The 119,625-nt window shown below is 35.5% G+C and overlaps 9 protein-coding genes across 11 annotated transcripts; 6 read left to right on the top strand and 3 right to left on the bottom strand.

The window, feature by feature from the left end:
- The first annotated feature begins 2,706 nt into the window (after positions 1-2,706).
- On the top strand, positions 2,707-63,676 carry Oatp30B (Organic anion transporting polypeptide 30B). Its single transcript, XM_073084812.1, has 17 exons — positions 2,707-3,026; positions 22,917-22,953; positions 35,777-35,905; positions 39,685-39,846; positions 41,051-41,186; positions 41,978-42,194; positions 42,635-42,834; positions 46,279-46,420; positions 54,960-55,067; positions 55,750-55,980; positions 56,605-56,769; positions 57,129-57,330; positions 58,249-58,418; positions 59,376-59,631; positions 60,236-60,427; positions 60,513-60,664; positions 60,759-63,676. The coding sequence occupies exons 3-17, from the start codon at positions 35,835-35,837 to the stop codon at positions 61,448-61,450; spliced, it is 3,096 nt and encodes a 1,031-aa protein (XP_072940913.1). The 5' UTR covers positions 2,707-3,026; positions 22,917-22,953; positions 35,777-35,834; the 3' UTR covers positions 61,451-63,676.
- Positions 63,677-64,096: 420 nt separating this feature from the next.
- Positions 64,097-65,117, bottom strand: LOC140751007 (peptidyl-prolyl cis-trans isomerase). The gene is made up of 2 exons (XM_073084801.1): positions 64,908-65,117; positions 64,097-64,799 (listed from the first exon to the last, which is right to left on the bottom strand). The coding sequence occupies exon 2, from the start codon at positions 64,788-64,790 to the stop codon at positions 64,212-64,214; it is 579 nt and encodes a 192-aa protein (XP_072940902.1). The 5' UTR covers positions 64,791-64,799; positions 64,908-65,117; the 3' UTR covers positions 64,097-64,211.
- A 10,038-nt stretch (positions 65,118-75,155) lies between these two features.
- On the top strand, positions 75,156-92,544 carry pps (protein partner of snf). 3 transcript variants are annotated; one of them, XM_073084770.1, is made up of 17 exons: positions 75,156-75,598; positions 78,106-78,267; positions 78,744-80,592; positions 80,981-81,164; positions 81,415-81,645; positions 81,919-82,377; positions 83,600-83,935; positions 84,032-84,184; positions 84,272-84,387; positions 84,467-84,979; positions 85,171-85,439; positions 85,527-85,633; positions 85,701-85,909; positions 86,022-86,232; positions 89,297-89,453; positions 91,097-91,284; positions 91,659-92,544. In XM_073084770.1, the coding sequence occupies exons 1-17, from the start codon at positions 75,466-75,468 to the stop codon at positions 91,815-91,817; spliced, it is 5,436 nt and encodes a 1,811-aa protein (XP_072940871.1). In that variant the 5' UTR covers positions 75,156-75,465; the 3' UTR covers positions 91,818-92,544. The 3 variants fall into 3 exon arrangements, with proteins under 3 accessions (XP_072940871.1, XP_072940862.1, XP_072940854.1); XM_073084761.1 differs by having other exon boundaries at positions 85,524-85,633; XM_073084753.1 differs by having other exon boundaries at positions 85,521-85,633.
- Positions 92,542-94,611, bottom strand: rswl (tRNA methyltransferase roswell). Its single transcript, XM_073084779.1, has 5 exons — positions 94,281-94,611; positions 93,866-94,086; positions 93,565-93,713; positions 92,997-93,363; positions 92,542-92,913 (listed from the first exon to the last, which is right to left on the bottom strand). Exons 1-5 carry the CDS (start codon positions 94,423-94,425, stop codon positions 92,554-92,556), a joined length of 1,242 nt encoding a protein of 413 aa, XP_072940880.1. The 5' UTR covers positions 94,426-94,611; the 3' UTR covers positions 92,542-92,553.
- A 416-nt stretch (positions 94,612-95,027) lies between these two features.
- mRpL53 (mitochondrial ribosomal protein L53) lies at positions 95,028-96,898 on the top strand. The gene is made up of 3 exons (XM_073084722.1): positions 95,028-95,250; positions 96,276-96,403; positions 96,738-96,898. The coding sequence occupies exons 1-3, from the start codon at positions 95,105-95,107 to the stop codon at positions 96,896-96,898; spliced, it is 435 nt and encodes a 144-aa protein (XP_072940823.1). The 5' UTR covers positions 95,028-95,104.
- A 2-nt stretch (positions 96,899-96,900) lies between these two features.
- Positions 96,901-97,112, top strand: LOC140750945 (uncharacterized). The gene has a single exon (XM_073084710.1). The coding sequence runs from the start codon at positions 96,901-96,903 to the stop codon at positions 97,072-97,074; it is 174 nt and encodes a 57-aa protein (XP_072940811.1). The 3' UTR covers positions 97,075-97,112.
- Positions 97,113-97,289: 177 nt separating this feature from the next.
- On the bottom strand, positions 97,290-103,211 carry eIF3e (eukaryotic translation initiation factor 3 subunit e). Its single transcript, XM_073084688.1, has 9 exons — positions 102,998-103,211; positions 102,703-102,819; positions 102,123-102,290; positions 101,728-101,850; positions 99,286-99,527; positions 98,735-98,869; positions 98,222-98,416; positions 97,677-97,911; positions 97,290-97,387 (listed from the first exon to the last, which is right to left on the bottom strand). The coding sequence occupies exons 1-9, from the start codon at positions 103,091-103,093 to the stop codon at positions 97,361-97,363; spliced, it is 1,338 nt and encodes a 445-aa protein (XP_072940789.1). The 5' UTR covers positions 103,094-103,211; the 3' UTR covers positions 97,290-97,360.
- On the top strand, positions 99,935-101,279 carry LOC140750935 (testis-specific zinc finger protein topi). Its single transcript, XM_073084699.1, has 2 exons — positions 99,935-100,965; positions 101,047-101,279. The coding sequence occupies exons 1-2, from the start codon at positions 99,950-99,952 to the stop codon at positions 101,210-101,212; spliced, it is 1,182 nt and encodes a 393-aa protein (XP_072940800.1). The 5' UTR covers positions 99,935-99,949; the 3' UTR covers positions 101,213-101,279.
- Positions 103,212-103,654: 443 nt separating the features above from the next.
- Positions 103,655-117,988, top strand: AGO1 (protein argonaute-1). The gene is made up of 14 exons (XM_073084609.1): positions 103,655-103,798; positions 103,984-104,309; positions 104,379-104,579; positions 105,504-105,747; positions 105,851-106,073; positions 106,569-106,814; positions 107,363-107,528; positions 110,669-110,793; positions 111,700-111,884; positions 112,571-112,737; positions 113,101-113,249; positions 114,511-114,688; positions 115,269-115,460; positions 115,914-117,988. The coding sequence occupies exons 1-14, from the start codon at positions 103,780-103,782 to the stop codon at positions 116,220-116,222; spliced, it is 2,730 nt and encodes a 909-aa protein (XP_072940710.1). The 5' UTR covers positions 103,655-103,779; the 3' UTR covers positions 116,223-117,988.
- The last annotated feature ends 1,637 nt before the right edge of the window (positions 117,989-119,625 follow it).

Here is a 119,625-nt window from a genome sequence, read left to right as displayed (position 1 = left end):
TATACCTACCTAATATTGAAGATTGTATGTCAAATATACTTACACATTAATTTGCCCTTAAAACTGTAGTATTAAATGAAGTGTTTTAGTTTTTTAGGTGTGGAAAGGTAACTACTTAAATAAACATTGAAATGAGACGTTACAAATGAGTCCTCAGGAGTGGTAATGCAATCTCAGATAAGACTCTACTCCTGTCTAGAATTTGTGTCTGTGAAATCTGTGAATTTGTGTCTATGAATTTCCATGTACCATTTACCACTTAGCCTGTGACTTAACACATGTTTGCCACTTCTATATTATAAAAATAGGTATGCTCATTTTTTGTACATGATAAAAAATTAACCCGTAAATTAAATTTGCGGCTGACTGATTAGAAGAATGTTTGAATAACGATACCTCTTCCTTGTTTAATTCAGTTTCGTGCGATGCGCCTGCTCATGTAATGTCTCATTACGTCAAATTGCGTGGCCAAAATGATATAAGGCTGTTACAATTTGTGCCTTAACAAATACGATACGTGCGTCGCCCGCAAGGACTGCTAATGATCCGAACTGCCGTAAAAATACAAATTGCGCTAGAGTTGCTTTATACTGTATTGGCAGCAATAAATCTTCGCCAAACAATGTCCGATTCGCTCTCCAATGCGCTTTAAATTTTCGCTATTTTTTTCGTTGAAGCCCCTGGAAGAAAGTCTTAGATAATTACATTTTACTTTTCTATCTATCAGGTGACAATGTGACATGTAAGTATTTAGCTGTTTTGATCCAAATGGAGTTTTTCGAAAAATGACTCCCGTACCTGGTAGATTCTATAAAACCATTATTATTTTGGAGTAAAGGCGCTTCGGGGAAAGTAAATTACAGCGCTTTTTGTCTGGAATATTAGAGTATAACTCTTAGAGTGAGTGTAGTAGAGAAATTGGTAGAGTTTACATATCTTTGAGAACTTTATAAAACACTCTCTGGTATGTAGACATTTTCGCGAAGCTTTCTTTCAACATTAAAGCAAGTGTTAATTAATTTTTAATACGCATTACTTTGAAAAATAGATACATGGCTGGGATTCAACTTCAAATCTGCTTTATCAAAGTTGATTCATATAGAACACTTTTTGAAAGTCAACAAACTACCACCGTTTCGAAAAGTGTTATTCGAACCTCGAACCCCTAAAAACTAGTACCTAGATTGAGCAGCCGAATTTCTAACCACTATCACTGCTTATTATAACATAACTCGTAGGCATATTATAACATATATCAATTGTGCGGTTCTACTCGCTCATGCATAATGCGCACGCAACATTACACGCACGGTTCAGATGTAACACTAGTAACACAGTTTTTCAAAAACACGTTTTGTGCTAATTATTTCTTCCGTGACATGTTTTTTTTTTCAGGTAGAACGAGAGAATTGTAATCTTATACATCCAAAATGCCTTACAAAGAGGACGTTTTATGTTAACATGAAGAACTTTTGAACCTTTCTTATTTTTCTTATCACAAATATCAGTAAACAGGAATGAACACAACACAAATTACATATTCAGGGATAGGGAATAAAACGCAGATAGGTATTATCATACATAGGTATGGAAAAAGTTAACTTCGAATTTAATTGAATTTTAATTCATAGATTATCAGGGCCAAAGAGATCAATTACAATAAGCTCAGGTGATTATAGGAAATGTTCGTATTCGTTAATTTTTATAAATTGGAATCATCACTCGTTTTTTTAATCAAGTCAGAGTTTATTACAGTGCCTTTACGTCAACGGCGGCACGCTGCACTGACTTTCAATGTTTTGCTAAAATGTGTTAGATAACGGCCATTACTCACTATTACAGTTATTACGTGGACGCACGCTTTGTGTCGTGCCCACTGGGACGCTACATACGCGGTATCCCTAAGTAGTCTGGTTGCTACCCAGTGAATTACTTATGTATCGTCTACCCCTACTGTCTCAATGTCTGATTACGGAACTCCTGCAAAATGAGAAGAGTTTAGGTTACAGTCCACACTGCTAGTCATATGTAAACTGATCAGCTGACGAGGTTATTCACCTCTAATTGTGAAGAAGCTACTCTTGAAAGTAGTTAGGGTAGATAAAGATAAATTATACATCATAAGTAGGTATATAACACCTAAATATCACCTTAATTATTAATTAAAAAGCTGTGAAAAAAATTGGGTTTCCTATTTATTTCGGAGGCACTCTTGAGATACTATTTATTACAGACATATTTTAAGGAATATTAAAATAACTGTTTTGTCTGGTCCTCATCGTCGCTACAATAAAATAATAATTAAGCGATCATAATAAACAATGTAAAGCTTAAATGAATCTCAAGTTTACAAAATTCAAATGTGAATGAAAAAAAATTTCTTTTTATTTTATTGCGAATAATTAAGAAACACACAATAATTGAAATATAATTTAATAACCCTTCCTTGGCAGTCGGGTAAAAAATATCTTAAGAAAATCTCATCTTATATTTGAGCTATCACCGCCATCTACAAGAAAGACGATATACTTTTTTCTACTGGACTACACCTTACGCTTTGTAGTGCCATCTAGCGAGAAATGTATAAACTCCGTAGTAAGCTACAACTCAACTGTACTGACTGTATTTTAAAACAAACATTATACTAGATGTCGCTACAGTCGACAAAACAGCTGTTTTGTGATGTTTTGCTTTGCTTTCGTTGACAACTTCACTCCAGTCGTTAACCCAAAGACTACAGAAGAGGTAGCTTAGATTTTGCTTGCCACCTAGTTATTCAGTGAGAACGGAGATTGTTTGAAGTGTTGTGATGTGTCGATTTGTTTGAAATACAAATAGTTCATACAATTTCATTGATTTATTCATCGAGATATCTGTTGAGTGTAAAACAACTGCATTCAAAAGTCATATTTATCTGTGATTAAAAATATTGTGTTCAGCTGATTTCTTTCACAAAGGATTGATCTCGTGCATTGATTGTTTTTGTTCACATTTTCACCAAAGGATACAACAATATTACTTAAGACGTAAGTACAATACCATTTATACCGTATGGAACATCGTAGAATCATTATTGTTCTATTTATTTATTTTGAAAGCAGGCCATAGGTTCATACGATGCATTGACGATGCAGTGCAGTTGTCATTTTGACATAAAAACTAAAGCTCGCCTCTGCTTTTCCTCAAAACTTAAACTGGTTTATGAGTAAGCTGTAAAAACTGGATGAACATAAGGAGAATATCGATTGAGGTACATTGGCTGAGCGATCACGTTAAATTGCCGACGAGAAACAACGGAGTTAGGGCATTTTACCGAACATAGAACGGTTACGACGCCGTATTTAGATCATATCACTTTATTTTTACTTTCTAAAAACGCTTTATGTCCGTTTCTGCGACCTTGCATGGCACGTTAAGCTGTTATGAAACATATTGTGATCGATGTGACGGATCTGATAAAAACCTTTAAGGTTTATTGGATAAACTTCCATTAAAGTAGACACGTAAACTACTCATTTCGATGGTGTAGAATTTGAACATTGTGTGATCTACATTTAACGACTTTGTATATCATCTTAATGTTTTCTGTACCCATATTTTGTATGGATTATAGCCTATTGTTGATATTAAGAGTAAAATTAATATTAGTTGACTATGCTTCCTCAACATTAAATATTATTGCTACTGTGAAGCATGATAACAAAATTAATGGTAATTTAAGTGTATAATGATTGCATCTTTATCAAGAAATATTACATTTGAATGTACCTTCATTCAGAAAAAATAATAATACAAAGTACTAAATCTAACTACATGTAAAATTGGATGTACCTTCAACAAATAGTACATTACAATACGAGGACGAAAAATTTTTTTCTGACAAGTGTGAGTTTGCAGGCCGAGCCGCAGGCGAGGACTGCAATCACACGAGTCAGAAAAACATTTTTCGTCCGCGTGTTGTATAAAATTTTATATTACGGGGTCGGAAATGGGGGTTTTGCGCACGCGAAGCGTGCGTAAAACGTCCATTTACGCACGCCGTGATATAAAATAACTTTATGGACACTTTATGCGTAAATGGACGTTTTACGCACGCTTCGCGTGCGCAAAACCCCCATTTCCGACCCCGTAATATAAAATTTTATACAACACGCGGACGAAAAATGTTTTTCTGACTCGTGTGATTGCAGTCCTCGCCTGCGGCTCGGCCTGCAAACTCACACTTGTCAGAAAAAAATTTTTCGTCCTCGTATTGTAATGTACTATTATATCACGGCGTGCGTAAATTGACGTTTTACGCACGCTTCACGTGCGCAAAACCCCCATTTCCGACCCTGTAATATAAAATTTTATACAACACGCGGACGAAAAATGTTTTTCTGACTCGTGTGATTGCAGTCCTCGCCTGCGGCTCGGCCTGCAAACTCACACTTGCCAGAAAAAAATTTTTCGTCCTCGTATTGTAATGTACTAATAGTCTGCCCTTTTAAACAATAATACAGATTAAAAAAAATAAAACATGCCCCTATAAAAGGTTATTTCGTTATGGACACCATAGTTATTTGCTGGTATGTTTTTCTGAGAGCAGTGGAGTTTGCATGCAGTTTCATAAATTGAGTCTATTAGATGCCAACTATAAAGTCCTTATGAAGAGACAGCTAGAGCCAGTCCTAATTAACATTATAAATGTGTTTGTCTGCTACACTTTCACACCTTAGCAACATAACAGATTGTCATGAAATTTTGTACATACATTGTCAGAGGTTCTGAACGTGAGCGAAGCCGCAGTCAAAAACATGTGAAATTATGAGCACCCAGAAGATAAATCGAACCCCAAGCCCAATGGAATAACTAACAGTCTACCATGCTTGTGAGGAGTAAAGTTAATATCAGGATATGCATTGGTAATTTATCAAAATCATACTAGTTTTGCGAATTGATTATGATTTGCCGTATAATTGAGGAAAATCATTGTTAGGTACCATATATAGCAGTCTGAAATAGTAAACAACTGTTTCCTGACAAGTAGACATGTTAGAGATGTTTTTTTTGTGTCTACATGATTGAGTACTTACAACTGTTTGAACTCATAATGTTTGGTGAACAATAACAACCCAGTTGACCTTGTGCTCCATGGGAAATACTTGCCTAACAATAAATATTTTCGATTTTGGAAGTCTCAATATGTTCTGTGTTCTGTGTAACTCATAACTTACTATATTGCAATAGTTTGATAACTAGATATAAGTAGATCATCTATATCCAAATAATAACAAACCTTCCATAACTTCATTAAATGTGGTGGTATCTTTGTGGTTCAATGCTGAAGGCACTACTGCCACATCTATTTCTGCATGATAAGAGCAGTTTTAAGTGCTGATATTGTGTTATTATCCACTTTCGAGGGTTGTTTGTAAGGCAAACATACTTATCCAAAGAGTTCCAACCTAGTCTTAGTAATATATCCGCATTGCAATACATCTGCATAGCAAAACATCTAATCTTATTTGGGGTTGATTATGGATGTCTGTGAAGGCAGTTGCCATCAGATGAAGCACATGCTCCTTTTCTACTTCTAAATTATTAAAAATGTAATGTAATGTAAATCAAATCAAATTAAAATATATTTGTGAAATAATAAAATATCAAACACAAATATCATAATTACCACAATTGAATAAATTATATAATGTCATGTATTGTTTCTATTCATATAATGAAAATATTATTTTATTGAAATGACATGTATCTTCTCAAACCAGTACAGTTATAGCAAGCAGTCCTGCTATAAGGCAGAAAAAAGCGCGGTGGTTACACAAAATTGTACCACGACGTATTGTACGAGTGTAGTACTCCACCATTCCAGCTTCATTATAATTAGTATCTCAATGACTGAATAGGTTTGGTTTAATTCAATTATCCGTAATTTAACATTTACATTGACGCAAAGTGGAGGAGAACAGTGGGTCAGTGCACGCTGCCGGAAGCGTCACGCAGTTGCTGGCGCAGGAACACGGATCCGTGTCATGCCAACAGAACTATTATTACTCGGTATAATTCATACATGATAAAAGTATATGTAATTACCTTTAGTGCTGATTGAGTCGTCAAAGCAGTGAGCATTTACTGCAGTGCGAAACCTTGGCTGTTTAATCATAAGATTAATAGTTGTCCGAAGGTGACGCTTTGTCGTTACGACTTGGCCAGTTCACGGCAACTAGTAACTTGATGTTTAATTATTAAGAAATAATTTCAAATATACTCTAAAAACGGATAATAAAGGAGTGTTTCTTCTTACTATCTGGAAGGCCCGTATAGTGGTACATGGGTTTAGTATGTTGCTATGTTTTATGGTTTTAATAAAATATAAGTATTTATAACTTTATATTCGTCGCAATATTACCACCGTCACCGTGGGCACAGTACAAATATGGACATATTTCTACGGTGCTGTGGGGGAGAGTGGAAACCCGAGTTAAGGTTCCGTTTACACAACGCCATTACATTTACAAATTACCCCGCGTGACACAATTTGAAATCATTTATTGCCTTACTATATTATGCCCCATTTTAATTTTAATAGATATTAATATCCAGCTTTGTTATTACATTATTTTTTATATTACCTTTTATTCAATTGATGATTTATATCCCGACCTTTGCTAATTTCTAAGACGTACAAAAATTATCCTCCAATTTTTTCCTTTTGGTATTCCCCGTGTTTGGCTGGTTATATTCGGCATGTTTTGATTACTCACGTTTTAATTAAATACTTGTTTGAACAACCTTAGGATTTTTAACATAAACGTTATTTGGACAACGTAACAATTAAAAGTTGATTACCTAAATGTCACGTATTCGCAAGTGCCAAAGCATTGTTCTACATAATATTGCGGCTCATCTTTGTTTATCTTTGTGTGATTGCACGCACCCAGTACTCTTGACCCAGATGATCGGAGCTGATTCGTTTTAATTCACTTATTTACTTAGTGATGTAGCGCTGTATCATCATTGTTTATTGTCAATCCTACGGCCTTCGTCTACTGGTCTCCCTACGTTGTCACATTAATCATAACACTTACATTGAATTATTTGATTATTCGTATGTTAAAACTGTGGCGGCTGACTGACAAATAGTGTTATAGATGTTATAATCTTAACTCATACGCACTTTCTATAACGACAGTTTCGTAAGCTACAGTGAGATATCTTAGGTGAGTTATTATGTTAATGGTGAATGTAACAAATAAAATAGTGCCTCTATTGTGATAGGAGTAAAAGACATATAACAGTGATGTTTCTATTTCGTTACGTTCAATGGCATAATCACTTCTGTCTCTTCTGAACATGTCATTCAAAAACCATGGCACAAATGGGCCCGAGGGCGCATCTATGATTTAAATCTACGCCTCGAGAGAGTTGAACTGAGCTAACGCGGCCGGGGCGGAATCTTGACGCAACCGCGGTTGCGCAAGCGTTGCGAGAACCGCGCCTCGCGACAACTCGACCGTGCGACGACGGCATAGCGGACTTACCGTTCTAAGCTGTAAGCCAGTCTCGCTCAAAGTAGGTAATAACGCCCCTTTGTAGACCCTACAGATCCACAGAGCGGATGTTATGGACCCAGAGAAAAATGGAAGGTCTTAAAGTCATTTAGGAAGCGATATCAGAATTGTTTTTGAAGATTTAAAACTAAAATATAAACAATTTATTACACTATATCGATTATCTCCCTATAGTCTGTTAAAATATATTTCCAATATATCGCTTTTATTGCCACCCTGTTTATTAGGGTTGACTAAAATTCCCTTTTTCAAAAAAGTGGCGATAATCGAAATAAGTTTGAGAACCTCTGGCGGCAAGCTGTTTCGCTAATTTACGTATATGTCAGTATTTACGGGATTGTGAATATATGAGGGATACAATAAAATCAAATTTTAATTATGTTTATAAGGATATTATTTGTTTTTACATACTTTTATTCAGCATTTATAGCAAGTGTTATCATCTTAAATATAAGTCTTCATCCTGTTCATCCCATCATCTTTATAGTTTAGTCACATCTGTTTTAGTACAAGATTTGTAAATATGTCAAGACTAGAAGCATTACAGAATACCTAGAAGGTCGTGTAAATACGAATTGATCGCCTCAAGGATCTTATTGTAACGCTTGATCGGTATAAATTGAACTCTTGTCACGGAATGGTACCAGCCACATGTTACTAGCACGAAATGAGGGCAACCTTGTTCAGCTTGGCAAAAAATATTTTTGTTTGGCATTTGTTATTTACTATTGTAGACAGGAACAATAGTACATAGTACAGTAGTAAATATCGAGCCTAAAACAATAGTACAGTTGTAAACTATGTGTTAGCTAATAATGAACTTAGATATGCAGGTCATCTTAAATTTGTTTTTCGCGATCAGCATGGTGCAGCGGTAAATAGGACTGAACGATTCCGGGTTTGATCCCCGGCAAGGACATAGATAATGAAATTTTATATTTGTTCCGTGTTATGGTTAAAGATAATTAATATCGAATCATTGCATCCACGGTTCATACAGAATTTGCTGGATTATAACTAAGAGGCAGTTATTATATCACAATTAAGTTTTCCATTATTATTATTTTGTGATTACATGTTACAACCATACACTTGTTTTATCTTAGGATACATACCGATTGCTCCATCATTATTTCAGAAGTGTCTGAAGTCTACATAATACCACCTTATATGAAAATGTAAGCCCTGCGGTAAGATAATGTACCAACTATATTTTAAAAAACGCGAAAGGTACGCGAAACGTAAATACTCCCTTATTCATACGACTTAGGTTCGTTTACCCAATACCTTAAATGCTGTTTTGCAGTTAACCAGTGTAACTGCCCTTCCGAAGTAGCGTTTTCCTCTCGGCACAATTTATAAGGAAATGGCTACTTACGTTAAAGTAATCATGACACTAACTGCGTTTGACGATGTTCTCAATTACATTCAATGGACGTTTGTTAAAATACTGTTCAGCTTTATTGTACACTTAGCTACCACTTCATTTCAGATTACAATATTGGTCATGCCTTTTTAGCGTTCGGTAGCCAAGGGTTAAAAATGAAATTGTATTCCTAAGGCTCCGCTGTTTGTCCGTCTGTCACTTGGCTCTCTACCTCTGTAGAGTCTGAATTGAATTAACAATTATTTACTAGCTTTTAGTTCGATTAACAATAAAAGCGTGTTTTTTTAGGTTTTTAAACTATTATTTATTATTCATTTTTTAATCTGTGACAAACTCATAAATTGGGGAATTAATTAATCTAATAAAGATAATGGGAAACTGTTAAGAAAATATTGCATTGTCATCGATCCTTGATACGTTTGCAAAGCTTAAAATTAATCAGTGTTGTGGAAATTGGTGAAATTGGGCTCAAAGATTCCGTTACATGCATACATTACATACATATGTAGATACAACCCAAGTGAATAAAAGCGTGTTAAAAATTAAGGAAAATTTGATGTTACGGAACCCTTTCGTGTGCAAGTTTGTTTAGCGCTTGGCTAATGTAGCAAACAAGTATGCAGCCCACCTAATTCTACCACACATGAATATCTGTAATCTAAGATTAAATTGAAATCCTACCTGAGGTCGATTACAGATATGTCGCTACGCCTGAGTAGTAGTTACCTACTATTAAATTGAAATGTGTTTTATAAGTCTTTCCTACAGGAAAATGATATTGGTCTGTGATCAGCTGTGTTTTTGGTTGTAGAATATTTATCGTAAACCACATCCTTGAAAACAGTGTACCTTAAAAATATATCTATCAAATATTTATGTTTCCTTCAAAATTATTTGTATTAAGCAGTATCGAAGGGAGTAAAAAGGAAGCGTACTTCAGTTAAATTTTAACTAAACAATAAAACAATAGATAATATTCGATAACTTATCACCGTTTACGTTACATTACTTATCGCAACATCGTAAATAGGTCAATGTAGCTAAGTAGTCATCGGAGTTGTAATTATAATTAATAATTTAATTAATTCTGAAAGTATGTTTTATTGCTTTAGTAGTTTAACCTTTAAAGAGTCTGCTTACACTGTCTCACACTGGGCAGGAACGTGTCATGCAATATTATTTGTATTGAAATACGGAACCCTAAAATATCAAAAATGTTGCAACACTTGGAACTTGACCTAATGTTTATAATCTCATCATATCCAATTTAAATAAGATTTTTCTGCATGACACGTCCCGTTTATTGTACGGTCATGGTGCGGTACGAGTGGTACGACATAGTAGGGCTTAGCAACAAGTTAATAACTTGTTGACGTTGACACTATTCTAATAACCTACTTTTGCTTAACGATAATATTTCTGAAGAACAAAAGTGACACTATCGCTCCAGGAAGAGCAGTATGACGGCCAGAACTTGCGGCGACAATAGATAGCTTGGACAAGGACGGGCTACCGGTAGGGTTGCCACAATTTTTATTGAAGAAAACTGTACCTGTATAAAAACACTGTTTCGCCTACGTGAGATACTATAAGATAAAGGCGTCAATTTCTGACAACCCTTTTTACAAAGCATTTTTAACGAAGTGATTCGAGGGGGAGAGCTCTAATACGCCTGAATGACAGATAAAACATTATCCAGTAACATACATAGTACAACTGAGTAATATAATAACACAATACACGAAGTATACAATAGTTCAGGTGGCAACCCTAGCTACCGGCTACCACAACTGGCTTTGTTCAACGTCAAAAGATTTTTTTATTGCTCAAACAAAAGTGTCGCTCTATCTGAAGGCGTTGTAGTGAATTGTATAGTATCATTCGGTACTCGGCAGTCAATGACAACCTACAAGATATAATCGTATGAACACGCGATTTGTAGGCACAGGCGTAGATAACCACACGTGATGTAGCAGGTATGGCGTAGGTTGTCTGTTATTTTATTTCTATATTAGTGAAGTAAAGCTGAGTGAAGGTACATTAATTTGTCTTTATATATAATTAGCTTTTACTCGCGGCTTTGCTCGCGGTCAGAGGTCAATACAATAATTTAATATTGCCCTTAAGCTTATCATGACAAAAGATAAATTTATATTTTCTATCCCTTGAAAACGGTACTTTTTCGAGATAAAAGATACCCAATGTCCTTTTCTTTAACGTGCGTACAAAATTTCATGAGGATCGGTTATGTAAGGCGTGAAAGTGTAGCAAACAGAACCAAACTCACATTCGCCGTCTCAGTTATTTGTAGGACTGAGCATCTATTCAGACGAGGGATATTGATTCCATTATTCCATTAACCTACTTGTTTATAACATAAACAACAATAAAATTAAACAAACCGACGCTATTGATGTTTGTTGAACAGTAGGTATCGGCCGGTGCGTACAATGACAATACTTGACAATGACGACGAGTGAATACAACGTGGAACAGTAGCTAATCAGAATGAAATGATAACAATATTATAGGACTCTTTAGTAGATTAATTCATGAAACAGTTACTTTTAAAAGACGCGACTACTTTCAAATATAGCCTATGTCACTTACAATTTATGTTTAAAGAATTTATTAGACAATGTCTCTTTATGTTATGTCAATTTAACGAATTCAACGACGCCTTATATGTTAAAATCCGTCAAGCCATGTGGGGTGGAGCGCGTGCCAAACAATGAGACATACATACATACATATACATTCTCGAAATACATTCCCCTCCGTAACCGCAATTATGAAAATCCGAACGATTTGTCATAAGGTTACTAACGTATGCGTTATGCGTTTTACGTATTACCGTATGCGTATTACCGTTAAGTGTTAAATATGTATGATGCTTAATATAATACTTAATAATATTTTCGGCTCTTGTCAAGCTTACGTGAAATCTGAGCTTTATTCAAATTGATTTTGCTATATAAAGCCAGATCCTTCGCTCCAGAGAGCGAACAAGATATTATCGATGTAGTAAAAGTTGACATTTAGTTAAGTGGAATTAGTTTAATAAGGAGTTATATCTGAAGCCAATCTTAGATGATTCCAACTTGTGTTCATTAGCACACTGTCCTAACTCAAAAAAATAAGAAACATGACGACTAAAACCGTCAAAGAACGCAGATAAATGTGGTGATGATGACGTAACAGTTACCACAAGTTTTCAGTGCACTTTACAATTTCACTAAAGTTTTTCTAAATTAGAAATTCCAATCTTATTATTGCAATAACTGAAACTGAATCTACCAACGTAAGTATTATGTAATCGAAATATTGATCAGCCAGAATAAAAGTCTAATAACAAACAAACAATCAATGAAAATGAAATAGTCATTTAATTTCATCGTGACAAAGACTAAATTAAATACTAGGTACATATTATTTGAGATCTCTTTACTTACAATTGTCAACTACCATTATAAGCTCTATGCGAAGGCCTAAGAGAAAATAACAACCTTCTATTGAGCGCGCAGGACAAAACAAAAACTAAAGAGGGTTTGGGACGTGACTCATGTGATGGCTACCGTGTGTTAGTGGGCAGCATACGAGGCCATTTGTGAGGGCTATTTACTTTGTCTCGTTATTTAAACACAATAGTCAGGATCAGCTTTTTAAGTACTTAGTATAATAATTATTTGCATACTTCTGTAACTAATAATTAGGTATTACTTCATTTGATTTATGAATAAGTTTAATTAAGAGTATATTTACATTTAAACTGGTTTAGTAATGCAAACTTCTTTCTTACTTATTTTAATTATACAGTTTTGGAAAGTAAAAAAGGTTTTTATACAATTACGCAAAACTTTGATTACAAACCATTTATATTGATTTATACAGTAGTATATTTTACAGTAGGAACCCTTGCTGGATATAACCTAATCCGAAACTCTGAATGCCGCCAGTCGTGTTGGTCGGAAATATTAGTGTTTCGAATTTTAGGTTAGGTTAAGTTAGCTTTGCTGCACTACTCAAATCCATTCAAATTATGTGTTGCGTATATTTTCTTGTGGCTTTAACAACTGTTTTAGGTTTAAATAGCAAATTAGTAGTGTACTACTAGCCCCACATTTATTAAACATGAAATTTACGTAACACAAAAAAAGTTAAGTTACTTAACTATGTTATATTTGCATATCAATCCGCATGGTTACGAAAACGTTACTACAAAGCCGATTAAATAAGCTTATGTCGAAACTTACCTAACATTTCGTAAAAAACCATAACCAAAAAACATACTGGAATCACCATAATTACAGGTGAGGTAGCGACCTTGCAAGGTCGGCGCTCCAGCTAGGGTGCCAGTGTATGCCACGATACGCCCCCGCCCGCATAATGACTTCTACCTGATTTCTTAAATAATAAATAACAACGACATGCCGGCCTTGTTTTTGTTGATATAAAATATGGACTTGAGCGATTTTTCCACTCAGGTCTTTTTCAAACAATGGTATTTTATCGACTTAAATTACTTTTATTTATGAAATAACCTTAATATCATTTTTCTTATTTGTCATTTCATACATAAGGGACGTTCATACAATGCGACCACCTCTACTTACTCCCCCAGGGGTTGAATTTTGCAAAAGTACCTTATAACTTGTCTTAGGATTTGAATTACACCATACCCCACATTATATTTTATCCTAGTCAATTCACCGGGTTAGCCGTGAAATCGTAACAGAGTTATTGTTATATAGCGGCAAGCAGACCATCTTATATGCAGCTAACACCGCTGCTATCGCAGAGAAACATAATATGCGGAGGAATCACAGAAGTCAAAGCACAGAAAATGAACAAAGTTAGATTTTGAACTACTAATAAATCATAATATTCATATTACAGGTTATGATGACACGGTCACAATTTGAATATTGAAATATTAATAACGCCAAGTCCATCTTTAACTATTTAATATTCTAAATGTCAAATTTTAAATAACATAAAATCAGTGTGTCGAAACGTGTTACACGTAATTACATATGGAGGAGTGTCAAGTGATGTCTTTTCTTACTAATTATAGCTACGTTGACGAAACAAGTCTATTATGTTTGTACACATAGCCAAAATGAATTCTTAAACCGTAACATGAGCGAGCGATAGTGTGGATTGACATCTCAACAAGTGGTCGACGTCATGTTATGTATATGTGATTCTGAGGTTTCGGCTTACAGTCATTATGATACATACTGGCAATAGGATATACTGATTAAGCGGCTTGCACACGATACGACAGCACCGTTGAAACTAGTGCCTGATTGTTCGATTCGTGCGTACTCCATCCATTCCACTTTGTTCTGCAAGATTTATGCAAGATGTGAATACTTCCTAAGTGATGCATATGGTAATAGTTTAACGTCCATACAGTTACGTGTTTCACACGAACGATGTCTATATATGAAACGCTTTAGGACTTTTATACCTTTATATAATGTTTCTGTTAAGAATGTTTTAACAAAATTATGCGATATATTGTCGCCAATCTATAATTATTTAATCGCCGTTTTTATGGTTATTATCAATTATTATAATTCATGTTATGTCAAGCATGGCTTTCATCAATCATTATAATTCATGTTATGCCAAACATTGCAGTCATTTTTTTTAAAGAAATCATTTTAATAATAATAACCAAAACGTATGTATAAGACTATTAAATTATATTATATCACACACTTATTATAAAGGTTTTCCAAGAATAGATAACGAGTTCTTCAAATATGGTTATGATAACGTACTTGTTATTCTCTTGTGTCGTATGTCATAGACATGTCATAGACGACTTACCTCCACCCGAGTTTTACCTATTTAATAAATAAAATGTAATATTAGGAGGACCAAAACTTAATATTTTTTTATACTGGCGAAAAAGTATTTAGTTACTTATTTAAGAAATAATAGGTAATTGAAATCATCTTTTTCTAACAGAGACAAAGTGTTAATTGCAAAGATCAAAGTGAAAATTATGGAAATTATTTTGTAGATCATACGCCCAAAATGGGCGATTTGTATATTATCCTGTAGCTTTATCCTGTAACAAGACTGATCCCGCAGTAATTTAACCTCATCTTAAATAAAGCTAATAATCTATACGTCACTTTACATTTAGCTGTATATTCTAAAATTAAATTTCGATAACATTCTTTGCCAATACCAAATCAAAAGAAACAACTTGAGAACGAAGTTAAGTAGGTATATTAAGCATTAGAACAAATAACATTCTAGTGACCTTGCCGATCAGTCTGCATAGGTCACTTGTTAATATGAGCGACAAAAAACCACTCGCATTAAAACTTGTTCAAATATGGTAGATCGTTTATTGCCCAGACGTAAATTAATAGACCGATAGGAATCATGATTCCTATAAGACTTGTAAGGTGGTAGGAAAATAACTTCGTTTTGTTCCTCGTTCATATTATTATTTGTTATTACAACTTTGTATGTCATCAGCAGTATGATTAAATCGCATAACTTGTTTCTTTGTTTCTATCATATAACTTGTTTGTTTGAATGCGTATGGCAGTGCGAGTGTACTTGATGTTTAGTTGACACTGATTGGTACCCACGGTCGGCTGTCGCTTAACTTTTCCCGTACAACAGTATACAATAACATTGCAGTACCGATAGTAATTGTTTCATGGAAACCTATGAGACATGAATATTAATATTTTGTATAAAACACAAAGCCATGACATTGACACCACGTGTTACTCACAAAACTTACTTTGCGTCAGATTATAAGCAGACGATTTTCCTCAATCCGGGACCAGAGTTTTGTGTCGAACTAAAACTAGTCTATAACACCGAGAGGTCCTTTTGTGGAACCAGCGCAATTAAAATGCTCGCCGTGATCAGACTCCGCTGCACTTTCTATGTCGAACAATGAACTTCGAACAGTACACGATTATAACCCTTAAGTTTTAAACTCAGAGACTAATTTGCCGTGCATATTTTAACTTTACCCATGAACGAGGCGACGCTGACAATGCTTCGAAAGTGACAATAAATAAAAAGCATTTATTGTATGGTACATGCGACCACGACAGGTTGTCTGGTGTTAACGGCTTGTTAAGGTTACGTGCGTTCAAACATAGCTGTTGTTGTATAAAATGAGCACGCTGGATGTGTATTATTGTTTTTATACGTCCAAACGTCAAGTTTCACTCGTCTCGTGATGTCATCGACACGTTTTACGTTCACCATTAAGCTAGGAACAATCGCATGGCAATCGCCATTATACTGCCAGTACATACAAACATACAGATGTGTTATTACGGTTTTTAATAATGGGGGTCAATTGGAGTCTATATCAGTTCGAAGTACCTACGCGTCGTTGACCTCATATCGGCAGTGTGCAGATGGATAGCCCAATTTAAAACGCTCGTAATACACACTCGCTGCAATTACCCACTATCTCTAAACGTTGCACAATGTGTACGCTTCCTAATTGACTACATATTTGATTGATGATTTAGTACGGAGCAATTTTCTATTGATTTCCGTTTTACGTAAATATATCAAGTGTAAGGTACTTAATCATTTTGTTGGTGTAATTGTTATTAGTAGGTACGTGTTGTTACACTCACATGCGTGCAAGATTGGCGTAACAATAAGCAATTAAAATGTACAGTTCTTCATTAGATTCGTTTTGCACATAATAGGTGTAATACCAGAATAAATGGATAGAAAAGGAAGTGGCAGGCAATCTATTTCCGCTATCATAAAAATAACCCTTTGAAAATTAGATTTAGATGATTAGCAAACGTTAACCATATTGCAGTTTTCAGCATTCCATTCGGAAACTACTAACAATTTCAATGTTCAATCGTATAATTGCTGAAAGTTCTTGGCATTACAAAGAATTTTTCTAACATGCAGTTATTCCTAAATTATCGGCGATGATTGGTGAGTAGATGACTCGCTTGCATGACGCTGCCATATCTCAAACGACATTTTTGCTCAAGCGATATTAAGCGCGGTCGGTCACATAAAGTTGCCGCCAGGAGGAAATTGTCATAAGCCTTTTCGTATTTCGAGAGGTACATTAAATATGTACCACACCTACATGTACGGATATTATCATTTATTACGGAACAATGGACCGAGATAAAACTTCATAGGGCTTAAAAAAATCGATACTCAAATGAAAATGTTTTTCCATAAATTGTCACTGGGCAGCGGTAAATGATAAAGAATCAAATTCTAGTGCAAAAACTGCAGGAACAATAAGGTCTGCGACCTACTTTTGCGGCGATCGTGAGAAATATACGGTTCCAAGCACTAAATGAATAACAATAAACTTTCCATACGGACACATGGACTGGAACCTTTGTATGGAGAATAAACTGTGGTTGTAGACAATGGGCAACGTCGAATGACTCTAATATTCAACCACAAATGTGAAGATATAAACTTAAATGTAAAAATACTTTCCTAATAGCGCTTTCAAGATGTTTACCACATGAAAATAAATCAGAACTGCGTTCAACATTTCGATCGTCGATTTGATCGTGTGTTGCCACACGATTTATCGTTATGTGGTTTTAGTCGAGATAAATTGCCTAATTTATTTAATGTCTTCTGCTGCCCTATAAAGCGTGTTACCTAACAGCTTCACTTTCGCTTTGACAAAAACCAGCCATGAAAAACCTATTTATTTCTAGCGGATATAAGTTATTGTGTAACCTTTTCATCCGTTTCAGCGCCGATTTAGCCCCATTGTGCCGATCTAGTTATAATTGATCGAGTTGCTAGTTCCAATTCCATTGCCTGTTTCACAATTGTGAGAGCTTAATTAACAACCGTTTGGCTCTATTGCCCTTTGCTCGTTGCGTTCACAAACGATATCTCATTACGAATAGGCATGATTGTTTAATTACTTAAAAATTGTTGAGTCGTTCATTCTAATTATAACATAACGTTAACAGTAACAATTAACGAACGCTAATTTGGAAAATAAAAAAGAAAAATAACAGAGCAATGAATAGTACACGGTAGAGTGATTGCATCCGTGCCGATGTGATTATGTAATCGGCATAACATCATAAGTATAATGTTTTGAAATTAACAATACATAGTTAATTTACATATTTATTTTGTCGGGATAAAGTATTAAAGATAATTAAGCGACCACGATTACGGTTTAAAGTAACTCTCTCAATATTATGTAACCTTTGCAAAACGGAAGTAATTGTCAAAAAGTGTCAAAAGCGAACTAAAGACGCATTGTTTGCTCCGAAAATCGTGAACTCGAGCGCCGAAGAAATTGGGAAGATATTTGGAACTTTTCATTTTAAAACATGTTCGCGATTCAGTTTTTTATCAAGATAGTATCAAGTAGTAAGATGCAATAGTTCATGAAATTACGCAATAGAGATGAATCAGTGTTGTGGAGCGCACTCGCGGCGATGACCCACGGGACGGTCGCTCACCTCCGCGACAACGAGTCTGCGCTTCGATCTAGTATTCACGAACTTCGTGAACCACTTCGATGCACTTAGATATCTCCCAGGATCTATTGAAATATCGCGATTTCTCTTTCGTCCTTAATTCTTACTATACCCACTTCGATCGCTAAGGTTCTTCAGACTTCTATGATCTCAGCGAGTCTCGATTCGTCTGTATTCCGCAGTATTATTTCTAGCATCTGCCTTCCTTATTTGCCCATCGCCTTTTCTTTCTTTTGCAAGTTCCGTTAATTTTTCGCTCTCATCAACGATTTGTCATCGTCGACTCCAACTTTCTCTTTGCCTTGAATGTTTTAAACCAATATTTTAACATCGCTTTATTTTCAAATTTAGCTTGGCTGCTTGAAATATTACTTTAATGTAAATAAATAATTTCAAAGCAATTCTAATGCAATTATCATTTCTTCATTTTTAATAGAATCTAGCTGTTTGATTTAATAACTTAGTAGTCTTATTACAATGTCAATATGTACCTAATACCTATCATTCGGTTTTTGGATATCTATTAGCCAAACTAGTCAAACAATATTCAATTAATACCCTTTCCATAAATATATACTACATGTAATTATGTAGAGAAAGAAATAATTAGGTTACGATAACTACAGTAATAATTAAACGAATTAGATTGCCACATTACGATAAGTTTTAATAGAGCCAATTTGATTAATACACTACAATGACTAAGGTTCATTGTCAATTATTATTACTACACTTTTGGGCCTTGTTTCAGCGAGCTAAGGCTCTATCTAGTTTGTCGACTGCATTCGTCAGTTATACTTGTGCTTGGACCTTGTGAAGTTCAGTGACTGTTTCCGAAAAGTTTATTTTATTTAAAACGAAAATTGATTATTTCTGTGGGATCTATTGTGTGGTTTTTAATCAGATTTAACTTACTGTTATATGACACAAGTGTACTAAAATATTTGAAGGTGACCTTAAGTATTTTACTTTGTATTTGCATTTTTTTTTCTAATTTAATTTTCATAAGGTTGTCGCTCTTTTCAAGCAACAGAAGGGTGGTGATGTTTTTCGAGCGCATGTATCTCATTCTTTGCAACATTCTAAAGCCCAAACAACTTTACCGATTTTTAATATACCTATGAGGTGTCGTTAAATTCATTTTAGTAATACGAGTGATTCTGCATACATAATTTTTTTTATCGTCTCTATGCATTTCTCTTTTTAATTTTAATATTCCATAATTTTAACCCCTATTAATTAATTCATATACTTGCTAATCTGATGGTGTGATATTAACATTTGTCATAAATTATCTCCTTCCATTGTTTGTTATTAAATCAAATGGCAATGATATACCAATGAAATCATCGAAGTCGTCAACGCCAGTTTTAGGGCTGACTATCATGACCAATCTATATCATTAACATAGTATAACATGTAGGTACACAATGCAGCAACGTAGTATTGCTTATTAAATTAGCTCATATATAAATAGACATTTTTAAACAGTAAGTCATTTCTAATGATAATGATCGTCTCATGTATAAGATTTTTGATCATTGTCACACCATTGCATGAAAGTCACACCAGATATTTATCGTATGTGTATGATAGATTGTCTATACTAATATTATAAAGAGGAAAACTTTGTTTGTTTGTTTGTTTGATTGTAATGAATAGGCTCAAAAATGACTGGACCGATTTTAAAAATTATGCCATTCGAAAGCTACATTAACACGAGTAACATAGGCAATATTTTATATGAAATATATTCGATAAATAGATTTTGAGGCGGTACAAAGTTTGCCGGGTCAGCTAGTTACTAAATAAATTGAATTTATGGATAGTTATATGTAGTATAGAAATATTGATTTTGCTAAGACAATATTCTCGTGAAACAACCAACATTCTACGGTCTATTTAATCCTCTTATGGGCAGTTTCAACACGTTCACATTCAGTTCCAATAAGGGCTTAGGTCAAAATCTTTATAAAGTTTTTGAATCGAATGCTTGAACTATATTGCTTCATAATTTGGTTCTCTTTATTATGTAATGGAAGTAGGTCATATGATGTTAAGTAGTTACTGCGCCCATCTGTTATCGTCCCAAATAAAAGAGAAAACAATATTTATGTCGATGACTGATATATATGTTGCTGCCTAAAGACTTTGAGGTCACCACCACTCTGCCTAACAGCTGTGCTTGTGCTGCGTTATGGATTGAAGGAGACATTTATAGAGACAGTTACATAGGAGACATGCGTGATACGAGGTATTCTTGTTCATTCCTCAGAAGTAGCAACGCATCTATGATCACCTACACTCCTCAGATTACAGATGCCCGTGGGCAGCAGTAGCCACTTACCATCAAGTGAATGTATGCGCGTGACTGAACGCGCGTTTGCGCGCTAATGAATGCGCTATATTATAAAAGAAATAGTAGGTGAACTCTGACATAAAAATCCAATAGTGAACAGTAGGTACATTAAGTAGGTACTTGACTGTTTCGGCGTCATGGTAATGTTTACTTACTGTGGCAATAACGGTATATTTGTTCACCGTGATAACAGGAGGCGCCTTGAGGTGATATGACACGAGACATATACTTAGATTTTTTCGTGTTATGTAGTAACAAGGAAATACAGATCACTAACATAGCAGTTATCATCAACCCATTACTGTCCCACTGCTGGGCACGGGTCTCCTCTCATAATAAGGATTAGGCCATAGTCCGCGCTGGCCAAGTGCGTATTGGTAGACTTCATATACCTTTGAGATTTTTTTTTATAAAGCTCTCAGGTATGCAGGTTTCCTCAGGATGTTTTTCTTCACCGTTTAGCATGTGATAATTAATTTCTAATACGCACATAACTTTGAAAAATCAGAGGTGCGTGCCTAGAATTTGAACCTCGGACCCCTCGATCGAGAGGTTGATTTTCTTAACCACTAGGCTATCACTGCTTCCAATTTAGTCCATATACACAATTCCAATTCAGTCATTATAATCGACTATTGCAGACATTTACGTGTGGCCTGCTTATTTCCTGCTTCCATTCTGTATCTGCTGAAACACGTCGACTAATCCCTCCGAACCACAATAGGCACAGGAACTGTCGTTATAACCAAAGGCAGGTGGCGCTGAGTTATCCCGCAGTAAAATACGTTTTCTCACTGGCCTTATTGGTTCAGTGCCCTCGTAAACCTCACGTGGTTACTGTTACTTCGTTAAAAACTTTTTGAATTTTTTACCCTTTAGTTAGAAAACGGTAAACAGTCATATTCGTCTTATTTAAACAATAATAGCATTAATACACATAGTTTCATCGAAACAATCCCAAGAATTATCATAATAGTTTCGTAACTATAATCAACTTTTTCTATTAAAATTTGAGTATGATTTATAACTGGTGACTCACACTACAGTCAAGCAGCTTTAAACCAAAGGTCACACAGAAAAGACGTCGGACGGGGACGTAATATTGTATATTTTATTACAAAATACGCAAGAGCTCAATGTCGCCGATGTATGTCTTTCGTCGGTTTGATATAAACATGAAGCACGTGTTGCGACTGTGATGCACGGTTGCTCAACGTCTCTTCTATGTGACCGGAGACTAAGGTCGCGACAACGTTTTCCTCTTTTAAAGATTTCTTCGTCATAAACATAAAAGATGTTTAAGTTATTCTTCGCAGCGCTATCTCATCTCAGAAGCTATAAACCTAATACTTTCATTTTAACAGGACGATAAAGTATTTGTTTGAAAGTATTATTTTATTTATAACTGGATATGAATGGTATTTTAGTATCTTTATTGTCTAGTCGTAAAATTTTGACGCATAGTTCACTTTTAGTGCGTTTGTTGTCATATTTTTAATTATGATTGAAGGTTCGTGCCAAAAGTTCTAGTTTATTGCTATTAATATTTCGTATAATAGGTATATGAGTTATTTGTTGACTTTTACTTTCTTTTTAAAACGCATTATACGTTCATAGTACGCTAGAATACCCCTTTTCGTGGATACAAAGGATACATAGAGGAATATACACAACACAAAGATCGGGACAGAAATAAAATTTATCTTTTAAATAATTATATTTCAAATTCAAAGTCAAATGCGGAACTATATGTGTCAGACCGGTATAGTAATCAAATTCCGAAGGATATTCGGTATTCTTTATTATATGCTTTATATTTTCAATCATCATAATTCTCATGCGGCCATACACGACCTCTACTTATCATAAAATGATATGTGACTGCATAAAATGGTTGTGGATGACAGATAGACAAACGTGATCAGATCAAGTCACATCTTAACAAGGGTCCTTTTTGACGAACGAAAATTGAATTCCACTTGCATCTACTTTCATTTTGAAGCTACATATCTCAGATTGAAGTCTCTTCGTGTATTCTGTACAATCGAAGAATGTTTTATAGAAATGCGAAATAAATTTAATAATTGTCTTATTTATCTTTGCAGGTTTCCAAATGAGAACTATTCCGGAGTCTTGGTGAAGGTAAGCCTGATTTATATCACTCTTTTTAACAAATCTTTCAGCATAATTATTATAATAATTAAAGGTTCCTTCACATTTCCATATCTCTCGCAGCTTTTAATAGCGTGATTTACAAAAACACTCGACATTCTTCAAGGGAAGTTTGACGACCCCTATTATTCATACACATAGCTCTTGTATGAACGACTGTAGTATAGAAGGTATAAAATAAAACCATAAAATGGCTGCCATGACACGTAATCCATCGCTTTTCGCATGTTAATTAAACAAAAACGCCCAACGTCGCTCGGTATGTGCTTTTACTCAATAACTCACTCTTACAAATTTTTACCTTCATTTCACTAAGTAATTAGTAAATTTCACGTGTTATTGTTTAATTTAATTAAGTGTACTATTTGGTGAATCGAGGACAATATTACAGTAACTAAAGTTGATATTAAATTTGTATAATTATAAACTTACGTGACTACAGTCTAGAGCTACTTATAATACACAGGTTGTCTTAAAAAATAAGGTCAACAAATCGATTATTTTTATTTCTCCTGCAACTATTATCGGCAGTTATTTATTTTTTATTGACGTCAAAGAAAAATGTTCATCTATTATAAATGATCGATGATTTGTCTATGAAATTACGCCATTAAAGGCTCCGATACCGCTTACCACCACCCTGTATACTGCAACGTCGACTGCCCCGGTAAAACGTGCCGGTAATTACCCGCAGGTAACAGGCATTCCATCTAAGTTCACAAAGGAGCAGCACCTGCACTGCGGTCGAGAGGCATACCAGATGTCACACGATGTCAATAGCCCGACATCACCGCTTGCCATCTGCTTACATTTTACAAGCTTTTTACTTGCTTGCTATTATGTTAGTAATATTCGTATTAAGCGGTTTCATGTTAATACCAAATTCCTAACTGTTTAACTAACTGAACTGAATTTTAGAATGATTACTAGCTGATCCGGCAAACGTTGTGTTGCCATATAAATCAAAAAATGTTAAGGGTGAACAACCACTCTCACTTAGGGGTTTGAAAAATAGATAGTAGCCGATTCTCAGACCTACTGTATATGCATATATAATTTGGTGAAAATCGGTTAAGCCGTTTCGGAGGAGTACATAACAGTAACTAACATTGTAACACGAGAATTTTATATATAAGATGTACTACGAGTAACTAATATATTGAGTTGATATGATGATCAATAGCTAGATCTCAACTTAACAATATATCCTCGTAGTGTTTGTTTGTTAAATTCAACTGTATAAGTAGGTACCACCCGCTGATGACCCGCGAGGCACAGCGGTCACCATACCGGTCTAACACGCAGCGAGTTCCGGGTTCGAGCCTTGAACAGACAGATATCTAAATTATTTATTTAGTTTCTTGTTCTGGGTCTCGGTGTTTGCGTATTCCTCTTTGTGTGTGTCCGTTGCACCCACGACATAAAGATTCCTAGTATGGGGATATGAGTTAAGAAAGCATTATTTATCGTTTGTAAATATAATTTATCCTCTTATAAAACATTGCATGTAAATTACCTATAATGTAGGCTAATAATCATTATCTCCGTTTGGCAAGAGGCGAGTTCTCTCATGCATGAAGACAAATGATAGGTCCACGTGTGCGCTCTATTTGTTGCCCACATCCAGTGGCCTAATTATGCAACTTGAATTATAACCATACTAGTTTTTGCCCGCGGCTTCGCCCGCGTTTAAAAGAAAATAATATAACATACATAAAACTGAAAATTCGTACCTTCAACTTTGCTAAAGATCATCACTTGATCAAATGCATAGTTTACGATTCAATCCTTACTAATATCGATTAAAATAATCGATGTTTTGGGTCCAAAAGATCGATTCTCCGATTAATCAATCTTAGATCGCCATCCCTAGTTCCCGTGGGATTTCTGGGATAAAAACTATCCTATGTCCTTTCTCGGGTCTCAGACTATCTTTGTACAAAATTTCATTAAAATCGGTTCAGTGGTTTGGGTGTGAAGAAGAGACAACCAAACAGACAGACAGAGTTACTTTCGGATTTATAATATTAGTAAGGATTGTGAGTTTAATTGTATACACGCTATCTATGATACGTAAGTTACTTGACTGTTATGTTTTAGTACAGTAGTAGATATGGGGAATGAATGGGAAGCTTGGTTTTGGCGAAGTCTTAGATGCTCGAAGTAATGCACTTGTTTAATAATAGAAATAATTCGTATTAAAACCCGTATGACTAATAGATATTTCCTCGTATTGTTCTTAAATATGTTCTAAAATGTAGGTAGTTACTATAACCAGTGTTGGCAACCGTACGATAATTATCGTACATGTACGATAATTTGATACCACCGTACGATGTACGATTGCGAGTCATTATCGTACGCAAATGTACGATAATTGGCTACTTGACACTTTTTGGGAAACTGTTTTAATGAATTCATATACGTATTATATATGCCTTTCATTGATCATTTTTTCGAAAAAAGGGGTATTTATTAATAAAAAATATATTTTTATTACGGTAAACGGAACGTTACGCCAAAACAGGCGGTCAAGTGTCATTTCGTAGCGTGACGTCAACACATTGAAAATATAGAAATAAACTTCGACGCTACACATACTTCAGGGGAAATCTTGGGAATTATTTAACTTTTATTAGTACAATTGCAAGAATGTCAAATTACAAGGCGTGTGCAGTGACGATGTGTACAAGTACGATCGATAATACATATTCTGTCACTGTAAGTATGCATAAATAAATTTAATAATTGTTTGATTAACTTTGAAGCCATTTAATTTTCGTAACATTTTTGAATCGCACAAATTTTCGCGCCATCCCTCACGCGTGCATCGCGCCCGGGTGCGCGGTGCACCCATATGAAAATCATAAAACTCGAAAAATGACGTGTCGGGCCGGTCGGGCGGTCGAGTGCAATATAAATTTATGATAAATATCTATTTTCATTAATAACTAACGCGTTCTTATGAAATTTGATCATGTACGATAATTTTTCGGCAGATACGATAATTTCACGCCCCTGGTACGATCAGCGCCATCTCCCAGGTTGCCAACACTGACTATAACGCACTTTACGGTGTTACGTGAAGAGTTATGAGGCTAACGCGTACTAAGCAATGTGACAGAAATATGAGTAAAAGGATGATGAAGATTGCTAGTTATACGCCTATAAATGCCTGTAAATAATTAAATTAATAAACACTAGTGCTATTAAATACAAAATCTTATGCGAAAGACTAAACACTCTAACTTCCAACCCCTTTATAACTTGTTCGAAATTCCAAATTCTGTACAACTTAACTCAATAAAGATTGTCATTGAAAATTGCAGAATCTGTATTTACGTTTCGCTCGTTCTCTATAACGTGTGCGTCAGATATCATTATAAAAACCGGAACTTTGTATCACAATCTTAATTAAAACAAGTTATACGAGTATCTACGTTACGTTTTACCTATATTTTCACTCACAAACAATTAAATAGGCGTGTCAGGCGTTCAGTTTAAACAACAAACAAGTTTAATTAACCGTGTGTGTGTTTCCAGACTAAACAATATAACCCCGTATGAATATGTAGGTGCTGTTAGTACAATTTTCCTCTACAAGGCTAATGCTCTCAATAAAACCCACGCATTTGACGCATTGCGACGTCCTTGCCGCTAAGTACAGCTCTTTACTCCTAGAAAGATAACTTATTTCTAAGTTAAGCTCGTGATTTATTACTGGAATCACTTTGGTAATGGTCCCCGCGTAGGTTCGATACGTCGATTCTAATACGAACTTTCGTACGATTTTATATGGCAAGTTGACGACATTGCATCGATGATCTAAATTGTAAATCAGTTTAAACTAGTTATCGATTATCGCAATAGTTGCCGAACGAAACTGCGTTTGAATTTTTCTTTCAATCTTATTGCGTAATGTATACGAAAATGTTTCGTTTCTAATTTTGAATTTCATGAGCAGCTTTGAGCATACCAATAAACCCCTTTTAAGACGACTCACAAAGAAGCAAAATATTAAAAGAAGAAGAATATTAATTTGATTTTTAATACGATCAAAGCTTATATCGCGTTAAATTAAAAATGCTGACCTTCCCCCGTCTCTCCGTGTAAGGGGGCGTATGTCCAGCACTGGAATTACGAACGCTTGTGGGTGGAAGATGCGTATGTACTCGTAGGTATCGTATCACATACCTATAAGTAATCAGTTAGGTACAACTTGAAAAATTACACCAAAAAATAATTCGTACCAAGTAAGATGACTCATAACTCTGCGAAACCGAAGAACTTAGCATTTTTCAAATTGAAGTCAAGTGCAACACAGATTCAATAATCTTGCCATTGGTAATTAAACATTATACCTACGTCCTACTTACTACTGTTCTTTTGTCATTTAAATAAGTTATTGCTGCGTTATCTGTGTTTTTATTCCAACATCGTGTGGAACGAAGTAACTTTTCAAATGGATGAATACAAAAAATAAAACACAAATCGTATCCAATGAGTCATGTCTCGACGGAACCGGTCCCGGAATCGGTCTCGGCGGGTCGACATTCACCGCTGTCTAGAGAACTCTACTGACTCTATCCCGACTAATCCAACTTTATGATCTACAATTGTATCATAGATATTTGAAGACCTTTTTTTTTGTTTACGAGGGGGAAACCTTCAAAAGGTACCCGGTGTCGTGGGAGCGACGTAGGGTTATGTGGGATTCTTACCGCACTAAAACGCTGGGCGGTTCGAGCTCCCACTCTTGCCACCCGCAGCCCCGGAAGCCCCCTTTTAGTCGCCTCTTACGACAGGCAGGAGATACCGTAGTCCTATTCTACTCCCGAAACTACAGGGACGAGATATTTGAAGACCTGTGTCTTAACAGACGCATTAATATGCGTTCGCCTGGATTTCTGGATGAAAGAAAAAGTAGTTGACGTAAGCTACTTTCGCTATATTATATTTGCTTTGCTATACAAGAATAAAATGAGACTTGAATTTTGTTTATTATATTATGCAGAAATAAAATTTGTTTTGGTGATTGCGTAATGTACCATAATATGTTATCCAGGAATAAAATGTCCCCCAGGCCGTCCCTTTAAAGTCTTCTCAATTACGATAACACCAATGCCAATTTGCCAAAGAAGATGTTTAAGTTTTTGATTTCTAATGGATAAAAATTCCCATCGGAAATAACAGAAATTACATTCATCAAATGACTGTTGAATGTACACTCGTAGATGCTATGTTTATTATTAATATGGAGTAGCGAACATGTCTTTATTATTTATAGACTTTACACGTACTAACGTTGTAGGACTTCACGCTGTCCGGTGTCTATTATATTACTATGTGTTATGTATTGTCAGTGTACATTTCACCCACAAAACAATCGCTTTCTTGAAGGTCAATTCTTAACATAATCGTGATAAAGAGAACGTTTACACGTGACAGTTTAGACCTTGTTACAAATCTGCAACTGTTGTGGCGAATGTTACATTTACATATTACGTAGAAATGTAATGATATGAAATTCAGATTTATGCTGGACTACCTATGTGGCTACGTTATTTATTTAATAAGAATTTTCATAGAATGATGGAGGTCGAAAAGGGGTTGATAGGTAAGAAATCAATTCTTCAAACTTCGACTAAAACAGACCGAGCATAGTGAGAAAATGTTACGAATATGTGAAAAAAATTAAAATTATTATTGAATGCATTTTAAACACAGCTGTTTAAACAAGAATAAGTTGTTTGATGGACATACAAACATTATTTTCACGTGAATACACCCAGACTAGAACAAATATTTGCCTGTCACATTTTCTCCCATCGGGAATAGATGGCAAAGTAATAGCTACAATAGAAGAATGTAACATAGATACATATAAAATAAATACAATCTAACTGTATTAGATATATAGATTAACTTGAAATCATTAAATTGCATCACTTTTTTTAATTCATCGATATTCATAGTTAATTTTGACCAAGGTGTAAATATTGGATGAGTCGCAGGGCATAACGTTTACAACGCCAGTCTGAAACACAGATAAGTTACCGGGTTTGATCCCCGGCAAGTCAGATATCTACGAGTAGGTTTACGTTGGGGTTTTAGGTGTTTAAATACCAGTCTTGGATATGTCCACAGGAATCTACGACACACATAATCATAATATAGGGCTTTGTAAATAGAAAGCGTTATGATTAATGACGCATACATATATAATACATACATTATAGTAACGTTACTACTAACAGTGCTGTCAGTCTAGTATTACCATGAATGTGTATGTCGCTAATAAACGAACGGTAGTGGTGTTGATGACATTTAAAATGTAGCAGGCCGTTCAATGTGGCCTCGGTGCCGATCGGAGCTTCGGAGGTCGCACGAACCTAACGCTAACCTTCCCCGATTTGGCGCATTTGTGAGAAAATTTTGAGGGAAATTAATCAAGAAATCGGCCGAAATATTTTTTTAAGTCCAAAAATATAAAGGTACGACGTGACCGGATAATAGTTTTACAGAATACTGCAATATGATATTGTTTTTATATTACTTGAATGAAATAAATACAGTTATGTAATCAACGTCGACACATTAATGGAAGTAAGAATCGCATGAAAAAACCATTAAAATTCCTAACTTTATGACTAAGCTTACGACTCTACATACAGTTATGTGTAATTTCCTCGGTATCTATTTTTTCATTATGATTTGTAATTTCATTGTGTAATATTTATATAGGTATATATGTGACGTATTCCTAATTTACTATATGTATAGTACTACTATTAGACTATTACTAGTATGTTTAATAATACTATAGGTATTCTTTCAAGAAACTCGACAATAAATTTTAAATCTTACGAACAAAATTGTATGTCAAACTCAAACTGTAGTAACTAAATTATAACTAAAAGCAGCAAAATTAAAACTAACACAACCCTATTTTTAATTAAATCCCCATTCAAGCAAGCTTACGCTTTCACGAATGAAGCCACGTTGTCACCGACAGGAAAAATGTGGAGTGATTTGACAACCATTGAGGCTATAGCCTTCGGATAATTGGAAGGCTCCGTATCGACCGGAACGCACTACCACAACCTTGGACGCACACCCAGTTTCACAGAACACCCTAACGCTTCCCTGTAATAAAATAATGGATAGACACGTGCACGGTAGGCTCTGCGTGACTTAATATTAACAACATAAATCCTTGGGCTGTACGAAAAGTATGTAAAATTTAACCCATAGTTTTTAATGTTTCCCAGAAGCCTACTCACTAATATACTCCCATGCATAGTAATGTTACCATCCTCGAATAGAAAAAAAGTTATCGTGACAACTATCAGTAATGTATTGATAGGTCTTGAAACGAATTTTAAACTTGTTATCCTTCTCTGTACGATAGCATTTAAATAATTTTGTAATTTATTTGGTAGTTCTGATAAGACGAATACCAAATTTAAGAAATATTTCTTCTTTTTTGCTTGTTATCATTTCCTTAATTTAATTGTTTTAGATTATTCTACTTCTGAAAAAGATCCAAAATGAATAATTCTGAGAAAAAATCCAAAAAATAAAACGCCAAAGAAACCAGTTAAGTTGTCATAGTCATGTAACTGTACCGTCTAAAACTCTGCAAATAAATATTTCACTTAGATATAAGCAGGCCGATGATATAATTGTTGTGTTACGTATAAGCAGTTGCAACTTAAGCTGACAACTAAGTAAGCGTGCTTATTGAATTTTACTTTTTAAAATAGCAACTACCTAATGATGTTACGTAGTGCTTATGCCAAGAACGTACGTAACCTTCTTATCTGATAACTTCATTCACATAGTTATGCATGTTTGGTGAGTAAGCCCCTAATTGTACATACGTCACACATATGTTTTCTACTAGTTTAGGCGAGTGACTACACCCGCAACGTTTATTTTTAAGGATATTGTTGTTTCTAACGAAAAGAAAATGCACAAAAAGAAGTCAAAAAGTTTTCATCGGCATTAGTGCCAGAAAAGTAAAGATAAAATATCTTCTAATATATTGCAGAACACTAAGACTTATACGATATGTTATTTGATCATTAATTTATCTCATGTGACTAAACTGCTACTGCTGTATTATTTAAAAAAATCGCCTTAAATATCGGTCTTAATTTCCAACGTAGGCACCTATATGTAGCCAGGTGTGTCTTTCTCATAATTTTATGCCATTAACGTATTAACTGCTAAGCCAACACTAAATTGGATCCACATGCTATTACCGAGATGTTGCAAGGTCGAGTAACATGGCAATGAACGTGATTGGGTACTAACTTAGTTTCAGCATCGACGGCCTAATCTCTCATATTCCACTTTCGTGAGTTTTACATTTTTGGCATCGCCCTCACACTGCAAAGCGGTTGTGTAACGATGCAGGTACGGCTGCATCGAAATTGTTTTTTGAGGTGCTACAAATCTTCGTATGTCGTTATACCGATATCGCTACAGTCCTCCTCGCTGTCGTTTATTGGATCGAAGGAGTAATGGAGACCTACTTAGATCTGGCTGACGAATCCTTTTGTTAATTAATGGTAAAACAACATTGGGAAATCATTCTTCGCATTGATTAAAGACGCAGGCAGTAGGTATATATTTGTATTAATTTGTAAAAAATGCATAAAAACCTAAAGCTTTTGAACATGCATCTATTCGAATTTTACAATGAATCCGGTATTCAATGAAATGTTTATTTTTTTAGTATATACTTATCCAATAATAAATACTTATATGCAGAAGAAACTATATTATTAAATATTCCGTTGTTGTGTGTACCTAGTAACTACTAACGGCAAGGCACACTAGATTCCACGGCACCAACGTGTGGCAAGAAGCTCATGAATAGTCTCGTACCTACTTATGTACTTAACTACAAGCAATTGTATCATATTCAGCTCGTTCGCAGCTACTTCAAAGAAACTTAGTTGTGGTTGTATGATGCTAACGGGTGCGAGCATCTGTACTTCATTGACCTACATTATTTCTGTATCTTAAGATGAAAATGTACCAAAGAATAGAATATCATACATTAAGGTACGTCCCTTAACGTAGGTAGTAGTAGGCGAACAATAGTGTTGGCCGTATGTCCATTGTCCATTAAAATCTTAACCCAAACAGGGATATTTACAAAATTATCAATTTTTTTAATGACAATACCAGAGAACTTATCCATTTTTTGCAACACTTTAGTACTCTGTATATTAGTTATGGGTCAAATCAAAGAATACCGCAGTGAATGACGATTACTTAATTTACATTTATTACCGGTAACAAAAGCCGTTAGTGAGACAATGAAACTAGGACTAGCGGCCGTGATGATTCGTGGAAAAAATGTAAACAATACATCAGTAATTATGGCGAATACTGACGAAAACAGTGACTTAACGGTTCCTTTAACGTTCACTCTCGCTCATTCATTGTGTTTCTTCTGAAAGATTTTGGATGAATGACTATTGTTTCGCCCGCGGTCTTCCTCTTATCGTTTTTATATCCATTCGTTCCGCAAAAAGAGCAAAAACAAGACGCGTAGGAGGGATGAAAGACAAGTGCTGTAATTTATGTGGCAGGAAGTTATGGCAATAAAAATCAAGTGCTTTTGAGAGCTCGGGATATATAGATAACTGTATGCAATAATAACTGTAGCTGTTTGAAGAAAACGTAAAAAATAATCCTTCTATTGTGGTTTGACTGTTAAGTTAGTAATGACAATAACACCTTTCAACACATATCAAGTTGTTTTTATTTAATTAAGTCTGCTATCATGTTACCAAAAAACGGAGAATAGCTTCTATCCTGGGTAACGGAACCAGAGCGGTCAACCTGTATATTTAACTAGGCAGGTCGTGAGCTTGGCAACCAGCGAACAGTTATAAATGCGTCATTCTCTAGCCGTGGGAGCTTCGTTGTGGCTGCACATGACTATTTACTATTAGCCATAGTGTGGTATCTATGATGACTGAGATAGCTATACGGTATACCGCGAATTCAAGTGTGATTACTGCTAAAAACTACAAATTGTAAGTGTAAACAAAAGCACATGTTTTATACGTGTGCTAATTTAGTTTTTTATAGAACCGACGTCGTTGTAAATAATGGATTTTTAACGAAAACTTGATATAACTTTAATATCATCAATTGAACACCAAATACCTACGTAACATTAGCAATAATGATACTATTAAATCTAGTATTAGCATATAAAAACTAAAAATAGTTATTACAGTGAAATATGGAATTAGGTATTACGAATTTGTGACGTCTTAAACCTGCTTGATTTATTAACACTGTGCAATTTTCCTCATTTCCTTGTATTACGCAAGTTCGCGATTTTATTCTTATGTGCCGTGCTAGGCAATTGATCGCGCGACATTTTCCATAGTCGAACTCTTTGATCAAAGGAACAATATATTTGCCACAGAAGCAAAGGGCCTTACTGTATAGACAGGGACAAAGGTGTCGAGGGATAGATATTTTTGTCACGGAACCTTGCTTTCTTTGCTGCTTTGATATGGAGGTTAAACATATAAATTAACTAGATTAAAACTTTAAGACTATTAAATGGTACCCATGGTAAGGACATAGTTGAAATATAATGAAATATTTATAATGAAATTAATGAAATATGTCAAATTACGAAACCGCATTTTAGTAATTAGTTGGATTTACTGATCCGTCATCGTTTTCCTTGATCTGTGCTAGTCCTATTACGTACATATGTAGAGTTAAGTAATTTTATGTAATGTGTAATATCAGACAGATGTTCCCGTTGTTATTAAATGTAATTACTCTTAACATTAATACTAAGTGACACACCGATAACCCAGTGTAGTAATGTAGTAAGCCTGATGAATAATCAACAACAATATGTCAATAACACTACAGATACAGAACTTATAAACCGACTGTTATGATTTAATCCCTTTAAACAGAAAATCTTGAGCAAAATAATTTATAATGTGATTTTTAGTAGTAGAAGCAGCGATCGATTCTGCAGCCCATCTGATGTTAAGTAGTCGGCCATGGATAACCTAACTGTAAAAAACTCCATAGAGTCCTGGGTACCTACAGTCAGATACAGATGTGCAACTACTTATGATAACTGGAATGGAACGTCTCGAAAAAAATTATTTGCTTAAGACACCCTTCAATAACACAATAGGTACTTCAAGGTGTGAAGGTTTCCCCCTCGTAAAAAAGGACTTCAGGGTAAAGGTTAACAGTGTTAACATTGTGTCATGTATTTATGACAGAACTAAAAGTTCTCCGTGGTGCCGTCGCCGGCGAAAACGAAAGAGCTCTACCACATTAGTAGTTTTACTTGAATAATGACAATAAATTTCGTATACGGTCAAAGTGCTAGGGGTCATCTTTTTTTCAATTATCGAGACATTGACCGATCACTTAACCCGTATTGATATGATCAATTTGTATAATCGGAAACAGGCAATTACTATAGTATTACAAGCTTTAATTCACGTTGCTTGAACTATGTCAAACCTGGGTACGGAATTAAATGTTTGTAAGAAAATAACCGTAAATACACGTTAACGTACTGTAAAAAATCTTAAAGGACTGTGATCTACCAATTCACAATCAGAAAACTTGTCTAACGTAAATCCTTGTCATTGTGAGAAGAGACTAATATCCGAAAGTTAATCCGAAATTAATGGGTTGATAGTGATGATTAAAATAAATCTTAGTACGTATTACGTTATACGATAAATTGCGGAGCTAAGAACGCTTTAACAATATTCGTAGTAGTAGTTTAGATGCGTCATATTTTGATAAAGTTTTAGATAATGATGTTTTCGTTAGACCACTGATATTCATCACATACAAACAGTAGCTTAGCCAAAAATTAACGTTTAAAATCATTAGGTACATTTTGCGTTTTACTTTAACGCATTTGTGATATGTACATAATCCCGTTGATTCTTATTCTATTTGGACATTCAAGTTGTAAGAGAACTCCATTAACAGTAAAGATCATCAGCAGATGAACTGCTCGACTGATTGCTACTTCTATTAATAACAGCACAACTCAATGTTGCCGAGACGTTTTTAAGTTATCGACAAAATTAGATCAATGTTGGGGACTAATCGAGCCACATGGGAACAATGACGCGCTCTGACGCTTATAGTGTCGAGCACCGCGGGGTGGTCATTCATATTCATGTGGGCTATTTTAATACCTCCATTCTTAGTAAGGAAACAAATAACTTTGTTTGCACAAATATGTTGTGTGGGTGTGTGCTTGACGTGCACTCTTAATAAAACGGTTTGAGAACTCAGGATGTTTTTATATAATAGGAGCGTCAGTCCTCTGCTTGTTTACATAAAGTCCAACTAACGTTCATACGAGAGTTGGAGAAACTAAATATACAGCAGTTATACATATAGCCAATTATAGTTGCGTTTCTTCTGATTTAGAATGTCGCATGTTCCTAACTTGTTTATATCTGTATATGGCACTAATGCTTTAACTACTACGTTCTGGCTCGAAAGATGGCGTAATGGTGTTGCCAATACACTCCTAATAAGCCGTATAAGGTGTGGCGATCGGCGATGGAATTGAATATGGGCAAAAATATTTACCTATTAACAGTATTACGTACCTATTAACGTATTTAACCACTCCTTCAAATAAGTACATAAACATAACGTCTCATGTAACTGCTGGAACAGAATAAATTATAACAATTTTTCAATTGGTATCTAATACTGTTTTAATATTTGTCTATTTATTGTTTAGGTGGAGGCATTTCACTGTGAGTGGTATGGGCGCGCGGTGAGACCCGACGAACGACACGATGACAGAAGGAGAGAAGCAACAGAGCGCGGGTGGCGCCAACGCCGCACCACAACACAGGAAAGGACACAGGTATGGTATAGAGATAGCACTATTAACAGATAATCACTCTGTAACGACGAGCCAGGAGAAACAGAGTGTAGGGCGTATCGCCGTCACACCACAACGGAACGAATATATGGAATGGTGACATTACCTATAACTGGCAAAATCACATTAAATTAGCGAAAAGCAACAAAGCGCAGAGAACGACAACATCGCACCACAACACTGGACCACAACAAAGGATACAGGTAGAATAGAGTATAGTTATGTTCAATCGTTCACATCTACTTAAAGGGAGATACTGTGGGGAAGGCAAGAAGTAATAAAGCGGAGGTGGCACCGACGCCGCACAACAATATCTAAAATGACACAGGTATGGTACAGTAATGATCACTAACTGATAAAATCACATGAAGGCAGAGGGCGACAAACAACATAATACGAAGGACGCCAACGCCGTATCAACACAGAAAAGGACCCAGGTATGACGCAGGCACGTCAACAATAACAGACAATCATGTGTTTTATTATTTAAGGGGTTCTCCGCCGTAGCCACATAATACCCGGATGCACGGTTTTTTAACTTTTACGCCAGGAACCTTAAATATTCCCGGAAAACACAAAACCCATATAAAAAGGCAGACAGTTTTATTTGCAGGTTTTGAAGGTGGTAGAACCCTTTGTGGTTCGACTCCGGCGGCACCACCGCCACACCTATTTCTACCTAATAACAGCAGTGTTAGGCGCAGCTGTGTTCCGGTTTGAAGGGTGTGGTAAGGGAGATAGACTTTTCCGAGGCGTTCCAGCTTAGTCCTCAGGGGTAGCGGCGCATCTGTGGCCGACCTCAGGTAGGAATATCTAATCCTATCTGGGGTTGATTTCCGATGTCCATGGGCGGCAGTAGTCACTTACCATCAGGTGGACTGCATGCTCGTCTGCTACTCTCATATTATAAAAAAAAAAAAAAAAAAAAAAAAAAAACCTTTTTGCGTCTTGGCGTAATCCCAAAATAAAAAGCATTTATTTTACAAACAATTTCCATGATATAAGCTTAATAATCGACCGAAAAGAAGGTAGTGTGAATGTATAAAAATATTATAGTCAGCATCAAGGAATTACGTACGATTGACGACGTCCGTTTATCTGCTATCCAATAATATTTATGTGTTTACACTTGATCGATACGTTTTTTTCCTAACGATCTTTCAGTAGCTCTTGTAATAAGGTGAGCTAAACGTTTCTTTTTCACTCGGTGCACTGGCCTTGTCTTCCACATTGCTGCACTAAAAATATCTTCTGTATACTTTGACGGCTAAAGTCCGGCAAATTATCTAACGATCTTCCGTTCCGTATTGTGACGAATTTGTCACGTCAGAAAGGAACTCTGACTTTATCTATATCTTCAAATTACCTCGTATAAAAACTTTGGAACTCTTTAAAAATCTTGTTCGTGTTATTATTTATCCGCTCCTGAACCTTCAATAGGGGTTTTAATTATTTTATCTATCATCATGACCAATATAACTTAAAAGGAAGTTTCAAATGAAATTCTTATAAACTCAATTTTATTGTGCCATTCATTACCTTTGGCTACTACATTACGTTTTGTGAATACGGCCTTACTTTTTGTAATAAACCTGTTACTTTTGTTGCGTCACTGTTGACTTTAGTAAGTATACGAGAATAAGTGTTTCTAATTAGCGTTAAAATTTAATATTGTGTGCGTACGTACAGATAACGATGTGGTCATTCGTTAGGAAAATAATGCAAATGTGAACTAAGCATTACAATTTTTGCAATACATTACTGTAGTTTGTTTTTAACATGAAAAAAACACGTACCTACACTCATTATTTCCTGTTGTTCCATGATTACGATAATTATGCTTATTAATCAAAATATTAATGTCATTGGTTTAAAAAAATATCCGTTATCATATAAATCTTATTATAATTGATTTGATACTAATGATTACAATATTTTTATTGTTTTCATTCATAACAGTTTATGGTATCAGATAATAGTAATCGGTCAGTTTTTATCTTGTTATAGGTAATTATAAGACCATTCAAACAAATTCAGATTGTAGAATTTAAATTCTAGTGCTTATCTATTTAGTATTTGCGAATTTAACAGTATCCCCTTTGTCAATAAGATCTCTCAGAGGATCCAGTGGAGTCGCAATTCAAAATGTATGCAAACATTTACCTTCAAATAAATATCTGAAGTCCAGCGTTTCAGAAGCTTAACAAAGGGGGAACATTAAACACAGGATCTAAAACCATTTCCTTCAGCTTCGTCCCTGTCAAGCCATAACTGTTCTAATACATTTTTAAAAATAAATTAATTTAATCATTTGTAAAACTGATTAAATTAAAATTCAACCTTTCTCGGTTGAATTTTAATTTATTCATCTGTATGGATGCACACGTACCGTTTACAACTAGTTTGGAATGGAAAATTTCAGAAAATAATTGTTTGTGTATGTAACCGTGTAGAGTATGAGAATATTGAACACGTGTTCACAGATTTTGTATCCGATAGCGCTGATTTTGTGCCCGATAACGCTCACTGATAATAATTCGGTTTGCGACACCGCTCCACATTGCCAGCTAATCGCACCTGTGATATCACTCGCTGTAGACAAAGCTTTAGTCATCTTGCCCCGTGTTTAGTATGTCACAAGAGCACGTACCACATACACCATTCAAATATGCGTATCCTACGTTAATCATCGTATCTCGTACCGTGCTTCAAGTGAAAACATGGTATCGATTCGTTAAAATCATTTTCCGTTGTAATATTTTGAACGGATAACACCCGAAAGTTTGTGTATAGTTTCCGTTATTGGTTTCGCCAATATGTCGGCGGCAACAGCTGAGCAACGTCGATTATTGTTGGAGAGGTATGGATTCGATACAGCCGGTTATGTTCGTGAGAATATTTTATATTTATACAACCAATTGCTTTGTATACATGTTTTGCATGTTTGTTAACAAGTGCCGTCTCATTTGTTATACTGTAACAATTAAAGAATGGATGGATTCCGAAGCTGTGGATGTGTTGCTCATTTGAATCATAGAATAGTTGTCACAATCTAATTTAAAAATGGTTCTTTCTTAAGAATCTACCTACTTAAGTTAGATAACAGCTTACGAAGTTAGATAATCTAACTTAAGTAGGGATTATATGACGTTTATCTTGTTGTAAAGTTAAATAAGTAGAGCAACGTAATTTAAAAGCAGATGAAATGAATGCTCATGTTTTCTACTCTGAATGGTGTATTAATGTATAAGTAAGATTTCTATCGTATTAAAGATTTGATATACTCGTAGATAATCTTCAGAGACCATTTCACATAGTGTGAATCAACATGTTCATCTTCATATATATATCACAATTAAAGTTTAATATGTTTGTGTCCGAAAAACTCTTAATTAGACGACGGATTAACTTATTTTTGCACAACGTTAAATTTCTATATATTTTATATTTTTATCCCGAAATTTAGACAGACTTTTTATTAAGTTTCTTCATAAATAATATTAGATTAAGCGAGAGCGAAGCATAACCGGGCTTAGCAAGTCTTCTACAAAATTAAACATTATATATGAAAAATACGAAAGAGAAAACATTTTAATGTATACGTACACCAAATTAGCTATTACAGATATCGATATGATGAATTTAAATATCTGTTCGTCTTTGTGCGTGTCCGTGGCTCCCACGAGCATACGATACAGGGAATCATAGTGCGGGGCTATGAGTGTGGAAAGCTTTTATAAAAATTATTATTATTGTACCAGGAGGCAAGAATCAATGTACGCGATGACGGGCCTGTACGCGGAGTCCGGGTGCGCGGAGGGCGCGACCAGCGACGCGGCCGGGCCCAGCGCGCCGCACTCCCTGCCCACCAGGGAGTCCGTCAAGTGCCACAGCAGGAACCCCTCCGCGGGGATATGCGACAGGTATTTATAAAACCCGAAAGAGATAAAAAATACCATTAAAATAAAAGATAGATTAATAGAATACTCTTTATTGACTATTTACACTTAAATTTAATCAATAAGCATTATATACATACTCAGGTCAAGCAGGTAAAAGGTGTCTTGTTAGCTGATACTATGGCGGATTCAAAAATCGGTAGAACCTGTATTGTTTGATCAGGGAGGTACCAACGCCTTATCTATTTCTAACGTATGAACTGAACCTTTGTATGGAAGAGTATGAACGCTGCTAACTTACGTATGATCGACTTTAGGCAGAACTCCTGTTCTATATTGAGCTAGTTGGTAAGTAGTTATTACCAGCAATGGAAATACAGTTGTACAGTCAGATGGACTTCTATTTCAATCCCAAATAAAAATATATAATATTTGCTTCCTTGCCGATTATTTGTCGACGTTTTCAGATAAATATTTTTTTCCAAGCGTGTCATACGAGGCTCACCCGATGACTCACTCAAGAAAGATAACAATGCGTAGAACGTATATATCTGTAATATTTCTGATACTTTTGTAAAACTGTAAATCTTTGCTAATGTTGCTCTCTTTTAAAAGAATAGCAAAAATTTATCTTGGAGTTAAATAGATAGGTAAAAAACCCTACAAATATAAATAGGTCATTCAAAAATTGCGTATCCAAGGACATTTAAATCAATATTGAACATGTAAATATTTACCGCCATGGATATGCCACATTGGCTTAGCTAAGTCCAGTGACAGGAACTTACTTATCCGTGTTATACAAACAGTATATCTTATCTTTATCTTTATGACACATCAACCAACACCCACGCCCAAAAGAACCATATTACGAACATGTCATACTGAATTTTCATTTTAATTATCGGTTAAAAAACAATGACAAACACTTTTAATCGTAAGGTCCGAGCGTGCATCTCGGATCTTTCAAAGTTATGTGTATGTTAAAAAATAATTATCACTTGTTAAACGATGAAGGAAACCATCGCGAAGAAACCTACATGCGTGAGAATTCTAAAAAGAAGCTCTCGAGGACGTGTTAAGTCTAAGAATTTGCACTTGGCTACCTGTGAACTATGTTCCAATCCCCCCTCGCTCTAAGGGAACACCCAGCAATTCGACAGTAATGGGTTAACAATAAGTACCAGTGCATCATAAAACGATAGCTCATATATGATGTCTTTTACAGGGATCGAGAACGCGAAAAAGAGAAGGAGAAACCCCACCAAATGTACCCAGAGATATTAGACATTCCTCATGACGCAAGGGACTGCGGCATTCTCTCGTGGAGGCCGCTTTTTATTCAAAGATTTTCTAGTATTAAAGTAAGAAGTCATTTTACGTAACACGCTTATATAATTGGTCCGTAGCGCTAAAATCAGGTGTTAATAATAAGTGGAGCACGATCTTTTTTGTTTTTATCTTTTTCTTGTATTGATTATTATTTTGCTATGCTATCTTCAACATATTCCTAAATGTTTACGGTATTTGACCCTAAAACTTTAACTTCGCACCTTATGGTTATCTGGAAGGCATGGATCTTTAGCTGTAAAGCCACCTTTTGAATTGTTTAATCAAATCAAATCAAATCAAAATTTTTTATTCAAAATAGGTTCTTTACAGATCACTTTTTGAATGTCAAAGCAACTACCACCACTTCACAAGGTGTTTCGTTATGGAGAAGAAGCGGCGAAAGAAACTCCATAACACACATCTTTTTTTAAAAAAAAATGTTTTTGACAATGTAACTTAACGTAATGGTACATGTGGAGCTGGAGCTAATTCAGACCACACCGTTTTGTCAGTCAAATAATCACTTACTTTATAGTACGCTTTTTTACATAGCGTTAGTTTAACGACATGTTTAAACTTTTTTTCTGTGAGATTCAAATTGTAGTTTAAAAATTGTATTTTCATTGTGTTTGATGTTTTTCGAGCGTATGTATGTACATATGTTTCAGTATTTTGCGTGCTTTACAGGCTAAACAGCTTAATCAATTTAAACATATGAGGTGTCGTCTAAATTGTGGGAGTGACCATAGGCTTTTTCAAGCAGGGGTTCTGTTTTTATAATGATTTGTGATTATGATTATTCTAATATTCTGTTTTGTTTCAGGTGTTTGTATTTTTCCTTTCGTTCCTCGTAACGCTGCAGCAGGCGTTAAGCTCAGGATACATAAACTCTGTGATCACAACAATCGAAAAGCGCTTCGAAATCCCCTCGAGCCTCTCGGGACTGATTGCGAGCAGCTACGAGATCGGCAACGTTATTACCGTCATCTTTGTGTCCTATCTCGGCAGCAGGAGGCACATTCCCGTTTGGATCGCTGTCGGTAAGTCATATGAAATAATGAATGTACTAGCGATATTGTGATACATATGTAATTTTCATTATTATGTTGTTGTCGTTTATTTTTACATTCTAAATATATTGACGTATAGAACTCCTTAGTAAACGAAGTCGCTTAGTCTTTACTTACTTAAACTTGTAGCTTACATTATTACAAATACAAAATAACGGAGAAAATTAGTTAAGTTTTGATCTTGCGTGTATCATCATACATATTGCATATGCGAATGGGCTTACGTTTTTCTCTTATAACGCCTTCGATTGTCATTTTTCAAGGGTTACGCGTACTCTACTTTGAGGAACTACTACTACTAGCCTACAGCTATCTACATTTATGAATCTCCATTTACAAAAAAAAAAACATAAAACGTTCATAATAAAAACATGATGAGAGCTGATTAACACTTACCATTACTGTTTTAGGTGCTGTAATAATGGGTATAGGGTCGTTAGTGTTCGTGGTGCCTCACTTCATAGCGGAGGCGAACAGCGAGATGTTAGCGAACAACAAGTCCGACGACAACATCTGCAGGCTACCACGGGCCCTAGAACAAGACATGGGACTCGGACGATTGTCGCAAGGACTCCCGCCCAGTAACCTCAGGCCTGATAACTGTATAAAGGTAAGGGATGCCATTAGACATTAAGTTATCTATTTTGGTCCATTTATTTATTTATTTTATTGATCTAATTAGAACGGCCGAGGCCACTTACACTAACTAGGCAGATATAACATACAGACAACTCACAGAACTCCAAGCATACGGATACAGGTGTTGTTATGTTACATTTATGTTACAGGTGCTAAAATAAATAATTAAAATGTTACATTATTTTGAAGACGTGTTGATATTGAACTTAATTGCAGTGAAATGATGACTAATAAGTATTATAAAAATTGGCTAAATACAAGTCCAACTCGCATAACTCGCATAGTTCTTTAGATCAAACGAAAATACTGGTTTCGTGTCCTTACACGGACCCTCGTTTATTTTAAACTTAATACTGTAAAAAAATCAAGCGTCCATATATTAAGATTCAAGAGAACCTTCTGACAAACGGACAAATAGCGGTGACTTAATAATAAAATCCCATATTTTCCCTTTGGGAACAGAACCCTGAAAACATTTAGATGACAAATCGTAAAAACATAAAATACGTTCCGAGTGCCGCAAGGCGACAGACTCGACCGTCCTTGGCGGCTTGAGATCCGATAAATTGTATCAATATTTATTATTGCTGCGCTACATTTTTGACCGGTATTGAGGCGATAGAAACTTCGTCGTTCTCATTTGGCGGCACCGTCTATACCCATTTATATTTTGGAACAGTAGTATATTAGGTACTGCTGTGTTTTAAAGAGTAAGGTGGTAAGAGGTGGTAGAACTCTGTGTGATTCCACTCCGACGGCACCACCGCCTCGTCTATTTTTATATTCATAACAGCAGTATTAAGCGCTACTGTGTTCTGGTTTGAAATCTGTAGTAAGGGAGACATACTTTTCCGAGGCGTTCCAGCTTAGCCCTTATGAGTGGGGGTGCATCTGTGGCCGACATTAGGTAGGAATCTAATCTTATCTGGGGTTGATTAGAGATGCTCACGGGCGGCAGTAGCCACTTAAAATCATGTGGACTGTGTGCTCGTCTACTACTCCTATATTATAAAAAAGTATGGCAATTACCTACTACTTAATATTATGGCAATTGCTTAATATTGTACGTATACATGATGCGATCCAACTTAATATTCGTAAAGTATTGAACAGGCAGATAACAAATGTATCTGTTATGTTGTCCACATATAGAGCCCTTGTTCTATTTTGATGTGGACTTCGTTCCTATTTGCTATTTCCATATATTCATATCCCCATGATACATATATTCATTTCCTCATTAACGCTATAGTGACGTGGATAATAGCGGGGGAATAGAACTAGTCAATAGCTAGAAACAACATAACACCAACAATAGTAGAGGCTGTTTGAAGTAGCCTAACCCTAGCCAAAGTAGCCTAACTACAAAAATCGATTTACAATATGGAGGAAAGTAAAAGTGTATAGTCAGCTCTGAAGTTGTTGCGAGGAGGTGTAGTCATACAATTTACTATGGCGACGCGATTCATTTCTATATTCAGAGCGGACTAACAGTTTTACGCAGGCTATACAACATTTTTTATATTACGAAAATACAGATAGGTCAAAAATCATTAAAATGCATTAGGCCGCTCTGGTTCTAGCAGCCTCAATTATAGCCGTATCAGACTCCTGACGGTCAGTAATCTGAAACCCGATATAACGTAAATTAAAACACCTACGATCGACTACTACGAAACCAAGACGAAAATGTTCGGATTTATAATTGATAGATATGGAACCGACATTTAATACCGGTAATGGATATGAGTCATGCAGCCTCAATCTGCTCGTATCTACCAAGCACTATTGCTGAGACAGAAATAGTTGAAGTAATGCTTCGAAACCTGTACAAAAGTTGATCGTTTTGTAATTACGCATATCTGTAGGGTTAAGAAAGAAGTCAAGACTTGAAACGAGCAGCGAAACATCAAAGGAACAGCTCAACCTTTTACTCTTCGGAATTTATTTTCACGAAGAGTGTTATTTGAACAAATGTGTTTGTTGACCCCCGCTGCCTGTGTTGTATACGAAGTTGTCATACTTACAACGTTGGCGTAATGTTAGCTATTGGATTATGTGTGAGTTTGGGCATCACAATAGCTCCTTGAGTGTTAACTGGTGTTAATAGGCGATATTGCGACGCCCACGGAGTTTGACTCGGGAAACTTTAACCTCCGTTTATTAAAACTATGTGAAATCTTTGCGGAGAAAACTCTTGGAAAACAATCTTAATCGTGACAATATATTTCATGGAAAATTTCCTTATACATCTCCTAATAAATAAATATGAAGCGATAATTTTGGGATTTCGTTAAGCTAGTGACTACAACCCAAGACATCTGTAACAAAATATAAAATTGATCACAAATGCATTGCCATGAGAAAGTAATTATCCCTAAGTTGGAATGTCTAATATAAATATGTTCACGCACACTTGAAACCTACTGCAGACATACGTGTAACGGTAAAGACGTGTCACTTAACTTTGAGCTCTTACAAGTACATATTCAACTCACGTAAACTGCAATTGAAGTCTTAAAAATATGCGGCACACAATCTATTTGTCTTAAATCAGTCTTTTTAAACGACTTCGTGATCGAAAAAGGTTCTATGTTCGGTTGCAGATGTGTATGTCTTTTCATAGAAATATCAGAGAGATTTATAGAGGTATCAAATACAGATATTAAATCATTGAATTGGACATTTCTAAGTAGGTACCTATATCTCAATCTATAGTTACAAATTGAGTTAAACCGTGAGCCGGTTCGTACACGAACCGTGAGCTGAGTTCCTTATCGAGTTACCTTCGATTATGTGACTGAATAAACGGTGATATTCTACGCGTCCGAATTCGACCTTTCAATTCGGGCGTCCGTGGTTGAAACTCCAGGCACGCCTCACGAATTTATGTGCGTATCAAACTATCATTTGCTTTCCTGGTAAAGGAAAAAATTGTGAGAAAATGTAGGTACATGTCTAAGAGTTCTTTAAAATAAGTTTTTAAAGGTGTGCGAACTCTCCCAAACGACACTTGGTTATTGTGATGAACTATAGGTTAAACGTTTCTACTTCCGTGCCTAGGAAGCCGACAGTAATGGGTTAATGACGATAAGTCTATTGTCACCACAGTCTACCGTCATCGGTTTTTTTATGTTTATAATATAGAAATAGCAAGCGAGCACGCAGTCCACTCATGGCCATCTGTAATCAACCCCAGACAAGATTAGATTCCTACCTGGATCGACCAAAGATGCGTTGCTAACCCTGAGGAACATCTCTCAAAAGCATGAGATATTATTGCCACATTCTCCAAACCAGAACACAGCAACGTTTGGCATTACTATTATACGGCAGAAAGAACCGCAAAGAGTTCAACGACCTATTAAATTCTGCCACCTGTATTCGTCAACCTAATCCTTATATCTCCCCACAGAGCTCACCAAGCACGTTCGTACCAGTGATGGTGTTCGTGGTGGCACAACTGCTGCTCGGCTGCGGCGGCTCACCCCTGCTCACTCTCGGCACCACATACGTCGACGACCACGTTCGACCGGAGTCCTCTAGCATGTATATTGGTAAGTGGTGTCACTTTCATTTATCTAATTATTCTTTAAATTTTCCTTAGTTGTAGGTGTTAATGGTACTCTGTCCCTGTAGTCCCGGGACTAGAATAGGACTACGGTATCCCCTGCCTGTCGTAAGAGGCGACTAAAAGGGGGCTTCCGGGGTTGCGGGCGGCAAGAGTGGGAGCTCGAACCGTCCAGCAAGCGACCCCGGGAAGGACGGCGGTATGTGTGGTCGCATACCGTCGTAAACACTACATAGTGTGGGAGGAGCGAAAACTGCTCCCCCAGAGCAGATCCCGATCGGGGCATGGCGCTTGGAGGATTCCGGTTGTGTTCCGTCGGAGATCCCGTAGTTCTCCACCAAGCTTGGAGGACGGCCACCGGGGGGGTTTTAATGCGGTAAAAATCCCACATATCCCACATATGAGCGTCGCTCCCACGTCGTCGAGTACCTTTTGAAGGTTGCCCCCTCGTAAACAAAAAAAGGTGTTAATGGTACTCATTGATGGATTTATTTCTTAAGGTAGTTAGAATCCTTTATGGTCAAACCATGGTCAATCCAGGAGCATAACTGTATCTATAATAAGCAGTAGTATATGCTGATAGGTTCTGGTTGTAAAAACTGTTGTAAAGCTGTCCATTATGGGCAAGTAATCTTTAGAGGATATAACTATTGGAAAGGGATAAAGGTGGATTACCCTACACTTAACAATATTCCTCTAGCATTATTTTACAAGACACCTGTACCAATAATAGGTACTTTGTTTCAGTAACAGTAATACGCATTTGTCTGCTTATAATGATGTCTTATTATTTGTAGTCTGAAAATATAAATTTATTTAGATCGCATATCATTTTGAGTTCGCTTTTATTGATCGTACTTTTATTAAGTTCAAAAAATTGAAAGTTGAACATTTGCATCTTAAATAGACCTATTAGTTCTATAACTGTTTTTATTTAGTTTCGTATGACATGCAAATTATATATATTTTTTATATTTAAATACATAATGAAAAAGCACAAAATTACAGTTAATAAATAATTTTAAATGACCACAGTTATAAAAATCCCTCAAAAGCATAAACTATCCGAAAAAAAAACAATGTTCAATTGTTTCAAACGTTATATAGAAAATCTAATCCTGAGTAATCTCTTGAGCATATTCCTGCTTACGGCATCAAACCTAGCGGCAATATTGCCCCCGGTCGACCTTTCACTGTACTTCTTTACGACAACTGGTGCGCCGCTCGTAACTGCGCCGTGTCACTATCGTAAACCTAAGAGTGTAGAAAATACAGAAGACGTCTAGAAATTTACCTCAATCAGTCCGTATAACGGCATTATTTTTTGTACTATCATAACAAAAATATCTAAAAAAGAATAGTAATCTGATACAGAAATGCACATAACTGGTCACGGACACGAAAATCTTATCTATTCTTTTACAAACCCGAACTAAACAATACGAGCGTGGCTTGCGTTATATAGGCAATCTAATCCAAAGTAATATCTTGAGCATATTCCTGCTTACGGCATCAAACGTAGCGGCAATATTGCCCCCCGGTTGACCTTCCACTGTACTTCTTTACGACAACTTGTGCGTTGCTCGTAACCGCGCCATGTCCCTGTCGTAAACCTTAGAATGTTGAAAAATAATAGAAGACGCATAGAAATTAATGAGTACAAAACTACGAATTCTTAAAAAATATCATTCTGTCATTAGGTATGGTTCTGTATCTATAAAATGTTGCGTATAATAATTGCGTAAGTCCATACCCATAGCCGACACAAGTATTTGGGAAATTGCGATCAAAGTGTTATTTCAATACGTCATTTTTTTTCAAATCAGTACAATAAATTATTTTTCATCAATATGCATTGAATGAATTAAATATGTAAAGAAACGACGTAAACACATAATTCGTATGATACGAATTCTGTATATTTTTCGTATTCCAAAAATCATAAACCGAACAGACCGAACTGCGCAGACACGGCACAGTTCAACGAACCCGCCAGACATACCTTTTTAGAGCTCCACGGATAGATGGCCAATAGGTTTCGTCTTTATCACTGGAATAGATGGGCCAATCCATGTAAATTATTCTCGTAAATAATTTTCGATCCTTGAACAATTCATTGGAGACTAAAATGAATGAGATATTCAACAATGATTGGTAATTACGGGCATGTTGTTATCTACGTAAAACCACAGTATCGAAAGTTATTTTAATTATTTTCCTTATAATATGCGTTGTCATAATATGTTTGTTCCGCGTTTGAATGTTGTTGTCCTTAAAAATAAAATCAATTATTAGAGACATTATAAGAACACATTAGAGTAGTTTATATCAATTTTATTATTCTTCTTATTAAAACGCTTAGTACATGCGTAATATTATCAGTGATATTTATTTATCATGTTAAATATCATAGGTATTTAATAAGTTACTAAATTTAAAGTGTGTGCTTGCTGTGTAATAAAAACACATTTTAAGGTCGTACAAATATTTGTATGCTACTAAAACATAAAATCCAATATAGATTGGGCCAGTAGGTACTTAAAGAAAATCGTAGAGGGTTTAAAATAGAAACGCAACCATTTTTAGCTTGAAAATGTAGCTTACCTACATTCCATAATAAACGAATTTGATTTGATTTGAATGTTTTGGAGAATACAGAGACGTACGTACATATTGCTTTTATAGCGACATTTTCCATTGCCGTTGAAGTAAGTTACAAATATTTCTTACCTACTGGAAGTAACGATTAATTAATGACATCGATACATTTGTGGTTTTATCATCTGTCGGCTTCTAACAGTAGGTGACCATTTTTCGCTTCAAACCTTGACCTCTGGATGCGTGGATTTAGTATATTTGATAAGCATTGAAGTATTTGCTTTATTATAAGTATTTTTTGCTTATCGTTGTTGGTAGGCTAATATATAAATTGTCGATTTTTACTCAATTGTTGAGAATCTTATTTCTTGGCTAAACTTACATGTTTGTATCTTTGTGACAAACTGAAACTAAAGAGTTTAATGGGTTTCAAGAAATGAGGTACCTATCGTTACATAGTACCTATGTCCTCATCTCTTCATTACTCTTTGCATTCCGAGCTTATGAAAGAATGTTTTATGTTATCAGTTTTATACCATTTAAATTATTTATTTGTCAAGTCTTAAATAAAGGAATTATAATACTTGTTTTATAACTCAGCTTAGATGTAATTTAGTAGCGCAAATGTTGAACTCGAGAGTTATAATTTTATTAATGTCAGTGCCATGACTAATAGGGAAAGGAAACTGATGTACGTACCTATACAGATTGTTCCACCCCTGTGACAAATAGGTAACTTGACCTTGGTGTTGACGTGGAACGCGATTAAATTTGGAATCGCAGCGATAGGGGAAGAAATATTATGAGTAATTGGGAAGACGTAGCGTGGGATTGTGGACGATTATGGATTTTAGCACAGTCGTAGAGTCTACCAAGTAGTTACGTACGTAAGTACGTAGTTAAAAATTATTTTTGTTTATAAGGTTTACATCGTTTTGAAATAACAAATTTATGATTATGACTAGTTTGTCTGATCTCGAGTTATTCTGTGGAAAATAAGTGGTATGTTGTGTTGTGAGATATACATGTAGGTACATCATAAACTGCTTAAATTACTGAGATTTCAAACATAAAATAGTATCCTTCTTATCCTAATTACGTAGATTATGACTAAAACAAAATTTACAAAATTCATCAAATCAGAAAGCTAAATGGGGGAGGGGGGAGGGTTGTAATAAAGTACCCATCTGAAACATGATGAAAAAGGACTTATATGGAAAAACGGACAGCGCAAGCCCAAATAAGATCCTAAAACTAGGATTATTTTTATAGGGCTTATCGTGCTGTGTTTATTCAGAAGGATTTCTGGTGTGAAACAAATATCTATTTAAGTACTGTACTAAACTATACGAAAGGCGCGTTTCGAATGTTATTTTAGAGGAAATACATTTTTTTGTGTAGACGCATTAAAAATCATTTACTAATTTCAAAGGAAGTTATACGTAATAAAGCCAAGCTGGTCCACTTGAATATGCTAAAGTGCGACCTTAAAAGTAAAACAAACTAATATCGTATGCCTAGCTTTGATAATCTAGAAATCTAGAATTCAATGACGAATAGAATATCGGATGGCGCATTGCAAACCGCGCCCGAGCGAACATCGAAGCTGGTCCGTTGGCAACTCGATTTACCTTGACCCATTGCACGTAAACGTTTCTGCATTATTAATAATAATAAAACTTCAAGGAAATAATTAATTTTGAAAAGGTTAACGTATACTGTAGCAAAGCTGTATGTTCGTATCTTATCAGCTAAATTAACGGCTAACGGCTATTTTGTGCAACAAATGTATCAAGAAACACGGTACCATTACAGTCGATGTGGTAAGGGTCCATTGCCATTCGTGGATGACCATGAACAATATTAAAGTAGGAGATATAGGATCTAAATAAAATCCTGTAACACCTGTCACTCATACCGCTAAGAATTAGGAGGAAATGCATAATTTTAATGCCTTTAAGATTAGATTGGCCTTCAGACCAGAAGGTGAATATACTAATACGAAGTAATAATAACCTGTGATCTGTACCAGGAGAGTACAGTAATTTAGTCCGTACTTTCGGGCATATTCTGCTTCGGAGTATTTGAACATGTCTATTGAAATGGCTTTAGCTTCACGAAGAATGATTGATCGTTATTTCTCGTCTTACTCTATCTGTAGTCTTACCTACTCTATAGAATAATAGACTATAGGGTAGGGTTTAGTTTATGAAATAAAAAATATACTTCCCGATGACAATAAAGCTTACATCGCTGCTAAAACGGATATTGATAAACTCTCAAATATATTACATGTTTGCCAATAATCGATAGGATTTTTCCGACACCATTGCTATTATTGAAAAAATATGAAGAGTCTACAACTTGAAATATTTCCTTCTTGAAAATATCGAGAACATTTATTTATAGTAGATTTTTTCCTTTACACGTTGTCGAAGCGGCAGATTTTAATTAGACCCTTGGCATCCTGCAGAGCAACGCAGGTGCGCCAAGAGGACTCGTTTGATCCTCGAGGATGCTCTCGTAATTTTTTATATCCGATTTTGGTATACAGAACAAGATTCTAGCCTCTGGCAAACATCTACATCTACATAAATAGATCCATAATAAATTCTTCTCAAATAGTTTAGTCGACAAGTGCAAAAACTTGAAGTATAGAGATAAAGCTAAAAATACGACAAATAGCTCATTCAATTCAGAATTAATTATAGAAAAATGTATCTATAAGGATTTTCCAGCACATAAAAAGTGCGTTTTTTTAAACAAAATAAATATAGTTCAAAAAACTAAAAAACACGCTTTTATGATAAAATCAACTAAAAAGTAGAAAATAATTTTCAATCTAGGAATCAATTAAGGAACAGTAAATTGTATAATTGAGGAAAAAGTGTGGGGTGCTTTTCGAAAATTAATAAGTGGATTAACACGATTTTGTCATAAAAGCGTGTTTTTTAGTTTTTTGAACTATATTTATTTTATTAATTTTTAGTATTTGTTGTTATAGCGACCATCATTATGCATCGTCTGTAAAAAAAATCAAGTGTCTATCTATTACGGTTTAAGAGATAAAGCCCTGTGACTCACGAACAGACAGCGGAGGGTTTCGTTTTATCCTTTGAGTACGGAATCCTAAAAATCATTCTAAAAGATGGCATTATAGATATGTTTCAATACATTTGAGTTATAGGGAAATAACATTATTATTTCTCATAGCTAAAAATCAATCTAGTAACTTTGCCTGTACGCTCCATAAGGCGCTTTCTCTCCCCTCGAAAATCGTTAATCCTGAGGATGTTGATAAGGACAATGGTACAAAATTATTAAAATCGTGTATTGTCATCGGTTTTAGATAATTCTTTAAAATTTTGAATTAAACTGAACGTTCAAAGTGGATAAAAATCGGGCTCAAAGATTCCGTTACTGTTACATACATACATACATACAAACGTACAACCCAAGCTAATAAAAGCGTGTTAATAAGATGTGACTTTAGTTTTACGTAAAACAATGAAAAACTATTAAGAATTAAGATTTTTTTAAAAAAGATCCTAAAAGAAGAGGAAATCTTTAAGAAACGACTCAATTCCTTTACCTCTACAACGCTTATTTATAACTTAAATTAAACGCCAAACATAGATCTCTGCGTTACGGCACGAACGCGTCACTGGCGAAAACAGTACACCGCATTAAATAGTTCAATAACAAAAGTAACAATATAAATCTAAACGGTAATAATATACCTACCGCCTGTAGCGCAATGTACCAACGTAATGGTTGATACCGAACTTTTGATAGCAATGTCATTAATATTAGCCGCGAAATCCGCAGTTTGGCCACAGCTAGAATGACCTAGATTTGCCGCAGCGCTGGTACACAAGTAACTGTTACCAGACTGGTGTTACTGTATACCAGGGGTGGCAACCGAAATCTATAATAGTTAATCACGACTTCGCTTGGGTACTTTATCACACAATATAAACGGTTACCTTATAACGTTCAAATGTTCCAGATGAGTAATACAAAAAAAGAAAACTAAATGTATCTCTGTATGGGATTTTATTTAATATCATTTTTTTTTGTTAACTGTATATAAATAGGCAAAGGAAAAATTGTAGAGTATTATTTTCTATCTTGCTTGTCAATCGTTTTTCTTTTTTAGTCACATGTTATTTATTATCGCAACTGGGAACCCTATTGCGTACAGATTTTTACCGACTTGTCTTACAACGAACCTGTTAGCGGACGGCGTTAAGCTGATTCATCATTCAAAGAAGGTATAAAAGAAAGGCTGATAGACAGTTGTTCGCAAATTACTTTCTTAACTGATCTTATTGACAAGGATTGCAAATAAACAGGTTAAACGGACGTGTGCGGTCGACTTTAGCTTTCAACTGTAAACTGTAGATGATTTGAGAAAACTTAGCTTATAACTCGCGTGCCTACGAAGTACCCTCTCTCGCATCTTGTATACTTTTGAGTAGATAAATATGCTTTATAAAGGACTAGCTGACCCGGCAAACTTTGTACCGCCTCAAAATCTATTTATCAAATATATTTCATATAATATATTGCCTATGTTACTCGTGGATAATGTAGCTTTCGAATGGTGAAAGAATTTTTAAAATCGGTCCAGTAGTTTTTGAGCCTATTCATTACAATCAAACAAACAAACAAAGTTTTCCTCTTCATAATATTAGTATAGATTACCCAAAACATCCTTTGAGAGTTTTCATAACGTGTAAAAAGTTCCCATATTTTTTTTAAAGAATATAAGCTTATCGAGTGATTAAGGTACCCTTCGTAAAATATCCCTAAATATTCATAGAATTGAAACTAGACCAAGTCACTCAATATAAAATCCATGACTTTCAAGCGTCGACCTCAACCTCTATATCGGCTTAACAATTTTTTGAATCAGTCTTATTTCGTTATTGCCCTAAAATTTTAGTAGTGAATGGAGTCCCAGTATTTTTTATTCACAAGCCCTTTGAATTTATTTTTAACAGACTTTAAAAAAAGGATGTTGTGCATTCGACCGCTATGTATTTATACATACATAAATGTAACCTTCAAAAAAGTACAAAAGAGATGCATTGGCGACTCCTCTGGTGTTGCAAATGTCCATAGGTGGCGTTGACTACTTTCCATCAGGTAGCACGTTTGCTTAATCGTTAGGTTAATCAGTATAAAAAAAAACTTGCATGTCCTCGATTTTCTCAGAAACGACTGATCTAATTTATACGGATATTTGGTTATTTGAAACCATATAAGGAAGCTTTTAATGAAAAAAATACATTAGAGATTTTATATATTACGCATGTAGATAAGTTTTTCTCTCATCACTCGTCGATCGCATCTCGCTTGCGTGGAAACAAATAACTCTCTACTGTGACGGTTTTGAATGTGAAACTACAAATTTACATACCGTGTACCTTACCGAATACCGCCTGATGGTTCCTTTACGTGCTCAACTCGTTTAAGTAGCTTTAAGCTGTAGGTACACAGGATTATCGGTACCCGTGGTACAATATAGTTTATTTATATGTTTAAAATGAAATAATATACTTAAACTTATATAGTTGTGTTATTTTTCCTCATAACGTGTTTGGTACCTTTAGCATCTCTCCTATCATAAGAGTTATGGTTATGTATTTTAATATCTGAAGTCAGCAACAGATGCGCTGCTGAGAATTCCCTTACCACACCTTCCAAACCAGCAGCAGCGCTTAACTCTGTTATGAGGCAGAAAAAGGTATGGCGGTGGTGCCGCCAGAGTTGAACCACAAAGGGTTCTTACCACCTTCAACCATTTACTAATGTTTACTTATTCCGACTTTATTAATGATTTTTTCTTCAATGCGATGTTTACAAGCAGCTCTTTTTAGATGTAATATTTATGTAATTATATAAAAAATACTTTGTTTTAGGATGTATGTACAGCATGGCAGCTTTCGGACCAGTCCTTGGGTTCCTGCTCGGTGCCTACTTGCTTTCATTTCACATGGACTCATTCTCTGGTGCCATTATATCCATAGGTAAGTGTGGAAATCTATAATACTTCTTGAAGATACATAACGTATACTTAATTCTCAGAACATCGGTAATAAACAGTTTTGTCCGCCATGTCCTATTTTAGATCGATAACAGACATCCATGAGCGGTTGTGTTATGACCACTTTACATTAGGCGGATTACAAAAAAGGCAATTCTTAGAATCCCTTTACATATTAGGTGTTCTAAAATAAAAGTCTAAAGATCATATAGTTAGGAATGAATAACCTTTGGGTAAATATAGGATGGTCGATCGAGCTACGCTCAGGGTTCTGATAAAAATAAGCTTAGCTAGTGAATACGAATTTTCTTCAGGATAAGATCAAACTCGAATAATTTCGATAGAGAGTCAAGATTACAAATTGTTCGTATCCGCTGTATTGGAAAACAAGATAAAATAAATACGTAGCTATAACTTGTTGCGATAAAGATTGTAATCAAAATTGTGATAGTTCAATTTACCTCCTGTTCGTTTTCTAGGATGTGTGAGTGTGATAAGGTTATTTTTAAAGATTTTTTATTAATAGAAGTAATACAAATATGCTAGTTTCATAACAAAAGACGGCATTCATCGTCAGATCTTGAGATAGCAAAGGAATAACAAGGAATTTCGCACAGAAAGCGGAGAAGAATACAGAAGAAATATAATTGTATCCTTTATTTCAGATCCAGGTGACCACCGATGGGTGGGGATGTGGTGGGGTGGGTTCCTACTCTGCGGCCTGCTTCTCATCTTAGTCGCGATACCGTTCTTCTCGTTCCCAAAAGTATTAGTAAGGGAAAAGGAGAAGATTCGTCTAGTGGAGAAAGCGGCGGCGGCGAGTGGCTCTTCGACCAAAACGCCCGCGAAGCCGCAGACCGACATCAAGGATACCGGTTACGGGAAGGATATCAAAGGTAAACAACCTCTGCACTTTTACAACGGTGTTACTTACACCCGGTATTCGGATAGGCGTTTTATGAGAGAAATGGCAACTGATTTTTAACAGCGTTACTTAACTCTGTTTACGAAGATATTTTTATGACGGCCTTTTTATATATCCACGCTCTTTTAGTTTTTTCCTTCATACCAAATTATATCATGAAAATCATTATGTATAGCAATTTATTAGCTTAGAACGGAAAAACGAAACAAAAAAAAATGTGTTTAAAACTTTATGTCGAACTCACATAACCATTTCAGTTCAAATAAAAAAAAAACAATTGGTGAGAGAAACAATTTTATTTCTTTTTAGGTTTTGGAATATCTTCAATCTTCTATGTAGAAACGAATTATGTCATAATTTCATAATAGGGTATGCATTTGTAGAAAAAATATTTATCTCCTTGTGTACTATTGTCATAAAAAAAAATTAAAGGGTATGTGAAGTCTACGCACCTATACGCACTTGGCCAGCGCGGTGGACTATGGCTTAATCCTTCTCATTCTGAGAGGAGAACCGTGTCCAGCAGTGGGACAGTGATGACTTGATGATGATGATGTATATTATCAGTCAAATTACAAGTGGCACATATCCCCAGATATCCCGGTGTCAATGTGGCGGCTACTCAAGAACCCGGTGTACGTGGTGACGTGTCTCGGCGCCTGCATGGAGCTGATGATCGTGTCCGGCTTCGTGGTGTTCCTGCCCAAGTACCTCGAGACCCAGTTCAGCTTAGGCAAGAGTCAGGCTAGCGTTTTTACTGGTGAGTGGTGTATGATCATTAGATTGCAATTTGTCACTACAGAAGACGTATGCATATTTGTTTTTTTTTATTTTATGTACAGGGTGATTTTTACAAATGGGCCTTCCGGGTCAAATCCGAAACTATAAGGATAAGCTAAAATGCTTAAAGGAGGAGTGAAAGGAGAAAGCCTCGAAAAAGTATGTTTCCCTTACCACACACTTCCAATCAGAACACAACAGTAAACAGCGCTTAATACCGCTATTAATAGCAGAAATAAATAGCGGTGATGTTGCCTCATACGGTTCCTCAGCTGAACTACAAAGATAATCTTTAGATATTATAAACCCTTAAATAAAACTCCTTTTTATGATAATCAGGGTCAATCGCGATCCCCGGCGCCTGCATCGGCATCTTCATGGGCGGGTGTCTACTGAAGAGGCTGGAGTTACGGCCGAAGGGCGCGGTGCAGTTCGTGCTCATCTCCAACACCATCTGCCTGTCGTGCTACGCTCTGCTGTTCTTCCTCGGCTGCGACAACATCAAGATGGCCGGCACTACCATACCTTATACTAATAACAGGTTGGTGGATAGTGTACTCGTTTTGTTATAGTCTGTCCGTAGCGGGGATTTTGATTTTGGGGGAATAAGAAAGGCTTGACAACAATGCTGCACATGAATGTTTTTTTTTTATAACTAAACGATGAGGCAGACGGACTACCTGATGGAAAGCACTTTTCGTCGCTTATGGACATTTGCAACACCAGAAGAGTCTCCAATGCATCGCCGGCTTTGGAGGAGAGCTCTTTTTGCACCTTTTTTTGAATAGTTCCATGACATGAAGCAATGGCAACACAATACTCCATCCCTGAGTAAAGCTAAATAATTAATAATCTCGATCGATAGAGTGTTTGAAGCCCCAATGTACAAAACCCTGTCAGTGGCTAAGATCCTACTTTTTATTACTACTTTTCATAGAAATAACCATTTGTAAGTGTTCGTACACTTAGACAAAATAAACATATTTTATTTTATTACACTTATTATTTTCTTATAATAGCGTTTTGAGTTAGACAATTATATAATCTTATTTGTTAAAGTAAATCTTTGGCTAAGTAATCTTTATCTAATTAGTGTGAACGTGTGAGGTTTCAGCAATTAAAACAGTTTATTTCGTTAATACTATTTAACAGATTAACTTTAGATTTAATTCGTCGTGCAAGACATAATATTTTTTTTAAATTAAATTTCATCATCATCAATCCATTACTGTCCCACTGTTGGGCATGGATCTCCTCTCAGAGTGAGAAGGATTAGGCCATAGTCCACCGCGCTGGCCAAGTGCGTATTGGTAGACTGCATATACCTTTGAAATTTTTTTAAAGCTTTTTTTGGCATGCAGGTTTCCTCACGATGTTTTCCTTCACCGTTTTAAGCAAGTGATTATTAATTTCAGAAAATAAATATATTAAATTTTAATTGAAAACATATGTTTTCCAGCAACTTGGAGCCATTCAAGGTGAACCTGACGGCGGCGTGCAACTTCAACTGCCTGTGCACGGAGACGGACATGGAGCCGGTGTGCGGCAACAACGGCCTCACGTACTTCTCGCCGTGCCACGCCGGCTGCGCGGCCTTCTCCTCGCGGTCCAACTTCACCAACTGCGCCTGTGAGTGTGTATCCTGTGCTCGAGGTGAACCTGAAGGGGCAACTTCAACTGCCTGTGCACGGAGACGGACATGGAGCCGGTGTGCGGCAACAACGGCCTCACGTACTTCTCGCCGTGCCACGCCGGCTGCGCGGCCTTCTCCTCGCGGTCCAACTTCACCAACTGCGCCTGTGAGTGTGTATCCTGTGCTCGAGGTGAACCTGAAGGGGCAACTTCAACTGCCTGTGCACGGAGACGGACATGGAGCCGGTGTGCGGCAACAACGGCCTCACGTACTTCTCGCCGTGCCACGCCGGCTGCGCGGCCTTCTCCTCGCGGTCCAACTTCACCAACTGCGCCTGTGAGTGTGTATCCTGTGCTCGAGGTGAACCTGAAGGGGCAACTTCAACTGCCTGTGCACGGAGACGGACATGGAGCCGGTGTGCGGCAACAACGGCCTCACGTACTTCTCGCCGTGCCACGCCGGCTGCGCGGCCTTCTCCTCGCGGTCCAACTTCACCAACTGCGCCTGTGAGTGTGTATCCTGTGCTCGAGGTGAACCTGAAGGGGCAACTTCAACTGCCTGTGCACGGAGACGGACATGGAGCCGGTGTACAGCAACAACGGCGTCACGTTCTTCTAATTTCAGATATTATATTTTCCGAAAATGCCCTATAGCATATATTAAAAAAAAACAGTTTACCGACCTCGACTACGCCAATCGTACCCTGAACATCGTACGCCTTTCCATACCCTGAACATAGCTACGCACAAGGTTGTATTAGTATATAAGCGTATAAGAAAGTCACCCTAAAAATGTGATCTCCATAATCATCATGTTTGACAGTGCACTAGACTTATCATTGTTTAGTAAGATATTATTGGCACTTGCTAGATCTAAAACGACATTTAAATTAATAACATTTTATTTTGTTACGATAGCATGTTTGCTCTAAAGTATTGTGTACTTATTATCAGGTGTACACGAGAACAGCCGCGAGTCACTCGGTGTGGGTGTGGTGGGCGGCAGCACCCTCGTGGGCGGCGCGGCGGCGGCGGCGCTGCGCGGGGCGAGCGCGCGCGGCGAGTACAGCGAGGTGACGGTGGTGCCCGTCGCCACCGCGGGCCCCTGCAACCCGCCCTGCACCACCATCTTCCCCTTCCTCGTGCTGCTGTTCTTCATGACCTTCGTCGTCGCCGTCACGCAAATGCCGCTGCTTATGATTGTGCTCAGGTGGGTAAATTGTAGCTAGAATGTAAAAATTGAAGTGTGCCTGGCGGCGTGGCTTAAATGCCGCTGTGTATGATTGTACTCAGGTAGTGTAAACTTTAGCTCGAGTATAAAAAAAATAAAGTGTGCCTGTCGACGTGGTTTAAAATGCCGCTGCTTATGAGCTTAGGTAGGTTAAACTTTAGCTCGAATATAAAAAGCTAAGTGTACCGATGACTGTGATTGCGATCCATCCAAATGGATCGAAATACGAACCCTAAATAAAAAGTCGGGTTGAATAGTCCTAAAAAGTCAACAAAAATGTCCAATACTCATTCAAAATAAAAATTAAATCAGATGACGTAGATAGAACTCTGTGTTTGCCATATATAGTCTACTTGACTTATTTCTCGCCCTTCTTCAATGAAATAAATATCTGCTGCGAAGTTTTAATTATCATAATCTAACAGGACGCATACATGACATATTTTAAATAAAACTTTTATTTCAAATAGGACTCTTGTCTAATTTGAATTTTATTAATTACAATAGCTAAATTTACGCTTCATGCCGCAGTAATGGCAGTAGGCATAATTAAATTAACAAAACTTTAAATTTATTTTTATAGATCCGTAAGCGAAGAGGAGCGCTCCTTCGCACTCGGGATGCAGTTCGTTATATTCCGGCTATTCGGTTATATCCCGGCGCCGATCGTCTTCGGTAATCTTATCGATTCCACCTGCATCCTCTGGAAACAGTCATGCAGCGGAGAGAAGGGTGGTCGCTGTCTACTGTATGACATTGAGCAGTTCCGATACAGGTAATTTTTTATAGAACAAAATTTTAATTTGATGATTATTCTCTTGTACATATGAATTTGTAAATAATTTGTCGTATTTTCTTAGGTATGTCGGTCTCTGCGGAGGTATAAAGATCGTGGCTCTGGGAATTTTCCTGGCCGATTGGTGGTTAGTGCGACGGCGAAGACATCTCGAGAGCGTGCCGCCACTCGACCCACATAAGGACCTCGCCGGATCCATTATCAGTCTGGATAAATGTAAGTACATCATGATTAACAATTAACAAGTTGTTTTGATTAAATTTGACTCATAAAACAAGTCTATTTAAAGCAAACTTCCATCTCGTTTCAGTATTTGAGGAATTACCTTCCGCCGAAAACGCGAGTGGTTTCCGATCGGGATTGACATCGGGGCCGAGCTCGGCGACGACGACGCCCATTGAGCCCGGCACCCTGAGCCACGACACGACGCACGAGTCGTTCAGGAACAAGCTGCAGCGGACGGACTCGCAGTACTCGCAGGAGTCGCAGTCGCGCGGCGCCGCGGGCAAGAACTCGCGCGTGCTGGTCGCGTCGCGGCACCTGCGCAACGACTCCAAGACGATCCAGCTGGAGCCGCGCGCGCGCCAGCACTCGCTGGAGGAGGAGCGCGCGCGGCACGCCTTCCCGCGCTCGGCGTCGCGCGACCTGCCCGCGCACTCGCGCAGCGGCTCGCGCGACTTCAAGGCGCACTCGCGCGCCGACTCGCGCGACCTCGGCCTCGAGCAGCTCAAGCACCTCGCCATCAAGAGCATGGAGAGCCTCGACCTCACCGTGCTGCCGCTCGCCAAGTGCGCCGACGAGGAGAGCAAGCGGCTCATCGAGGGCGGCGGCGTGCTGCGCCACCGCCGCACCGGCTCGCGCGACATGAAGCCGCCCGAGTCGAAGCACAAGCGCACCTCGTCGCACCACATCACCGTGGAGCCCAACGAGCTCAGCCTGCAGATCCAGAAGGGCCGCAGCGTGGACCAGCTCGCCACGTCGCCGCTCGACCCGCGCGTGTGAGCGCCCGCGCCCGACCTCCGTCGGAGCGAGATGAACGTTTCTGAATCTCAGTCGCTCGATTAGTAAAAATGTTACGATTGAAGTGAGAACAAATTTTTGAGTGAGATGACTATTTAGTGAAATTAAACTTATTTTACCGTTGGAGATTAGTCCTTGCTAAACCTGACGGATTCATGAGTTAAAACTATATGATAAAAAGGCGCAACGGAGAACGTTTCTATATTCTTTTGGGAGATTATGATAAATCATGTGTTTACCAAAAAGACTATACTAATAGTTTTCCAAGCTTTGGCAAGAGCAAGTGATGAAGAATCATATCTTAAATAAATGTAGTTTTATTCGAAGCTTACTGTAATCGAAATAAAAAAAATTGCTTTATGCAAGTCTTAATGGTAGTATAATCTAGAACATTATTTCCTTTATTCTGTTTACGGAGAATTCGATGCGGTAAATTGCTGGCGTATAGAAATGTAGTCTCTTGTCTTTAATACTCACATCACTACTAGTATTTTTCTGTTATGTAGGTTTTCACATTTTATCTCGATTATGCATATGTATTCAGTTATGTGTAACTATAGGTCTGAATCTGAATTATGAATCCAAAATGACCAGGAAAACTGTGTGTGATTTAAAAATAGTTGTGTACAGATCGGTAGTTTTAGAACTGTACTTAATTACATACATCAATGTTCTTTTAGGGAAGTCAAAATTTTTATAATAAGTCACGGTCAAAATGATGTCCACATTTTATTGCTTATACATATTTATTTCCTTTTTTGACAACATAATGCTAAAATATACCAATGGCAAATATTTTTATATTATGTACATATAGTAAAAGCATTGAGATTATCTTCAAGGAATAGGTATGTGTATCATACCAAATTTATCACGTACCAACAACACAAAAACTAAATAATAGAACTAAAATAATAGAACAAATAACCCTTGTCTATTAACAATTTTAAGTATTTCAAATATTACTGTTATTTTAATACGCGATAGACATTATAATACAACGTATTATTGTCCTTTGCACAAACATTTATTTTTAAACATGTATAAAAATTATAAATATCAAATCCACATTGAAAATTTAGCACAAATTAACAGGAGAAATGAAAACTTATCATCTGGAATAAAATTGGTATTGTTCTACCCGACGTAAAATATCCGATACTCATTTCTTTTTGCATTAAGATTTAACATATAAAACAAATTAAAAAAACAACACTAAACTTAGTTCGACAGCATGTAGCTGATTGATTATTAAAGTTTTCCTGTATATCTTATGATCTCAAATGTGTCGTGTGTTTCATGAAATTGTTGTTTTTGTATATAGTACAACTACATTACATTTATACACTATAGATATTGTGTTTACTATTTCTGAGGTAATTTATCATTGGTACACTCAAATATTTTTTCTTCTTATTAATTTGAGACTATAGAAACAGCCATATTCATTTTAAAATATTCTTAATACTAGAGTAATTATTGTAATTGACATCATGAATTATTAGTTACCTTAAAATGTTTATAATCTGTAACATTCATCACTTAACTATTAAAATCAATAAGATTAACAAAAGGAAATCGCAATTTTAAAGTTCAATATGAAATAATTGAATAAAAATTAAGGTACATATTTAAAAAATGTGTTAATATACACTAAATTATAAACAAATTATTGTATCATAAATATGTAACTTGGTTAATTTTTTACATTTTTACAATATTTTTATATTACAACAACGATCACGGAATTTTAGCAAATAATGTTGTTGATATAATACTGATTGACAACAGAGAAACCTACTTTACGCATTTACTTCATAATTAAATTGTAATGATATTTATGTTAAATGGTACTAAAATCGTCAATTTAGTGGCTGCTATATTAAAATAAGAACTCAATTAATATTGTAGTAATATTATTTTAGTATGAAGAATTTAAAACAATATATTTATCTGAGATATAAAATAAAAGACAGAGAAAAGCATCAATGTAAATTTTATCAGATATTGTTAAGAGAGAAATAGTTTGATATGAAGAGAGTGTTTTATCTTAAATGCCTTATTACATAGGTCCTAAGACTTGATACTGACTTAGCTGTACTTTAAGTTGTTATGTCATTCACAGAAATTAATGTTTGAACATAGCAACTCCCTAAAATAATTTGTTGCATTTAGTGATTAATAAAATTGCATACATATTTTATATAATGTTTTTTATTTCCTTTTGTTCACTTTGAAATAATCATCTTATTCATAAAATTGAAGTCTTCAGATTAGGATACTGGATATTGGTGTAGTAGTCAAAGTAGGCCCTATAATTTATATTTAAGATTATCAAGCAGTTAGAAAATAGAACTGTTCTGCAACTTTCCACAACCAACATGAATATTAAGCTCCTTGCTTTTCATGTAACACACCTACAACATATAAACAACATAAATGGTAAGTGGCTGTTGTTGTCCATAGAAATTTGTAACAACCCCAGTGATTAAATTTTATTTAGATCAATAGCAGAGGTCGGTCACAAATAAATTACTACCCCGGAATTTTCAACTTATAAAGGTGTGTAAATGTCCAATTGCAATGGATATGAATAGGTACATACTTTAATTTAATATATATAAATAAATGAAATATTTGGAAAATTAAACAGTTATTTTTAATCTACTCAAACTATATTTATTTTTTAACTTACAATTGCTTAGAAAATAATATATCCATTGTTTACATGACTATCCTTAATTTAATCTAATTCCCCACATTCAGAAATTACAACTTTCTTCGATGGTTTTCCATTTTTAGATCCTAGACTTTCCATTTTCTTAACAACATCCATTCCCTCTTCAACATAACCAAATACAACATGTTTTCGGTCAAGCCACGGAGTAGCAGCCGTAGTGATGAAAAATTGGGATCCATTTGTGTTAGGGCCAGCATTAGCCATGGACAAGATTCCTGGAGTAGTATGCTTTAATTTGAAGTTTTCATCTTGGAAAGTGCGGCCATAGATAGACTTTCCACCAGTACCATTATGATTCGTGAAATCGCCACCTTGGCACATAAACGCGGGAATTATTCTGTGGAAAGATGAACCCTTATATCCAAATCCTTTCTCTCCTGTGCAAAGAGCTCTAAAATTCTCAGCTGTCTTAGGTACTTCTTCTGTATGAAGTTTCATGACTATCCGGCCCAAAGGTTCGCCGTCCGCTGAGATATCGAAGAAAACCTTTTTATCTGCTTGTGTAGACGCATGACGTAACATAGCGGCAGAAAACACAGTTCCATTAATAAACCCTCGACGCAAAAGGCTTGTTATGGCCATTGTATAATTCTGAAAGGTCAGTTTACCAAAAAGTAAGAATTAATTTTATTAGCACTACACCAATAAAATATATCGGCAGATACTAAATTGACAAAAAATACAAGTATGTTAACCTACCTAATTTAAGAATTAGAATTTAGTAAGACCAGTTTATTGATTATTCTTTTTCTCCAATAGTAACCTACGCCAGCCACAGCTAGCATTGATCGCGCGATTTTCGGAATCGGAACAATTCTATTTGATTTGCGGTATTTTTATTTGAGGTTAAAATTTTAAATCCACAGAACACCTATAATCCTTACGTTACATCCATAGAGTATTATTATATTATTATACATGTTAGTTACATCACAGATAACCACAGAACAACTATAGTCCTAACGGAGCAGATAACAGAGTATATTAATCATTTGTATGATTTGATTTGTCTGAAATTATCTGTTATATTATCTGTCTTTGGTTATGATCACAGAACCATAGAGTATGGGGTAAAGTGCGACCAAGTTATGTTGGTGAACTTAGCACAGCATTTGCCAGCAGAGCACTAAAAAATGAGAGTTCTATTCGCATGCACATGAGTTCTATAGTTCCTGATAGTTTTCAGGAATAGTTCTGGCGATTTCACGGAGATAAAGCAGAATGAAATAATGCTCTGCTAACTTCACACAGCAGAGCATTTTCTACAAAATTGAAAAAAAAGCTATTGATTAGTGTAATTAGGTAATACCTGGAGTTCCTAATAGTTTTCAGTGATAGTTCTCGCGAAATAAACTTAAAAAATAATTTATTGATAAAATAAATTGACAAAAATTTAACCAAAAAAAAATCTGCAAAAAGGTTATTTAAAAGTGGAAACTCGTCGATTTTGCAAAGCCTAGTAATAAAATGATACATTTGTACAATAACTGACCCAGGAACTCACACTAAAGTGCCAGCACAGCATACTAGAATAGTACCTATCGGAAAGATTTTCGACAAAACTTTTTTTAATATTATTTTCACGTACCCAGGGGGAAGGAACTCAGCGGTTTTACATAGGCTAGTAATATGGCTACAATTTAAAAATATAAGCAATCCCAGAACTCACACTAAAGTGCCAGCAGAGCATACTAGAATAACAAAAATCGGATGGATTTTCGACAAATATTATTTTTCAATCATGTCCACGTCACCAGATGGCGGGAACTCATCGGTTTTATGTAGACTAGTAACATAGCTACAATTTAAAAATATAACCAATCCCAGAACTCACACTAAAGTGCCAGCAGAGCATGCTAGAATAGCAAAAATCGGATGGATTTTCGACAAATATTTTTTTTTTAATTATTTCCACGTAACCAGATGGCGGGAACTCATCGGTTTTATATAGACTAGTAACATAGCTACAATTTAAAAATATAACCAATCCCAGAACTCTCACTAAAGTGCCAGCAGAGCATACTAGAATAACAAAAATCGGATGGATTTTCGACAAATATTATTTTTCAATCATGTCCACGTCACCAGATGGCGGGAACTCATCGGTTTTATGTAGACTAGTAACAAAGCTACAATTTAAAAATATAACCAATCCCAGAACTCACACTAAAGTGCCAGCAGAGCATGCTAGAATAGCAAAAATCAGATGGATTTTCGACAAATATTTTTTTTCAATCATGTCCACGTAACCAGATGGCGGAAACTCATCGGTTTTATGTAGACTAGTAACATAGCTACAATTAAAAAATATAACCAATCCCAGAACTCACACTAAAGTGGCAGCAGAGCATACTAGAATAGAAAAAATCGGATGGATTTTCGACAAATGTTTTTTTCAATCATGTCCACGTAACCAGATGGCGGGAACTCATCGGTTTTATATAGACTAGTAACATAGCTACAATTTAAAAATATAACCAATCCCAGAACTCACACTAAAGTGCCAGCAGAGCATGCTAGAATAACAAAAATCAGATGGATTTTCGACAAATTTTTTTTTTCAATCATGTCTACGTAACCAGATGGCGGGAACTCATCGGTTTTATGTAGACTAGTAACATAGCTACAATTTAAAAATATAACCAATCCCAGAACTCACACTAAAGTGCCAGCAGAGCATACTAGAATAACAAAAATCGGATGGATTTTCGACAAATATTATTTTTCAATCATGTCCACGTCACCAGATGGCGGGAACTCATCGGTTTTATGTAGACTAGTAACAAAGCTACAATTTAAAAATATAACCAATCCCAGAACTCACACTAAAGTGCCAGCAGAGCATGCTAGAATAGCAAAAATCGGATGGATTTTCGACAAATATTTTTTTTCAATCATGTCCACGTAACCAGATGGCGGGAACTCATCGGTTTTATGTAGACTAGTAACATAGCTACAATTAAAAAATATAACCAATCCCAGAACTCACACTAAAGTGGCAGCAGAGCATACTAGAATAGAAAAAATCGGATGGATTTTCGACAAATATTTTTTTCAATCATGTCCACGTAACCAGATGGCGGGAACTCATCGGTTTTATGTAGACTAGTAACATAGCTACAATTTAAAAATATAACCAATCCCAGAACTCACACTAAAGTGCCAGCAGAGCATACTAGAATAGAAAAAATCGGATGGATTTTCGACAAATATTTTTTTTTCAATCATGTCTACGTAACCAGATGGCGGGAACTCATCGGTTTTATGTAGACTAGTAACATAGCTACAATTTAAAAATATAACCAATCCCAGAACTCACACTAAAGTGCCAGCAGAGCATGCTAGAATAACAAAAATCGGATGGATTTTCGACAAATATTTTATTTAAATTATTTACACGTAACCAGATGACGGGAACTCATCGGTTTTATGTAGACCAGTAACAAAGCTAAAATTTACAAATATAACCAATCCCAGAACTCACACTAAAGTGCCAGCAGAGCATACTAGAATAACAAAAATTGGATGGATTTTCGAAAAATATATTTTTACAATCATGTACACGTGACCACATAGCGGTTACTCATCGGTTTTATATAGATGAGTAACATAGCTACAATTTAAAAATATAACCAATCCCAGAACTCACACTAAAGTGCCAGCAGAGCATGCTAGAATAACAAAAATCAGATGGATTTTCGACAATTTTTTTTTTTCAATCATGTCTACGTAACCAGATGGCGGGAACTCATCGGTTTTATGTAGACTAGTAATATAGCTACAATTTAAAAATATAACCGATCCCAGAACTCACACTAAAGTGCCAGCAGAGCATGCTAGAATAGCAAAAATCGGATGGATTTTCGACAAATATTTTTTTTTTAATTATTTCCACGTAACCAGATGGCGGGAACTCATCGGTTTTATATAGACTAGTAACATAGCTACAATTTAAAAATATAACCAATCCCAGAACTCTCACTAAAGTGCCAGCAGAGCATGCTAGAATAGCAAAAATCGGATGGATTTTCGACAAATATTTTTTTTTTAATTATTTCCACGTAACCAGATGGCGGGAACTCATCGGTTTTATATAGACTAGTAACATAGCTACAATTTAAAAATATAACCAATCCCAGAACTCTCACTAAAGTGCCAGCAGAGCATACTAGAATAACAAAAATCGGATGGATTTTCGACAAATATTATTTTTCAATCATGTCCACGTCACCAGATGGCGGGAACTCATCGGTTTTATGTAGACTAGTAACAAAGCTACAATTTAAAAATATAACCAATCCCAGAACTCACACTAAAGTGCCAGCAGAGCATGCTAGAATAGCAAAAATCAGATGGATTTTCGACAAATATTTTTTTTCAATCATGTCCACGTAACCAGATGGCGGGAACTCATCGGTTTTATGTAGACTAGTAACATAGCTACAATTAAAAAATATAACCAATCCCAGAACTCACACTAAAGTGGCAGCAGAGCATACTAGAATAGAAAAAATCGGATGGATTTTCGACAAATATTTTTTTCAATCATGTCCACGTAACCAGATGGCGGGAACTCATCGGTTTTATGTATACTAGTAACATAGCTACAATTTAAAAATATAACTAATCTCAGAACTCACACTAAAGTGCCAGCAGAGCATACTAGAATAGGAAAAATCGGATGGATTTTCGACAAATATTTTTTTCAATAACAAAAAATGAATGGATTTTCGACAAATATTTTTTTTCAATCATGTCTACGTAACCAGATGGCGGGAACTCATCGGTTTTATGTAGACTAGTAACATAGCTACAATTTAAAAATATAACTAATCCCAGAACTCACACTAAAGTGCCAGCAGAGCATGCTAGAATAGCAAAAATCGGATGGATTTTCGACAAATATTTTTTTTTTAATTATTTCCACGTAACCAGATGGCGGGAACTCATCGGTTTTATATAGACTAGTAACATAGCTACAATTTAAAAATATAACCAATCCCAGAACTCTCACTAAAGTGCCAGCAGAGCATACTAGAATAACAAAAATCGGATGGATTTTCGACAAATATTATTTTTCAATCATGTCCACGTCACCAGATGGCGGGAACTCATCGGTTTTATGTAGACTAGTAACATAGCTACAATTTAAAAATATAACCAATCCCAGAACTCACACTAAAGTGCCAGCAGAGCATACTAGAATAGAAAAAATCGGATGGATTTTCGACAAATATTTTTTTTTCAATCCTGTCTACGTAACCAGATGGCGGGAACTCATCGGTTTTATGTAGACTAGTAACATAGCTACAATTTAAAAATATAACCAATCCCAGAACTCACACTAAAGTGCCAGCAGAGCATGCTAGAATAACAAAAATCGGATGGATTTTCGACAAATATTTTATTTAAATTATTTACACGTAACCAGATGACGGGAACTCATCGGTTTTATGTAGACTAGTAACAAAGCTAAAATTTACAAATATAACCAATCCCAGAACTCACACTAAAGTGCCAGCAGAGCATACTAGAATAACAAAAATTGTATGGATTTTCGAAAAATATATTTTTACAATCATGTACACGTGACCAGATAGCGGTTACTCATCGGTTTTATATAGTTGAGTAACATAGCTACAATTTAAAAATATAACCAATCCCAGAACTCACACTAAAGTGCCAGCAGAGCATGCTAGAATAACAAAAATCAGATGGATTTTCGACAAATATTTTTTTTCAATCATGTCTACGTAACCAGATGGCGGGAACTCATCGGTTTTATGTAGACTAGTAACATAGCTACAATTTAAAAATATAACCGATCCCAGAACTCACACTAAAGTGCCAGCAGAGCATGCTAGAATAGCAAAAATCGGATGGATTTTCGACAAATATTTTTTTTTTAATTATTTCCACGTAACCAGATGGCGGGAACTCATCGGTTTTATATAGACTAGTAATATAGCTACAATTTAAAAATATAACCAATCCCAGAACTCTCACTAAAGTGCCAGCAGAGCATACTAGAATAACAAAAATCGGATGGATTTTCGACAAATATTTTTTTCAATAACAAAAAATGAATGGATTTTCGACAAATATTTTTTTTCAATCATGTCTACGTAACCAGATGGCGGGAACTCATCGGTTTTATGTAGACTAGTAACATAGCTACAATTTAAAAATATAACTAATCTCAGAACTCACACTAAAGTGCCAGCAGAGCATACTAGAATAGCAAAAATTGGATGGATTTTCGACAAATATATTTTTACAATCATGTCCACGTAACCAGATAGCGGGAACTCATCGGTTTTATGTAGACTAGTAACATAGCTACAATTAAAAAATATAACCAATCCCAGAACTCACACGAAAGTGCCAGCAGAGCATACTAGAATAACAAAAAATGAATGGATTTTCGACAAATATTTTTTTTTCAATCATGTCTACGTAACCAGATGGTAGGAACTCATCAGTTTTATGTAGACTAGTATCATAGCTACAATTTAAAAATATAACTAATCCCAGAACTAACACTAAAGTGCCAGCAGAGCATACTAGAATAACAAAAATCGGATGGATTTTCGACAAATATTTTTTTTCAATCATGTCCACGTAACCAGATGGCGAGAACTCATCGGTTTTATGTAGACTAGTAACAGAGCTACAATTTAAAAATATAACCAATCCCAGTGGATGGATTTCGAGAAATATATTTTTACAATCATGCTCTGCTGGCACTTTAGTGTGAGTTCTGGGATTGGTTATATTTTTAAATTGTAGCTCTGTTACTAGTCTACATAAAACCGATGAGTTCCCGCCATCTGGTTACGTGGAAATAATTAAAAAAAAAATATTTGTCGAAAATCCATCCGATTTTTGCTATTCTAGCGTGCTCTGCTGGCACTTTAGTGTGAGTTCTGGGATTGGTTATATTTTTTAATTGTAGCTATGTTACTCATCTATATAAAACCGATGAGTTCCCGCTATCTGGTCACGTGGACATGATTGTAAAAATATATTTGTCGAAAATCCATCCAATTTTTGCTATTCTAGTATGCTCTGCTGGCACTTTAGTGTGAGTTCTGGGATTGGTTATATTTTTAAATTGTAGCTTTGTTACTAGTCTATATAAAACCGATGAGTTCCCGTTATCTGGTTATGTGTAAATAATTTAAATAAAATATTTGTCGAAAATCCATCCGATTTTTTTTATTCTAGCATGCTCTGCTGGCACTTTAGTGTGAGTTCTGGGATTAGTTATATTTTTAAATTATAGCTATGTTATTAATCTACATTAAACCGATGAGTTCCCGCCATCTGGTTACGTGGACATGATTGAAAAAATATATTTGTCGAAAATCCATCCGATTTTTGCTATTCTAGTATGCTCTGCTGGCACTTTAGTGTGAGTTCTGGGATTGGTTATATTTTTAAATTGTAGCTTTGTTACTAGTCTATATAAAACCGATGAGTTCCCGTTATCTGGTTATGTGTAAATAATTTAAATAAAATATTTGTCGAAAATCCATCCGATTTTTTTTATTCTAGCATGCTCTGCTGGCACTTTAGTGTGAGTTCTGGGATTAGTTATATTTTTTAATTGTAGCTATGTTACTAGTCTACATAAAACCGATGAGTTCCCGCCATCTGGTTACGTGGACATGATTGAAAAAAAATATTTGTCGAAAATCCATCTGATTTTTGCTATTCTAGCATGCTCTGCTGGCACTTTAGTGTGAGTTCTGGTATTGGTTATATTTTTAAATTGTAGCTATGTTTTTAGTCTACATAAAACCGATGAGTTCCCGCCATCTGATTACGTGGACATGATTGAAAAAAAATATTTGTCGAAAATCCATCTGATTTTTGCTATTCTAGCATGCTCTGCTGGCACTTTAGTGTGAGTTCTGGTATTGGTTATATTTTTAAATTGTAGCTAAGTTTTTAGTCTACATAAAACCGATGAGTTCCCGCCATCTGGTGACGTGGACATGATTGAAAAAAATTATTTGTCGAAAATCCATCCGATTTTTGTTATTCTAGTATGCTCTGCTGGCACTTTAGTGAGAGTTCTGGGATTGGTTATATTTTTAAATTGTAGCTATGTTACTAGTCTATATAAAACCGATGAGTTCCCGCCATCTGGTTACGTGGAAATAATTAAAAAAAAAATATTTGTCGAAAATCCATCCGATTTTTTCTATTCTAGTATGCTCTGCTGCCACTTTAGTGTGAGTTCTGGGATTGGTTATATTTTTAAATTGTAGCTATGTTACTAGTCTACATAAAACCGATGAGTTCCCGCCATCTGGTTACGTGGACATGATTGAAAAAAAATATTTGTCGAAAATCCATCCGATTTTTGCTATTCTAGCATGCTCTGCTGGCACTTTAGTGTGAGTTCTGGGATTGGTTATATTTTTAAATTGTAGCTTTGTTACTAGTCTACATAAAACCGATGAGTTCCCGCCATCTGGTGACGTGGACATGATTGAAAAATAATATTTGTCGAAAATCCATCCGATTTTTGTTATTCTAGTATGCTCTGCTGGCACTTTAGTGAGAGTTCTGCGATTGGTTATATTTTTAAATTGTAGCTATGTTACTAGTCTATATAAAACCGATGAGTTCTCGCCATCTGGTTACGTGGAAATAATTAAAAAAAAAATATTTGTCGAAAATCCATCCGATTTTTGCTATTCTAGCATGCTCTGCTGGCACTTTAGTGTGAGTTCTGGGATCGGTTATATTTTTAAATTGTAGCTATGTTACTAGTCTATATAAAACCGATGAGTTCCCGCCATCTGGTTACGTGGAAATAATTAAAAAAAATATTTGTCGAAACTCCATCCGATTTTTGTTATTCTAGTATGCTCTGCTGGCACTTTAGTGTGAGTTCTGGGATTGGTTATATTTTTAAATTGTAGCCATATTACTAGCCTATGTAAAACCGCTGAGTTCCTTCCCCCTGGGTACGTGAAAATAATATTAAAAAAAGTTTTGTCGAAAATCTTTCCGATAGGTACTATTATTCTAGTATGCTGTGCTGGCACTTTAGTGTGAGTTCCTGGGTCAGTTATTGTACAAATGTATCATTTTATTACTAGGCTTTGCAAAATCGACGAGTTTCCACTTTTAAATAACCTTTTTGCAGATTTTTTTTTGGTTAAATTTTTGTCAATTTATTTTATCAATAAATTATTTTTTAAGTTTATTTCGCGAGAACTATCACTGAAAACTATTAGGAACTCCAGGTATTACCTAATTACACTAATCAATAGCTTTTTTTTCAATTTTGTAGAAAATGCTCTGCTGTGTGAAGTTAGCAGAGCATTATTTCATTCTGCTTTATCTCCGTGAAATCGCCAGAACTATTCCTGAAAACTATCAGGAACTATAGAACTCATGTGCATGCGAATAGAACTCTCATTTTTTAGTGCTCTGCTGGCAAATGCTGTGCTAGTTTCACGGACACGACCAAGTTACACTTTATTGTACCCAATTGTACCACAAACTTTTCTGTGCGTGTGGCGGTTTTTGGAAACAATCATTTGTTGTCTGCTCCATGAATTTCCATGAATGAACTTTTGAATACACCAAGTGTTTATTTACGTAGAATCTATACTATGACCATTATACCAGAAAAGTTTGCGAGGCTAATGGTGCGTCTACATCTTGCTCCTTGGACTGCTCCTAGTGCTGCTGCGATTATTTCCGTCGTGACACGCTGCCCTACTCGCGTAGGTAGGACTGCCATATTTTTTAAGAAATACTCTTTCTTGCCAAATTTTTTCAAGAAATAGTATTTCTTAAAAAATATGGCAGTTCTTACAAAAATAATCATATAATTAGTACTTTAGGAAAAAATATAGGAGGTATACATTTAGTTTTCGCTGATTAATTTTAATGTGACTATGAGTACATACATTCTGATACTATTTCCTATAATATACATCAAGAAGACATATATTATATTTCAGGTGAGCTCTTTTTGAAAACATTGACATGAAACGAAATTAGGAGATGATTACAATTTCTGGATTATTGATGATATCTTGATCTATAGTCTCTTTGGTGCGAAATTATTTATTGTATAATTATTTATCATTTATTTATTTATTTGTATATATATTTTAAGTTTGTAAATAGATAGATACATTACTAGTAAAAAAAAATAAATAAATAAATTATTTATCTACAATATATAGTACATTTGACGAAATTTTAATACAATACTATATATATAGTATTGTATTAAAATTTCGAAAATATTTTCGAACCAGTGACAAAAGAGTAGCACGACCTGCCCTGCCCACTTCCCTCACGAGTATGTGGCCGAGCGGTAATGAATAAAAGAGCGGTGCTATGTTCGCTTCGGTGTTGCTATCCCATAAATGGTATCTAGTTACATGGGATATTTGACTACCAATGTTATTAAACCAAAGTATTAAATTATACCTGGGAAAAAAGCAACTGAACTAATTCGAATCTGCAAAAAAATGTAAGATGAAATATGTTACAAATTTCGTACCCTTATGCTATACTGGCGCCGCTCTAGGGAGTTAGTAATACGAAATAGAAAAAGTTAGTTTTTTCCTTACCTTTCATTATTTTTCTTACAGTTTAGCGTACAATTTTTAATAAACATGGAATAGTTCTCATTCCTTTCCATACTAATTGAATATTCAATTTTACATCTAACTTAGATGCTTTTTAATCGATGATCATCTTTTTTGTTTTGTCTGATCATCCGTTAAGAAGCATTATAAAGGTACTCATTGCGGTGAAGTTTTTAAAGAATATTATAAATATTTTTGACGAATCTATCTTATGCATTGATTAATTAAGAGAAACGATTATGATTGATGAGAGAAATAATCTATGCACCCCTTTGGCTGTATGCTCTTAACTATCTTTGTATACTATTGCAAAATTTGATTTGACAATAGTCAAAAATATTGCTGAAGTCGTGTGAAATGCACAACATTGCTTAAAAAAATAAGATAAATGTATTTAGAACGAATTTAGTGTTCATTGTTGTAACAAATTAAGTTTTTGAGTTGTTGTTATTGAATAATTTTGTTTTAAACGTTTTAATATCTGTTCCGAGAATAGCGCGCGCATTCCTGTTGGATTTATTTCAAGATGGCGCCAAGCGTGTTTATTATAGATAGACGCGGTGCAATTGTGTCGAGTATGGCTAAAAATAGAGAAGTTTGCTTAGCCTAGTTGCATAAATTGTGATAAAATGTCAAATACAGTGATTACTAACTATACGGACCTCAACGGACCGTCATCAAAAACTGATAGTTCTGTTGTTGTTATTGTAAACAAGGATGGATCTCTTTCTGTGGACCAAAAACTACTGGGGACCCTCATGGGTAAGTCGTTTTAAAGATATTTTATAATTCTCATTGTAAATTTATAAACCACCGACTAATTCTTTACATTTGTTATACTTGTAAAAATATTTTTGACGCATTGCCTGTTTTATCAGTTATCTTAATAACATTGATAAGAGTTTATATCGGCTTGCGATTGCCTTACAGTCAGGTTTCAGTTTGCTAGAAGGGAGCATATTCATGAAACATCCGTACCATTATTGAACCTACTTGGTCATATCCTAGCTCACATTAGCGGCTAGTTTTTGGCAATCTAATGTACAAAGAAATGTTCCAGGACTTCGTTCAGTACAGTTCGATATACTATATTGTAACTGCAAATCTTTTTTAATAGTGTATTATACCATCAGTATCATAAACATAGCCAATTGCTGTAACAAAATTAATGTATCAACAAATTAGCAAAATCGGCACGATTACGATTCTTACGGCGCCAAAATTTGAATGCGGATCCTTATAGATCTCGACGAGACAAGACGAAAAGTAAGAATAAAATTTTTTGATATCTCGCTTAGTTTTCGAGATATCGATATTTAAAAATCGAAAAATAAAAAAAAATATATTCTTTTAATGATGTATTTCGATAGATTTTTGGAAAAGAAAACGAAAACAAAGAATAATTTTTTTCGATATCTTGCTTAGTTTTCAAGATATTAATAAATACATTATTAAAAATGTTGGAATTTTATTAAAAAAAATTTTTGAAGATATATTTTATCCTTTATTATGATTATCACTATTATTATGATAATAATAATAATAATAAAACTCGAAGGTCATAAACAAAATCACGAACCGCAAGCTCGACTTGGCCTCCGGAAAGGACGAGGCAAGTAGGTCCTAGTTTATGTTATGTCTGTGTTTATAATTGTGTTTATTATATAATAACAAATTGTCCCAACCAAAGAAAAAAAAAAAAAAAGAAAAAAAAAAAAACTAACTGTTCCACCCATTATAAAAAAAAAAAAGAATAAAAAAAAACCAACAAAAAAGGTCCTGTTGTAAGTAGTAAGTAAAATAAGGTTTTCTGTGCAGCCTCCACTGCCATCACCGCATGAAACTGGGTCGTGCCATTACCAGGTTAAGTGCGGTGGTGACAGTGAAGGCTCATAGTGGAGCTATCAACTATTTTGTCTAAGAGTAAGAATATGACAAAATAAACTTAGCATAAAAAAAGGCACGGACGATCAGTCTGTGGAGAGTAGTTTTATTATAAAAAAAAAAAAAAAAAAACCTAACCTAACCAATACCAACTCAAATTTCAATCACCTTTAACTTCGTTGTCCCTTGCCCGATTTCTAATTATTTTATACCATCATACTCGTCTCAACGATACCTTTTCGCACATACTACTTCCGTTTCTCTCCGTTTTCTAAATTTTTAAATATAATTTTCTCCATTTTTCAAAAATCAATTTTTGGTTTTTCTCATTTTCCTCCGCCGTCTCTTAACGAATTCTCTTCATTTTTCTTCTACCGTATTCTGCACGTCCTCCCCTATCCGGAGATACCAGTCGCACCCGTTTCCGCCGCGCCGTTCCTCGGCAATTTCACTTTTAAAACGCAAAAAATCGAAATTTTCCAATAATTTTTGAGTATCGATATCTCGAAAACTAAGCGAGATATCAAAATAATTTATTCTTACTTTTCGTCTTGTCTCATCGAAATCTATACGGAACCGCATTCAAATCTTGGCGCCGTAAGAACCGTAATCCCCCCGCAAAATCAGATTACCAAGGACAAAATTCAAAGCTTTCTTATATTCACTTTATCGCTTGCTGAGGTGAGAAAAAGATGAAGTTGAATGTATAAAAACTAGTAATTGTAAATTATTTTTAAACTACCAACTCGCACTATCAACATGCAGTAATATTAATGTAATGACTTACCATTCTCTAAACACTAAATAACGGCCGTGTAATCGTTTTAAAATAAAATACCCATGCCTCAATTGTATGCATTCCATATTAGTTTCAAAATAAACATTAACTTCATGTTACTTTCTAAATTCTGCTATTAATTGCTTTAATCAATACTATTTTCAGTCTTTTTCAATCATATTACTGATGAACCAATGTTATAAACCTTTGACTTACATATAGGACAATTAGTTTAAATAAAAGAGAAAATATTGAGATCTGTAGAGTGAACATTGCCAATATTTTCTAACAAAAGTGTTCATACTGCTTCATACCGTTTCTGATTGTTTAATATTTTATGTATATTTCTTAACAACTTATTATAATGAAATGGTCATGATTTACCTCCTCATATCTGGTTTGTTGCTAAGTACCCAGATGAAGGAGCTTTATTCTGTGTTAATTTTTAAACACTGTTTCTAAAAATGAAAACTAGCAAAATCAATTTATTGCCTCCAGAACACCCTGCATACTAAATGTCAATAAAATATGCAAGAATTGCTCATTTAAAAGTATTAGATATATAGTTCAATGTCTTTGGCTTAAAATTGTATATGAAATATTTCAGGGAGTGATGGATCTCAAACTGCTGGTATCAGTGTTGTGCGTGTTGGACATGAAGGGAAACCCGATGATGCTACAGATTCTGAAAATGAAGATGATAAGGTGCCTCATGTCACACTTTCAGTGGACAGTTACTTTGATGAACCAAATAGCATTATTAAGTATGGTAAGTAACTTATTAGTAAGTTTTGGTATACCACACTGTAATTAAGTACTGTTAACCAGTTGTTTTTATTCATATATATATCCATATACTAGTTAAATATAATTATTATTACAAAAATAAGACTAACGTAAAAATATTAAAACCAAATCGCCAAAAGCACAAATTATTTGCTATTGGGGCTATATATGAAATAACTGTATGGTTATAAAATGAAATACAAATGGTTTATTATCAGTTATATTTAACATAATCATCCTGGCAATCATCGTCACATGTCAAGTAGAGAGAGCACCTGAGTGGTCTAGGTCTGACGTCATAGGTTTCTTATGATATTAAACACAGATAGCCTATATAAGATGTAAGCTTAATAAGTCTAGTTTATTACTGAATAAATAAAGTTAAAAAGTAGTATAACAAATTTACATTTTTCCCATTTTAATAAAAAATCACACTGATTTAATTTGCATATGTTACAGATAGTGGTGCTGAAATGTTACAGTCATTACGAATTGAGACTAGGGAAAATAGCCTAGTTGGATTTCACAATGACCATTGCTACACACCACTCAAATCTCCAAGCGAGACTATATCACAAGTCAGCGACACATACAAAGTTTCAAATGACCCTATTATTGAAATTGTCCATAATCCACAAACAAAACCACTTTCGAATTCGAAAAAGATTACTATCTTAGAACAACAAATTATACCCAAAGGCAAAAAGATTGTTATAAATCCCTCAGATGCTGCCTTAATACTTAAAGGAAATGCTTTAAATAAAACATTACCTGTTATAACTAAATCTAAACATGTTGCTGAAGTGGAGAAAAAACCTGAGATTGAATCAAGGGTTGAAGATAATACAGAGTCATCTTCAGTATGTTCATCGGGTGACAGCATGGCTGACAGAGATTCTGATTCTGACTACAAAGATGTTAAAGACAAATCAAATACTCCAAAATTGCGAAAGACAAGGATGAAACCTCGCATATTGAAAGCTGTTCAACCTGCTAAAACTGCGAAGCTAGAACCACGCATTTTGTCTAGATTAAAGCCTGCCAAAAATATTATACGAAAGGAAAGTAAAGACCGTATTTTGAATAAGGTTTTAACATTAGAGAGAACACAGCTAGATTCAGAACCTTCAACTCCTAAAGAAAACCAACTTACAAATGCAGAAGTCCCTACTACACCTACACCAAACAATGAACTGAGTAAAATTGTGACAAAGCCAGTACAGAAAGTTATTAAGAAGGAGAAAAGGACTCCTGCTCATGTGTCCGCATTACTCTCTGATATGACTTCTCTATTCTCTACACCTGATGTAATCAGAAGAGTCTCTACTGACAACAAGACCCCATCCAAAACTGAAAAGGAACTTAGCAACAGTAATAAGAAAGCTGTCAGTGTGCCTGTTAATAATAAAGGCAATGATGTAAATGAAGAAAGTATATTACAAGAGGTATTAAAATCTCCAGAGAATGCAGAGAGAGTTAAAAACAAAATAGCAACAAGAACATATCCAAAGCAGAAGGAAAAAACCGTTATTCCCATTGATAAATCTGTAAAAGGTTATGATCAAATACCACAAATTGATGATGCTAGTTTGGCACAAATACTTCAAGATACAGTCACACCATCTGCTAAATCGCAACCAAGCATTTCTACAGCCAGTGTAATTAATAGTCCTGGACTAGCAGGACCATTGTCACCCACGTTAGATTTACTTGGAGGTTTACAGCCAGAGGAAGATGGCCTCACTGAAGATTTACTAATGCATGTAGCGCAACTGGTGGAAAGTTCAGAAAATTTACAGGAAGTTATTGATAAGCAAGTGTTGGGAAAAGTCGACACAACACATGTCAAAGCTCAGATTGCCTCACCATATCAACAACAACAAGAAATGCATCTTCCGATGCAGTCTCAACAACAAATGCAGCAACCAGTCCACACTCCAACCAGTGTGTATAATCATAATGCTGCAAAGTCGGGGAAATGTGTGCCAGTAAGGAAAGATCCTATAGAGATAGTAAGACGCGATGGTCGTGTTATTACTCTACCACCGATCGAAGCCCCGGCGACGAGGGCGTCGAAACGTAAAAACCAAGTGGACACATCTATCCCGGGAGACACTGCTATATCTACACCTCCATTAACCCATTCGTCCTCTACTCCGGAACCTGTTGTGCAGCCTGTATCAAGACAATATACTAATAAGAAATTAACAAATAAAAAGCAAGAACAACAGCCATTACCAGTGCCTGTCGTTGAAAAAATGTCAGCTGAATCTCAAGAAAGCTGGAATTCGGAAGATGATCCTAATAGGTAAGATCCTAATAATATTATGCACTAAAATGATCTATATGGAAATATATAATTAATTTGTCAATATCGTTATTAGTTGGAACAACTATTATATACAATTTTGTGCGTGGTTTCTATCAAGTTTCTAAATGAGAAACAAAAGCTCATTCATTAAATATGTAGGATACCCTAAGAAATATTTATAGAAAAAATAAATAAAACTGCTGTGACATATTTCAAACCTTTGGCATTGTCAAACATCTTGTTGCCTTTTAAATTCGCGTAGTCTTCACCAAAAATGTGAATTGCGTTTATGATAATGAAGGAAAAGAAGTATGTTCAACAAGACATAAAGAATAGGAGAAAAGTATAAGGATCTTTTTACTATGGAGTAATGTTTGTGTTTTAGGTTGTGGTGTATATGTAAGCAGCCACACAATAATCGATTTATGATATGCTGCGATGGGTGTGAAGACTGGTTCCACGGGAAATGCGTCAACATCACTAAGGCCATGGGCCAGCAGATGGAAGAGCAGGGCATAGAATGGAGATGTCCTAATTGTAAAAATGAGAAAAATAAAAATTTGAACAAGGTTAGTGATCATATTTTGTTGGCATGGCATTTTATGGAAAAATATATTTTTTATTTAACCAAATAATGGCAATTTATTCACTTCAAACAAATCATTGTTGCTACAACAAATTATTGGTGGCTCATTTGAGCTAACTTGTGTAAGCTTTTGTAATTAATAGAATAAAATATATTTTCGGATCTAATTAAAATTAACTCGTGTCCATATTGTCATGGGCAACACTGCAACTGAACTTTCTATGAACTTCTAGAGCTCAATGGTACAAAATGCCATTGAAGTTGTGACCCCACCACCTGTTACAAAGGATGTCTCATCGAAGACCATTTGCATAGTGTGCAAGAAGCCTGCGAGGGCTAGTAGCATTTATTGCAGTGATGCCTGCATATTGAAGCATGCACAGGATTCCTTGAGTAGCCAAATAATGCCCTCTAAAGTGGACAATGTTGGTGGAAAAACTGATAAACCACATTCTGAATCTAGGGTATGTTTATATTTTACTTTAAAATTACTAACGTCATGACATGTGTCTCAAAGTTTAATTCAGCTCAAAACTCACAAAGATAACTTATGTAAAAAAATTATAATTATTTAACAATTTAAAGTTAGTTGCTTTGAGATGCTTAAAATGCAAGTCGATTTTTTTGTGTTAAAATTAACGTTTGTTAATTCTTTTTACGTTACTTTCTTACTTATTTTCATATTTATGATGTTAGAAAGAAATATAAAAGTTACAAAAATATTTTTAAAATTTTAGGTTATAGTGTATGAACGTAAAACTGGTAGGTTGCTGGCGGGTCCCAATGCACCTACCGCAGACAATTTAAAAGGTTGGCTACAAAAGCACCCGACATTTGAGGTCGTGAGGCCGGGTACACTAAGCGCCATTAAACCAAACCTGGCCAGAAAGAAAGCATCAACCGAGCCAAATAAAATTCAAACTACTCTGAATTTTGCAAGAATACCCCGAAAATCGAATGAACAGATGGTTACGCCATTAAGTAAGAGCATATCGGAGCCTAAGGAGAAATCGACAAAACCTCTATTATCACCGAAGGAGGAAGTGAAGATGACGCCGCAGCCAAAAACACCCGCGACGCCGAAATCACAAATGTTTAAATTTCTAGAGACTCCAAAAGCCAGTACCAGTAGAACTATGAGTGAGCCCAAGAAACCAGCGAGGTCAGCCAACAGGTCTCAGTCTGGCAGTGAAAGGGTGAGTACTTTATATGTTTTAATACAATTTATCTATGAAAATGTCTTCATTAGAAATGACCTTACAAAATAATAAACAACTTACACCTGTCTTTATATTTTTTTGAGTCTTTGATGCATAAAAAATCATAATAGCCTACTTACATACATTTTTTTTATATAATAAAGTATGTAAGCAAACATGCGACCACAGGATGTTCACTGACTAACGGTCACTGTCGCCCAGCCCAAAAATTCTACTTGATTTAGATCACTCATGCGTTACAATCCCTAAAAACTGAGATGGAATACCTTAAAAAATTGACTCTGTACTATACACAAAGTGCTACAATGCTTTTGTATAGCAAAAATAGGTGTGGAAGCAATGTCAAAGAGTTGTACCACCTTCAACACTATATTGCAAATATTTTGATTTCTGTAACTAATTTTTTTACAGAAACATTTATAATACTAACATTTATAATTTGTATTTCAATCACGCATAATGACTGCGACTTATTGTTACGAGGTACTAAGTCTGGTCATAAATTCTAATTTTGATTTTTGTATGATCAAAAACTTCCATAGTGTTATCAGCTTACTCACTTATTTATGAGTTCGGAGATGACATAAGTGACTTTGTTTTAAATTGAGCACTATATGTTGATGTTAACGTTTATTTTCACGTTAGTGTCGTAAAACAAGGATATAATTTAAGCGCTGAGTTTTGTGTACATTAACATTTAACCGCAGCGTTTCGGTTAGTAATGTTCGTTCTTATAAATCACTGCCGGGTCTAGTCGCCGCGTTAGTTATATTCATTTAATTATTTGAGGTACGTATTTTTTAATACAAAATAGCTGATGTGTATACGTATATTAATAAAAGAACCCTTTTAACTAATTATTGTAATCTGATATTAGTGCATTATTTAATTATATAAAACATATTTTTAAAATAACATATTAAACATTTCATAACAATTATGCTTCGTAAAATAGTTGTATTAATTACTGATTTAATATTCAAGATTTAATTTTTCTTTATATGCGCATATTTTTATTTTATTCACTTGCTTATAATTTCGTACGACACTTATTATTTACCCACATGCACAAAATGTATACCTGTAATGTTTAACAATATCCGTCTAGATTTCTCACCTAATAACAGACATAACCTTGATATGTTTACACTTTGATTAGAATATAGAGTTCGCTTATGGTATCAATATTACATCACAGGCGCCTTCGGCATCTCCGTCGACATCACGAAGAAAAGATTCACACGATTCAAAGAGCAGAATGAGTTCCATCGATCCAATTAGAGACAATGTGAGGAAAGGTCTCCAAGAACAAATGAGCACACGCATGGCTGAAAGTGATGGGCCGAAGTTCACAGAGGACGAAATACAACAGTTTGCTTACGATACGGAAAACGAATTGCACGAATTGTTCAGCAGAGACGTAGGAATGAAGTACAAAGCCAAATATAGATCTCTCATGTTCAATATCAAGGATCGGAAAAATCTCACGCTCTGGGAAAAAATATGTGATCGGTCAATAACACCTAAGCAATTGGTAAGTAAACATTTGTTACATGAAAAATATACCCGTTAATTATAATTAATTGTGAACTATTAAGTTTAGTATAATTTTACCATGTAAATTTTTCAGGTCCGACTTTCACCAGAAGAATTAGCAAGTCAGGAATTGGCTCAATGGCGAGATAAAGAAGCCAAACATCAACTGGAACTCATAAAGAAATCTGAGTTAGACCTTCTTGCTGCGAGTAAAACTTATGTCCTTAAAACACATAAAGGAGAAGAGGTATTTATCATCTTAATAATCAATAATAAACATTTTAATAAATGTGATGTAAAATGATTGTAAATTAACTATATCACTTTTTTTCAGGTAATGGAAAACAAAGAATCTGTTTCAACAGAATTAGACCCCAATGTGCCTGTAGAAGATGTCGTGACCGCTTTAAATGATGCCGTAGCGGAAGAATCTACAAATAATGTGGACACGTATGTCGTAATCTTTATTTATCACCTGGTAAATAATTTTTAACTGCTAATTTTAACATCGCCACTTTTTATATTGCAGATCAGACAATAAAACTGAAATATCAAGTAAGAAATCAAGTAGCAGAAAGAAGGACAAGGATTCTCGACATTCAAAGAAAGGAGAGTCCAAACGATATCACGAAAAGAGGATTAAGTCGCGGTCCAGGCGAAAATCCGAATTAAAAGAGAGGAATGACCCAGATGAATCTTCCCTCCGTAAATCAAGGAAAAAGAAGTCGACCAGAACAAGGTCAGAGTCGAAAAATAGATCCAAGAAAGAGTCTCCAAAAGAGAAGTCAGTTTCAAGAGATCGGTCAAGACACAGGTCTAGGTCACGAGTGAAGTCGAAGAGATACTCAAAAGAACATTCCAGATCAAATTCCCGTGCAAGAGACCGCTCGCGCTCTAACGAGAGATTGAAACGACGTTCCCGGTCTAAAGACAATGTGAAACGAAGTCGGAGATCCCGTTCGAAAAACCGATCGTCTACGGAAGAAAAAACCAAGCACCGTTCAAGATCACAGGATGCGGTTTCAAGTAAAAATAAAAATGAGTAAGTATTATTACAAACATAAAACTTAAAGCTATTATAAGTGTGGCAACAATTTAATTTATTTTTTAATTGAGTTTAATTCGTGATGTGGAGCACATTTTGCAAATGTAAATATAATGCAATCTTGTAGTGGTTGTTCATACGAAGCTTGTGTTTTTCCATAGTATTTATATTTTTACCCTATTTTACAGTTCCACAGATTCTGATTCGGTAGAACGGCCGAAATCGGCAACATTAAAAGAAGTACATCCGGAGTATGACCCCCATGAGCCCATGATAACGTCAGCTTTGTCAGAGGAAGACTTGAGAAAGTCAAGAGAGGACGTTTACGACGAAAGTTACAAAAACGAGGCCAGCGACTTTGGGGACGGCGGGTACGAGCCGTCGAAGTCATTTTCTATCGACACTAACGTCATATTACCTCCAACGCCGTATATTAATAAACAAGACAAAGCGTCGGGTCAGTATAACTTGAACGAATTATCTAATAATTCATGTTATGTGTGCAATAACAATTTAATTTGATGTATCATATTGACAGAAGCAGAGAGTGATCAAGAGCCAACAAGTACAGTAGACAATTCGACGGCAACAGTTTGGAATGGCTGCATTAACATGGTGGATGTCGCGCGATTTTATGTTGCTGCACATGAAGTATGTATGATTTTTTTAGTTACACACTACTATATTGAGTATCTAATTAATTTATATCTGTTATCAGGTTTCAGGCAATGCAGTTGATTTGGAAGAGGATCTCAGTACAGAATTAGACATTGTAGGGAGGATAAATCCAGAGACAGTTTGGGACTACATTAACAAGATGCGGCGAGCGAGTAATAAAGATATCGTCGTTTTGAGATTACAAGCCGCTAACGACGAGGAAATGATGCAGTATATAGCTCTCTACAGCTACCTAAGTAGTCGGAACAGGTTTGTAATAGAATGGTGTAAAGATACTTATTATAGAAGACAAAATATACCTTAGTCTTAAAAATTATTATTTATTGACTCATAATATATGTGCAATTTAACGTAATTCTAGATTGGGTGTAGTTAAAGTGACGAATACGGCGACAGTAAAAGATTTCTACATAGTCCCTCTGCCAGCGAACACAGCGTTGCCGGCAGTGCTGCTGCCCTTCGACGGGCCCGGCCTCGGCGACGTGAAGACACATCTACTCGTTGCCATTATCATTAGGCAGAGAAAGAAACGCGCTGGACCGCCCATACCTAAAGATATTATCCCAGCAAAGGTTAGTTAACGACGATTTATAAATACATGTAAATAAAATGAAGTAATGAAACCATCCTTTGATTTTTATTCGTCTTCATATTATACGAGACAAGCCCGTATGAATAAGAAAGCATTATAATAGGTACTGCATATATTCATATGAATCATTTTGCATGCATTTCATGTCAATATGTTTATTCCTTTATCATGCATCACAATATAAAATCACTTCTTTTTATAAGTTGCATAATTCATTAAGCATTGCATAGTAGAATACGATAAACTTGGAAGCTAAAAATATATTTCCTATGTACTGTAGTGTTTGCATGGAAAGACCTTTAACCTACACATCAACTGAATAAAGTGGTAGATAGTAAAATAAAAATATTTATTTGTAACGTTCATTATTTTCCCTATCCTTTAATTCCTGTTCCTGAAAAATTAAACATAGTTAAAAACAACCTGACCGTCAGAAATTGAAAGATTGCCCTAAAATGTTTTTAGTTTATCTTCAATATTTTCCGTTATATACCTTAAGTTCATTTTTTTACTTACCAGACTCGATAACCTGCTGTAGAAAAATATGGTCCTATATATCCTTTTCTAAAGTATCCAGTACAGAAAAATTGTAACATTCATTTCGATTTATTTGTGATGAATATCACTACTTTTACAAACTTAAAAAATATTTGCGTAGAATTTTCCTTTGTTTGGTGTCAGTTAAATATCACTGGTTATCTTTTATAATGTTAAAAGAAAAAAAAACACTTTCCGAGAGTTTATGAAAAGAAAGCTTCCTAATCCTAACCTAAGATGCCATCGTAAATTATAACGCATGCGTATTAGTAGGGCGCACCGTTCGTAATTCCCGCCACAAATATGAACTTAGAAGCATACACTTCTACGATATACGATACTGTAACTTGAGAATGTAATAAGGACGTGTGTGAATGTGTGATCGGATGATAAATAAAATGTATGTAAGATACTTAGTGTGCATTGTGTCATCATATATAGTAAAAATGTATCTTGTTTACACAAAAAAAAAACCCTTTAGGGGTTTGTTATAGGATATGACAAATTATTTCCCTATATTTTTATTTTTAAGTCAAAACACCATAATAGTTGTTAAAAGCACTAAGTTTGTCACAAACAGGTTTAGTCACGGTTATTTATATGTTTTACAACTTCATAATAAATATAAAACAGGAATTCTACTTGAAGTATATCATTGCTATATTAAGTCTCAATTGACATCTTATAAAGTAAGTTCTCTTTACCGTTGCTATACGGTGGAATTGGCGAGATGGTGGTGTCGCTATTTGAACCACTAAAACTGGTGCTATATTTTACTGATAATTAAGTTAAGGAGGTATAACTCTTTAACTTCACTTGTGTGGACCCGCCGCTTAATTGTCTTTCTTATATTTATTTTTGCTTTAAGTTTTGAATGATTGCTACAATTTAGATTTCAAGGGTAGCAGCATGTGTGCGATAAACTTCAGGTAGAACATCTGTTCAATATGGGTTATTTAAAAATGCATCTGCCATTGGCCAATTATACCCGTTATTAATAATCAAACTTAACTTTAATATTTTATTCTATGCTATAATTGTAAAATTCCCAACATTGGAAGGCAAAAATGGGTTAAGATTGGTTATTTCTAACGGGCGTTAAATAGGGTACTTTTTTATAGGTTTTCGATGTCCACTTGCTGTTATAGAAGTTGTAGATTTTATGAGGCTGCTAGAACCAGAGTGGCCTAACTGCATTTTAATAATTTTTGACCTATCTGTATTTTCGTAATTTAAAAGTGTTGTATAGTCCGCGTATAACTGCTAGTTCACTCTGAATATAGAAATGAATCGCCATAGTAAATTTATGACTACACCTCGCGACAACTTTAGAGCGGACTATGCACTTTTACTTTTCTCCATATTGTAAATCGTTTTTTGTAGTTAGGCTACTCTGGTTCTAAGGTAATTTGTCCACCGCACCGTCACCGAGCCGGTAGTGCCGGTACAGAGAACGAGATTACAGTGGAGCGTCGATTATCCGAACGTCGCTCAACCGAACGACCGCTTATCCGAACATAGTACGCGCGGGTCAATCCTCTCACCACCGCCCGCCCGCGCGTCAGTTTTCGCACACTTGTCGCGACTTGTTCACTTCGTTATTGTACGTCCTAGTAACTGCTAGTCGTAACTGTAGTAGTAACTGCTAGTAGCGAAATTTTAGACCTCATGACTAATAAGGATGACGCCACCACTAGCACCACATCAACTGCAAGTTCAGATAATGAAGATGAAAACATAGTTAGTGCTTCTGAAGCGTTTACTTGCTTAGATATTGCCTTGCGCTGGTTTGAAACACAGGCCGAGAGCGACCAGTATCAAATATCTGTTCTCAAAAAAGTACGTGATCTAGCCTCTCGTAAGCGGGTAGGCTTGCTTCGGCAGACGAAGATTCAAGATTTTTTTAAGCGTTAATTTTAATTAGTAAACACTAGTTTGACTACAAAATTGTCTGCACTTTTTTTTGTTTATTTCCTATTTGTCATTAAAGATATTCATAAATGTAAATTATATGGTTTTCATTTAACTGTACGTAAATTTGTATGACTGAATCAATATATGTGTACATTAGTTCGATTATCCGAAAATACCGGTTTTCCGAACACCCACGTCCCCCAATTAGTTCGGATAATCGACGCTCTACTGTATTTCAGGCCGATTTTTAATATGTCGTCACGGCGATAGTTTGTCCACCGCGGCCGATATCAGCGATTTATTTTGTTGCAGCTGTCACGCGTGTGACTGCAGTGTATGAACAAGTTCCAATGTGTTTTATATTGCCGGCCCGTCATAATCCCGATTCAGCGGTCACGCCGATCTACTCGAAATATCGGCGGCCGGTATGACGGTGCTCGGGTGACGGACGTGCGGTGGACAAGCGGCTATAGGAAATGTATGTTCTATAATAATAGCTACTTCGGCGCCGTCATTAATTATCGGTATCGGCTCTGTGACGGTGGCGGTGGACAAACAGCGTAACAGCCTCTTATTATATTGTTTATGTTCAGGTGGCACGCGAGTCCCGCAAGCGGTCGTACACGCCGCCGCTGGCGGGGCGCTCGCCGGGCGGCGCGTCCCCACGGCGCCGCGCGCTGCCGCTGCCCGCCACGTACTCCTCGCCGGCGCTCTCTACGTCAGTCAAGGATAAAATTGCAGCTTCGCTGGGTACGTTCATATTTTATGTTAACAATATTATAATCGTCAGTGTGCCTGTTAGCACTCTTTAAACATCTGACTTGACAATTAGCAGTCCTTTTCATAATATGTTTTAACCAAAATGATTACAATTTTAACTTTATGATTCAGTTAATTAAAATATAGTAACGGAAAATTGCTGGATAAACAGAAAATCAATATTAACGAATTATTGACGTCGACAATGGAAAGTATATGATGAACAGTAGAAACAATGGATAAATAAATGAACCTACACATTCTAGGCGAGCTACTTTAATCTTTACAGTCACCCGAACTTCAATACTATCCATCTGTTCGTTTCAATACTAGCAATAACTTATTACGACTTGTTACATGAAATTATGCGCTTATACAGGGTGAATTTTTAAAACGGGCCTTCAGGGCCAAATCCGAAACTATAAGTATTAGCGAAAAATGCTGAAAGGAGTTACGAGGCCGATTTTGATAAAAACTAAAACTGCATCGTTACTTTTTTAAAATAACTTTTTCCCTAGCCGGGAATCGAACGAGTTCATTTTGAAAAAAAATGCACCCTCTATGTTATTCCACTATCTGATAGTGTTGCTTATAAGGATAAAATTTGGAAAGTAATGATAAATGACAAACTAAAGGAAAAGCCTCAATTTTAAGAAAATACATATTTTTTCATATTAACTTGGCAGTTAAGTTCCCGCCATTCATCATTTTAAACATTTCGTGTATTAACATTTTTTTTGGCTCAATGTTTCTAGTCATTCGAAATTGACGTTTTGTTTCCCAATAATTTATATTTTTATGTCCGACTTAGCTAAGGTTATTTTTAGGACCATTAAAATAGATTTACTTGTTATGGGCGGCGTTTCGTTTAATACAGATGTAAAGTTGACAATTTGCGAGAATTACTTTTTAGAGTCAAATTCGAGTGATTACTAAAAAAAGAGATATAGAAAATCATATTTAACGTTGAAACGAAGTTGAAAAACAACACACAATAATAATTTACTATTTAATCAGTTATCTATTTTCATTAAAAAATAAATCCCAAAAACGGCGGTAACTTATTTGCCAAACTATTACTTTCTCATACTAAGCCGTATGTCATAGTAATAACATCGAATAATTAGTTGATTAACCAACAAATTCTTCAATGGTATGACTTATGTCTGTTTCTAAAGAATTATACATAAATCATTTGTTATGTATAATCCTTAAGGATTAGTATGCCAATGTATGGAAAAATACGTATTTTCTTCAAAATTTTCCTTTTCCTTTAATTTGTCACATAACATTACTTCCCAGAATTTGATCCTTATAAGCGACACTATCAGATAGTGAAATAATATAGAGGTGTCATTTTTTTCAAAATGAACTCGTTCGATTCCCGGCTAAGGAAAAAAATATTTTAAAAAACTAATGATGCAGTTTTCGTTTTTATCAAAATCGGCCTCGTAACTCCTTTCAGCATTTTTCGCTAATCCTTATACTTTCGGATTTGGCCCTGAAGGCCCGTTTTAAAAATTCACCCTGTATAGTATTTTCATTAATCATTGCTGCTATAGTGTAGAAATATTAGCGATGATACTGTCAAACTCTCGAGTGATCCGTCTATCACTTTTTGATTGACTTTACAGCTGCCGCCGACGAGGACGAGGCGTACAGTCCCGGGTCTTCGAGTAGCGGCGGCAGTATCCCCGCCACCGCGACTGGCGTTCCCAACTCTAACGTGCTGAGGAGCAAGATGGAGGAACTCAACCGACAAATTGAAGAACAGAAACAGCAAATACTTAAAATGGCGCAAGCTGACTCGTCTATGGGAGAGGTATTAATTTATTGTTGTTTAGCTTGAGTTTACATGGCAAGAGTGTATATTGAAAATACGTAAGTAAAGACGTTTTAAAAATAATGTCAACTAAGATCAGAGTCTCGCATGCATTGCACAGATTTGCAGTTTCTCTCTTTTGCACTGCAACAATAAGTAACTTTGAATTTTATGCATACAGTCATGAGTATGTACTATTTTTGTCATGAAGTCTCATCAAAATTCATCAGTTTCCAAAACTAAGCCATTCAGACAAAAATTTATATATAAAAATCTGCATATGTATGAGTAAAATTTAGTACTGCTTGGAAATGTCAGACGGTTTTTAATTTGTGTAGTTAAGGGTATGACATTATCATTTTTTTTTTGTTTAGGATGAAGCATACTCTCCTTCGAGGCCTATGACTCCGCCGCCGCCGATGGTCCCGTTGGCGGACATCGCCCTTCCATCGAATTTACAAGAAATACTAGCCACCATCAAGCAGCGCTCTGAGAAACCTGCCGCAGACGTCGATATGCGGCAATTGCCTTAACTTGCATTTCCGAATGTTCTCACAATATTCTTAACCTTTAACGTTTCAAACATACAATGTATTGAAATGTATTGTGTTTAGACTGATTATTATTCTATTCAAAAATCTATACTTCAGTACACTAGCTATCGTGGACTACTTACATATTCTATAATTTTCCATGTACCCCTTTTATCGTCGAGCACCACAAATGTAGAGATATGTTTTAATTATAATTGTTAAAGAGAAATATTGCTTTTAGACATTGTACAAGAGAAGAGCGAATTTGTGTGCAATAGTATATTATCTTGTATTTTATAGCATTTTGGGCACTTTACTGCCTCGGGTTTACGCCCGGACGCGGCCACTCGCATACATGAAATAAATAGCCACTCGCGGTCCGTATGTGTATAAAATGTTAAAATGCAAATGGCACACGTACGGGCTTAAACCCGCGCAACAGGAAAAGAGCCCTTATTATATAGTTTTGTAGTTTAGTTGATAGTTCATTATTAATTGTTCAAATTTAAACTAAATGATAACATGTCATTGGAAAAATTGAGTTATATGTAACTTATACATATAAAGTTTCGGATATTCATATTTGAATAGTTTTAGGCAATGTATAAAAGATATTCTAAAATTTTATTATTAGAGAATCAGTTCACTTTTTCTCAATGAATTATCATTGTAAGAGTAATGTTTACTTGTTTACAACTAAGAAATGACAAATAAAACTATAAACAAATTGCTTGTTTTATATATTATCATCATCATAGAGAGATCTTTGTTTGTATCGTTTTTCTTTCATAATATTTGGTAGTATATTGCGATACTTTTTATAATTCTTAGTTATTTCATCTTTCAAATAAGGATTCTTTAATTTCTTTTCCATTGCTGCTATCTTTGTACTCATTAATTTCCTTCTAGGAACGTGACGTAATGCGTATTCCCAATCACCAGTCGCCTTTAAGTCCAACAAGATAGAAATCATGTGGTTAACATTTAAGTTTTTCTTTGATCCTGGACCCCATTCTAAATATCTGTCAAGAGGTAATTTGCCCATCTTCAGTCCATCACGTTTAGCTTTTGCCAATGATAAAGGTTCATTATTTATCTGCAATGAAAATCGAAAATTTATATTTCGTATTAAAAAATGTTTGGACATGACAATGGTTAAAATCAGTTGTAGACAAATACCTTATCAACCATGCATCCTATAATATAAACAGCATCATGATCATAATTTGTTATTTCTTCTCTGCAATGTGGTGTGAGATACACTAATTTGTCTTTCGGAAACATATCTAAATAACTTTTACTGTGGATATTCAAAGGACACCATGGTTCATCAATTAATGGAATGTTTTTATGGACTTGTCTCATGAAAGGTCCTTCTAGATTAACATTACACAGATGAACATCAAATGGATCTTTATGTATCCTATTATCCCCAAACAATAGAGTTACTTGCACAGCTGCATTTACTATTTCCCGCCGCACCATGTGTTCTTCATATGAACAGTCTATAATCAGTGGCTGCCCATACCTCATTGATTGAAGACTTCTGAAATGTATTAATTAACATTAAAAATATGCACTAATCTAATTACACATGTTTGTTTAAGAAACATATTCTTAGCACATATTACATGTTCGCAAATACCATAATTATATAAATTGTTTATTTCCCTTTTTCACATTTCTTGTTATTCATTTTCTTACAAAACCAGATAAAAATGTAAATAAAAAAAACATGAACACAAACCTGTAATTATCAAAATTATTTATTGACTGGTCTCGAATGCGCAAGAATAATGACTGGTGTTTTAACCCATACAATAAATCATCAGGGTACTCCCTAGTATCCTCTGGTTCACTGTTTTCATATTCTTGTCTTTTAGTCTCCTTCTTCGCCTGTTAAATGGATGTATTTAATATATAAATATAGGTGGATATTACTATTCTAAATGGTAATTGTATGGATGTTAAACAAGATTTAAATTGGTTACTACAAGCATTACAGTAAATTTTGTTTTACAAAAAAGTTTAATTAATAAAATACAAACCTTTCTATTCTCCTTTGCTTTTTCTGTTTTAAATAGGAATAATAGATAGTGGTTTCTTTGATTTCTGCTTGGCAATTCCAATAGTTGCTCCCATTGGTCTTTTTTCAGTGTATTGGGAGCTGGTCGACCATCTTGACGCATCACTTCAACTTCTAGCATTAATACCCGCAACTTTTTCTCCAGCTCTGCATTACCTTTGCTCAACTCCTGTACAATTTTTTCTGGAAGATAAGAGTTATCTAAGTTTAAGTTTTTAATATAAGTTATCCAGTGCAGTATGCAATAAATTTTCGAGTCAAAAACTAAATTGTATATTTATGTACATATACAGTAATATTAGTTGCAGAACTTTTAAAGGCTTGGATTCAATAATGGCCACATTTAAGGTTAGAAAAATATAAAGAGGTGAAGTTACCTGTTTCATCTTCATCTATTGAGGTATTGTAAAATCTATTTTGTGTTACAATCTTGTTTGTCGCAGTAATTTTGGCACACCGCGTAGCAGCGCGGTTTTTTGGAAAATGCCGCACATGAGCAAGAAACGATCTTATACAATGCATGTTAAAAGTATTTTACACTGCTATTGAAAGAAGTAGTTTTTTATTGAGGATAGATGTTTAACAGTATTGTTAACTTAGCAGAGAATTAAACCTTAACTAATAATACAAGCTTATGAATAAAATTGTAAAAAAACATTCCAAGAATTATAATTTGAAAGTCAATCAAGTAAATCAACAAATGATTGACACTAGTGACACTTGACATTGACAGTGATAGGAGAAATTCGAGTGTTGCTAGGTCATTCCACACATTCCACAATTCCATTGCTAAAAAGATGACAAATGGAATTAAAAAGCTTATTATTTTATCGTAAGCACTTATTATTTTATCAATTCCACTCCTCTTAAAGTATTTAACCAAATTAAGGCCTAGAACACTGTACGAATGTAGAAAATCCATTACTAACACAAAAAATTGCTTTACGGGATGTTTTATTGTATATTATTTGTGATTTAAATATATATTTATTATTCAAAATCTTTTTTTATTAATAAACTTTATTATAGGCAAATAAATTGTTTTGATGATAATGCTTTATTCATTTTTAATTCTTATTTCATTCTTGGAATTCGTTGGAATTCCTCAATTCCTGGAAAAATATTTTGTATGTAACAACACTATTTTGATAACCAAAACCAATTTTCGTAATCCTTGAAATCGTGAGGGGAAAAGAAAATTATGGCCGTCCCTTATAGTGGTACTATTCGAAGATCTGGGGGTGTTCTTGCAGCAATTGGAAAACAACTCAAATCTGTAAATCTAAAAGCGGCGAAGAGAATAACCGTAACATTTGATCCGTTTAGCGATAACGTTGCGCATACAAGGTACGTTTTTTCGTTTTAATGTTTAAACGCAAGAACTTGTATTAAAAATACCGTGGCGAATGATACACTCAATGCATTAGCAATTTGTATTTTAGCTTTCTAGAAAGTTAATTTATGTGTTATTCAAAATTTTCTTGTTTATTCAACATGTGCCTGTATACTAAAAATAGCAATATTATAAAATATTTATATGTTCTTTCTGCGGTCTGCCCATTAATGTACCATTTATGAATTTGTCATTGAGATTACATTTAATAAATATAGAAATATGTCTCAAATCTTTTGTAATCGAAATGTAGTGTCACCATGGAGTAATATTATGATTCATGAGCAGTAAACATTAGCAAAGTGGATGCATAGTAAATATTACTATTTATCTTAATTCATAAGTAAACAACTCGATTAATTATGCCCTTAGCTTAGTTATCTTACCATTAATGTCATAAATATTAAATCCTCATATAAATATTAGTGTCTTAATTAAAAATGCCATTAACTGTGTAACAATTGTGCTCTGACTCCTTATGGTGCTTGTAGTAAAGCAGAATTTCAAGGGACATTCCGCTATAGTTCATAGAAGTATCAATACATCCATGGTTAACTTGAGCTTGAATTCCAGTTCTTTTTAGATTTGTTGTACTTATTAGACAGCCGTAACCATATATCTGTTAAGTATACCACATTTTATTTCAATCACTAAACTGCTCAGAAATGGCCAATCAGAATTTACAGACTATTTGATATAGTACTGTAGTCACACTCTAACTTTACTTGTGCATCTGAATCACAAATATAATGAAAAGTTTCAGTATGCTAATACTGAAACTAGAATGGCTAAGGTTTAATCAAATTCAAATATTGTCATTGTCATCATCATTCATATGCAAACAATATATCAAAATATTCACTAAACCTATATTAAATTACCTATGACTAAATTTCTTGTATTTTGTCAAAACAGAAATAGTGAGGCATATTCGTTTTATACCATTTTATGTGTAACACATAATGTCTTAATGTTTCAGAAACTTCCTACATTACATAAGTGGACCAAGAATCGGAAGAAGTAACCCTAACTGCTTACTAAAAACTGAAGTAGTGTGTGACCGCAGGGAGCCAACTATTGATATCACATTACTTCCTAATATTGCTGGTAAATATATTTTTAACAATCATTTTAATGACATAACTTATAAAGGGGCTTTAAAACACTCAATGTTCTAGAATATTAAAATTAGACTTAAGAATTGTAACTGTAATTTTAAAATGTTATGTTTTACAGAAAGTATTGATGAAAAAAAGATTGATCCCAGCCTAATGAATATTAAAATTGCAATTATTTTGATATAAGCAAGTACTATTGATATAAACAAGTGCCGAAAATTGGTTTTGGTTATCAAAATAGTGTTGTTACATACAAAATATTTTTCCAGGAATTGAGGAATTCCAACGAATTCCAATTGATTTATCTGAATATTTTGTTTCAGAAACAGCAAAAATTAAAAAGGTTACACTAAAAAGTGGAAATTTGACTGTTTTGGAAATCCTTCAACTATTGAATAAACACGTATCATCACTTGCGCCAGTAGAGGAGGTAGCGGCAACCACAGTAACCAAATTAGAAAAGAAGAAAAAATCTCGAAAGTAACAATGACACGCAAGGGGAACCATCGTGTGGTTGAAGAACTGTATGGCCAATTACCAGCATTTACTGATGTGTTCTCCGAGGACACATTTTACATATTTGTGGTCTTCTTTGTCTTGTCAACAATACTGGTGGCCTTTATTTTGTCTAGATTCATAACTTTAAAGCCTGTAGAATAGAATATGTTGTATAAGATGGAATAAATATTAAGTTACGATTTTTTTCATTTTATTACACAAATGGTACAAACTGACTCTATATGGAGATATGAGACATGAGGAGTCATGAGTATATGAAATTCAATTTTTGTATTTGTTCAGTAAATTTTTTTCTTTAATAATTTTATGGATATTGTTTTGTATATTGTAGGGCAATAGGAAAAATAAACACAAAATCGATATCAATATTTTATATCCCAATTTCTTCAATTTACAAAAATGATAAGTTTGAGACATCTAAAAATACTTAGAATTCTTGTGTTCCCCAGCGAATCTGAAACAATCACATGATATTTAAATTATAAAATGTTTATCGTATCCACAATGTAGTATCCACAATACTAATTAAATAAAAAATCATAGTCAAATCAAAAGATAAGCGTGACTCAGTTCTGTGTTAGATCAAATGTATAAATCATATGAATTGAGAATTACTATAATTTCAAGTCAGAACATAGCAGCTCTAATACTGCTGTTGTAAAGCAGACACTTTCGTAGAGGCATCTAAGTCAAAACAATGGGTCCTACCACCTGAGTATAGAAGAAAGGTAGGGAATACTCACATCCTGGTTACGCGCCTTATGTTTCCTCTCGACGAGTGAAGCGAGGGCCTCAGAGCGTACAGCGAGCGAGTCCACGCGCTCGACGAGTTGCTGGTAGGGCGACAGCGGTTGCGCGCCCATCACCACGTGGCCGAGCTTGGAGTCGATCTTGGCGTCCAGCCGCGCGTTCCGGATCAGATTCACGATCCAGCACTCCGCCTCGTCCGGCTGCATGCTCAGGTTCTCCGCTAACATCCTGGGAATGGAAATGAAATGGATTCATATTTAATGGTCCGATATACATTGGTATTCATATAATTAGGCGTTTTCGTATGTATTTGTCTATCATGCATATTAATCAATAGTTTTAATGTTACAAGATTCATGGTTAATTACCAATTATATTTGTTTTTTATAAATACAAATACAACATTCAAAATAAATCTTAATCCTTATATTCTAAACTAGGATTCGTATCAGTGTAGATTCTAAAAGCATGCTCAATAATACCATATCCTGTATTAATGTTAATAATAAGCACTATACAGAACACTTGTAATACACACCCAATACTGATGACTTGGTGAATACGGCAGAACGTCTCGAAGATCATGAGCCGGGCATTCTCCACGAACTCCTCTAGACAGGCGATCAAGAAGAAGTCGGTGTGAAGCACCGCTTGACACTGGTTCAGTTTCCGGCGCGCCGCATCGAAATCGAAGTTCACGTAGAGGTGTTCAATGAATTCCGTTATGGGATCCCTGTGAGGAAACAATGTGTAATATGTCTTTCATTTTTAATCACACGTTAAAAAAAATCAGGTGTATTGTTACACCTGCTAATGTATAACAAATTGACCGATAGCTTATGTGTACCTAGATGACTAGCGGTAACCCATCCATCGCTCCACTGCACCCGGCATTATGGCATTCGGTACAGTTACGAGCTACACCAGCATGGCAGTTGTTTACAAATCACTGGCTGTCTAAATTCAGAGTACCACAAAAAAGACACCTAACTTTTACTCTTTTTTGATCATAAGATATAGATTAACTTTATATTTCTATATCTAACTTTACCTGTATGTGTAAGCCTCTTGCTGTATAACTTTGACGAGGTCTTTGAGTGCGTTTCTCCGCGATCTGTTGATGATAACAGCCGTAGCCAGGTAGCGCAGAATGTGCGGACACATTGTTTGAATGGCATTTAAATACCTGAAAACATTTTACATTTAGAAAATAATGTTAAAGGGAGGCTATGGCTGTCAATTTCCCTATAAGGTTATTTGGCCCTGTCTGCTCTATTTATAGTAACTATGCTTTAGTATAAATTAATCAGAGTTTTGGAAATTGGTGAAAATTGAGCTTAAAAATTCCGTTACATACATACAACCCTAGCTAATAAGAGCGTGTTAAAAATGAATACAGGATGCTGAGAGCCTATCCTTTTACGGGATTTGTAATAGAAAATCACTTTTGTCATTTAAGACACACCCAAACTTAATGTATACAGCTGAATATAAAAAAACATGTTCACAAACATCCAAACCAAGAACATATCTACTTAACATCTTTTACGTGTAATAATTGTCAAAAGTACACTAAAACATTTGAACATCATCACCACTCACAGGGGTTTGTACAAGAACATCTCGATGATGAGATCGCGGCCCTTCACGTGGTTGAAGAACACGAAGAGCGACCAGTGCACGAGCCACGTGCGCTGCTGCAGCGCCTGCATGTTGCTGGCGGTGGCCCCAGCCGCTCCGTTGTCGATGAACTCTCGCAACTTCGTCAGGTCGTCGAGCGCGCCGTCCCAGTTCTGGACTAGGATCTCGCTCGCTAACTTACCCCACAGGACGGATAAGTAGTTCTGGAAAATACTATAGAGATTAGGGGTGGCAAGAGGATCTTGTCAGGATTCGTAGTCGACGGTACCACCGCTACGCTGATTTCTCTCTAAAAATAGCGATAAATAAACTATTTTATTCAGATTCAAAACAGCTTAAAACTACACATAGAGAAAGCAGGTACACCCTGAAACCAAACTATTTTTTGTTATAATTATTCATATCAGAATGATCATCCGCTTTATCGGTGACTATGTTCAATATTTCGTTGAATATACTTTATCCTACAGTTGTTTACTAAAAAAAGTATTTCTAGCCAATCTATATTGTATGTGGACAGATTGCGATTTTATTTTTAAATATACCTACTGAGATAAATTAAAAGAAATAAATTTTATCTTTCATTTGTGACAAAAGGTGTCGAAATGACTTTTCCATCTCTAAAATGGCAGCAAAGTTAACCATACATAGATTTGAAGATGGCATTAATTTTAAATCTCTAAGAATCACCATTAATCCAAAAGATGCCGGTAAACAGGAAGCTGAGTTTGGTGACTGGCTAGAGGGTAAGATCGACGATAACAAGAGAGATTCCACGAAACCACGTTTAGTTGTTAAACTAGTTTCGGGAGATGATTACGATAGCTTTAGTTTAGAATTGTGTGCTAAGAAAATAGCAGACTCTGAAGAATATTATAACTGGAACTCTCTAAATTATGAAAATAGAATTAACAGTTCAATTTCCATCGATCACATAGCTAATACTGATAGCAACGCTTATTTTAATGACGAGAAAAATAGTATTACCACGAGTAACGACAACAGTAACAGTTTCCTCAATCCACTTGAATACAGCATTGAGAAAGTAAAAGAAAATAATGCTCGGATTATGGAAAATATACATATGTTGAACAGAACTCTAAATTATACGAAAAAGAAGGAAATATTAGACATAATTTGTCCAAAGCCATTGCAGTCGTATCCCTGCGAAGCGTGCGGGAAATGCTTCGTATACGAAACCGGCCTAAAGAGGCACTATGCTTCGAGACACGCCATCACAGAGCCACATCCACGGTGGCAAGTCGTTTGGACTTGCACTGAATGTTTTCAAGTCTGGCCACGACACGACTTAGCGTTGAAACATACAACACAATGTTGCGATAAAGAAAATTCGGATTGCATAAGAGAAATTAAAACTTCGTCACTGCTCCAATGTGAGTTCTGTGAGCAGGTCTTTACCAATATTCCAAGGCTACTAAAACATTCAAAGACCCATATGGTGGCCAGTAATTACGAATGTGGTACCTGCAATATATCTTTTGTATGCTACAGAAGTGCTGAGCTACACTGGCTCTCATGTCCCTGGGTGAATATTTGCTATAAATTCTCCTTGCCCAAAATGTTACTTTGCAATGTTTGTGACCGTAAGTTCAAGAATTACGAGCAGCTATACAATCATAGGCAAGTTTATACTAATAATGAATATTGCAATGAATTATGTACTTTACATATTTTTACATGCTGATAAGTTACTTTTTACAGATACAAAGTTGGCCACTTCATAGCAAAGTTTCACTGTGATCATAACGCAATATCCTTGCCCATGCCAGTATACCAATGTGAACTTTGCAGTCAATGGTTCCATGTTTTACAAGCACTTTTAATTCACAAGAACCAACATCATCCTCGGCCAGACACTGCACTCTAATATATAATTAAATGATTGTAAATTTTGTTACATGGATGACATTAATAAAGTACATTCTATTATTTTTTTTACATAATATTATTTAAGTGAGGTAGATAGCACTGCAGTGGTTATAACTTGGTACTTCTGACTTTGCCTAAACAAGGTAACCTATGCTTAGACTGCAGAGTCATCGGAGGTATACCTCAGTTTAACTTGACTGTGCATTTACATCTCAGGGTGTGTGCTAAATTGTGTGATTAATGTGGGTGCACACTAACAATATTGTTTTGCTAAATAGTATGAGCAGCGCTAAAGACACACCCGCCTGCGACAAACTTTATACATGTGCGACATATACATGGAAGGACGCGGGGGGTTCCAGGACGTCTGCGGAACACACTCTGTACACTTCCACCAGTTTTAACCAATGCCCTTTACCTCAAAAATTTAAAACATACATACAACCAAACCTAAAGTCTCCTCTTATCTTTGAAGTTGGTTAAAAGGGAAAAATTTCATTTAATTGATCTTACCTTATCAGTGGGTGACATGACCAGCTGACAGAAGTACAGGTATGATGCAGACTGAAGGTAGTTACCACACTCATATCTATATTTTGCTAACCGGTACATACTATCAATCATCTCGATTTTGAACTGGAACAAATAAAAAACAATTTTAAAGTTGTATAATATAGTATAATGAAAGTTGTTATAATTTATTCCTATTAATACATGATATTCTAATAGAGTTGGTTACACTATTTAACATTGTTGTCACGGACAGCAAACAACTATTAATATTAGGTGGATAAAAACATTACAACAATATAAATTAATATCAGATGGACTGCATATTAATTTGCTACTACAATCATATAAAAACATAAGAACCTTATAAAATCAATAGATATTGATCATAATCTCACCTCAAACTCCTTATTGGTAGTTAGATAGTTGATGAGGGTTTTGGGATCCCTCATGGTCTCAACAGTCTTCATGACATCATCACGCTGCATCAATCTGAGCACTGGCTCCACAGCATCCTGCAGCTCCTGCAGTTGGGAGAGGACCACTCCTCTTCTGGATTTGATTTCCTGAAAGAATTATCAAATTTTAAGAAGGAAGCTCTAAGAAGCCTTCTCCATAACAAAACATCTTGTGAAGTGGTGGCAAAATATTGATATTCAAAAAGAGTTCTGTAAAGAATCTATTTGGAATAAAATATTTTTGATGTGATTTGATAAGTGTTGCAATAACATAATTGCAAAGAAACCAAGAATCTTGAGTAATTTACATGTCTGATAATATAAGAAATTTAGTTTGGGTGACTCATTTCTCAGATAATAAAGCTAAGATATTTCAACATTATTATTAATATTTTGCACTTTGGTTTAATAATCATAAGTAAACATTTAAGGGTGTACAATTCGTCTATTATATAAGGGAACCACGAATTTGTAAATTTTCAAGTGATAAACATAACCTCTTTGACAATTTATTTCTTACCTCAGGTGTGTCTTCGTGGGGGTAGAGCATTCTTCGTATATCAACGACGTAATCAATCATGTTAGTTTTACTCAATATTTCCAACTTTGCTTGTAAAAGCTCTGATTGGTCATAGGTCTGAAACAGGTAACATATTTTATAATATCATCAAGAAATTGATGTAAAGTTTACAATAACAGACGGAGTAGTTGATAGAGCACTTATTAGACAGCATAGATATGCTAATATTGTACAATTTCCATACAAAATCGTATACCTTCAAATAAACGAAACTTGCAGTATACCTGTAACTTACCTCTTTCGCAGCTAAGAATTCCAACAAAGGAAATACAAGGTGTCGGTCTAAATATTGACCTATTTTAAATGTTAAATCAAATTTTGAGTAACTCATGATTGTTTCGGTCAATTTTCACTTCTTTTACATGAACTCAATGGGTTTAACCAGCTAACCCCAACAACTTTCGCGTGCCACACAAGTCAAAACGTAGTGGCAAAATGACAGATGTCAATTGTCATTAAATTTTTCTAAAGTATTATTATTTCTTAAATTTGCATGTTAAAGTTAAATAAGACTAGACTGACAAGATATAATTTTAAGGATTTTTACACAATAATAGGTTTTATAGTGCACAATATTCATATTGACTGGTCCTAACATACAAATGAATGTAATTTTATCGTTATCTCTTAATTTAATTGAACTTTAAATAGTTTTACTGTTTTAAATTGATTATTTGCTTTTATTTGACCAACCCAATAATTAAAATAATAAAAATTACAGTGCATACTACGATAGTTCGCTTTTTAAAAAAATATTTTATTAAATAATTTTAATATATACTTTTCTGGCACTATACGTGCATTATATTGTGCAAGTCTAAGACAAGGCATATTGAACTATTAAATTACCAATGGTTAAAAATGTCAATCAACAATCTAGATAAACGTCAAATTACAGCATAGAGTACAAGTTGCAGTTCACAGCCACATCTATTCGATCACATTGTTGCAATTTTAACACGAGGATTTTGTATTATTGTTCATTTTAGTGTTTTGTTAATTTAAACATAATTCAAGATGTACCCCGTTGGCCAACGTAAGCATCAGCGTATTCCATGTAATCCAAGCAGGGCTTAGGAGGGCAGCATCGTCCTTTGTTTGATTGCCCTAAATAACATCGAAAGAGACGAAAAACATTTATTGTATTAGTAAACAGTGGTTTCAATAGTTACGAGTGGTTCCAGTGCCATCGATGATCACAGAAATGTTTGTTTCGTGCAGCTCCAGCGGGGGAGACGAGTGCTGGTGCGGTGGGTGTGTCGGGAGCGGTGACTGCGGCGGCGGGCATCACGGGCACGGCGCCGGGGGCCGCCAGCACGGCGCCGGCGCCCGTCGCGCCCGCCGCGGGGGTGGTCGCCGGGGCGCTGGTGTCGCCGTCCGCCGCCCAGCCGCCCGACCTGCCGGTCCTCACGTGCCCCCGACGACCCAACCTCGGCCATGAGGGGAGGCCGATTATGCTCCGTGCCAACCACTTCCAAATATCGATGCCTAGAGGCTTTGTGCATCATTATGATGTCAATATACAGCCAGATAAATGCCCAAGAAAAGTATGTGTTGCATTAATTAACTGTATTTTGCAGTTGTTTATTGACAACTAATTGTGGTGGTCTTTGCAGGTGAATAGAGAAATTGTTGAAACTATGGTTAATTCTTATAATAAAATATTTGGTGCTTTGAAGCCAGTGTTTGATGGTAGAAACAATTTGTACACAAGGGATCCTCTACCCATTGGCAACGATAGGGTGGAACTGGAAGTGATCTTACCTGGAGAAGGCAAGGATCGAGTGTTCAGAGTTACTATCAAATGGGTTGCTCAGGTAATTATTTATGTAGTGAAGATGAATTATAATCTAATTAGAAGCTATTATCATGTTTTGTTATCAGGAACATGTTAGTTTATTATTAGTAAGTTCTGAATTCCAATTGCCAATGTTTAACAAATATTTGCTCTGCTTTACTTGCATTTTGCAGTTGAACAATAGTAATCTATACACATATGAACATATTTTTGTAAAATTTAACGAATGTGATTAATATTCAAAAACATTTAAATTTCTATCAAAGTTCTGATCTCAAGACCAATAAGCTAACTGATGTCTGAAAGTTATTACTTAATAAATATCATACCATTATTTTCGAGAGTTTATGAGAATATTCTGAAATTGCCTATAAATTAGTAGATGCGCAATGTAAATAAATAATAATATGAAGTGTTCAAATTTTGTACTAAAGTTTCATTATATCTTCTACTGATATCAAATGTTTCTTAGTGTTAAGTACCATGTGGTCATTAGGAATAGTTAAACTATTGTATCATCAAATATTGTTACTCATGTTATGTACAGACATTAGTATGAAAATTGAACCTAAAGCATTCATATGTTAGTTGAAATTCTACCTGAGTCATTGCAATCATTTAAACGATTTTACAAGTAATTCTTAATCTTGTCAATATTACAAAATTATAATCATTCCAAAATTTTCATTTCCAATCTTCTTTGTTTAAATTCATTAAAAACTACGAAACAAAAAATCATGGTTGACATGGTTAAGAAAAAAAATGTCCTTCACCCTTTTATCTTAGCCTATTTATATAACAGTACTCTCTGTTATAACTGTATAATTTCCACAAGTGTAGTATTTTAATCTGTAGTCTGCGGTTAAAGTGTATATTGGAGCTAATTAGTTGTAAGCAATTTGAGGAAAAAAGACAACAAACTGTAAATTGTAATGAATTGTAGGTATCATTATTCGCGTTAGAGGAGGCCTTGGAGGGTCGTACCAGGCAAATACCGTACGACGCTATTCTGGCCCTGGATGTAGTGATGCGACACCTGCCCTCAATGATGTATACTCCGGTAGGTCGCTCATTCTTCTCCTCACCAGAAGGGTACTACCATCCTCTCGGAGGTGGTCGTGAAGTTTGGTTTGGTTTCCATCAGTCAGTCAGACCAAGTCAATGGAAAATGATGTTGAATATAGATGGTATGTATTATTTTGATTGAAAATTATTTATTATTAAAAATGTTAATCTGTGTAATATAAAATTACTATAATTAGTAATTACATGTACTTTTTTTCTTTACAGTGTCTGCAACTGCATTCTACAAAGCCCAACCAGTCATAGAATTTATGTGTGAAGTATTAGATATAAGAGACATTAATGACCAAAGAAAGCCCCTGACAGATTCACAGAGGGTGAAATTCACAAAAGAAATCAAAGGGCTCAAAATCGAAATTACTCATTGTGGCACTATGAAGCGGAAGTACAGAGTGTGTAATGTTACACGTAGACCTGCTCAGATGCAATCGTAAGTTTTATTTTACTCTTCACCAACTCCCCAAACAAAAGAGGTTATCTATTTGACAGAAATTTTGTATATATGAATTTAATAATTTTTTACTTTGCTTTAAGTAAAAATTAATCAATATAGTCTGCTTTGCTAGTACAATCTAGCATTAGGTTAACATAGGTAGATTCTAGTTAAAAAGAATTTGAAATGGAATGTAAAATAAAAGTTAAGGATAAAGTGAGCTAAGTACATTGAAATTTAACAGGAATATACAATGTCATTCTTTATTTACATTGTTTTTGTACATTGCAGTTTAAATCTACTTTGTATCTTTGTATACAATTTTCAGGGACTAAGTATACTTGGCGACATGTTCTCCATATACACTTCTGCACTTGTTATTCAATTGCTGTTGTTATCCAATTGTAATTCAATTGCCACTTATACATTTAGCTGAGATTGACATCTGCGTGTTACATTGTACATCATCCTTTGCACCGCCTTGCCTTACAGATTTCCACTTCAATTAGAAAATGGACAGACCGTAGAGTGTACAGTAGCAAAATATTTTCTGGATAAGTATAAGATGAAACTGAGGTTCCCCCACTTACCGTGCCTCCAAGTGGGTCAAGAACACAAACACACATACCTACCGCTGGAAGTGTGTAACATAGTCCCTGGTCAGAGATGCATAAAGAAACTTACCGACATGCAAACATCTACTATGATTAAGGCGACAGCTCGATCAGCACCTGACAGGTAATGAATTATGGTCTAAATGTAACAATGTTTTACAGAAATGTAGGGAATGATACACACTAAGAATTAATTAATAGTATAATTATTAAACCTTAAAATGCAAATTTGTAGTTCTATGACATGCAATGCCATATCATAGAATTACAAATTCAAATATGGCAATGAAATTTTTGTATACAATTAAGTGAAAATGAATTTTTCCATAGGTTTGTGGTAATGATAAACATTATCAAAATAAATAATGATACATGTTATATGTATAAAAATTAAGAATTGTTACTTGTATTACAATATATAATTACAAAGACTAAGATACTATTTGCAGTGCCGAATTAAGACTTCTTGATGCCTTAAGCATGGATTAGCCTGTGTCCCTTCTATCCATAAGCAAATTAGTATCAGTTTATAAAGAAAATGAATAAGCGTAGATTTCCAAAGAGCCTTACTTTACGTGTGTTTGAAAATATTCTTTCTGGTGTCTGGCTCTGAAGACGCGATGCCCTAAGCGATTGATAAATTTACTTATATGCTAATCCGGCACTGTGCAGGGAGCGCGAGATCAACAACCTGGTGCGTCGCGCGAACTTCAACACGGACCTGTACGTGAAGGAGTTCGGGCTGACCATCAGCAACAACATGATGGAGGTGCGCGGCCGCGTGCTGCCGCCGCCCAAGCTGCAGTACGGCGGCCGCGTCTCCTCGCTGGGCGGACAAGTAATACGTTTCATTCTTTTTATTTACCCGCTTGACTTAAGTAAACGGTGTTACGCGGGTTCATGTTATAGTTAGAACTAGCAGCGAAACCCGGCGTTGCTCGGGTTAAAAAACGTTGCATGTTTAATGGTATAAAAAACGGAAAAAAATATCACCAAAAAATAAATAAAATAAAGTCCAAGAAGTTTAATAATAAAATGAAGTTCATAAAGCTCAGTAATAAAATTTATTATTGGGGAAAAAAGATATTTTGGAAGTTTTGCAGATCATTCCAGAAATTTCTAGAAAGTTATTATTTCTAGAAAATTTTTGAACTTTCTAGACCAGGTGTCGACAACCTTTTTTTAGTCGGAAGAGCCAAAAATTACAATTTACATAATAACAAAATTTTTAAAGAGCCACAAAATTATTTCTCGCCAACAATAAATAGTACTTGCATACTTGTATATAGAATTATTAAATAATCACTTTTTATTTAAGTAAGAAATTAAAACAATTTAACATTTTCTAATAACAGTAACTTGTACTTCAAAAACAAACAATTTCAATGATCCACATAGCCATGGCTTTGCATGGTTATTCAAATATAAAATTTAAACTTTACTAAACAATGTAACTTGAATGAACTAATTTTTATTGTTTCTAATAAATTAAGTCATATTTGCGCATGGAACTAAAGAGTATCAGCTTCACATCGATAGATCATAGAGCCGCATGTGGCTCGCGAGCCGCAGTTTGCTGACCCCAGTTTTAGACGATTCATGAAGCCTGTACATTATTCGAGATCAATTGTATCAATCGCACATATTTTGGAACTTTCTAGACCATATCAGATAGATTTTATCATTTGCACACATTCTAAAATTTTCTAGATCATTCATAGATTAGTAAAGATACTTCAACGCCTTGAAATTGAATGAAGCTACAAACGGCTTATTTTAGTAAGTTCTTTTTTTGAATTCTTGACAAATAAAAACATTTTTAGAGAAAATTTACGAATAAATAACTAATTTACGTAATAATTACGTAATGTACGTAATAAATAAATAATTATTTCAAATATTTTAGGGACATTTTAGCACCGAGACGTGGCAAAACTTTTTTACGTAACTATTTCAATTCTCAAAACTGGGTACATTTTCTTGTTAGGAGTGAGTAATCTTTACTAATCTATGAGATCATTCTAGAAGTTCTCTAAAACATTCTATATTGATTACAACCCTCGCACACATTTTTGAACTTTCTAGATCATTCCTGATTTTTTTAGTACTTTCTCGATCATTTCGTATTAATTTTAGCAGTTGCACTAATATTGAAACATTCTAAATCATTCTAGCAATTTTTAGAAGTTTCTAGATCAGTACAAACATTTTCAGAACTTTCTAGATCATTCTGGAAGTTCTCTAAAACTTTCTAAAACGATTACAATCATCGCACATGTTGTGGAACTGTTTTGGTCATTAAAGACTTTTTTTTCGAACTTTCTAGAACATTCTAGTTTGATTACATCAATTGCACACATTTTGGAAGTTTCTTAATCATTCCAGAAATTTTCATAACTTTTCAGAAGCTCACATGAGTTAGAGAAGGACATTTATATTCAAATTTACATTAGTTAGAGAAGGACAGATATATTATTTCACATTTTGGCCGCCCACAACCACCCACTTACACCCACCCCGACCAAACTCCCTTACGCACATCAGAAGACCAAGGGGTATCTGCCATCCCAACAGGAAGTTGATCAGAGTTGCGGATGATAGAGAAAACTGTGAATTTACGTACGAACATTAGCATTTTATATAATACATTAGATTAGATTAGATTACAATGATGTCAGTGCGAATATATGAAAATGATCTATAACTAGATAATTATTATTCAAGCGAAAGAATCAGGTTTCTTCACGCTTTTATTAACTTGACCTGTATGTATAGTCTGCTTAAAACTGCTAGTCCGCTCTGAATATAGAAATAAATCGCGTCGCCATAGCAAATTGTATGACAACACCTGCTCGCAACGACTTCAAAGCGGAGTAGCAGTTTGGCGCGGACTATATGTATGTAACAACGATCTTTGAACTCGATTTTTAACCACTTTGAACGGTCCGATTAATTTAAAATTTTGAACAATTATTCGATTATCAAGAACCGATGACAATACACGATTTTAATAATTTTAACCCATTCTCCTCATCAGTATCGTCAGGAATTAGTATTAACGATTTTCTTTGTGTGATTTTAGCGTGATTTTTAGTTTTTAACTATAATTATTATCCCGATTGACTGAAATAAACGTTGTGAAGCGGGTTCATGTTTCAGTTAGAATTACAATGGTGTAAGTGCAAACTGATCTATAACTAGATAATTTTTATTTGAAGGAAAAGCATGACTAATTAAAAATGTAAACAATTTAAATGAAACATATGGACTTCAGGCGTGCCAAAGAATAAAAGATATATTCATATACTTATAAATGTGCTTGAAAAACACAGTCTGGAAAAAAAACCATCATGAAGTTCTACACTATCTAATGGTACATTAACGCACGTGTAATTATTTGAAATTAGGCAAGATGGAAGTAGTTTCAATTTTGGAATAAAAGGGAATAGTAGGCTGATTGATATTGAGCACATGATATTTGAATTTACGTTATTGTAACTCTAAACGTCCAATATATGTGTTCATGTTATGTGCATTGCATTTCTTTGTGAACATGGACAGACCGGTTTGATGAATTTTATAGTATGAGTTTTAATGTGTCTTTGTAACAGAAGTGTCACTACATTGTACAGGTCAGGAATTGATTGCAAATTAATAAATTTTCAAGCTTCACTTTAATTATGATGATTGTTTAAATGTTTTAGTTCCTGTTAACGCTGTTTTTAGTTCTTTGTAGTTTTTGTGTGTTGAGATTAACTAGTAGTGTATGAAAGTAATGATTAATGTAGTTACTATTTTATTGTGACTTTTATTTCATTAAAAATGTAGAATTACATACAACTTGTAGTGACAATAATCGCGAACGAATGACCCGTTCATACAATCATAGAAAATCGCATGCGCACGTCCTAATGAATGTTTAAGTGTACCTTTAAGATAACAATGCAGTAGTTACGTTATGTTACTAATTTGCCACAGCAAGCTTTGCCGAACCAGGGCGTGTGGGACATGCGCGGCAAGCAGTTCTTCATGGGCGTGGAGATCCGCGTGTGGGCCATCGCCTGCTTCGCGCCGCAGCGGACCGTGCGCGAGGACGCGCTTAAGTAAGCGTTACTTGGTCCTCTATTATTTTAGCATAGTACCTAACGATATCTTTTATTTAAACTAAGTGATTATTTGACGGACAAAATACTGGGCTTATGTAGCTCCAGCTCCACATGTACCATTAGGTTAAGTTTGACATTGTAAAAAACATTTTTTTAAAGGTGTGTGTTATGGAGTTGCTTTCGCCGCTTCTTCTCCATAACGAAACACCTTGTGAAGTGGTGGTAGTTGTATTGACATTCGAAAATTGCTCTGTAAAGAACCTATTTTGAATTTGCAAAAAAGATTTGATTTGATTATAATATACGGTTTATGTTACTTATGCTATTAACCTACCATCTAATGGATTTCGGGCCTAAGCCCAAAGACGTAAGGGTACTACGATGTTTTCATTTTATGGACTAATTATCACAATGCCCTTTTGTACGATAAAATTATACAAATACTAATAAAAAAATAAAACCACATTGCACTGCTGAGGACCATATTGAGGTTATAATAAAAAATTTTCAATAAATAAGAATCTTCCGTAGATTAAAGCACATCGAAACAAGGAACATACAAGGAACAACAATAATAAGATTATACACCATCCTAATGTAAAATTAATTTATTTATTGGATAATAATAAAGTTATATACAATATTTGAAACAATAAAATTAAAGACTAATTAAACTAAAAAAAATAATCAAATTATACACTAATAGAAACTTATTTACAAAATGTACATATATAATGTTATATTTTAAATAACTAGTTTGATTGAATTGATTTTTCTGCGGAGAATTAAATGCAGCTGTAAAAACACAAAAAGACGTAGCAATGTTACCGCCGCAGCTTATGATCGAATGGTCTTACCACCTATAACTTTCTAATTACAAACTAAAATGCTTGATCATTCCAGAAACTTCACTCAGCAACTGCAAAAGATCTCAAACGACGCGGGCATGCCGATCATCGGGCAGCCATGCTTCTGCAAGTATGCCACAGGTCCCGACCAGGTGGAGCCCATGTTTAAGTACTTGAAGTCGACGTTTGTGCAGCTTCAACTAGTGGTTGTAGTGCTGCCGGGGAAGACTCCTGTTTATGGTAAGAGATGAGATACACAATAGTGTATCGCTTAGTTTTTGTTATCTGATTAATATGTAATGTTTACATACAAAAAACAACCTCATAATTTGCATGAATCTTTGTTAAAACTTTGGTAAATTGCGTGATACGAAAAAATAAAACGTTTGTATATGACGGGACGTCATATTATTATCGTGGTATCGCTAGTGTCGCAAATGTATTTGTCACTACCTTTTCTTATTACATATAAATAAAATCGGACTATTTTGACATCATGATATATCACAGAGACCTGGAGGGGCGGCCGGCTAGTTTTACTGACAGTTTGATCGTAGTCTTCAACTCATGAGCACGCGCTCCACGTACTCGGTAGAATATATTCAGGTATTTTAATTTTAAAGTACCGCATATACCTTCGTGATACACGAAGAATCTTAAGATACTCGTGCGGTATTACTAACATATATTTCAGAGATCCTCAAACTTATTTTGTATGCACATTCATTTTCACGTTATTTTAATCAAGCATTAAAATAACGTGAAAAATCAAGTCTATATGCGAAATAGGCTAAATTATTTTAAATCTGATCTGATATTTAGTAATATAATATCCACTTTTAAATAATACCTTATTATGGTGACAACAATCGTATGTGTTCATAGTAAAGTAAAATAAAATAATAAATATGGTCTTGTTTTCGCAGCGGAGGTGAAGCGCGTGGGCGACACGGTGCTGGGCATGGCGACGCAGTGCGTGCAGGCCAAGAACGTGAACAAGACGTCGCCGCAGACGCTCAGCAACCTCTGCCTCAAGATCAACGTCAAACTCGGCGGTATCAACTCTATTCTGGTGCCCTCGCTGCGACCTAAGGTGTGTATTTTGCACTCAAATTTATTGTGCACTGGTGTGTGTAATTTATTTAACGATTAATATGACTGTTGCGAAGGAAGCAGAATTGTTCTAAAGTGTTGTATAGTTGAAAGATACTATCACATAATTAATGTTATTTCTCTTACGTGTCTTTACACAATTTTTAATAATTTTACTTAGTCTTAGAATTGGGGGTTCGTTGTTCTTTTCTCGGGCACCAAGTGTAGCTAGCGTGATCCGAGATATCCGTGAGATTCGAGCCTAGCAGTGGGATTGTAAGGGGTTGTTAACAAAACAGATGTTAATATTATATTTGAAGATTATTGTCTGTCTATAGATGTATGACTGTCTGTGTTTGCGCAGGTGTTCAACGAGCCGGTGATCTTCCTGGGCGTGGACGTGACGCACCCGCCGGCGGGCGACAACAAGAAGCCGTCGATCGCGGCCGTCGTGGGCTCCATGGACGCGCACCCCTCGCGCTACGCCGCCACCGTGCGCGTGCAGCAACACAGGTATGCACCGCGCTGCCCCGCCACACACTCCGCTTACAGTAGCGCTAGGAGTAGGAGCCAGCTGACGAACTACTTGACGAACAGTGACGAGTGTGCAAACAACGTGCACAAATATATACGGTCAAGAAGTGCCTTTCAGCCAGGGATATTCGAGCCATATGGGTGTAAAATCCACTAATAAGATTTATTGATTTTTATTCAACGATACTTCATTCTTATTGATTGGATACATATAATCTCTGATTAAAAGGCACACTTATAAGCTTACACTACCGTAATAATTGCACATTAAGGGCAGACACAAGTAAAAGCCCTAAATATTTGTTTATATGCAAATGCTGACAGATGTCTCTTGGAGTAATCTGTCAGTATTTGCACAGTGTTACGATAATTACAAATACGTTACACATTGTATAGAAACATATTATTTTGTCTCCTACAGCTGTGTTTACATGCTCCAAGTCTATACATATAAACGAACTAGAGATCTGTGTATAGTGTAAACTATCCTTTATCCGTTCTATCTTATTTTTATAATGATTATTTAAAAAACTGTAAATTATGCATGTAATGTTATTTCATCTTGAATATAAGCAATGGAATTTTGAGTTAATTACAGATGTCCATTAGCGCCCATAGCCACTTACCAACTGGTGGATTGCACATTTTTTTACTTCAATTAAAAAAATACCAGTTTCAATTCACCCAGTTAAATGTAGCAGGTTGACTTCTTGAACATTGTTTGTGTTCAATAACCTCTGACGTAAAATATACTCCTAATTCAGTTAAAATCTCCAATTGTTTATAACAATCTAATCAAGATACCTCAGCACAATGGCGTTGTTAAACAACAGTATAATTCGGCTTTTTTATAATAGTAGCAGATAAGCATGCAGTCCACCTGATCGTAAGTGGCTACTGCCGCCCATGGACATCTGTAATCAAAGCCAGATAGGTTAAGATATTCCTACCTAAGGTCGGCTATAGACGCGCTGCTACCCCCGAGGACTAAACTGGAACGCCTCGGAAAAGGTTATCTCCCTTACCACACTCTTTAAACCAGAACACAGCAACGCTTAACGCTGCTGTTATGAGGCAGAAATAGGGTGGTGCCGCTGGAGTCCAACCACAAAAGGTTCCATCTTCAGCATATTTTTACCAGACTCTTTTTTCGTGAGCTTAGTTTTATAACATCCTTTGGTTACATATTGAGTGACATACGATGTTTTAATTTTTACCATTCCGTCAATTGTGGTGACAGGCAAGAGATAGTTCACGAGATGAGCAGCATGGTGCAAGAGCTGCTGATAATGTTCTACAAGAGCACGGGCGGGTTCAAGCCGCACCGCATCATCATGTACCGCGACGGCATCTCCGAGGGGCAGTTCATACACGTGCTGCAGCACGAGCTCACCGCGGTCCGCGAGGCTTGTATCAAGGTCTGTAGTTTGAATATACTTATAGCTTGCGTCAAGGCTCTGCATTCAACTTCACTATATGATATGTTTTATTTTTATTATTGTTTCTCCGCGTACTTTTGCCGCGGCTGTTATTTTTTGGGGGTGACAGCATATCAGAAGATATTTTTGCTCTTTCAGCTCTACTTAAGAAGGAAATAAGTATCATTATTAACACTGTAAATTGGTAAATAAAAAAGTTAAGCGATACACTTCTTATGTTCATTAAATAATTAGTTTTTACAGGATGAGAGCTTTTTTAATGTCTAAATAAGAGGATCACCTTATTCGGTCTTTGAACCGGGATGCAAACTCTACGTGTAACCTGGCCTAAAAATTTTGATGTGTGCTCTGGCGGCAAATTCATTATATGTGCTGCGCGGAAAATAATTAATACATATGATTTCAATTTATCCTACACTCTAAGTGATAAATTCATTTTGTGAGCCTTGGACTGCAAATTCATCCGGCGCTTCGTACGGCAAAACCGTTATTCTTTTGCATGGCTTGTAATTCAACATTATAACGTCACAATACCATAACATGTCTCGCGGTGTTACAGTTGGAAGCGGAGTACAAGCCCGGCATCACGTTCATAGTGGTGCAGAAGCGGCACCACACGCGGCTGTTCTGCGCGGACAAGAAGGAGCAGTCGGGCAAGTCCGGCAACATCCCCGCCGGTACCACTGTCGATTTGGGCATCACGCACCCCACCGAGTTCGATTTCTACCTCTGCAGTCATCAGGGCATCCAGGTATGTTACTCTTATGTTCATTATTAATACTTGATCTTTGGTAGGAAAAAATATATGTTTTATGAATAACAGACATTAAACTTTTGTGCTGGGATTTTTAAGGATGGCCAGTTTTGGTGGTGGTTTATTTTCGAATGCGTGCTTTCAGATAGTTAAGTAATGCTTATATGTAAAAGTAATGAAGAGTATCTGGACCCAGAATATAGTATGTTTTATATGGCTATGTAGTTTTTGTAATTAAAATTAATCTGACATTATTAAGGATAACTATCCTTAATATATCTACTAGGCTTAGTGCTTACTAGTATTGTTGAATGCTATTGGGGCATATTCTATGCTATGCTCTGCTAATATTAAAGTATTGCTACAAATAATTCTTTTGACAGAACAATGCAGTCACCCAATGTGTTTGTATAAAATTTGTACATTTATGTATGTGCGTTCGTTGTCCAGGGCACGTCGCGGCCGTCGCACTACCACGTGCTGTGGGACGACAACCACTTCGGCTCGGACGAGCTACAGTGCCTCACGTACCAGCTGTGCCACACGTACGTGCGCTGCACTCGTTCCGTATCGATCCCGGCGCCCGCGTACTACGCGCACCTGGTGGCGTTCCGCGCGCGCTACCACCTCGTGGAGAAGGAGCACGACTCCGGCGAGGGGAGCCACCAGTCCGCGTGTAGCGAGGACCGCACGCCCGGCGCCATGGCCCGCGCTATCACGGTGCACGCGGTCACCAAGAAGGTTATGTACTTCGCGTAGGATTCAGTTGTGATGCGCGTTGCGGCTTGTTGTGTTTCGAGTGATGTGCCGAGTCGGACATTTTTGCTAGAACTTTGGTACTCACATACAAAGAATGGAGTCAGTACTCGAGTACAGAGTATTCACAGTCTCGAGTTAGCATGAAGTGCTCGAGTACTTTGTAACAATCCAATAGCACGGAAGAGCAAAAACGACTCCTTTGCCTATATTAGGTACATAAGACTAGAGTGTACGAGTACTGTCAGTATTCGAGTATCACTGGTACTCGAATACTGACTCGAGTATGCGAATTTATGTAAGTACTCGAGTACTGACTCGAGTCGACCTGACTCGGCACGTCTCTAGTTTCGAGCTCACTATGCCCACTTTGCTCGTGTTTCGCTGGTACATCAAGCGGTGTCGTTGCGCTTGAAAAGGGGTCACGAGCTCACCGAACCCTCTATCCGCCTGTCCGCCTATCCGATGTCGTTGCGTTTGGAAAGGTTTCGAACTTATCGTAACCACTTTCCTCCACATTGTCACTGCTCTACGTTGCGCGGTATCACTAGTGACGGCGTTCGTCTCGTGTTCGGATATCCGCGACTCTCAAAACTGTCCTGATGTACTATCGTCGCACTTCGTGTTCTAAACAGAATATTTTTTTATTCATGCGTTTTCGAGAAAAGTGTACTTCGTGTAGACCGAACACCTTACCTGCATATCCGTATTGATGCGATGCCATTTATATATTCTAAAGATTGTTTTATATGGGAATTCGTCTCGAGCTCGGAACTAGGTGTAGAGAAAGTATCTTCAACTTAGTTTGTGACTATTCTGTATCTGTGAATTTGAAATGTGATGACGTCGTCAAACAGTGCCGCACTGTGTCGTGAATCGCCGGAGTCCGACGCCAGGTGTTACATATTATATTGAGTGTAATAGATCAAATTTTATACGTTATATTTTGACAAAGCCGCTTTGTGTGACAGCTGACTGATGTCGTATACATCAATACTTGTGTATTATTTCTCTAAATCTTTTCCCTTTTAGTTACGAGTTAATACTGCATCGTTCTAAAATTTTAGAATAGTATAAATGCTATCTACCAATTTAACAGCTCAAAACAATAATTTGTTTCATTTACCAAAAATATGTTTAGTATTTTCGTGTTGGATAATAATCATTTGTTAAATTATAGTAAAATTATTTAAACATGAGTAAGCTCATAATAATCACCAATAAAACAGATCATGGTGTGTTGATTTAACAAAATATCGTTTTTACTTAACATACGAAAAATATACTTTACATCTTGATCAAAATCCTATCTCTATTCCGCCTATGTTAGCGTTACAAGACAAACCATTTTGGTCAATGAAACAATTTCTGAAATAAAAATAGTCAGATATAAATGTCATTTATAATATTATTATTATTATAATGATTATGAATATACTAACGGTGCAGTAATAACTTATCAGTAACATTTTTGCAATATTCTAAGTATCACTCGAATATATCGTGTGATATTAATTTTTTATTTATTCATTTTTCATTGGTCGCGCGATGGGTTTTTTAATAAAATTGGCGGGCGCATAGGTTCCCAAAACGTTCAAATTTAGAGGTTTGAAGTCGTTTACATTTTTGTATTTAAAGGTGGGTACTTAGAGAAAACATTTGATGTGATGTTGCATCAACTAGCAAAAGGGTATTGAATCAGTAAGTTTTATGTATACTATTAAAGACGGGCCTTTGATTTCTGCCAGTTCCCTTTAAGATCAGGGAAAGCAAAAATAAAAGGTAAATAAATATAGTTCAAAAAACTAAAAACACGCTTTTATGATAAAATTAACTAAAAAGTAGAAAATCTAAATGAATCTAGGAATCAATTAAGGAACAGTAAATAGTATAATTGTAAAATAAATCTACAAAGTTTGAACGAAATCTGGCCGTTTAAAGTGGGTCAAAATCGCGCCCAAAGAAGTCGGTTACAAACATACAAACAAACATACAAACATACAGGTGAAGCTAATAAAAAGCGTGTAAAAATAGAATGATTGAGTAAACCTCAATCATTCTATTTTTAATATGTATGTAGGAATTATAAATATTACTGAATACTTATGTTATTATTACGGTATCTTATTAAGGAGAAATTACAAGTAATAGACAAGTAGTAATCCAAGTCACTAAAGATTGGAATCTTAAATGAGGGCATGTATTTAGCAAACGCAGCTCAAGGAATAAGCAAAATGATTCTAAAATGTATAATTCTGTAACTTAAAAATGATGCTTTTCGAGAGTCGAGAATTGAGCTTTTTTCTCACACCGTACTATTTTCTCGGTTGAAGCAAGCACACGCAGCTCGTCAGAGGCTCATTTCGATTGCATAATTTTAAAATTTAACAATTTGAACAATGTATCTGTATAACATATTGTACAAATGATTTCGATCAGTACCCATCTTTGTGTAGATGAGTTTTATACTATGTGAGTATATTTTCATACACGCGGTCTTACTCGATCTGCTTTATTTAAAATGACTTAGTGCATATCATAATACAGTATGACAGTTAAGCTTTTAATTGTGCCTAAATAGTTAATATATTTTCTTTAGAATCTTTTTGTTGCCATTACAGTTACTTATCGGATGTTTACTGTAAGTCTTACGACAGCTCCATATTCGATCTCAATTACGATTGTGCATTATATGGCAGTGAATAAATACTAACTTCACACAGCTAACTTGATCACTATCAATCGATTCTTTTGGAAATTAAAGGCAGATAAACTTCCACCATATATTGATAAGTGATTACTTCAACTATGGACATCTGTAATTAACTTGAAAACGAAGTCCTACTTAAAGTCGGTCACAATTGCGTTGCTACCCCTTGAGGAATGATTTAGAATCCCTCGTATGAGTCTCCTTTACCACAGCCTTCACTACAGAAATATTGTGAGTGTGGTGGTAGAGCCTCCGGAGTCGTAATATGAAGGATTCTGTTGATATCGGAATTAAAAGGCCATAGTCGACCACTCAAATGAAATGCAGTTGAAGAAATGAAATGAAGTTGAATATAAGAACCCCTAATTAACTATGTGAATTAACAGTTATCATTTGGGGTTCTGCCTAAAACTAAAATCGTAGAGTGTAATTTGTATAAGCAATAATAATAAGACGATATTTTCATTTTTACTTAAAATTAAATTAAGTAATGAAATCTCTTCTTTATTGTCCATATAATATTTACTGTCGTAATTCAGATGAGTATCATTTGCTATGAAAAAAATAGCGGTTTACTACCGTAGCTATCAGCTAGCAGCTACCAACAGCTACAAAAAAAACGATGGCACAGAAACAATAGCAATTATTCAATGTTTTATTTTACTTATTAGAAAATATTGTTTAACTTTTTTATAC

The sequence above is a fragment of the Epargyreus clarus genome, unplaced genomic scaffold (genome assembly GCF_041222505.1).
Source record: "Epargyreus clarus isolate Ecla_fem2 unplaced genomic scaffold, WU_Ecla_fem_2.2 ptg000003l, whole genome shotgun sequence".
NCBI classification, from domain to species: Eukaryota; Metazoa; Arthropoda; class Insecta; order Lepidoptera; family Hesperiidae; genus Epargyreus; species Epargyreus clarus.
This window is presented reverse-complemented; position numbering and strand designations above follow the sequence as displayed.

Bases quoted from the DNA above. Each gene is read 5' to 3' on its own strand.
- Oatp30B (XM_073084812.1), top strand. From the start codon at position 35,835: ATGACAGAAGGAGAGAAGCAACAGAGCGCGGGTGGCGCCAACGCCGCA. The intron at 35,906-39,684 runs GTATGGTATAGA...TTATTGTACCAG, and splicing joins CAACACAGGAAAGGACACAG to GAGGCAAGAATCAATGTACG. The intron at 55,981-56,604 runs GTAAACAACCTC...ACATATCCCCAG, and splicing joins TTACGGGAAGGATATCAAAG to ATATCCCGGTGTCAATGTGG.
- LOC140751007 (XM_073084801.1), bottom strand. From the start codon at position 64,790: ATGGCCATAACAAGCCTTTTGCGTCGAGGGTTTATTAATGGAACTGTG.
- AGO1 (XM_073084609.1), top strand. The intron at 106,074-106,568 runs GTAAGTTTTATT...CTTGCCTTACAG, and splicing joins AGACCTGCTCAGATGCAATC to ATTTCCACTTCAATTAGAAA. The intron at 113,250-114,510 runs GTATGCACCGCG...TTGTGGTGACAG, and splicing joins GTGCGCGTGCAGCAACACAG to GCAAGAGATAGTTCACGAGA.
- rswl (XM_073084779.1), bottom strand. From the start codon at position 94,425: ATGCATTGTATAAGATCGTTTCTTGCTCATGTGCGGCATTTTCCAAAA. The intron at 94,087-94,280 runs GTAACTTCACCT...CTTATCTTCCAG, and splicing joins AATAGATGAAGATGAAACAG to AAAAAATTGTACAGGAGTTG. The intron at 92,914-92,996 runs GTATTTGTCTAC...TTTTCATTGCAG, and splicing joins TAGGATGCATGGTTGATAAG to ATAAATAATGAACCTTTATC.
- pps (XM_073084753.1), top strand. From the start codon at position 75,466: ATGTCAAATACAGTGATTACTAACTATACGGACCTCAACGGACCGTCA. The intron at 84,185-84,271 runs GTATTTATCATC...ACTTTTTTTCAG, and splicing joins AAACACATAAAGGAGAAGAG to GTAATGGAAAACAAAGAATC. The intron at 85,634-85,700 runs GTATGTATGATT...ATCTGTTATCAG, and splicing joins TTTATGTTGCTGCACATGAA to GTTTCAGGCAATGCAGTTGA.
- LOC140750945 (XM_073084710.1), top strand. From the start codon at position 96,901: ATGACACGCAAGGGGAACCATCGTGTGGTTGAAGAACTGTATGGCCAA.
- eIF3e (XM_073084688.1), bottom strand. From the start codon at position 103,093: ATGAGTTACTCAAAATTTGATTTAACATTTAAAATAGGTCAATATTTA. The intron at 102,291-102,702 runs GTAAGAAATAAA...TAATTCTTTCAG, and splicing joins CCCACGAAGACACACCTGAG to GAAATCAAATCCAGAAGAGG. The intron at 98,870-99,285 runs GTGAGTGGTGAT...AAATGTTTTCAG, and splicing joins ATGTTCTTGTACAAACCCCT to GTATTTAAATGCCATTCAAA.
- mRpL53 (XM_073084722.1), top strand. From the start codon at position 95,105: ATGGCCGTCCCTTATAGTGGTACTATTCGAAGATCTGGGGGTGTTCTT. The intron at 95,251-96,275 runs GTACGTTTTTTC...TTAATGTTTCAG, and splicing joins GATAACGTTGCGCATACAAG to AAACTTCCTACATTACATAA. The intron at 96,404-96,737 runs GTAAATATATTT...ATTTTGTTTCAG, and splicing joins ATTACTTCCTAATATTGCTG to AAACAGCAAAAATTAAAAAG.
- LOC140750935 (XM_073084699.1), top strand. From the start codon at position 99,950: ATGGCAGCAAAGTTAACCATACATAGATTTGAAGATGGCATTAATTTT. The intron at 100,966-101,046 runs GCAAGTTTATAC...TACTTTTTACAG, and splicing joins GAGCAGCTATACAATCATAG to ATACAAAGTTGGCCACTTCA.